The 105924-nt window shown below is 46.8% G+C and overlaps 3 protein-coding genes and 1 pseudogene across 10 annotated transcripts; 3 read left to right on the top strand and 1 right to left on the bottom strand.

The window, feature by feature from the left end:
* The first annotated feature begins 615 nt into the window (after positions 1-615).
* Positions 616-53716, top strand: LOC105485219 (ArfGAP with dual PH domains 2). Of its 6 annotated transcripts, none has more exons than XM_071082684.1 (11): positions 619-775; positions 1605-1735; positions 5591-5682; positions 10976-11055; positions 13289-13401; positions 24962-25108; positions 29120-29203; positions 33101-33163; positions 34298-34375; positions 36074-36302; positions 53585-53716. In XM_071082684.1, the coding sequence occupies exons 1-11, from the start codon at positions 682-684 to the stop codon at positions 53692-53694; spliced, it is 1221 nt and encodes a 406-aa protein (XP_070938785.1). In that variant the 5' UTR covers positions 619-681; the 3' UTR covers positions 53695-53716. The 6 variants fall into 6 exon arrangements, with proteins under 6 accessions (XP_070938789.1, XP_070938787.1, XP_070938790.1 ...); XM_071082687.1 differs by lacking the exon at positions 53585-53716 and adding an exon at positions 37668-41074 and having other exon boundaries at positions 620-775; XM_071082688.1 differs by lacking the exon at positions 34298-34375 and having other exon boundaries at positions 616-775.
* LOC105485197 (small ribosomal subunit protein eS27-like) lies at positions 25440-25984 on the bottom strand. Its single transcript, XM_011747417.3, has one exon. It carries the CDS (start codon positions 25928-25930, stop codon positions 25493-25495), a length of 438 nt encoding a protein of 145 aa, XP_011745719.2. The 5' UTR covers positions 25931-25984; the 3' UTR covers positions 25440-25492.
* Positions 53717-55080: 1364 nt separating the features above from the next.
* LOC105485195 (ring finger protein 135) lies at positions 55081-87747 on the top strand. 3 transcript variants are annotated; one of them, XM_011747413.3, is made up of 6 exons: positions 55081-55169; positions 56099-57369; positions 69017-69160; positions 73146-73308; positions 82971-83060; positions 86209-87747. In XM_011747413.3, exons 2-6 carry the CDS (start codon positions 56989-56991, stop codon positions 86736-86738), a joined length of 1308 nt encoding a protein of 435 aa, XP_011745715.2. In that variant the 5' UTR covers positions 55081-55169; positions 56099-56988; the 3' UTR covers positions 86739-87747. The 3 variants fall into 3 exon arrangements, with proteins under 3 accessions (XP_011745715.2, XP_011745717.1, XP_011745716.2); XM_011747415.3 differs by lacking the exon at positions 73146-73308 and having other exon boundaries at positions 86209-86343; XM_011747414.3 differs by lacking the exons at positions 55081-55169; positions 56099-57369 and adding an exon at positions 57389-57671.
* LOC139359549 (divergent paired-related homeobox-like) lies at positions 57255-69022 on the top strand (annotated as a pseudogene).
* Positions 87748-105924: the final 18177 nt, after the last annotated feature.

Here is a 105924-nt window from a genome sequence, read left to right on the forward strand (position 1 = left end):
ATATGGAATACAGACATAAAACTGCGGACGTCAAACTCCCTGGTGTAGGCATGTGTATGTGTCTGGGTTCAGAGAGTGGAATTAACACAAGTATATAAATAACCGTGATGCAAGGTAGATAGAAAGTGCTCAGAGCCAAAAGAAATTGACAGATACTACAACAGTATTCTTGGAGGCCCAGAGGCTAGAGAGATTACTCCAGGCTGGGTATCACAGAGGGCTTCCTGAGGAGGTTGCATTTGCATATAAATACGTCTCCAAATAGATGTAAGATCTTACATTAACAGAACGTTTTAACAGAAGTTAGATTCTGGTTTCCAAGAAGCGCTGAGATGCAGACATATGCCCTTGTTCCTCTTTCCTAGACGTGGAAACTGAGACCCAGAGAGGTTGAATAGGTTGTGCACAGTCTCGCAGCTACCAAGTGACAAGCCACGATTTGATCTCGGGCCAGTGTGTTAGACTCCAAGTTGCGTGCTCCTGTCCCTCCCCGCGCGTCGGCGGAGCTCGGGGCCGGACTGGACCCGCCGAGGGAGGGGCGGACAGTCCTGACGGGGCGGGGCGGGGCGGGGCTGGCGGCCTCCCGGACCTGGCTGAGGCGCTGCGACCGGGTCCCTCTCCACCTGCCGGGCCGAGCGCACGGGCCATGGGCTGAGCCCCGCTGAGCCCGCCGGGCCGGCCATGGGCGACCGCGAGCCCAACAAGAAGCGGCTGCTGGAGCTGCTGCGGGCGCCGGACACAGGCAACGCGTACTGCGCCGACTGCGGGGCGGCAGGTAAGGGCGCGGCAGCGCGGGAAGCGCGAGACCCCCGGCCGGACCCCTGGCCCACCCGACTCCTCCCCTCCGCACCACCGGGTCCCGCCCTCGGCCCCCGCTGGACCCAGACGTGGGACCTGCGGGCCCGGACCCCTCCCACCCACATCGTGAACCTCTCACCCGAGCCCCGAGGGCCTTCTCCGCACCCGGCCCCGGCCCCTCCGAGCCCAGGCTCGGCTCCCCTTGCGGGACCAGACGCGGATCTTCCCACGTGCTTGGACCCCGACACTACAGCCGGCAGCCGGGAGCCCTGCTGGTCCCGCTCTCTTCCCTGGCCAGGCACCCGACCACCTGGGTCCGGGCTCGCCGTGTCTGCGCTCCCAGGCGCGCCCCCAGCCCTCAGACTCAGACATGCCAGCTAGAGCTAGAGGTCGGGCCCAGGCCCCCTATCGTCCTGTACCCCCTGCCCGCTCCCGGACGCCCCCCGAAGGACTCCCCAGCGCCCCACCCCGCTGACGCCGAGGGCCCCCTGACTCAGCCTCCCAACCTGCAGCTCCGCGCCGAGTCCCGCGGTGTGCCCCCCGCGCCCTCCTCTCGGTTCCCTCTGAGTCCCGTCACTTCCACGTCGCGCCACCTCAGACTCTCTCCCCGCACCCTGGACTGCTTCCAGGATCTTCACCCCGGTCGCCGCGCAGCGGCCGGTGGTCTAACCAGAAAGTGTCAGGCTGGCCGCTTAGTTCGCCTTAGGTGGGAGAAGGGGCACCCGCCTGCCCCAGCGCCCCAAGCCCAGCCCTGGTTTCTTCGCCGCGCTTTCCACTCAGCTCCTCTCCTACCTCTCCCCCTGCAGATCCCGACTGGGCCTCTTACAAGCTGGGGATCTTCATCTGTCTCAACTGCTGCGGTGTCCACCGTAACTTCCCTGACATCAGCAGAGTTAAATCCGTGCGTCTTGACTTCTGGGACGACAGTATTGTGGAGGTAGAAAGGCATGCCCGTGGAGAGCCGTGGAACTGCGGAGCTGGAGTGGAGCCAATGGGCAGGGGGCTCCCGTTCTACAGAGGGGGAAACTGAGACCCAGAGAGGGGCAAATCTAGCCAGAGGAAACACAGCCTATAAGATGGCAGCTTAGACAGAGGCCCTGAGTTCAAATTCTGGCTCCATCATGTGCTGACTTTTTTTTTCTTTTTTTTTTTTGAGACGGAGTTTTGCTGTGTTGTCCAGGCTGGAGTGCAGTGGAGCAATCTTGGCTGCCTGCAACTGCCGCCTCCCGGGTTCAAGTAATTCTCCTGCCTCAGCTTCTCAAGCAGCTGGGATTACAGGCGCGTGCCACCACGCCCGGCTAATTTTTTTGTATTTAGTAGAGACGAGGTTTCACCATGTTGGTCATGCTGGTCTGGAACTCCTGACCTCAGGTGATCCACCACCCCGGCCTCCCAAAGTGCAGGGATTACAGGCCTGAGCCACTGCTCCTGGCCATCATTTGCTTACCTATAAACTGGGAGGCCCTGAGCTAGGCACTTAGACCTAGCTGTGGACCCTCAGTTTCCACATCTGTATTCAAGGGATACCACCATTTCTCTTTTTTTTCTTTCTTCCTTTTTTTTTTTTTTTTTTTGAGACAGAGTTTTGCTCTTGTCGCCCAGGCTGGAGTGCAATGGCGCAATCTCGGCTCAATGCAACCTCTGCCTCTGGGGTTCAAGCAATTCTCCTGCCTCAGCCCCCTGAGTAGCTGGGATTACAGGCACCCACCACCACGCCCAGCTAATTTTTGTATTAATTTTTAGTAGAGATGGGGGTTTTGCCATGTTGGTCAGGCTGGTCTCGAACTCCTGACCTTGGGTAATCCACCCACCTCGGCCTCCCAAAGTGCTGGGATTACAGGCATGAGCCACTGCGCCTGGCCACCACCACCAATTTCACAACACTGCTGTGAAGATGATTGTAGGCTCAGTCCAGACACAAAAAAAGTAGTCAGTTAACAGTTGCTGTTGGACGAGTGTGGTGGCTCACACCTATAATCCCAGCATTTTGGAGGCTGAGGCTGGTTGATCGCTTGAGCCCAGAAGTTCAAGGGCAGCCTGGGCAACATGGTGAAACCTTGTCTTTACAAAAAATATAAAAACTAGCTGGGTGTGGTGGCATGTGCCTGTCATCCCAGATACTTGGGAGGCTGGGGTGGGAACATCACCTGAGCCTATAAGGGTGTGGCTGCAATGAGCCAGGATCGCACCACTGCACTCCAGCCTGGGTGAGAGTGAGACCCTGCCTCAAAACAAACAAACAAACAAAAAAGTTATGATTAGTGAAGTCTTGCACTGGGGGAAGGGAAATAACCTGATTTGTGGTCTAAAGTCCTCCTCCTTTCCCCCTAGGCAGAAAGAGGACCACTTTGCTCTTCTGCCCTCTGGGGATGGAAGATACCCTCACCCTGCATAGGAATTCCATTTTGGTCAGAAAACCTCCAGAGAGCAGGCAGTTTTGCACTGTGCGGGCTGGCTGAGGGTTTCCAGGACTATTGGGGAAGCAGGCTGACGTTTACTGAGTGCCCACTCTGTGCCAGGTACTGTGCTAGACAGCACTGGACTGGCGGCTTTAGTGTGACCTTACTATGTACTGGGTCTTGGGAGAGAACAATGAACAAGATAAGGTCCCTGGCCATACAGAGCTTACATTCTAGTGTGGGAGAAAGGCTGGAAACCAGTAAACCAGCACATAAACCTGAAGGATTTTATTTGCACCTTATAACTCCCATGTTATATTTTCTTTTTTCTTTCTTTCTTTTTTTTTTTTTCGAGACGGAATTTCACTCTTGTTGCCCAGGCTGGAGTGCAATGGTGCGATCTTGGCTCACTGCAACCTCTGCCTCTGGGGTTCAAGTGATTGTTGTGCCTCAGTCTCCCGAGTAGCTAGGATTATAGGCATGCACCACCACGCTTGGCTAATTTTGTATTTTTCGTAGAAGTTTTACTAGAGACAGGGTTTCACCCTGTTGGTCAGGCTGGTCTCAAACTCATGACCTTAGGTGATCCGCCTGCTTTGGCCTCCCAAAGTGCTGGGATTACAGGCGTGAGCCACCGCGCCCAGCATTTTGTTTTGTTTTGTTTTGTTTTGTTTTTTGAGATGGCGTCTCACTCTGTCACCCAGGCTGGAGTGCAGTGCATGGCTCAATCTCAGCTCACTGCAATCTCCACCTCCTTGGTTCAAGCGATTCTCCTGCCTCAGCCTCCTGAGTAGCTGGGATTACAGGCGCCTGCCACCATGCCCAGCTAATTTTTTGTATTTTTAGTAGAGATGGGGTTTCACCATGTTGACCAGGCTGGTCTCGAACTCCTGACCTGAGGTGATCGACCTGCCTCAGCCTCCCAAAGTGCTGGGATTACAGGTGTGAGCCACAGCACCCAACTCCCTGTTATATTTTCTTCTTCTTCCTCCTCCTCCTCCTCCTCCTTCTTCTTCTCTTTTTCTTTCTTTCTTTCTTTCTTTCTTTCTTTCTTTCTTTCTTTCTTTCTTTCTTTCTTTCTCTTTCTTTCTTTCTTTCTCTCTCTCTCTTTCTTTCTTTCTTTCTTTCTCTCTTTCTTTCTTTTTTCTTTTTTTCTTTTTTTTTTTTGAGATGGAGTCTTACTCACTCTGTTGCCCAGGTTGGAGTGCAGTGGTGTGATCTTGGCTCACTGCAACCTCCTCCTCCCAGGTTCAAGCAATTCTTGTGCCTCAGCCTCCCAAATAGCTAGGATTACAGGTGTGCACCACCACACCTGGCTAATTTATTTATTTATTTGAGACAGAATCTCGGCTTGAGGGCAGCGACATGCCTAGGCTTGAGGGCAGTGCCACAGTTTTGGCTCATTGCAACCTCTGCCTCCCAGGTTCAAGCAAGTATCCTGCCTCACCCTTCTGTGTCCTGGCTAATTTTTGTAATTTTTTAGTAGAGACAAGGTTTCACCATGTTGGTCAGGCTAGTCTCAAACTGCTGACCTCAAGTGATCCCCAGCCTTGGCCTCCCACAGTGCTGGGATTACAGGTGTGAGCCACTCTACCTGGCCGTTTTCTTCATTTTTACAGGTGAGATTCTCAGGGTCACTTATCAAATAAATGGCAGTCAGGATTTGAATCCTGCTTTGTTGGGATCCAAAGCTGGCGATACAGCCTAGCAGCCCCTGCAGAGGAAAAGAGGAGCAATGCTCCTCTCCTGCAAAGGAGATGCCCAAGCCATGTGAATTAAACACCTGGTGTTTCTTCCCACTTCTGCCCTCATACTAGCTATGCCACTGCTGCCAGGGTCACTTTTGGTGCATCAGCCTCTGGGTCTCTTGGGTGCCAAAGGGCCCTACTAATCATCCTGACCTATGCACTCCGTGAACCCAGCACCCACTTCTTCCATCCTCCAGGTACATTTATCTCCTGTAGACTTTCAGGGCTGCTATGGGTCCTAGCCATCTGTGGAAGGCATGATAGGAAGAATGTGAGCTTTGGAGTCAGGTCTGGGTTCAAATCCCAGTTCTCCACTTATAGCTGTGTTTCCTTGAACAAGTAACCGAACCTCTCTGAGCCTCAGTTGACTCATCTGTAAAATGGGTACAGTGATTTGAAAACGACTGAGAGGACCCAGTGAGCTGATGTGTGAGCACTGTGGAGTCCTGCCCATATGAGGCATGGTTATATCTGCCCGTGATTGTTACAGGCTGGGGCTTCCCGGCAGTATGGATGACCAAGCCCAGTGGGACATCTCCTTCTTGGAGGCAGTTTCTTCTGACTCAGCCTAAGTCAGCAGCCTCATAGTTTCATTTCACGTTTTTTCAAGGTCTAATATTACCTCAAGTTGCTGTTGTCTTGCAGTTTATGACCCACAATGGGAACCTCCGTGTGAAGGCCAAGTTCGAAGCCAGAGTCCCAGCTTTCTACTATATCCCCCAGGCCAACGACTGCCTGTGAGTGGGTGATTCCTTAGGGACTGGGTGAGGGGGCTGTCCTGGTTCCACCTCCTCCCCCTCTCCATCTTTGATGTCTTCATCTGTGGTGGTCTCTTCTATGGGCCTGGTGCGCAGGTAGATGCAGGAAAGCACTGGATACCATCACAAAGAGCACATAGGAAGACTGATATAAGCCTCTTTCTGCCTCTATTGCTTGGGCGTGTCTCTTCCTTTCTCTGGGTCTCAGTTTCCACAGCTCTTAAATGGAGGATTTTTCTCTATGATCTCTATGATTTTTCTCTATGATCTCTGCCGGTGACATTCTTATAGCTTACAGATGGTGGCTAACTTGGTAGAGGGGATAAACACTAATATCTTACTAGACCAAGTGTGTTTCAGCTACTTTCTTTAGAGAAATATGTCTAGGGCTGGTCAGGCACGGTGGCTCAAGCCTGTAATCCCAGCACTTTGGGAGGCCGAGGTGGGCAGATCACAAGGTCAGGGGATAGAGACCATCCTGGCTAACATGGTGAAACCCTGTCTCTACTAAAAATACAAAAAAATTTTAGCTGGGTGTGGTGGCGGGCGCCCATAGTCCCAGCTACTGGGAGGCTGAGGCAGGAGAATAGTGTGAACCCAGGAGGCAGAGCTTGCAGTGAGCCGAGATAGCACCACTGCACTCCAGTCTGGGCAACACAGCGAGACCCCGTCTCAAAAAAAAAAAAAAAAAGGTGAGAAATATGTCCAGGGCTCTACCACCTCAGCTCGGGTTGGCTCTGAACAACTTGCCTGAGCTGCAGATCCCTAAATAATAACCAAAAAATAAGAATAATAGCCATGCACAATGGCCAGTGCCTGTAATCCTAGCACTTTGGGAGGCTGAGGTGGGAGGATCGCTTGAAGACAGGAGTTCAATGCCAGCCTGAGCAACATAACAAGACCCTGTCTCTACAAAAAATAAAATAAAATAAACTTAGCCGGGGCATAGTGGCACGTGCCTATAGTCTGAGCTACTAAGAAGACTGAGGTAGGGGGATTGCTTGAGCCCAGATTGCAGTGAGCTAGGATCACATGTGTCACTGCCCTCTAGTATGAGTGACAGAGTGAGACCTAGCATTAAAAAAAAAAAAAAAAAAAAAAAAGTAGCTACTGGCTGGATGCAGTGGCTCATGCCTGTAGTCCCAGCTACTTGGGAGGCTAAGGCACGAGAATTGTTTGAACCCGGGGGCAGAGGGTGCATTGAGCCAAGATCGCTCCACTGCACTCCAGCCTGGGCAACAGAACAAGACTCTGTCTCAGGAAAAAAAAAAAAAAAAGGCCAGGTGTGGTGGCTCACGCCTGTAATCCCAGCACTTTGGGAGGCCAAGGCAGGCGGATCGCTTGAGGCCGGGAGTTCAAGACCAGCCTGGCCAACATAGTGAAACCCCGTCTCTACTAAAAATAAAAAAATTAACTGGGCATGGTGGTGTGTGCCTATAGTCCTAGCTACTCGGGAGGCTAAGGCAGGAGAATCGCTTGAATTCGGGAGATGGAGGTTGCAGTGAGCAGAGATCACTCCACTGCCCTCTAGCTTGGGCAACAGAGTAAGACTTTGTCTCAAAAGAAAAAAAAGCTACTAATATTATTGAGCTTTGCTTAAGTACTAGGTCCTGTGCAAAATGCTTATGTGCATGTGTTTGTTTAATTCTCTCAACAACCCTACAAGTACTGCTATTATCCTTATGCTATAGATGAAAAAACCTGAGGTTTGTGGAGGCAGAACTGGTCTAGCCTGTCTGACACCAGGGCCTGGGTGACTGTGTCATGGCATTGGGAGAATTCAATATAAGAGGGGCACTTTGAAGCAGCAAGAGGGTTCAGGTCCCCTGGAGGTGAGGGTTAGTGTGGTACTGGTACCTAGTCGCCCTGGACCTCTGCAGATCTGACTGCCTGAGCCTGAGACTCCTTCCCAGGGACTTAGACTCGCCACCAGGGCTGCTAGACAGTGCCTTGTGTAAATGGGGAGAAGGAATCCCTTTAGGCTGACCCAGCCTCATAGGGGGTATGTCTGGCAAACAGAAAGCAGCTGCATTTCAGCTGCTGAGCCTCAGCAAGGTGCTTTTGGGCAGCACACAGACTATATAGCCATACCTAGTGGTCTTGTAATTTCTCAGTGCTTAGACAATTAAGAGCTAGTAACGTACTCTGGAGTGGCTGGAGAAGAACAGCTTTCTACCTGGAAGACCTCAGTTTTGTTTCCCAGCTCTACTGTGACCCAGCTGTGAGGACGTGGGCAAGTCAGCAAATCTCTCTGATTGTCGACATCCTCATCTCTGAAATGTAGACAATGATGCCTGCATCATAGCATAGTTGTAGAGATTACATGAGATAACTTACACAGAACCTTTCACATGCCACCCGACACACTGGTTTGAATCCATTTCACCGTGTCTGCTTCAGAATGCTACCTGTCCATGGCCAGTTTTGGGGTGTGCTGGTTCAACTTGAGAGGGCCTGTCTCATCTTGGCTCGCTGCTGCCACTCTGCCCTTTGCTCCAACCGCTCAGTAAACACCTGCTCTGTGCTAGGCTTCCTGCCGGCACTACACAGACATTACTCGCCATGACTCCAGCAGCAGCCCTGCACTTTAACCCTTTTTATCTGAGTACTAATGGCCACCTCCAGGACCAAGATGGGTGGCCCTTGGTCTCCATTCCTTCTCTCAGCTCTGCTCTGGTGTCCAGGTTTCCACCCTCATGGTGGGCCAGGTGATTCTCCTCAATGATCTGTGGGCTGTGCACTAGGAAGGACTCTCTCGCTTTCTTTCTCTTTCTCTCTTTCTCTCTTTCTTTCTTTCTTCCTATATAGAGACAAGGTTTCACTCTGTTGCCCAGGCTGGAGTTCAGTGGCACAATCATGGCTCACTGCAGCCCCGACCTCCTCGGCTCAAGTGCTCCTCCCACCTCAACCACCCAAGTAGCCAGGACTACAGGTGCATGCCACCACGCCCGGTTAATTTTTGTATTTTTGTTTGTTTTTATTTTTGTAGAGATGAGGTTTCATCATGTTGCCCAGGCTGGTCTCAAACTCCTGAGCTGAGCTCAAGCCATCTGCCTGCCTTGGCCTCCCAAAGTGCTGGGATTACAGGCATGAGTTACCATGCCCAGCCTGGACTCTTGATTATAAGTATCAGAAACTTTATTTATTTATGTATTTATTTATTTATTTATTTATTTATTTATTTTTTTTTTTTTTTTGAGATGGAGTCTTGCTCTGTCCCCCAGGCTGGAGTGCAGTGGCGCAATCTCGGCTCACTGCAAGCTCCACCTCCCGGGTTCACGCCATTCTCCTGCCTCAGCCTCCTGAGTAGCTGGGACTACAGGCGCCCGCCACCGCGCCCGGCTAATTTTTTGTATTTTTAGTAGAGACGGGGTTTCACCGTGGTCTCGATCTCCTGACCTTGTGATCCGCCCGCCTCGGCCTCCCAAAGTGCTGGGATTACAGGCGTGAGCCACCGCGCCCGGCTGTATTTATTTATTTTTGAGACAAAGTCTTGCTCTTTCACCCAGGCTGGAGTGCAGTAGCACAGTCTCAGCTTACTGCAACCTCTGCCTTGTGGGTTCAAGCGATTCTCCTGTGTCAGCTTCCCAAGTAGCTGGGATTACAGGCACGTGCCACCATGCCCAGCTAATTTTTATATTTTTGGTAGAGCCGGGGTTTCACTATGTTGGCCAGGCTGGTCTTGAACTCCTGACCTCAAGTGATCTGCCTGCCTTGGCCTCCCAAAGTGCTGGGATTACAAGTGTGAGCCACTGCACCTGGCCAGAAACCCAATTTAAACCAGCATAAGAAAAAGATGATTTTATGGGTTCTGGGGATGAGACTACCAGAAGGACAGTGGTGGAGCTGGCCTCAGGAAGGACCGAGCCAGGAGCTCAAACACCTTCAGGTCTCTCACACTGTCTCTGGCTCTCTTCCCTCCTTCTCTCAGCCAGGCTTCCTTCACACAGCTGGCAGCAAGGCCACAAGCAGGTGCCAGGCTATACCTTCCAGCGTGGCTCTGGAGAAAGCTCCATCAGTGTCTCCTTCACTTTTGACCCTGTCGGTCCACACAGCCCAGAGCAGCAAAGAGCTCTGACCTACCAGGTTGGGCCAGATGCCCAGCTCTAGTCATTCTTGTGGTTATGGGGTAAGGTCATATACACCTTGGAACATTTCCCTGGAAAAAGTGAGCGGGAACCAAACAATGAACATAACTCCACTCTCGGCGGCATGATTTTTCTGCAGGACTCGTGGATGACAATTTCTGATTGAGGTCACATTAAACACCTACTATGTGCTGAGTAGGTGCTAGGCCCTTTATATACATTTAAACCTCTCAACAACCCGGAGGGCTAAGTGAGTATAACAATAGTGGCCCATTCCCCAAATTCAGAGGAGTTAGGTAACTTGCTCATGGTCACATGGTGGATAAATGATAGAGTGAGACCAGGTCGCAGGTGGTCAGATCCTAAGATGACTGCTCTGTCCAGTGTAGCCTGCCCAGACTTCATGGGCAGGCACAGGAAGAGGCTCCTGGACTCTCCTGCCGAAGCTCATGAACATGCAGCGGGAGCAGGCGGTGTCGATGGTCCAGGGGAGCCAGTATCTGTTTCATTGACCTAGAGAGCTGACACTGGGGTTGGAACAGCTCAGTGGTTCTCAAATAGCCCACTGGGAGAAATAATTCCCCCAGAGGACATTTGGCAATGCCTGAAGACATTTTTGGGTACCACAGCTGGGGAGGGGTCCTACTGGCATCCAACGGGTGGAGGCCAGAAATGCTGCTAAACATTCTATGGAGCATGGGGCAACCCACAGGACAGCACAACAAGGAATTCTCCAACCCCGAATATTAATAGTACGGAGACTGAGGAATCCTAGGTAGCTGGAGCAGGCAGTGCGGCACTGCTGTGATGTACCCACCCTCAACTGCAAGGTCTTGGAAAAGAATGCATCAGTCCAGGCATGATGGTAATCCCAGCACTTTGGGAGGCTGAGGCAGGAGGATCGCTTGAGCCCTGGAGTACAAGACCAGCTTAGGCAATATAGGGAGACCCCCATCTCTACAAAAATTTAAAAATTAGCCGGGTGTGGTGGTGCATGCTTGTGTTCCCAGCTACTTAAGAGGCTGAGGTGGGAGGATCGCCTGGGCCTAGGAGGTCTAGGCTACAGTGAGCCATGATCACACCACTGCACTCCAGCCTGGGCAACAGAGTGAGACCCTGTCTCAAAAAAAAAAAAAAAAAGAGAATGCATCAAACGCAGCTGACCACAGGCTCTCTCTTTTTAGGGTCTTAAAGGAACAATGGATTCGAGCTAAGTATGAGAGACGGGAATTTATGGCTGACGGGGAAACCATCTCACTCCCAGGTAAAGTTATTTCCATCATCTTTTGAAATCTATGTTTTAATGAGCTCTAGAAAGACAAAGTGCCTCAATATTAGGAGCAGGATCCATCCAAGAGATGCCTGCTGTTCTCACTCTGGCCGCAGAGGCCAAAGTGTGGGTTCTTCTGACTTTGAAATAACAACACATCAGCTCATGGGGCTTTATGCTCTGAGTAGCAGAGAAGCATATTTGTCTCAGGTCTTTGCAGGGTCACAAGTGTGTACAGACTCTTTTTTTTTTTTTTGAGACAGGGTCTTACTCTGTTGTCCAGCTTGGAGTGCAGTGGCACGATCACAGCTCACTGCAGCTTCAGTCTCCCAGGCTCACATGATCCTCCCATCTCAGCCTCCCAACTAGCTGGGTCTACAGGCACATGCCACCATACCTGGCAAATTATTGTGGGTATTTTTTTTTTTTTTTTTGGTAGAGATGGGGTTTCACCATGTTGCCTAAGCTGGTCTTGAACTCCTGAACTCAAGTGATCCCCCCACTTTGGCCTCCCAAAGTGCTGAGATTACAGGCGTGAGCCACTGTGCCCAGCCAGACTCTTTTTCTTTTCTTTCTTTCTTTCTTTTTTTTTTTGAGATGGAGTCATGCTCTTGTTGCCCAGGGTGGAGTGCAGTGGCATGATCTCAGCTCACTGCAGCCTCTGCCTCCCGGATTCAAGCGATTCTCCTGCCTCAACCTCCTGAGTAGCTGGGATTACAGCATCATGCTTGGCTAGTTTTTGTATTTTTAGTAGAGACGGGGTTTCACCATGTTGGCCAGGCTGGTCTTGAACTCCTGACCTCATGATCTGCCCACCTCAGCCTCCCAAAGTTCTGGGATTACAGGTGTGAGCCACCGCGCCCAGCGTCAGACTCTTAATATAAATTGCAGGAAGACTCCTCCACTGGATAAACCAATTAGGAAAAGATGTCCCTGCTCCTGGTGAACTTTGTTCCATGTGCAGCTCAAGGCTTGGTGAGGAGCATGGGCTTAAATTCAGCCTCCCTTTCGACCATTGTGCAGGGTACAACCTCTTCTGTGGCCCTGGATCTGTGGCAGTTTCACCCCTCCTGTCCTGAGTCCAAGCTGACTCTGACCCAGACAGTAAAGTATACAAAACCATTCTTAGAGGGCCAAAGGCAGTGCTCAGCTCTCCTGGCTACCAGGACCACAAATGATTCTATTTATTATGTATTTATTTATCGAGTCAGAGTCTCACTCTGTTACCCAGGCTGGAGTGCAGTGGCATGATCTCGGCTCACTGCAACTTCCACATCCCAGGTTCAAGTGATTCTCGTGCCTCAGTCTCCCGAGTAGCTGGGATTACAGGCATGCACCACCACACCTGGCTAATTTTTATATTTTTAGGAGAGACAGGGTTTTGCCATGTTGGCCAGGCTGATCTCGAACTCCAACCTCAAATGATCTGTCTGCCTTGGCCTCCCAAAGTGTCAAGATTACAGGCGTGAGCCATTGCACCCAGCCCATAAATTATTCTTCAAACCAGCAGATGCCTGGAGGGCACTCACTGTTTCTTTCTTTTCTTTTTTTTTTTCCCCCCGAGATGGAGTCTCACTCTGGCACCCAGACTGGAGTACAGTGGCGCAATCTTGGCTCACTGCAATCTCCCCCTCCCAGGTTCAAGTGATTCTCCTGCCTCAGTCTCCTGAGTAGCTGGGATTACAGGCATGTGCCACCATCCCCAGCTAAATTTTGTATTTTTAGTAGAGACGGGGTTTCACCATGTTGGTCAGGCTGGTCTTGAACTCCTGACTTCGTGATCCACCCGCCTCGGCCCCCCAAAGTGCTGGGATTACAGACGTGAGCCACTGCCCGGCCTTATTTCTAAAGTCTCATTAGGTTGATGTCAACAAGAAGTTGGGCAGGACCATATGTATTGATTATGTATTTAGGTGTCTTTCAGAATCAGTCCAGTATCTCAGGACTTTGCCTTCTTAAGGGTCTTCTTATGAGACAGCCTGATACACAGAAGGTCAAGGAAGGAAGGTTTTAGGCAGTGGGAAGTGCCCCTGAAGTGAGAAGACATCACAAAATTGGCCCCAGATGGGATCCTCGTGTACTGCAGCTGAAATAGGGAAGTTTGAGTGGAGATATTTTGGCAGCAGATGGAAGGCTCATTCCACCCTTGAGAACCTCAGAGATTCCTGAGCTGCTTGTGCATCTTAAGGTCACATGTGTTCACTCTTTGTCATCCTTGCTGCTTAAGGTAACCGAGAAGGATTCCTGTGGAAGCGAGGAAGGGACAACTCACAGTTTCTGAGAAGGAGGTTTGTACTTCTGGCAAGAGAAGGCCTCCTGAAGTACTACACAAAAGAAGGGGTAAGATGCCAGACCAACGAGAGCAGGTGCCTTCCTGAGCACTCTCACTCAACTAAGGTCTACATTCTAATCAGTGGTGCCTTTTCTTGTAGATAATCTCAGCCCCTGAGAGTTAGGCACAACATTTGGCTACTTTTCCTTGGTTATACAGTAAACCAGCCCACTAAAAATCACAATTTCTGTCCACCTAGAATCGGCTTAGACAGGTCCATGTTTAAGCCTTTGATGACCACTTGGTTTTGCTTCATTTATTCATTCACTTAAGAAACATTTATTGAGTATCTACTGTGTGCTAGACATTATTCTAGGCACTGAGGATACAGCAGGGAACTAAACAAAACTCTCGTTCGCAGGGAGCTTTCAGTCTAGTGAAAGGAAAGAACTCCACAATCAACACATCAATATATAATACACCAGGAGGCAATAGTTTTATAAAGTAAAATAGAAGCGGCTGCGCACAGTAGCTCACACCTGTAATCCCAGCACTTTAGGAAGAAGTTGAGGCAGGGGGATTGCTTGAGTTCAGGAGTTTGAGATCAGCCTGGGCAACATGGTGAAACCCCATCTCTACAAAAAATACAAACATTAGCTGGGTCAAGCACATGCCCTTTTGCATGGTGGCGCATGCCTGTAGTCCCAGCTACTAGGGAGTCTGAGGTGGGAGAATTGCTTGAGCATGGGAAGTCGAGGCTGCATTGAGCTGGGGCTGTGCCACTGTACTCTAGCTTGGGTGACAGAGTGACACCCTGTCTCAAAAAGAAAAAAAAAAAAAAGGTAAAAAAGCAGAGAGTGAGAAGATAGAGAACAATGAGAGTGTGTCAGGGAGTTAGGGAGTGCTGCAGCAGAGTGATCACGGAAGGCCTCTCTGGTGACATTTGAACAGATAACTGAACAAATGTGAGCATTGAGTGACATGGCTATGTGGGGGAGGAGTAGAAGTGGGAGCAACAGTGTGTGCAGAAGCCCTGAGCACAGGTATGGTCAAACACCTACACCTTTGCACCGATTTGAGAAAGATGATCCCTGTAAGAGGGTGCAGCCCCTGGGGCCCAGTCTCAAAAATCAGAAGCCTGGTTTGCAGTGACCAGCCAGCTAGGAGCTTTTTACACAGTGCACAAACTACCTAACCATAAGCTGCAGCCCCTGCCCTGAGCTAGAAGTGTGTTTGTTGGGTATAGGGCATCAAGGAGGGCAGAGTAACTTGTGCAGAGTGAGCAAGGAAAAGGGTGGAGGGAGATGAAGTCACATGGTGGAGGGCCTTGTAGGTCACAGCAAGACGGGATTTCTTTTGGTAACAGTTTATTGAGATATAATTCACATACCATATAATTCACCCATTTAAAGTATGCAGTCAATTGACTTTTAGTATATTCACAGAGTAGTACAACTATCACCACAATTCAGTTAAAAACTTTAAACCCCTTATCCCTTAGCTGTAATCCCTTGCCTCACCCCACCACTAGCCCTAGGCAACCAACAACCTGCTTTCTGTCTCTATGGATTTGCCTAATCTGGTTTTTTTCATTTTATTTTATTTTATTATTTTATTTTATTTATTTTTTTAGAGACAGGGTCTTCCTCTGTTGGCCAGGCTGGAGTGCAGTGGTGCAATCATAGCTCACTGCAACCTTAAATTATTGGCCTCAAGCTCTCCTCCTGCTCTGGGCTCTCAAAGCACTGGGATTGCAGATGCATACCACTCCACCCAGCTAATTTTTATTTACTTATTTATTTTTGTAGAGATAGGGTTTTGCCTTGTTGCCTAGGCTGTTCTCAAACTCCTGGCTTCAAGCAATCCTCCGCCTCAGCCTCCCAAAGTACTAGGATTATAGATGTGAGCTGCTGCACCAGGCCCCTGTCTGTTTTTTTTTATTATAGCCATCTTTGTTGGTATGAAGTCGTATCTCACTGTGGTTTTGATTGGTGTTTCCCACATGGCAAATGATGTTGAGCATCTTTTTAATGTGCTTATTGGCCATTTGTATATCTTATTTGTAGAAATGTCTATTCAGGGCCGGGCGCGGTGGCTCAAGCCTGTAATCCCAGCACTTTGGGAGGCCGAGACGGGCGGATCATGAGGTCAGGAGATCGAGACCATCCTGGCTAACACGGTGAAACCCCGTCTCTACTAAAAAATACAAAAAACTAGCCGGGCGAGGTGGCAGGCGCCTGTAGTCCCAGCTACTCGGGAGGCTGAGGCAGGAGAATGGCGTGAACCCGGGAGGCGGAGCTTGCAGTGAGCTGAGATCCGGCCACTGCACTCCAGCCTGGGCGACAGAGCGAGACTCCGTCTCAAAAAAAAAAAAAAAAAGAAATGTCTATTCAGATCCTTTCCCCATATTGGTCGGGCACGGTGGCTCACGCCTGTAATTCCAGCACTTTTGGAGTCCGAAGTGGGCGGATCACGAGGTCAAGAGATCGAGACCATCCTAGCCAACACAGATCCTTTCCCCATATTTTAATTAGGTTATTTGCCTCTTTATTATTAAATTGTAATAGTTCTTCATATATTCTAGATACAAGTCACTTACACATGTATGATTTGCAAAAATTTGGGCTTTTGGATTTTACTGAGTGAGATGGGAAACAATTGGAGGATTTTGAGCTGAGAAGTGATATTATTTGACTTAAGCTTTTGATTGACTGATTGATTTGAGATGGAGTCTCGCTTTGTCGCCTAGTGCAGAGTGCAGTGGCGCGATCTCGGCTCACTGCAACCTGTGCCTCCCGGGTTCAAGCAATTCTTTGCCTCAGCCTCTCGAGTAGCTGGGATTACAGGCGCCTGCCACTATGCCAAGCTAGTTTTTGTATTTTTAGTACACAGGGTTCCACCATCTTGGCCAGGCTGGTCTTGAATTCTTGACCTCGTGATCCACCCGCCTTACCCTCCCAAAGTGCTGGGATTACAGGCGTGAGCCGCCGCGCCTGGCCTATTTATTTATTTTTTGAGATGGGATTTCACTCTGTCGCTCAGATTGGAGTGCAATGGTGTGATCTCTGCTCACTGTGACCTCCGCCTCCTGGGTTCAAGCGATTCTCCTGCCTCAACCTCCCCAGTAGCTGGGACTACAGGTGTGCACCACCACACCTGGCTAATTTTTGTATTTTTAGTAGAGACAGAGTTTCACCATGTTTACCAGGCTGATTTAGAACTCCTGACCTCATGTGATCTGCCTGCCTCAGCCTCCCAAAATGCTAGGATTACAGGCATGAGCCACTGCACCCAGCCTGACTTAAGCTTTTTAAAAGCAGCATGCTGGCTGTTGCTAGGGTGAGTAGGAAGGAAGGAGGCCAGAGTGGAGGCAGAGAAATTAGTCAGGAAGCTGTTGCAATAACCCAACATGAAGAAGAGTGGTGGATCTGACCAGGATGGTTAGAAGTGGTCAGATTCTGGATATATTTTGGAAGTAGAGGCAATAGAATTTATTGAAGGATTGGATGTGGGGTGTGAGAGTAAGAGGAATCAAGGATGATTCCCAGATTTTTGCTCTACAAAACTACAGGAATAGATTTGCTATTTACTAAGGTGGCAAAGACTTAGACCCCTAAGGAGATGCTCAAAAGTCCTTTTTATGTTGAGATGCCTATTAGTCATCCAGTAGAGACATGGGGAAAGAAGTTGGATGTATGTTTCCTGAATTCTAAATCCAAGTGACAGAAGTTGGATGTATGATTTGGAGGCTTGGAGAGAGTTTGGAACTGGAGTCGTCAGCATGTAGACTGGTTTAGTAATGGGACTGGCTAGGATCACCTAAGCAGGAAAAAGGTGTTCAAGGACTGAGTATTTTGGTTATTTGTTGCTGAGTAACAAACCATCCTAAAACTTAACGGCTTAAAATATCAATTTACTATTTCTCACAATCCTACGGGTCAGGAATTTGAGCAGGCCTCGGCTGTTCTAGTGTACTCCATGTGGCATCAGCTGGGCTACTCTGCTGCCCTTAGCTGGCCAGAGATCCAAAGCTTTCACTAATGTCTGGTGCCTTGGTGTGCTCTATATGGTTGCTTTCTCTTCCTCATTCAGGAGTCTAGCTCAAGCTTTCTTGTGGTTTGGCTGCTGACTTCCCTAAACAAAAGTAAATGCTACCAGACCTCTGGAAGGCTAACCAGGAGCTGCATTCTATTGGTCAAAGCAAGTCATGCAACAAGCCCTGATTCAGGGGGAGGGGAAATAGATTCAAGCTCTTCATGGATAGAGTGTCATGTACACACTGGGAGGGAAAGACTTGGTGAACGCCATCTTTGGAGACCATCTAGCCCATTGAGCCCTGGGGCATTCCAGTATTTAAAGGACAGAAAGATAAGAAGTTTTCAGCAAAGAGAATGTGAAATTGTGGCCAACAAAGTAAGTGAAGGATAAGCTCTGAGCACTTTAGCCTTCACCTTACTCGATTTCCTATATGTAGAATTATTATGTATTTCCCCTGTTGCTTTTCTAGGCAGACCAGAGTAATGCTAAAAGGTCTGTTTATGGGGAGGAGAAGGGAGGATGAAGAGAAGTGGGTTAAAGGGTACAAACATATTGTAAGGTGGAAGGAATAAATTTAGTATTTGATGCCAGAGTGGGATAACTATACTTAACAAAAATACTCAGGTGACCAACACCCTAAATATCCTGACTTGATCACTACACATTATATACATGTAGCAAAATTTCACATGTACCCCATAAATTTGCACAAATAATTAAAAAAAAAAAAATCTGTCCAATGTGGCCACAGTCTAGGACCAAGTGAAAAATGTTAAGGGATGAAGAATCTTTACCTTCCAAGTTAGAGGAAGAATTTTTTCTCAGTCTTCAATGTAAAGCACTGAAGAATGTGGCTTTTTCAACATTTTTGCTGAAATGGTACAAAAGGCAGGAAGAGAAAGCGCTACTGCAGTTAGGAAAGGTCACCAAACCCCAGCAGCTGCTGTGAGCTGGCCTCTCGGACAGGGCCTCATCACTGGTTGAAAAAAGTTGATCTGGTTTTCAGTCCTACACCAGTTCAGTCCAGAATAGTCCAAAAATAGGATAGGCTCCCTGTGTTCTTATTTATTTACTTCCCAGAGTGGATATTTTAAAATCATAAAGGTAACTAATTTTAAGGTAAAACTTTTGGGTAATACAAAAAAGGAAATGAAGTATAAAGAGAGTGAAACTCAAAAAAAAAAAAAAATGCCTGAAGCTCTATACAAAGCGCTTAAAAAAGTCTTTGGAGGCCGGGCTTGGTGGCTCACGCCTGTAATCCCAGCACTTTGAGAGACCGAGTCAGTTGGATCAATTGAGGTCCAGAGTTCATGAGCAGCCTGGCCAACATGGTGAAACCCCATCTCTACTAAAAATACAAAGCTTTGCTGGGTGTGGTGGTGCATGTCTGTAATCCCAGCTACTGGAGAAGCTGAGGCACAAGAATTGCTTGAACCTGGGAGGCTGGAGGTTGCGGTGAGCTAAGATTGCGCCACTGCACTCCAGCCTGGGTGAAAGAGCAAGATTCCATCTAAAAAAAAAAAAAAAAAATTGGCCGGGCGCCGTGGCTCACACCTGTAATCCCAGCACTTTGGGAGGTCGAGGTGGGCAGATCACAAGGTCAGGAGATCGAGACCATCTTGGCTAACATGATGAAACCCCGTCTCTACTAAAAATACAAAAAAATTAGCCAGGTACTCTGGAGGCTGAGGCAGGAGAATGGCATGAACCCGGGAGGCGGAGCTTGCAGTGAGCAGAGATCGCACCACTGCACTCAGCCTGGGTGACAGAGCAAGACTCCATCTCAAAATAAATAAATAAATAAAAATAATAATAATAAATAAATAAATAAATATATAAACTTTATTTCTTAACATAAGCTCCATCAAGGTCAAGACACTTTTATAAGTGATGACACCAGCCATTTAGTCCATCCCCAAGCAATTGAGGGTCCTGGAAATTTAACCATGACAATGCAGTCTTTTTTACATTTTGTTTTTTCTGCCATTGTTTGAGACAGGGTCTTGCTCTTTCACCAAGGCTGGAGTGCAGTGGTACAATTCTAGCTCACTGCAGCCTCAACCTCCCAGGCTCAAGCGATCCTTCCACCTCAGCCTCCTGAGTAGCTGGGATTTCAGGCACACACCACCATGCCTGGCTAATTTTTGTATTTTTTGGCAGAGACAGGGTTTCGTCATGTTGCCCAGGTTAGTCTTGAACTCCTGAACTCAAGCAATCTAATCTACCAGCCTTAGCCTCCCGAAGTGCTAGGATAACAGACATGAGCCACCACGCCTGGCCTTTTTTTTTTACACTATTAACTGAAGAAAGGTGGGTACCCTTTACAGATTTTTTTTTTTTTTTTTTTTTTTTTGAGATGGGGTCTCACTTCGTCACCTAGGCTGGAGTACAGTGGCACGATCTTGGCTTACTGCAACCTTTGCCTCCCAGGTTCAAGTGATTGTCCTGCCTCAGCCTCCCCAGCAGCTGGGATTACAGGCATCCACCACCATGCTGGGCTAATTTTTGTATTTTTAGTAGAGATGGGGTTTCACCACGTTGGCCAGGCTGGACTTGAACTCCTGACCTCAAGTGATTCACCCACCTTGGTCTCCCAGAGTGCTGGGATTATAGGCATGAGCCACCACACTCGGCCGCCTTTACAGATTTTTTAAGACTAGAAAACGAAAAAAAGTTAGAAGAAGCCGAATTTGGACGGTAAGATGGATGCATAATGACTTCCCATTGAAGCTCTCACAAAATTGCCCTGGTTTGATGAGAGAAATGTAGCTGAAGCATTGTCGTGGGGGAGAAGGACTCTCTGGTGAAGCTTTCTCAGATGTTTTTCTGCTGAAGCTTTGGCTAACTTTCTCAAAACACTCTCATAATGAGCAGATGTTATTGTTCTTTGGCCCTCTAGAAAGTCAACAAGCAAAATGCCTTGAGCATCCCCCAGAAAACTGTTGCCATGGCCTTTGTTCTTGACTGGTCTGCTTTTGCTATGACAGGACCACTTCCACCTCTCAGTAACCATTGCTTTGATTGTGCTTTGTCTTCAGGATCATACTGGTAAAGCCATTTTTCATCTCCTGTTATAATTCTTCAAAGAAATGCCTCAGGATCTTGATCTCACTTGTTTAAAATTTCCATTGAAAACTCTGCTCTTGTCTGCAACTGATCTGGGTGCGATGGCATTGGCACCCATTGAGTGGAAAGTTTGTCCAACTTTAATTTTTCAGTCAGATTTGTGTGAGCTGCACCAGTTGAGGTATCTGTGGTGTTAGCTATTGTTTGTGCTGTTAATTTTTGCTTCTCTTCAATTAGGGCATGAACAAGATGATTTTTTTCCTTGCAAATTGATGTAGATGGTCTGCTGCTGCAATTAGGGCATGAACAAGATGATTTTTTTCCTTGCAAATTGATGTAGATGGTCTGCTGCTGCAGGCGCCATCTTCCACATCATCTTGTCCCTCCTTAACAAGTTATCCATTTGTAAGCTGCTAATTTCTTTGGGGATTTGTCCCCATAAACTTTTCTGAAAGCATCAGTGATTTCACCATTCTTACATCCAAGCTTCACCATAAATGTTGATGTTTCTTCTCGCTTCAATTTTAGCAGAATTCACATTGCTCTGAAAGGGACTGTTTTCAAGTTGATGTCTTACGCTTCTTAGTGCCGCAAACGAAATCCCATTCAGACATGTTATAACAAGTTAGTATGAGTTTATTTTGGTGCAAAACAATTTGAAATTCATGCATAGTGTTTTCATACTATGTGTTTTCCATGAACTTTTCTAAGTCCCCTTGTTTAAGAGTATTATATGATCTCATTTATATGAAATTTTAGAACAGGCAAAACTATACTGATAGAAGACAAGTAAGTGGTTATCTGGTGTTGGAATGGGGTAGAGATTCTGTGAAGGGGGATGAGTGAACTATTTTGGGGTGATATTTAGGATGATTAATTATGTTTTATATCTTGATTGTTGTGGTGGATACATGGGTATATACATTTGTCAAAAATCAAACTCTCTCTCTCTATATATATATTTTTTTTCCCCGAGACGGAGTCTTGCTCTGTCACCAGGCTAGAGTGCAGTGGAACGATCTTGGCTCACTGCAACCTCTGCCTTCCGGGTTCAAGGATTCTCCTTCCTCAGCCTCACTAGTAGCTGGGACTACAGGCATGTGCCACCACGCCCAGCGAATTTTTGTATTTTTAGTAGAGACAGAGTTTCACCCTGTTGGCCAGGATGGTCTCGATCTCTTAACCTCATGATTCACTCACCTCAGACTCCCAAAGTGCTGGGATAACAGGTGTGAGCCACTGTGCCTGGCTCAAACTATACTCTTTCTTTTTTTTCTTTTTTGAGATGGAGTCTTGCTCTGTCACCCAGGCTGGAGTACAGTGGCATGATCTCGGCTCACTGCAAGCTCCACCTCCTGGGTTCACGCCGTTCTCCTGCCCCAGCCTCCCGAGTGGATGGGACTACAGGTGCCCGCCACCATGCCCAGCTAATTTTTTGTATTTTTAGTAGAGATGGGGTTTCACTGTGTTAGCCAGGATGGTCTCAATCTCCTGACCTCGTGATCCACCCACCTCAGCCTCCCAAAGTGCTGGGATTCAAACTATATATATATATATATATATATATATTTTTTTTTTTTTTTTTTTTTTTTTTTTTTGAGACGGAGTCTCGCTCTGTCACCCAGGCTGGAGTGCAGTGGCCGGATCTCAGCTCACTGCAAGCTCCGCCTACCGGGTTCACACCATTCTCTTGCCTCAGCCTCCCGAGTAGCTGGGACTACAGGCGCCCGCCACCTCGCCCGGCTAGTTTTTCGTATTTTTTCGTAGAGACGGGGTTTCACCGTGTTAGCCAGGATGGTCTCGATCTCCTGACCTCGTGATCCACCCGTCTCGGCCTCCAAAAGTGCTGGGATTACAGGCTTGAGCCACCGCGCCCAGCCCAAACTATATTCTTAATATGAATACAGTTTATTGTTTCTAAACTACACCTCAATAAATGTTGATTAAGTGAAAATTAATAATGAGATACAATTCCATACCTATCATATTGGCAAAAATTTTGTAATCTGGTAGTGTCAAGTGTTGGTGAGTGTATGGGGAAAGGGGAATTCTTCTATTTCATTGATGGAAGCAAATGTTGGTACAATCACTGTTGAGCCATTCAGCAGAATAATTTGTCAGTCTCTAGTAAGTGAAGATGTATATAACTGTAATCTAGCAATTCCATTTCTAAGCATACACTGTGACCCACAGATACACTCACATATGTGTACCAGGGCACAAACTGACTGCAACATTACTTATGATAGCAAAAAATCAGGAACAATCTCAATGTATCTATTAACAGAAGATAGATTGATAACTTTTGGTATAGTCATTTATAAGAGAAAACTAGACTGCTGTATCACAGCACGGGTAGACCTCAAAAATATAATGTTGAAAGCAAAAAACAACCTCATTAAAATGGGCAAAAGATGTGTACAGACACTTCTTCCAAGAAGACATACACGTGGCCAACAAGCAAATGAAAAAATGTTCAACATCACTAATCAGAGAAATGTAAGTCAAAACCACACTGAGATACCATTTATACCAGTCAGAATGACTATTATCAAAAAGTAAAAAAGTAACAGATACTGGTGAGGTTGTAGAGAAAAGGAAATGTTTACACACTTGTGGCAGGGATGTAAATTAGTTCAGCCACTGTGGAAAGCAGTTTGGAGACTTCTCAAAGAACTTAAAACAGAACTAACATTTGACCCAGCAATCCCATTACTGGGTATATACCCAAAGCAACAGAAATAATTCTACTATAGGCCAGATGCGGTGGCTCACGCCTGTAATCCTAGCAATTTGGGAGGCAGAGGCCAGTGGATCACCTGAGGTCAGGAGTTCGAGATCAGCCTGACCAACATGGAGAAACCCTGTCTCTACTAAAAATACAAAATTAGCCAGGCATGGTGGCACATCTCTGTAATCTCAGTGACTTGGGAGGCTGAGGCAGGAGAATCGCTTGAACCCGGGAGGTGGAGGTTGCAGTGAGCCAAGATCGCTCCATTGTACTCCAGCCTGGGCAACAACAGTGAAACTCCGTCTCAAAAAAAAAAAAGAAAGAAAAGAAAAAAGAGATAATTCTACTATAAAGACACATGTACACATATGCTCATCGCAGCACTATTTACAATAACAAAAACATGGAATCAGCCTAGGTGCCCATCAGTGGTGGACTGGATAATGGAAATGTGGTACATAGAATACTACACAGCCATAAAAAAGAAGGAGATTGGCCGGGCACGGTGGGTCATGCCTGTAATCCCAGCATTTGGGAGACGAGGCAGGTAGATCACAAGGTCAGGAGTTCGAGACCAGCCTGACCAACATGGTCAAACCCCATCTCTATTAAAAATACAAAAATTAGCCAGATGTGGTGGCACACGCCTATAATCCCAGCTACTCAGGAGGCTGAGGCAGGAGAATGGTTAGAATCTGGGAGGTGGAGGTTGCAATGAGCCGAGATCACGCCTTTGCACTTCAACCCAGGCAACAGAGCGAGACTCTATCTCAAAAATAAAAAGAACGAGATTGGTTAAGGGTGATGGCTCACGCCGGTAATCCCAGCACTTTGGGAGGCTGAGGCGGGCAGATCACCTGAGATCAGGAGTTTGAGACCAGCCTGGCTAACATAGTGAAACCCGGTTTCTACTAAAAATACAAAAAATTAGCTGGATGTGGTGGCACGTGTCTGTAATCCCAGCTACTTGGGAGGCTGAGGCAGGAGAATCCCTTGAACCTGGGAGACAGAGGTTGCAGTGAGCCAAGATTATTCCACTGCACTCCAGCCTGGGCAACAAAAGCGAAACAAAACAAAGATAAAAACAAAGAAAAGAATGAGATCATGTTCTTTGCAGCAACATGGATTGATCTGGAGAATATTATCTTAAGTAACTAACAAAGGGACGGAAAACCAAATGTTCTAACTTATAAATGGAAGCTAAACGTTGAGTACCCAGGGACACAAAGAAGAGAACGATAGACTAGGCGCAGTGGCTCATACCTATGATTCCAGCACTTTGGTAGGCCAAGGCGGGTGGATCACCTGAGGTCAGGAGTTCATGAGCAGTCTGGCCAACATAGCGAAAACCCGTCTCTACTTAAAAATACAAAAATTAGCCAGGTGTGGTGGCTAGAGTGCAGTGGCACAATCTCAGCTCACTGCAACCTCCGCCTCCCAGGTTCAAACCACTCTCTTGCCTCAGTCTCCCGAGTCACTGGGATTGCAGGCACCTGCCACCATGCCTAGCTAATTTCTGCATTTTTAGCAGAGACAGGGTTTTACCAAGTTGGCCAGGCTGGTCTCGAACTCCTGACCTCGTGATCCACCCGCCTTGGTCTCCCAAAGTACTGGGATTACAGGCGTGAGCCACCGCATCCGGCCAGTATCTGTGAATTTTGATATGAGAGCAAGAACATTTAAAACCCTTATATTTACAAATTGATGTTTGTTTGCATGAAGGCCTTGGTGAAAGTTGACCAAAAGTCACCCTGTGGACTGTCAGCATCTTTCTTTCTCTCTCTCTCTTTCAGGGTAAAAACCCCAAAGCTGTCATCAGCATTAAGGACTTGAATGCCACCTTCCAGACAGAGAAGATAGGGCACCCCCACGGGCTGCAGATCACCTACAGGAGAGATGGCCACATCAGGAACCTGTTTGTGTATCATGAAAGTGGGAAGGTGAGATGACTGGAGTTGCCACCTCCACCTCCAGCTCGCACCCCAGGACTTGGCAGGTGCAGCTCACCACCTCCCCTGCTCACTGGTGCTGTGCTCAGCTGCCTCTAGAGATTTTCTGCTACCATTTGCCTTAATCTATCGTCACTTCCCAGTCTGAGACACAGATATGAGGAGGGCAGGGTGAGATCAGAGAGAGGAACCTGGCAAGTACCATGGCTGTATCTGAACAGTGCACAGCCACCAATGAAAGTCCAGTTACAGAAGTGACTATGCCCAGGAATGCAAAGCCAGGTAGGGCCAGAGGTTATTTTATTTATTTATTTATTTTTTATCCAAAATGTGTTTATTGAGATGGTTTCCCACTCATCTTGATTCAGAGTGCCTTTAGTGCTGCTTCCTCCTAAAGGAACATCCTTTTGTAAGCCTTGCTTTTCCTCCTGTAGGCTGGCAGAGGACAGTGGAGCAGCCAACACACAAAACTACGGTTTGTGCATGGCTAAAGACCATGGTGATTTTATAGCATCCTGGGCATTTCACATCCATGAAGTAGGAATTGGGGCTCTGCACCAGGCGTTTCTTCTTGTGTTTCCTCTTCTCCTCTTCTGGGGAGGGATGAAGAAGATCCTTTGCGAGAGGCATGTTCTCATGTGGGTCGGTCGTCACCGCCGGAAAGGCAGGCCAGAGGTTTTGAATACGGGGGAGGAACTGATAGACAGTCAAGCGGCAGTGCGCCCCAGGACGCTGCTTCTCAACATGTGGTCCTGGTCCAACAGCATTGGCATCACCCAGGAGCTTGTTAAAAATAGTCTCAAGGCTGAGCATGGTAGCTTTTGCCTGTAATCCCAGAACTTTGGGAGGCCAAGGCAGGTGGATCACTTGAACCCAGGAGTTTGAGACCAGCCTCAACTGGTGGGGAGGGGGCTGTAATCCCAGCACTTTGGGAGGCCGAGGTGGGCGGATCATGAGGTCAGGAGATCGAGACCATCCTGGCTAACATGGTGAAACCCAGTCTCTACTAAAAATACCAAAAAATTAGCTGGGCGTGGGGGCGGGCGCCTGTAGTCCCAGCTACTCGGGAGGCTGAGGCAGGAGAATGGCAATGAACCCAGGAGATGGAGCTTGCAGTGAGCCGAGATGGCGCCACTGCACTCCAGCCTGGGTGACAGAGCAAGACTCCGCCTCAAAAAAAAAAAAGAAAAAAGAAAAAGAAACTGCATTTTAACAGGATCCCAGGTGAGTCTTGTGCACATTTAAGTTTGAGAAGCACTCTTTTTTTTCCTTTGGAGACAAAACTCGCTCTGTTGCCCAGGCTGGAGTGCAGTGGCGCAATTTCGGCTCACTGCAACCTCCACCTTCAGGGTTCAAGTGATCCTCCTGCCTCAGCCTCCTGAGTAGCTGAGATCACACTCAGCAAATTTTTTTTTTTTTTTTTTTTTTTTAGTAGACACAGGGTTTCACCATGTTGGCCGGGCTGGTCTTGAATTCCTGACCTCAAGTGATCTGCCCACCTCGGCCTCCCAAAGTGCTGGAATTACAGGGGTGAGCCACTGAGAAGCACTATTTAATAGTCCAGGAAATCAGCCCAGTCAGAGATGAGCAGACCAATATAAGAGAATAAGCTGGGTCAGGTCCTGAGCAGGGTCTCAGGACTAGGCAGGGGACAGAGATGCTAAGTGGGGGTGGATGAAGGTGGGTGCTGACATTTTGTGACCATGTATTAACTCCCCTGGGCACTGCTTTTGGTGATTGCTGTCCATCATTTCTTAATCCTCAAAATAAGCCCCCGTTACTGAGTCATGGACATGTTAGTAACTTGCTCGGGGCCACAGCCAATGGTTCCCGAGCCCTGCACCCACTTTACCCGCCATGTGCCTCTGCTGTAGGGAGGACCCTTGGCAGCAGGAGGCAGGAACCAGATGCAGGGACTAGACCTTCCCAAGGGGCCGTAGCACCACGGCCCCCCTAGCCTCCTCTCCATGCCAACCACTGCCACAAGGACTTTTACGGAGGCACCCAAGGTCTCTGGCACTTAGGATACCCAGCTCCCTCCTATCTGCCCAGTATGGTGCCTCTGACAACCTGGGTCTGGCCGTTCTTCTCTTGTGCTGGATGCCCCAGCCTGTCTGTTAGATGGGCATAAATGAGGACTCCAGATTCCTGCCTGCAGGAGTCAGGGGGTGATTTAAAAACTAAGTGGACGGGCATAAGGGGTGGGGAGGGGGCTGTGGCAAACAGGAAAACCTGCATGGAGGATTGAAACAAACAAAACTTCAGGAGCCAAACAAACAGGTATGCAGGTTGGACTTGGCACCAGGATCACCAGATTGTGACTGGAGAGACCTTCCAACGTGAAGGCCTAGGCATGCCTTTTCTGGGCTGGCCCCATTCCCTTAGTGCCTGACACCTAAAAAGGTTCTTTTTTTTTTTTTTTTTTTTGAGAAGGAGTCTTGCTCTGTTGCCCAGACTGGAGTGCAGTGGCACAATCTCAGCTCGCTGCAACCTCTGCCTCCCAGGTTCAAGCAATTCTCCAGCCTCAGCCTCTCGAGTAGCTGGGATTACAGGCATGCACCACCATACCTGGCTAATTTTGTATTTTTAGTAGAGATGGGGTTTCACCATGTTGGTCAGGGCCTGGTCCAGCTGCTGTGGTTAAGCAGGGGCAGGATCACAGCAGTAAATGGGGCTGCAACTGGGGTTGGGTGAAGATAGGTGGGGTAGTTCTCACAGAAGCAGGACTTGGGCTGAGCAAGCACCAAAAATCTATCTATTACAACATCAGAACTAACCTGTGGGAGAAGCAGAATGTTTTACGTAAAAGGTGTGTATGGGATGGAGCGGGCTAAGCAGAATGTCCCAAGACGAAGGAGCAGTAGGTGTTGGGAGAATAGCATATAGTTTTGCATGGAAGGAACTCAGACAGCAGTCATAGTAAAGAACTTAAGACTTTTTTTTTTTTTTTTCTGAGGGTAGTAGACAGGACTCCAAGTCAGACTGATTAGATTTGTAATTAGAAAATCTGCAGGCCAGGCGTGGTGGCTCACGCCTGTAATCCCAGCACTTTGGGAGGCCGAGGCAGGCGGATCATGAGGTCAGGAGATTGAGACCATCCTGGCTAACACAGTGAAACCCCGTCTCTACTAAAAATACAAAAATTAGCTGGACATGGTGGCAGGTGCCTGTAGTCCCAGCTACTCAGGAGGCCGAGGCAGGAGAATGGCGTGAACCTGGGAGGCAGAGGTCACAGTGAGCCGAGATCACGCCACTGCACTCCAGCCTGGGCAACAGAGCGAGACTCCGTCTAAAAAAAAAGAAAAAAAATCACTCTGGTTGCCATGAGAGGGTCAATTGGAGAACAGCTGATCAAGGCCAGCTAGGTACGTGGTTGTCTAGGTGGGAGATGAAGGTGGCCCAGGCTGCTGAGGGACATGTTCTTTCAGAGTGACAGCAGAAGGGACCAAGCCAGCTTTGGCCTAAGTTGCCATAAGCATCCTCATCAGAGGAGCATCCCCAGGCACACCTGCTCCCCACCCAAATGCCAATCTTTGACATCTGAGGACAATGATTTCCTAGAACCTTTCTCCTTAGAGTGTATTCCACTGACTAGCAGCATCATATCACCTGAGAGCGTGTTAGGAATGCAGAGTCTTGGGCCCCATTCCAAACCTACTGCACATGCCTCTGCATTTTAACAAGAGCCTCAGGAGATTTTGTACGCATTAGAAAGTGAAAAACACTGTCTGAGGCCATTGCAGAACTCCTGTGCAGTTCACCCGATCCTTTTCTGGGGCTCTGGGGTTATCCCTGTCAGAGGCTTCCTGTTTGCTCGGGTTAGCCCACGAGGCTCTGACACAGTCCTGCCTGGATGCCCCTGAGCCAAGCTGTGGGGTGTGTGCAGGCGCTGAATACATGCGCTCCACACGCAATGCCCAGCTAGCTTCCCGCCACCAGACGCAGCCTCCCACCCACCCCATCTCACTGCTGTGTGTGTGTCCTGTGCACTTCTCTCGGCAGGAGATAGTGGACTGGTTCAATGCCCTGCGTGCAGCCCGTCTGCAGTATCTAAAATTGGCTTTTCCTGAACTCCCGGAGTCTGAGGTGAGCTAAATGTGGACCCCAATTTCTGAATCTCCTCTCGGCCATCTCCTTCTTTCCTTGTCTGTTGACCTCGAAGACACTCAGAAGCCAGACTAGGGCTGGGCATGGTGGCTCACGCCTGTAATCCCAGCACTTTGGGAGGCCGAGGCGGGCGGATCATGAGGTCAGGAGATCGAGACCATCCTGGCTAGCATGGTGAAACCCCATCTCTACTAAAAATACAAAAAAATTAGCTGGATGTGGTGGCGGGCACCTGTAATTCCAGCTACTTGGGAGGCTGAGGCAGGAGAATGGCATGAAACCGGGAGGCGGAGCTTGCAGTGAGCCGAGATGGCGCCACTACACTCCAGCCTGGGTGACAAAGCAAGACTCCATCTCAAAAAAAAAAAAAAGAAACCAAAGAAGCCAGACTAGGTTTGTTTGCAGGTAAGACCTCGAGGTTGAGGGCTGGGTAGCTCAGAGGGAAACCCAAGGCATTCTCCAGGGGAGCCTGGGGGGTTACAGCCTCACATATGACAAGGCAGCCTCCCAAAAGCAGGTCAGTTTCTCGCCTTCAGAGGAGTGTCAAGGGGCTCAGCATTTGGTCATCTCTTTCTGACCCCTTCTCCCTCTAAAATGTACAAATGATCCCTAACATACTGCTTACAGAGTGCTTTGAGCCCGTTTTGTCTTGTGAAATGGCAGCCGGGCAGGGGTGATTATTTCCATTTCACTGATGTGATACACAGTCCCAGGAAGGGCAGGTGAATAACCAAAGGTGCGCTTCCCTTTGTAACATCCCCGCTTCGCCCTGTGATGCTCTGGGCTTGGGAAAGCCTGGGATCCTCCCCATTACAATTGCAACAGGAGCAGGTATGCCCTTCGTGGCCAACATGATGGGGAGCCGAGAACCTCATTTTGGTTGTCTCCAGACTTCTGGGGCCTTCATCTCCCTATTTCAGGCTGGGCCAGGGAGGCCCGCATGGGGCAGAGGATGCTGCCTTGAGCCAGGAAGCCTGGGCTCTCAGGGGTGCTCTATTGCTCACTTTCTGTGTGACCCCTGCAGATCCTGGCACCTCTCTGAGCTTCTGTTTCCAGATTGGTAAGATGGCAGTTAGTCCAGGTCATCTTCAGGGTCCCTTCCGGCTCTGAGATTCTATACTCTGGTCCTCTTCAAGAGGCTCCCCTCTAAGAGGATTTTATAAGTGATGGGGGTGGAAAACCATTTTAATGCTGGGATTTTCTTAATCTCAACCATTAGAGCTTCCTTTTTTTTTTTTTTTTTTTTTTTTGAGACGGAGTCTCGCTGTGTCGCCCAGGCTGGAGTGCAGTGGCACGATCTCCGCTCACTGCAAGCTCCGCTGCCTCCCGGGTTCCTACCATTCTCCTGCCTCAGCCTCCCTAGAAGCTGGGACTACAGGCACCCACCATCACGCCCGGCTAATTTTTTTGTATTTTTAGTAGAAACGGGGTTTCACCATGTTCGCCAGGATGGTCTCGATCTCCTGACCTCATGATCCGCCCGCCTCGGCCTCCCAAAGTGCTGGGATTACAGGCGTGAGCCACCACGCCTGGCCTAGAGCGTCCTTGAAAGCCTAAATGCTCCTTAATTCCAAGGTTTGTAGGGAGCCAGTTGTTTGGAATAGGGTCCCCTCCAGGCCCAAGGATATGCTGAGATGGCAGCTGTCTGGGAGCAATTCCAGTAAGGCCCGAGTCAGAGCCCTTGAGTCAGTCTGCTGAGTTTGCACCCAGAACTGGTTAATGCTGGCTCCCATAGGTGGGGAGTGGAGGGTGCTGACTGCTGACTATGAGGAAGGAGGACAAAGTGCAGATGCTCAGCCTTATTTAATCTGGGCAAGTTGCCCATCTTTGCTGACATGTGTAAAACAAATTGCTCTTCAGTCAACATCCTCAATGTTCCCCTGCCGCTCTCATCCACTGTCAGTACCCGATATCCATCCCGTGTCTTTCTTCCCATTTAATGTCTGTGTATGGTGTGAGGTTCTGAGCAATCACCAGGCCTGGCTCAGGCTTTAGGATCCACATGTTGGAAATCCAGGGCATCCCAGTGGGGTCTGTGGTCCTGTAATAAGTGCATATGGTCTTTTGGACTTCAGAGAAAGTAGGTATTGTTGCCATGGTGACAGATGATCCAGGCCCAGAGAGGTGAGGTGACTTGCCTAGGTGATAGTACCTACTTTCTAGGGCTGTTGTGAGACTCCAGCGAGCCAAGCATCTGAAGTATAGGAAGCAGTGCTCCAGCCATGTGATTTTCCTTTTTCTCCCAATGGTTTCCCTAGGCCTCTGCTTGCTCTGTGCTGACTCAAATTCAGAATATTGAGCAGTTCGGGACTCCATCTGTTTTCTCCAAATGGAAGAATTAAAGCCTAGTGAATGTATTTTAGGATGAGGAGAGTAGTACAGTTTATATTTTCTTTCTTACATTTAAAAAAATTTTTTATTTTTTGTAGAGATGGTATCTCACTTATGTTGCCCGGCCTGGTCTCGAACTTCTGGCCTCAAGCAATCCTCCTACCTCGGCCTCCCAAAGTGCTGGGACTACAGGTGTGAGCCACTGCATCTGACCTATATTTTCATTTTTGGCTCACAACTTTCCCCCTTTTAAACTTCCCGTAGCTGTTCCCCAGACCTCACTTCCCCTGTGCCTCTGCCCTGGACCCTGGAGCTCTGGAGGAGCCTCTCTGTTCTTTGAAGGCTGGACTGTCATTTGAAGCTCTAGACTTTCCAGGTTGATGCCTGGGAGCATAGGAGGCCATCATCAACCCCTGGAAACATCTCTGAGTATAGGCTGACAGGCTGGAAGGGATTCTGGGGATCACATGATCCAGGTTGTTTATCACACAGGGGAGACATAAGGCCTCATGAGACAGAAGGTCTTACAAAGGTAATGCAGCTGGTGGAGGCCAGAACTGGAGTTAGAACCAGGTCTCCCGACTTCTGCTTCAGAACTTTCTCTGTCCACTCTGGCATCATTCTCTTTTCTTTCTTTTTTTCTTTTTTTTTTTTTTTGAGACGGAGTCTCCCTCTGTCACCCAGACTGGAGTGCAGTGGCACCATCTCAGCTCACAGCAACCTCTGCCTCCCGGGTTCAAGGGATCCTTTTGCCTCAGCCTACTGAGTAGCTGGGATTACAAGTGCACACCACCATGCCCAGCTAATTTTTGTATTTATAGTAGAGATTGGGGTTTCACCATGTTGGCCAGGCTAGTCTCAAACTCCTGGCTTCAAGTGATCCACCTGCCTGGGCCTCCCAAAGTGCTGGGATTACAGACGTGAGCCACCGCGCCCAGCCTCTCGCGTCATTTTCTTGTTGCTCTGTGTCAGAACTCTGACCAATGACCACGCCTTTCCCAGGGTCCTGCTCAGAGGGCCCTGGCATGTTTATACTTTAGCACCCTAGTGTAGTGGTAGGAGTACAGTCTAGTGTCATCGGCCCTGGGCATGAATCTCAGCTCTTCGCGCTACCAGTGCTGTGACTTTAGGAAAATCCCCAGCCCCTTCTCTGTGGCCTGGTTTCTTCAGATGTGTAATGAGGCTGGTGATACCCACCTCGCAGGGTGATTGAGAATTGCAACCGGAGCCTGACGCAAAGTGGACCCTCAGAACATGTTCCCTGACACCAAGAGGGTCTCTGCAGAGCCTTGCCTATGTCCTGGGGTTACTGAAGGAGTCCTTAAACCAAAACTTGGCCGTGCCACTAAGTTCTGCAAACATCTGGGGTGCTGTCGACTGGCTCTGTGAAATATTAATATTATGTCCATTGCACTTTCCAAATATAGTACCATGAGCCATGAGCATACATCCTTCCCCATTTCAAACTTCCCCTTTGTCGGGAGCCAGGCGGGAACCTGGAGCTCTGGGGTGTGAGTTGGGGGTCAGTGTCTGTCTCTTCCACAGCTCGTGCCATTCCTCACCAGGAACTACCTCAAACAAGGCTTCATGGAAAAGACTGGGCCAAAGGTACCTTCTACCACTCCCTGGGGGACTTACGTGGCTTAATGTACACAAAAGGTTTAATGTGTTTATGGGATGACAGTTAAGAGAACAGTGAAAGGTGTTAGGCCAAGTTTGTCCAACCGACAGCCCACGGGCCGCATGCTGCCCAGGACAGCTTGGAATGAGGCCCAACACAACTTCGTAAACTTTCTTTTTTAAATTTTTTTGAGACAGAGTCTTGCACTGTCACCCAGGCGGAGTGCAGTGGTGTGATCTTGGCTCACTGCAACCTCCACCTCCCAGATTCAAGAGATTCTCCTGCCTCAGACTCCGGAGTAGCTGGGATTACAGGTGCCCACCGCCATGACTGGCTAATTTTTGTAATTTTAGTAGAGACGGGATTTCACCATGTTGGCCAGGCTGGTCTCAAACTCCCGACCTCTGCCCACTTCAGCCTCCCAAAGTGCTGGGATTACAGGCATGAGTCACCACGCCCAGCCAAATTCGTGAACTTTCTTAAAACATTATGAGATATTTTTGCGATTTTTTTGTTTTAAGCTCACCAGCTATCATTAGTTTAGTGTATTTTATGTGTGGCCCAAGACAATTCTTCCAACGTGGCCCAGGGAAGGCAAAAGATTGGATACCCCTGTGTTAGGCAATCGTGAAAGCAAGCCTTGGGCAGGCGGAAAAAGCAGTCAAAGCGTTGTTTTCAGAGAGGCGCAGCCCCTCCGCGTGGTTCTTGTTGCCGGGCTTTCTCTCCCTGACCTAGGTTACAATTTGGCCAAGGCCAGCACTTTCAGCCTTGCCAAGCAGTAGCCACTTCTGATTTTCCCCAACTTCCTTTTTCTCCGGCTTCTTTGTCCACCGCCTGAGAAAGAGGAAAGTGCCTCTTCCAAGTCAAGGCAGCACCTGGAGGCAGCAGGGTGAAGCTGGTAGAGGGTATGGTGGGGTTGGAAGAGTAATGGGCAGAACCTTCAATGCCTGAGGGCTCCTCTCCAGGCCCCAGGGAGAAGCACTAGGATGTCTGACTGAGGAGGCTGGGCTGGAGAACCAGTGGGACTGGCCAGCTCCCTTGGTCTGGCCTGGGCTGGCCCCTGATCTCTATCCTCAGAAACTGACTTGGTCATCCATGGTAAGAGGTTCCCTCTTTTGCAGCAGAGAGAACCTTTCAAGAAAAGGTGGTTCGCCCTGGATTGCCATGAGCGGAGGCTGCTCTATTACAAGAACCCACTGGTAAGAGCCACTCCTGCTCCCTCCCCAGGGCTTCCTCAGACAGAACTGGGTAGTGCTTGTCTGAAACTATGTGAAAGCTATGGATAAACACATCTCCCAGAGCCCCAGAGCTAGAGAAACCCTGAGAGGAAAACTTCTACCCCTTGTTTTTGTTGCTCTTGAAGTAATCTCCTGTGGCATGAAGCTTCTTTCCCCTCGCTTTCAGGAAGTCCATTATGAGTATCCAAAATGCTGCCCATGGTAGTTAAATGAGGTGTATTTCTTCCTCTAGTCTCCAGGGCTCACTTCTAACCAAGAGGCCGTGATGTGTAGTGGTTAGGAGTGTGGTGGACTCTAGAACCTGGCTGTCTGGGCTCTGGTCTCAGCCTTGCTACTTGTAGTAGTGTTGCCTTGAGCCGAGTACTTAGCTCTCTGTGCCTTAGTTTCCTCCTCTGAAAAACAGGCTTAATAAGAATGCCTTCCCCAGAGGTTGCCATGATGGCTATTTAAGTTACTATAAAGCATTGTAATTCCTGATGCTGATTTTAATAGGTGCTCCATAAATGTTAGGTATCACTTATTTATTTTTTTAGAGACAGAGTCTCTCTCTGTCACCCAGGCTGGAATGCAGTGGCACAATCACAGCTCATTGCAACCTTGAACTTCTGGGCCCAAGTTATCTTCCTGCCTCAGCCTCCCGAGTAGCTCAGAATACAGGCATGTACCACCATGCCCAGCTAATTTAAAAAAAAAAAAAAAAGGTAGGGCTGGGTGCTCTGGCTCTTGCCTGTAATCCCAGTACTTTGGGAGGCTGAGGCAGGAGGATCACTTGAGCCCAGAAGTTCGAGACCAGCCTGCGCAATATAATGAGATCCCATCTCTACAAGAAACTTAAGGCCGGGCATGGTGGCTCACGTCTGTAAACCCAGCACTTTGGGAGGCCGAGGCGGGCAGATCACGAGGTCAGGAGTTCAAGACCAGCCTGACCAACATGGTGAAACCCCGTCTCTACTAAAAATACAAAAATTAGTCGGACATGGTGGTGCGTGCCTGTAATCCCAGTTACTCAGGAGGCTGAGGCAGGAGAATCACTTGAACCTGGAAGCAGAGGGTGCAGGGAGCCGAGATCACACCATTGCACTCCAGCCTGGGCGCAGAGCGAGACTCCGTCTCAAAAAAAAAAAAAAAAGAAAAAGAAAAGGAAAGAATCTTTAAAATTAGCCAGGTGTGGTGGCGCATGCCTGTAGTCCTAGCTGCTTGGGAGGCTGAGGTGGGAGGATCGCCTGAGCCTGGGAGGTTGAGGCTGGGATGAACCATGATTGTGCCACTGCACTTCCAGCCTGGGTGACAGAGTGAGACCCTGTCTCCAAAAACAATTCATAATAATAATTAATAAATTTTTTTTTGCAGAGAAGGGGTCTCACTATATTGCCCAGGTTGGTCTCATATTCCTGGCCTCAAACAATTCTCTGCCTTGGCTTCCCAAAGTGCTAGGATTATAGGCATGAACTATCAGGCCCACCCTCAGTATCTTTTCAACAGATGACGTGTATGATTTATTTTAGGGTTTTGATCTTTCAAATTCTGGGTCCCACTCAGCAGAAATCCCAGCAGGGACCTCATACCCCCTTCCCAAAATAGAGCTTGGAGGCTGTCAGGGCTGCAGGGCCCCTCTGCCCTGGGGGCACCCTCTGATGACCCTGTACCCTCCATTTTCAGGATGCCTTCGAGCAGGGCCAGGTTTTTCTGGGGAACAAGGAGCAGGGATATGAAGTCTATGAAGACCTGCCCAAGGGCATCCGAGGAAATCGCTGGAAAGCCGGACTCACCATTGTCACCCCAGAGCGGAGATATGTCCTCACTTGCCCCAACGAGAAGGAGCAGCAGGAATGGCTGGAAAGTTTGCGGGGTGTCCTGTCCAGCCCCTTGACGCTCCTCAACCGCCTCAGTAAGAAGCAGGAACTGAAGGGTGTTCTTTTGGCCAAGGGCAGAGGGCAGAAAGGTGCTTTTTCACTTAGGTTCAGCTGTGATGCCACAAAAGAGTCTTGATTCCTGACTATGCTCTTTTCACTGTCTTTTCTTCCTGAGAAAGAAAAGCACAGACATACCATTATTGCCAAAAAGTCTACTCTGTCCACCCTGGGTTCCCGTAACAAAGCCCTTCCCCAGGAGCTTTTAGAGGAGTTTGGCCCTGGCAGAACCCCCGGGTACCATCTGTACCCCTCGCAGTGTGGGGGCTGAGCAGCTTCTCTTTCCCTCCACCCTCCTCTATGCTGATCCTTTTTCTCGTGAGAAAACCCTGGCCTGTTATTATTAGCTAAGGTCATACCCGCTGGGCAGCTCCTGGGATTTTTGGATTCCTCCCCACTCCAGAGGGAAGGCTATTTCTAGTGGCTTCTTTTCTCCGAGTCCTCCCTTCTGTCTGCCTGTCTCCTGCTCCTCTTTACCAGTAGGCCTTCCTCAGTGCTGACAGCCCTGTGAAAAAGGAGGAGACATGCCGAGCTCCGGCAGGAAACTGCTGGCCCAGGGCCTGGCTTCTGGGGCACAAAGGAGAATTTCTGTGTTTGGAAAAATACAGACTGAGCAGGTGACCTCCGCACAGCCCCTTGGGGGAAACACTTGTGCCCTTTGAGTCTGACCGATATAAACACAGACTCTCTTGACTGTCCCACAAAGGCCAAAGCCAGAGAACCTCAGAAAGGGACTTGCAAATTGTGAGTGAGGCATATCAGCTGGTGCTTTCTTTTCTCTATGGGCTGCCATTTATGAGTCTCTTGGTTTCTCTCTGTCTCTGTCCCTCCACTTTTCTCTCCTTTGCTGGTGTGTGCATCCCCTCTGATGCCCTGGCCCTTACTCTTTCATTCTGTTTTTTATTCAGAGGCTCCCTCTGTCTTCGTGTTATTTTTTTTTAATTTTCTTTTTTCGAGATGGGATCTTGCACTGTCACCCAGGCTGAAGTACAGTGGTGCGATCTCAGCTCACTGCAATCTCCTCTTCCTGGGCTCAGGCAATCCTCTCACCTCAGCCTCCCAAGTAGCTGGGACTACAGGCTCGTGACACCACATCCAGCTAATTTATTTTGTATTTTTGGTAGAGACAGAGTTTCACCATGTTGCCCAGGCTGGTCTCGAACTCCTGAGCTCAAGTGATCCACCTGCCTCGGCCTCCCAAAGTGCTGGGATTACAGGCGTGAGCCACTGCGCCCGGCCATGGCTTCCTCTGTCTTTGTACACCTGTCCCTTTGCTGTCCCTCTCCTCCACAGAACAGCATTGGCATGGCCACCTCCCTCAGCCCTCTTCATTTCCCTTGTAGCTGCATCAACAGAGAGTGGCCGCAGCAGCAGGTGACCCATTAACTGAGGGACTGGCTGCCACTGAACACCTGGAGCGCCTTGTAGGAAGGAGAAGTTCGCACCTCGACCCTGGCTGCCCACCATCAGTGCCCCGCAGTCAGCAGCCATCCCTGGCAGTGAACTCTGCCAGGACTGAAGCTGTGGCTTTATCCATCAGCTCCCTGAGCCTTCCCCCCAACACACCCCAGGGATCTGAGGATCTGGTACATAAATGAACATCTATCCCCTCATCCCCCATATACACCCAGGCTTGAAATGCCTACAGGCCCAGAACTTTCTCACATCTGGAATGGAGGCATTGCAATGAAAAGGCACCCACAGCATCATGCAAGTGGCATCTTGTTAAAAAAAAAAAGTTTAATCTGAATCTAACCATGAGGAAATAATCAGACAAATCCACATTAGGGGCATTCTGCTAAACATCTGACCCGGACTCTTCAAAAATGAAGAGTGAAAGATAAAATACTCAACGGCTAGGTGCAATGGCTCACATCTGCAATCCCAGCACTTTGGGAGGCCAAGGTGGACGGATCGTGAAGTCAGGAGATCAAGACCATCCTGGCCAACATGGTGAAACCCCATCCTTACTGAAAATACAAAAATTAGCTGGATGTGGTGGTGCACTCCTGTAGTCCCAGCTACTTGGGAGGCTGAGGCAGGAGAATCGCTTGAACCCGGGGGTGGAGATTGCAGTGAGCCAAGATTGCACCACTACACTCCAGCCTGGTAACACAGCAAGACTCTATCTCAAAAAAAAAAGAGAAAGTAGTCAATATTGTGAAAGATAAAGTAGTCTGAGAACTGTTCTATATTAAAGGAGACTAGGCCAGGCGCAGTGACTCAAGCCTGTAATCCCAGCATTTTGGGAGGCCTAGCTGGGCAAATCACTTGAGGTCAGGAGTTCGAGACCAGCCTGGCCAACATGGTGAAACCCTGTCTCTACTAAAAATACAAAAATTAGCTGGGCTTGGTGGCGCATGCCTGTAATCCCAGCTACTCAGGAGGCTGAGGCAGGAGAATCGTTTGAGCTTAGGAGGCCGAGGTTGCAGTGAGCCAAGATCACGCCACTGTACTTTTTTTGAGACTCTGCCTCAAGAAAAGAAAGAAAGGAGACTAAGATATGGCAACCAAAAGCAATTCATGGTTCTTGATTGGTCCTGGAAAAAAAAAATAGCTGAAAAGGACATAATTGAGATAACTGGGAAATTTGAATATGAATGTGTATATTAATAGTATTGTAATGTTGTGATAATTGTGCTGTATTTGTATGGCGGAATGTTCTTTTTCTTAGGAGATACACACTGAAATATTTAGGGATAAAATGTGAATGCAATTGATTCTTTTTTTGTTTGTTTGTTTTGAGATGGAGTCTTGCTCTTTCGCCCAGGCGGGCGAAATGGCTGGGTGTGGAGGTTCATTCCTGTAATCCCAGCACTTTGGGAGGCCGAGGCGGGTGGATCACTTGAGGACAGGAGTTCCAGACCAGCCTGGCCAATATGGTGAAACCTCATCTCTACTAAAAAAATACAAAAATTAGCCAGGCATGGTGGCGCGCACCTGTAGTCCCAGGTACTCGGGAGGCTGAGGCAGAAGAATTGCTTGAACCGAGGAGACGGAAGTTGTGGTGAGTCAAGATCACGCCACTTCACTCCAGCCTCGGTGACAGAACTAGACTCCATCTGAAAAAAAACAAAAAAAAAGTGAACTGTGATCGTGCCACTGCACTCCAACCTAAGTGACAGAGCAAGACCCTGTCTCAAAAACAAAAACAAAAAACTGAAGAGACACAGTGCTATTGGAGGCAGAGGCAGATCCAACCCAGGCTCTGAGTGCGGCCCTGCAACCAACCCGAAGCCACTGGAATATTCACTTCCCCACCTCTGTGCCTTGATTTTTCTATTTAAAATGAAGTTACACTAACTATTGAAATTCAAAGTAATAACAAGTATTTCTGACTACCTCTCAGGTGCCAGGCTCTGTGCCAGGCCCTGTGAATAGGCAAAGATGACATGGTCCCTGCTGTGACAGATCGCAGAGCGCTGGAGAGGCAGCCTCTTAACAGGCAGCACAGTGAAGTGAGTGTTCAGAAAGGGGAAGAGCAGGCTGCTGTGGGGCTGTGTGGTGATGGGGCTTAGCCTAGTTCGGGGGCGAGGGAAGCCTCCTTCCTCTCCCGAAAGTGACATGTAAGTTGAAACCTTCAAGCTGTTTAGAGGTTAGTCTAAAGGAAGAGGGTGAGGAAGCACTCTAAGCAGAGGAAATGAAATGCTCAAAGGTCCCAAGATGGAAAAAAGGAACTGAGTGAGGCCCGGTGCGGTGGCTCACACCTGTAATCCCAGCACTTTGGGAGGCCAATGCAGGCGGATCATGAGGTCAGAAGTTCAAGACCAGCCTGACCAACATGGTGAAACCCCGTTTCTACTAAAAACACAAAAATTAGCTGGGCGTGGTGGTGGGTGCCTGTAATCCCAGCTACTCAGGAGGCTGAGGCAGGAGAATCGCTTGAATGTGGGAGGCAGAGGTTGCAGTGAGCCGAGATTGTGCCATGGCACTCCAGCTTGGGTGACAGAGCGAGACTCCATATCAAAAAAAAAAAAAAAAAAAAGGAACTGATTGAAATCTCAAATGGCTGAAATGTTAGAGAAACAGAGTGCCAAGGCCCCTGCGCTGTGACTTGTTGTTCCTTTCCTCTGTCTTCAAGCAACACGCAGAAATACACTGGATGTTCTCTCTTCGCTTCAATGGAGACCCAAGGAGCTGGGAGGGTCTCTAAGAGACTCTCTGTGGCTGGGTGTGATGGTTTATGCCCATAATCCCAGCCCTTTGGGAGGCTGAGGCAAGAGGATTGAGACCCAGAGTTCAAGAGCAGCCTGGGCAACATAGTGAGATCCCATCTCTACAAAGAAAAAAAAATTAGCTGGACATGGTAGTGCATGCCTGTAATCCCAGCTACTCAGGACACTGATGTGAGAGGATCACTTCAGCCAGGGAGGTCATGGCTACTGTGACCCCTGATTGCACCACTGCACTCAGCCTGGGTGACAGAGTGAGACCCTGTCTCAAAATAAATAAATAAATAAATAAATATGCATTTTATGGGACTTCCCTTTGGATCCCCCAATCAAAGGATAAGCAATGCATCAGCCTGTGTCCTTCCTGAAGCTTCTCGACTGCCCAGATAGGGAGGTGAGTCCTCTCTATCTCCTCTGGCTCTGGATGCACCTTGAAAATGTGCATTTTCAAGGACACTTGCTGGGTTGTGCATTAAGGGCCGGTTTACTTGTCTTCCTCTTTCACCACCTGTAAACTCTGTTGGGTGTACTCTGCTAAGTTCTGGGGATGAGGAAATTAATAAAGGCACGGTCCTGCCCTCAAGGAACTTATGGTCTAGAGGAGAAGAATGAGAGGTAGACAGGCAGTAACAAAGCTACTTGAAGAGGCAAACTGGGATTCTAAGGGTGGGAAAGAACAGACACAAGAGATAAAGTCCCAACGAAATGGAGTGCTTAGTTTTGGATGATTTCTTCCTCAAGGAAGAGTATACTTCTTTTTTTTTTTTTTTTTTGAGACGGAGTCTGACTCTGTCACCCAGGCTGGAGTGCAGTGGCGCGATCTCGGCTCACTGCAAGCTCCGCCTCCCGGGTTTACGCCATTCTCCTGTCTCAGCCTCCCGAGTAGCTGGGACTACAGGCGCCCGCCACCTCGCCCGGCTAGCTTTTTGTATTTTTTAGTAGAGACGGGGTTTCACCGTGTTAGCCAGGATGGTCTCGATCTCCTGACCTCGTGATCCGCCCGTCTCGGCCTCCCAAAGTGCTGGGATTACAGGCTTGAGCCACCGCGCCCGGCCGGAAGAGTATACTTCTATACTCTTATATTTAATCCCTTTTTCCCTTTTTGGCTTGTTAGTGCAAGGAAGTTTCTATTACTTGAATCAGTCCCGACAGATAAAAGTTCTGTAAAAGAGATGATGCCTCTGCTGAATCCTGAAGAATGAGTAGAAGATACTTAGGTTGGCGTGGGAGGAGGCAGAGAAAGAAGCATGTGTAAAGGCTCAGAGATATCAGGCATGCACGGGCCTGTAATCTCAGCTACTGGAGAGGGTGAGGTGGGAGGATCATTTGAGTCCAGGAGTTCTGGGCTTTAGTGCACTATGCTAATTGGGTGTCCATGCTAAATTCTGCATCAATATGGTGACCTCCAGGGAGTGAGGAACCACCAGTTTGCCTAAGGAGGGGTGAACTGGCCCAGATCAGAAATGAAGCACTTCCATGCTGATCAGTAGAGGGATCATGCCTGTGAATAGCCATTGCACGGTAGCCTGGGCAACAAGAGTGAAACTCTGTCTCAAAAAAAAAAAAAAAAAAAAAAAATAGTAGCCAGGCACGAGCACTGCAGTGCATACCTGTAATCCCAGCTACTCAGGAGGCAGAGGTGGGAGGCTTGCTGGGGCCTGGCGGGTTGCCTGGGTGACAGAGTGAAACTCTGTCAAAAAAAAAAAAAAAAAAAGAAAGAAAGAAAGAAAAAGAAAAAAGAAAAGAAAATTTGAATCACACTTCACTTGTATTAGTGTTCTCCAGAGAAATAGAACCAATGAGAGAGAGAGAGAGCGCGCTATAGAAAGAAATTTATCATGAAGCACTGGCTCTAAGAAGTCCCACAATCTGCTGTCTGCAAGCTGGAGGCCCAGGAAAACTGGTGGTGTAGTTTCAGTCCAAGCCTGAACCAGGAGTGCTAATGTCTAAAGTAGTCTTTAGACATGGATGTCTTAGCTCAAGCAGAAGGAATGAATTCACGCGTCCCCACCATTTTAACTTATTTGAACCTTCAGTGGATTAGATGATGCCCACCCACGTTGGTGAGGACAATCTTCTTCAGTCTACCAATTCAAATGCCAATCTCTTCCAGAAAGCCCTGCCAGATACACCCAGAAGTAATGGGTTATATAGGCATCCCTTGGCCCAGTCAAGCTGACACAAAAATTAACCATTACAATTCTCAAGAGAAAAATCAATGAATAGAGACTGATTCTAAGATATTTCAGATGTTAGAATTAATGGGGTTTTACCATGTTTGCTAGGCTGGTCTTGAACTCCTGACCTCAAGTGATCCACCTGCCTTGGCCTCCCAAAGTTCCGGGATTACAGGCATGAGACACCACATCTGGCTGGTACTGAAAATTTTGAATTACAAATATGGTGCCACATTATATTTCTATAGGGTAGCACCGAGTTAAGTTTCCACTTTGATAAGGCAGAAAAAGGGTAAAGTAAGCCCAATGTAAGTAGAAGCAGAAATCAATGACATAGAAAACGGCAAAGGAAAAAATAAGCAAAGCCAGAGTGAGTTTTTGGTTTTTTTTTTTTTTTTTTTTTGAGACGGAGTCTCGCTTTGTCGCCCAGGCTGGAGTGCAGTGGCCGGATCTCAGCTCACTGCAAGCTCCGCCTCCCGGGTTTACGCCATTCTCCTGCCTCAGCCTCCCGAGTAGCTGGGACTACAGGCGCCCACCACCTCGCCCGGCTAGTTTTTTGTATTTTTAGTAGAGACGGGGTTTCACCATATTAGCCAGGATGGTCTCGATCTCCTGACCTCGTGATCCGCCCACCTCGGCCTCCCAAAGTGCTGGGATTACAGGCTTGAGCCACCGCGCCCGGCAAGTTTTTGGTTTTTTATTGTTGTTATTTGGGTTTTTGTTTTGTTTTGTTTTGTTTTTGAGATAGGGTCTTGCTCTGTTGCCCTGGCTGGAGTGAAGCAGCATGATCACAGCTCACTACAGCCTCTACCTCCTGGGCTCCAGCAATCCTCCTATCTCAGCCTCCCAAGTTGCTGGGACTCTAGGCGTGCTCCACCATGCCCAGCTAATTTTTGTATTTTTTGTAGAGATAAGGTTTCGCCTTGTTGTCCAGGCTGGTCTCAAATTCCTGGGCTCAAGCGATCCACCCGTCTCAGCCTCCCAAAGTGCTAGGATTACAGGTATGAGCCACCATGCCCAGCGTTTTTTTTTTTTTAGTCAATAAAAAGGATCTTAGCTATACTGATCAAATAAAAGAGAGAAGAGACGGGGTTACAGATGACTTTTTTTTTTTTTTTTTTTTGAGACGGAGTCTCGCTCTGTCCCCCAGGCTGGAGTGCAGTGGCTGGATCTCAGCTCACTGCAAGCTCCACCTCCCGGGTTCACGCCATTCTCCTGCCTCAGCCTCCCGAGTAGCTGGGACTACAGGCGCCCGCGACCGCTCCCGGCTAATTTTTGTATTTTTTTAGTAGAGACGGGGTTTCACGTGTTAGCCAGGATGGTCTCGATCTCCTGACCTCGTGATCCACCCACCTCGGCCTCCCAAAGTGCTGGGATTACAGGCTTGAGCCACCGCGCCCGGCCCAGATGACTTTGAAGTGGCTGGCAGCAGATCATGCAGGACTTTATAAACTTTTTTTTTTTTTTTTTTTTTGAGACAGAGTTTCGCTCTTGTCCCCCAGGCTGGAGTGCAATGGTGCGATCTCGGCTCACTGCAACCTCTGCCTCCCAGGTTCAAGCAATTCTCCTGCCTCAGCTTCCCGAGTAGCTGGGATTACAGGTGCCCACCACTATGCTCAGCTAATTTTTTGTATTTTCAGTAGAGACGAGGTTTTGCCATGTTGGCCAGGCTTGTCTTGAACTCCTGGCCTCAGGTGATCTGCCCGCCTCAGCCTCCCAAAGTGTTGGGATTACAGGCGTGAGCCACTGCGCCTTTATAAACTATTTTAAGGTATTTAGATTTCCAGCACGAAGGCAGTAAACGGGGGAGGGACATAATCAGGTTTGAATTTTTTTTTTTTTAAAAAAACAGCAATCTAGAGTATAAGTATGAAACATACCAATTGATAGGTCATTTCAATAACTCACAGATGCCATAGTAATATGTAATTGTAGGCCCATGTCAGAGGCATCATACCAGCTCTCCTTTCCCATTGCTTTCCTATACATTCTTCAACTATTTAGAAGAAAAAGGCATACTTCTCACCCATCTCAAATCACATTAGGACGTAAAAATATCTGGCGTGTCAAGTAAATAAGTAATTTGAAATATTAATGACAATTAAGCCTTCTTTTTAAATTTTTATTTTTAAGTTATATAGTGAAGTTGAGTTTCTCTTTCTTTTTTTTTTTTTTTTTTTTTTTGAGACGGAGTCTCGCTCTGTCGCCCAGGCTGGAGTGCAGTGGCCGGATCTCAGCTCACTGCAAGCTCCGCCTCCCGGGTTCACGCCATTCTCCTGCCTCAGCCTCCCAAGTAGCTGGGACTACAGGCGTCCGCCGCCTCGCCCGGCTAGTTTTTTTTGTATTTTTTAGTAGAGACGGGGTTTCACCGTGTTAGCCAGGATGGTCTCGATCTCCTGACCTCGTGATCCACCCGTCTCGACCTCCCAAAGTGCTGGGATTACAGGCTTGAGCCACCGCGCCCGGCGAGTTTCTCTTTCTTTGTACTGTTCTGTGTTTTAACATATATATGGATCCATATAATCACCACCACAGAGTAAAGAACAGGCCAGACGCGGTGGCTCACACCTGTAATCCCAACACTTTGGGAGGCCAAGGCAGGAGGATCACTTGAGGCTAAGACCAGCCTGGGCAATGTAATGTAATGAGATCCTGTCTCTACAAAAAACAAAAAAAGGCCAGGTGCGGTGGCGATCACGAGGTCAGGAAATCAAGACTATCCTGGCCAACATGGTGAAACCCCATCTCTACTAAAAATACAAAAATTAGCTGAGCGTGGTGGCGCATGCCTGTAGTCCCAGCTACTCAGGAAGCTGAGGGAGGAGAATCACTTGAACCCAGGAGGCGGAGGTTGCAGTGAGCCGAGATTGCACCACTGCACTCCAGCCTGGCGACAGAACGAGACTCTGTCTCAAAAAAATAGAAAATAAAAATAGCCAGGCATGGTGGCATGTGCCTGTAGTCCCAGCTACTCAAGAGACTGAACTCCCACTTAAGCCTGGGAATTCAAGGCTGCAGTGAGCTATGGTCTCACCACTGCACTCCAGCCTGGGTGACAAAGTGAGACCCTGCTTCAGCAAAGACCAGTTTATTTCACACCCAAAAACTCCCTTATAGCCACACCCTTCCCCTGCCCCATGGCAACCATTGATCTGTTCATCATTATAGACTGTATTTTCGAAAATTCCATATACATGGAATCATTTACTATGTAATTTTTAAAGACTGGATTCTTTCACAGCACATGATACCTTTGAGATTCATCCAAGTCACTGCATGTGTCAATACATCTTTCCTTATTGCTAAGTAGTATTCCACTGTATGAATGTACTATAGCTTGTTTATCCAATGGAATGCTGCTTAGCACTAAAAAGGAACAAATTATTCATACATACCACAGTCTCCAGGTATGGGACTTCTGGTTCATATTGATGTGGGGTAGGTAGTCAAGGAAGTAACCTTGTTCTCAGGACATAGCAATTGTGGTGACTATTCAGTCAATGCAATAAGCCTCAGCATTCGCAATGTAATTGAGCTTATTCAAACAAAGCTATCTGCAGTAGGGAATTTCTCATGTAGACAGCATGCACACTTTGGGTTTTTTTTTGTGTGTTTCTTTTCTTTTCTTTTTCTGAGATGGAGTCTTGCTCTGTCACCCAGACTGGAGTGCGGCTCACTGCAACCTCTGCCTCCCAGGTTCAAGCAATTCTTCTGCCTCAGCCTCCTGGGTAGCTGGGTCCACAGGCGCACACCACCATGTCCAGATAATTTTTGTATTTTTAGTAGAGACGGGGTTTCATCACGTTGGCTGGGCTGGTCTCAAACTCCTGACCTTGCGTGATCCACCCACCTCGGCCTCCCAAAGTGCTGGAATTACAGGTGTGAGCCACCGCGCTCGGCCCTGAGAGCATGCACACTTTGATTTTACCTGGTCTCAAACTGACCCTTTGCTCATTTTAATCGTAAAAAATACACCCCCAGGTGGACATTTAAGATGGTAATGAAACATGTGATGTACGGACAAGCGCGTAAACTACTGTGCATGTGCACCCAGAAGACCACCCAGAACATGCTTACGCCTCTTTCCACTTCCTTAGGAATAATCACGTAAGACTCCCATAAAGGGAGTGTCCTTAGTGCCAGTTTTTGCTGTCTCATCCTTAAACAAGCAGCCTGCCCTGAATCCTCTTTCTCTCAGTGTGCTGTCCATTCTGCCCTTAACTTTCAAAACACTCTTTCTCCTTTACAGTAAATTACTCTTACTCTATGCTGCACTTTTTTATTCCCCCGAGGTTCATGCCATTCTCCTGCCTCAGCCTCCCAAGTAGCTGGGACTACAGGCGCCCACCACCATGTCCAGCTAATTTTTTGTGTTTTTAGTAGAGACGGGGTTTCACCACGTTGGCCAGGATGATCTTGAACTCCTGACCTCATGATCCGCCCGCCTTGGCCTCCCAAAGTGCTGGGATTACAGGCATGAGCCACTGCGCCCGGCCTATGCTGCACTTCTTTTGCTGTGTGTCTCTTGTTTAAATTCTTTTTCTTTTTCTTTTTTTTTTTTTTTTTTTTTGAGACAGAGTCTAGTCTCGCTCTGTCACCCAGGCTGGAATGCAGTGGCACAATCTCAGCTCACTGCAAGCTCCGCCTCCTGGGTTCATGCCATTCTTCTGCCTCAGCCCCCTGTGTAGCTGGGACTACAGGCGCCCGCCACCATGCCCGGCTAATTTATTGTATTTTTAGTAGAGATGAGGTTTCACCGTGTTAGCCAGGATGGTCTTGATCTCCTGACCTCGTGATCTGCCCACCTCGGCCTCCCAAAGTGCTGGGATTACAGGCATGAGCCACCGTGTCTGGTCTAAATTATTTTAAACTAAGAAGATAAGAACCGAGGTATCTAAGGCTGGGCTCGGTGGCTCAAGCCTGTAATCCCAGCACTTTGGGAGGCCGAGACGGGTGGATCACGAGGTCAGGAGATCGAGACCATCCTGGCTAACACGGTAAAACCCCGTCTCTACTAAAAAAAATGCAGAAAACTAGCCGGGCGAGGTGGCGGGTGCCTGTAGTCCCAGCTACTTGGGAGGCTGAGGCAGGAGAATGGTGTAAACCCGGGAGGCGGAGCTTGCAGTGAGCTGAGATCCGGCCATTGCACTCCAGCCTGGGCGACAGAACGAGACTCTGTCTCAAAAAAAAAAAAAAAAAAAGAACCGAGGTATCACAATAGGTATCAACATTTGGTTAGATACATGCTTAATTTTATTACAAACGTTCCTGGTGGCTGTACTACTTTACATTTCACTAGCAATGTATGAGAGTTCCAGTTACTCTATCACCAACAGTTGGTGTTGTCAGCATTTTTTATTTTAACTGTTCTGATAGGTATGGAGTGGTATTTTATTATGGTTCTAATATGCATTTCCCTAGTGACTGATAATCTCGAAGACCTATTATGTGCTTATTGGCCAATCATATCTTCTTTGATGAAGTGACCATTCAATTCTCTAACTTTTTTTTTTCTTTTTTTGAGATCTGGTCTCACTATGTTGCCCAGGTTGGAGCACAGTGGCTATTCACAGATGTGATCATGGCATACTACATCCACAGACCCCTCGCCTCAACAGATCCTTCTGCCTCAGCCTCCTGAATAGCTGGAACTACAGGCGTGTGACACAGTGCCCTGCTTGCCTTTTTAAAAAATTGGGTGGTGGCCGGGCGCGGTGGCTCAAGCCTGTAATCCCAGCACTTTGGGAGGCCGAGACGGGCGGATCACGAGGTCAGGAGATCGAGACCATCCTGGCTGACACGGTGAAACCCCGTCTCTACTTTAAAAATACAAAAAACTAGCCGGGCGAGGTGGTGGCGCCTGTAGTCCCAGCTACTCGGGAGGCTGAGGCAGGAGAATGGCGTGAACCCGGGAGACGGAGCTTGCAGTGAGCTGAGATCCGGCCACTGCACTCCAGCCTGGGCGGCAGAGCGAGACTCCGTCTCAAAAAAAAAAAAAAAAAAAAAAAAAAAAAAAAAATTGGGTGGTTTGAGTCAGGCACGGTGGCTTATGCCTGTAATCCCAGCACTTTGGGAGGCTGAGGCGGGAGGATCACGAGGTCAGGAGATTGAGACCATCCTGGCTAACATGGTGAAACACCGTCTCTACTAAGAATGCAAAAAATTAGCCGGGCGTAGTGGTGTGCGCCTGTAGTTTCAGCTACTCGGGAGGCTGAGGCAGGAGAATGGCATGAACCTGAGAGGCAGAGCTTACAGTGAGCCGAGATCGCACCACTGCACTTCAGCCTGGGTGACACAGACTCTGTCTCAAAAAAAAAAAAAAAAAAAAGAATTGGATGGTTTGTTTTTTCTATTGTTGAATTTTGAGAGTTCTTCATATATCCTGGATACTATGAATACAGACATGGATTTGGAAATATTTTCTCCCAGTCCATAGTTTTTCATTCTGTAACAGTGTCAGTGAAGGCTTCTTTAATCAAGGCATTAAGGTTAGGGTTTATGACTTTCTTTGTTTTTTGCTGACTTTTGTTGCTGACAAAGTTTGGCATTAATAATGGTGTGAGAAAAAAATGGGGTGAGGCCAGATGTGATGGTTCACATCTATAATCCCAGCACTTTGTAGGCCACGAAAGGAGGATCGCTTGAGGCCAGGAGTTTGAGGCCAGCCTGGACAGCATAGCATTCAAGATCGTCTCTACAAAAAAAATTGTTTTAAGTGGTGTTTCGGCTTATGTTTGGGCGTTTGAATTCATTTATTATGATGTGGCGTGGAAGTAAGAATGATGGAAGGTTAATGATCTCTTCTGTCCCTTGACAAAAAGTGCTTTGTCCCTGAAAATATTTAGTAAAAACAGAGAAAACAAACTGATAGGACATGTTAGGCTGAGTGTGGTGGTCCACGCCTGTAATCCCAGCACTTTGGAAAGTTGAGGCACAAGACCGCTTAAGCCCAAGAGGCAGAGTTTGCAGTGAGCCAAGATTGTGCCAGTGCACTCCAGCCTGGGCAACAGAGCAAGACTGTCTCAAAACAAACAAACAAACAAACACATGTTAATGGCAGTGTGCCTTATTTCATCTAGCACACAAACTCAAGCGCCTCATCATTTCTTATTATTTTTTTATTTTATTTTTTTTTAGACAGAGTCTTGCTTTGTCACCCAGGTTCGAGTACAGTGGTGCAGTCTTGGCTCACTGCAACCTCCACTTCCCAGGTTCAAGCAGTTCTCCTGCCTCAGCCTCCCAAGTAGCTGGGATTACAGGTGTGTGCCACCATGCCCGGCTAATTTTTCTGTTTTTAGTAGAGATGAGGTTTCACTATGTTGGCCAGGCTGGTCTTAAACTCCTGGCCTCAGGTGATCTGTCCGCTTCAGCCTCCCAAAATGCTGGGATTACAGGTGTGAGGCATTGCCCCTGGCTCTGAATTTTTTAATCTAATTTAGCATTGGAACCTAGTGTCACAGGGATGGGTGTTAACACATGTACTTGAATAGAAAAATTTCAGGGTTAGGCATGGTGACTCAAGCCTGTAATCCCAGCCCTTTGGGAGGCCAAGGTGGGAGAATTGCTTGAGTATGGAGTTTGAGATCAGCCTGGGCAACATGGTAAAACCTGGCCTTTACAAAAAAAATACAATAACAGAGCCAGGCGCGGTGGCTCACGCCTGTAATCCCAGCACTTTGGGAGGCCGAGGCGGGCGGATCACCTGAGGTTGGGAGTTCAAGACCACGCTTACCAACATGGAGAAACCCCATCTCTACTAAAAATACAAAATTAGCCGGGTATGGTGGCACATGCCTGTAATCCCAGCTGCTCAGGAGGCTGAGGCAGGAGACTTGCTTGAACCCAGGAGGCGGAGGTTGCGGTGAGCCAGAGATCGCACTGTTGCACTCCAGCCTGGGCAACAAGAGCGAAACTCCGTCTCAAAAAAAAAAAACAATAACAGGGCATGGTGGCATATGCTTGTAGTCCCAGCTATTTGTGGGACTGAAGTGATGGCTTGAGCCTGGGAGCTCCAGGCTGCAGTAATCAGAGATCACACCACTGCACTCCAGCCTGGGCAACAGAGACCCTGTCTCAAAAAACAAAAAAAAACCCAACAAAACAAAACAAAAAAATACATATATATACGTATACATATATGTATGTGTGTATATATATTTCAAATACATAACATAAAAACACCTTTCCAGGCCGGGCGCGGTGGCTCAAGCCTGTAATCCCAGCACTTTGGGAGGCCGAGACGGGCGGATCACGAGGTCAGGAGATTGAGACCATCCTGGCTAACACGGTGAAACCCCGTCTCTACTAAAAAATGCAAAAAACTAGCCGGGCGAGGTGGTGGGCGCCTGTAGTCCCAGCTACTCGGGAGGCTGAGGCAGGAGAATGGCGTAAACCCGGGAGGCGGAGCTTGCAGTGAGCTGAGATCCGGCCACTGCACTCCAGCGTGGGCGACAGAGCGAGACTCCGTCTCAAAAAAAAAACAAAAAAACAAACACCTTTCCAAAAAATATTAGATTGACAATGATGTATTAAAATAAACAATATTCTAATTTTCCCAGTCCTTTCTGAGTATATCAGTAAACACAGTGTCTCTTAAGTTAAAGTGTAATTACTTTTAATTGATAGTCATTTGCTAAACCTTGGCAGTCTTTTTGGCATATTGTAAGCACCCAACGGGTTCTTCCTGCCCACTGCACAGGCAGAACAGTAAAGAAAGAGTTTAATTAACATTAAGGTGAGGTTGGCCTTGTGGGAGAAGTGGAGTTATCAGTCTCCCCAAAGGCTGGAGGTCATGGTTTTTCAGTTTGGTGGGCAGGGGACTAGGGGATGGATGCTGCTGATTGACTGGGGATGCAGTCATTAGGGATGTGGAGAATAGTCCTCATGAACTGAGTCCACCTCTGGGTGAGGCTGCAGGGCCAACTGAGTCAGAAGCCACCAGTCCTGGTGGTGTAAGTCTGGAAAACATCTCCAATGACCAATCTTAGATTCTACAATAGTGATGTTATCTATAGGGGCAATGGAAGAAGCCACAAATCTTGTGACTTCTGGCTACATAACTCCTGAATGTCAGGGATTATAGAAATTATGTCAACATGTCAGCAGAATTCAGGCCCCTCCCATAAACTTAATTTTGTGGCCTCTCAATAGTTTTACAAAGGTGGTTTCAGCCCCCTCAATAAGGAGAGGATTAGTTTTAGGGAGGGACTATTATCATCCTGACTTCTAAGTTAAACTGTAAACTAAATTCCTTCCACGGTTAGCATGGCCTACCCTAAGAATGAGTGAAGACAGCCAGCCTGTGAGGCTAGCAGCAAGATGGAGTCAGCCACGTTACAACACCACCCAGAAAATGAGAAAGGGAATACTTCTAATGACTTTTGTAACACAAGTGTTTCAAATTCTTGCTTTAAACAAAAAATTAAAGAAAAATCAAATCAAGTTGTCAGTTGAGAGATTATCACTATGTGACTTTTTTGCAGATATCTCAAAAAATATGAAAATGAGTGACAATTTTGTCATCTATTTTTACATGTGAACAAAGTTTCTCAGCACACTCATAAAAACATAAAGGAAATAGAATTTATTGCGAAACCTTGTCTAATTCTATCATTAAATAATGTTCATTCCCAGATAAATGCTTTTTTTTGACAGAGTCTTGCTCTGTCGCCCAGACTGGAGTGCAATGGTGCCATCTCAGCTTACTACAACCTCCATCTCCTGGGTTCCAGCCATTCTCCTGCCTCAGCCTCCGGAGTAGCTGGGACCTCAGGCCACCATGCCCAGCTAATTTTTGTATTTTTTGGTAGAGGCAGGGTTTCACCAGGTTGGCCAGGCTGGTTTCAAACTGCTGACCTCAAGTGATCCGCTCGCCTTGGCCTCTCAAAGTGTTGGGATTACAGATTTGAGCCACCGTGCCTGGGCATAAATGCATTTTTGAAAGAAACGAGCCCATCTGTCTTATTAATAGCTATCATTCCAATAAAATGTTTACTCTCTTTAAAAGTTATTTATAGCCGGGCGCGGTGGCTCAAGCCTGTAATCCCAGCACTTTGGGAGGCCGAGAGAGGCGGATCACTGGGTCAGGAGATCGAGACCATCCTGGCTAACACGGTGAAACCCCGTCTCTACTAAAAAATGCAAAAAACTAGCCGGGCGAGGTGGTGGGCGCCTGTAGTCCCAGCTACTCGGGAGGCTGAGGCAGGAGAATGGCGTAAACCCGTGAGGCGGAGCTTGCAGTGAGCTGAGATCCGGCCACTGCACTCCAGCGTGGGCGACAGAGCGAGACTCCCTCTCAAAAAAAAAAAAAAAAAAAAAAGTTATTTATATAAATTGCAGCATAGTTTTCTTTTGTTTGACTGCTAATAGTAATTATATTGATAATTCAATCCAGGGGAAAAAATTTAATGAGAGGCTTTTTGTCATAGGAAGTTAAAAAGAATTAGAAGTTTAATACATATACATACTTTTTTTTTTTTTTTTTTTTGAGACGGAGTCTTGCTGTGTTGCCCAGGCTGGAGTGCAGTGGCGCGATCTCGGCTCACTGCAAGCTCCGCCTCCCGGGTTCACGCCATTCTCCTGCCTCAGCCTCCCGAGTAGCTGGGACTACAGGCGCCCACAACCGCGCCCGGCTAATTTTTTGTATTTTTAGTAGAGACGGGGTTTCACCGTGGTCTCGATCTCCTGACCTTGTGATCCGCCCGCCTCGGCCTCCCAAAGCGCTGGGATTACAGGCGTGAGCCACCGCGCCCGGCACATATACATACTTTTGTTGCAGAGAAGTGATAAAAACACTTTCATGCATGAAATATATTGCTTTGGAATGTAATTCTGTGGAGAAAATGGAATGGAAATACAAGTTCAGAAAGATAAAAGAATGACAACATTTCTTTGTGTTTTTTTTTGAGACAGAGTCTTGCCCTGTTGCCCAGGTTGGAGTGTATTGGCGCCATCTCGGCTCATGGCAACTTCCGGCTCCCGGGTTCAAACGATTCTCCTGCCTCAGCCTCCTGAATAGCTGAGATTACAGGTGCCCGCAACCATGCCCAGCTAATGTTTTTTTTTTTTTTTTTTTTGTATTTTTAGAACTCCTGACCTCATGATCTGCCTGCCTCGGCCTCCCAAAGTCCTGTGATTACAGGCGTGAGCCACCGCACCCGGCCAAAAATGACAAAATTTCTGATGTAGGCTGGGTGCGATGGCTCACGCCTGTAATCCTAGTACTTGGGAGGATGAGGTGGGTGGACCATCTGAGGTCAGGGGTTCGAGACAAGCCTGGCCAACATGGAGAAACCCCATCAACATGGGGAAACCCCATCTCTACTAAAAATACAAAATTAGCCGGGCATGGTGGTGAGCGACTGTAATCCCAGCTACTCCGGAGGCTGAGGCAGGAGAATGGTTTGAACCTGTGTGGTGGAGGTTGCAGTGAGACAAGATTGCGCCACTCCACTCCACTCCAGCCTGGGCAACAAAGTGAGACTCCATCTCAAAAAAAAAAAAAAAAAAATCTGTAAATGAAGAATTTGCTAATATATTTTTACTACCAGAGCTGACCACTCTGCCCCTTCCCCCTTTCTTATAACCATTGCATGATTTTGCATAAAACTTTTAGGGAGTGTCCAAGAAAAAAAGTTTGAAAACTACCGGTTAACCCATTCTTTACAGGAACTTGGCTGTGAAATGGAAAAGAGGAGAGCTGGCTCCAGGGAGGCTTAGGTGAAAGGTGATTTTATTTTATGTTTTAATTTTTATTTTTTTGAGACTATGTCTAGCTCCTTCCTCAGGCTGGAGTGAAGTGGTGCAATCACAGCTAACCACAGTCTTGACCTCCTGAGCTCTCATGGCTCACTACAGCCTCCACCTCCCCAGCTCAAGCAATCCTCCCACCTCAGTCCCCTGAGTAGGTGGGACCACAGGCCTGCACCACCATGTCTGGGTAATTTTTTATATATATATTTTTTTGTAGAGACAGGGTTTTACCATGTTGTTCAGGAAGGTCTCGAACTCCTGAGCTCAGGCAATCCACCTGCCTCAGCCTCCCAAAGTGCTGGGATTACAGGCATGAGCCACCACGCCCCACCAGTGATTTTATTTTTTAAGTTGGAAGATCTGAGCATGTTTAATTGTTTAGTATCATGCCCGTTTTACAGAAAAAAAAAGAGAGGCTCTTAGAAGCTACAATGTTACTTCAATGCGGAGACTCTGGAACAAGATCCAGGTCAGGACGGGCTAGGTTATGCTGCAGCAGCACACGCCCATTAAATCTCAGTAACCTGAATACATCCTAATTTTCTTCTCCCCTTACTATGTATCCTAGCGTGCGTCGGCAAGGAGTCTGCTCATCTTAGCCAATCAGTGACCCGGGTCACTGGATGATGGTTTCATCTCCATAGTTGGGGCAGCTGGCAGAAAGCGATACAATGGCTGGCTCAGTCGCCTTTAAAGCTGGTGGGAAGTAACATGTTATTACCGCTGTGTGTTTCAAGTGGGTCAGGTAAGTGCCAGTCCTACCATGTCCCCAGAAAGGGAAAGCACTGGAAACGTTGATGAGCAGTGCTGCCTACTCCATGACACTTCCGGTATTGAAAATAACCACAGGCCGGGCGCGGTGGCTCAAGCCTGTAATCCCAGCACTTTGGGAGGCCGAGACGGGCGGATCACGAGGTCAGGAGATCGAGACCATCCTGGCTAACACGGTGAAACCCTGTCTCTACTAAAAATACAAAAAACTAGCTGGGCGAGGTGGCGGCGCCTGTAGTCCCAGCTACTCGGGAGGCTGAGGCAGGAGAATGGCGTAAACCCGGGAGGCGGAGCTTGCAGTGAGCTAAGATCCGGCCACTGCACTCCAGCCCGGGCAACAGAGCCAGACTCCGTCTCAAAAAAAAAAAAAAAAAAAAAAAAAACCACAAACCCTTCTTCTATTTTTTTTTTTCTTTTTCTTTTTCTTTTTTTTTTGTGAGACAGAGTCTCCCTATGTCGCCCAGGCTGGGGATGCAGTGGCGCAATCTTGGCTTACTGAAACCTCCGCCTCCCAGGTTCAAGTGATTATCCTGCCTCAGCCTCCCGAGTAGCTGGGATTACAGGCATGCGCCACGACGCCTGGCTTGTTTCTTTCTGTTTTTTCTGGTTTTTTTTTTTTTTTTTTTTTTTTTTTTTTTTTGTATTTTTAGTAGAGATGGGGGTTCGCCATGTTGGCCAGGCTGGTCTTGAACTCCTGACCTCAAGTGATCCAAAGGTCAGCTACAAACTTGTATTATCTGATACCTACTTTGAGCCCAGGCGAGAAAGGAAGGATAAAGTAAAGCATGAGACATTGTTAGTTCATTTCAACAGATGGGGAATTGTGGGTTTTAGTCTCTGACGCTTCATTGTTACCATGAGAGCCTGGAAATTCTTTTTTTTTTTTTTTTTTAACCTCTTTAGGTCATCCGGGAGGACGTGGTGCTCTTTTAGCTCTAACATTTTCTGGTTGCAATGCGCTTAGGACTGGGAAGCGAAGTGAATGAGTTGGGAGAGAACGCAAACCCCACAAGTGCCAGGCGTGCCATATCAGGAAAACACTTTCTAGTATTTTGTCCGCGTGTCTATTGGGGAATGCTCTTACATCCCGCAGAGGGCAGTAAGGACACAGCGCGAATTATAACCGCGAGTTTAAAAGTCCAGGGGTCGCTCATTCAACCTTGAAGGCACGTCAGAATCATCTGAGGGAGGTTTTATAAAACATCCGTGCTCCACCCAAGACAATGAAATCAGACTCCCTGCGAGCGGGGCCCGAACATCAACATTTTTGAAGACGCTCCCTGTGGCTGTGCATCGGTGATCTTTAATCCCCTGCTACTTGTTAGAGGAGCTGAATGACGCCTCGTGGGCTCATTCTCATAAATGAGCTCCTGAATGCAGTCCTCTCCTCCCAAGAGTTGTCGGTGTTGCATCTTTTTGTTGTTTATTTATTTATTAGCCAACGTTAGAAGACGTCCAACGGTGCTGCATCTTAATGGAGGGACATCCAGCTAAAGGGAATCTTGGAGACATCCGCGGGTTCCCAGTGGCTCGCGGCAAGTTGGTTTCCCAGGGCAAGAGGCCGCCACTTAAGATCAGCTCTGCCTTTCGAGCTGGGCAGTGGAGGCTCTAAGTCCGCTTTCAGCAGGACTGGAGGAAGGAGACTGGGTGGCCCCAAGGAAGGAGGGGAAAAGGCTGCTGAGAAGAGGAGGAGGGAAAGGGGAAGAGGCAGGGCGAGGGAGGAGCCTGAGGAGACGCGGTCGCGGGCGGACTCGGCTCAACCCTGACATCTGCGCCCCGGCCGCCTGGTCGCCATGGCGGGCTTGGGCAAGGGCCCGGGCTCCGCTGTCCCCGTATGGCTAGCCGAGGACGACCTGGGCTGCATCATCTGCCAGGAGCTGCTGGACTGGCCCGCCACGCTGCCCTGCGGCCACAGCTTCTGCCGCCACTGCCTGGAGGGCCTGTGGGGCGCGCGCGGCGCCGGGCGCCGCTGGGCCTGCCCCACCTGCCGGGAGGGCGCCGCGCAGCAGCCTCGGCTGCGGAAGAACACGCTACTGCAGGACCTGGCCGACAAGTACCGCCGCGCCGCACGCGAGCTGGAGGCGGGCTCCAACTCTGCCGCTTGCCCCGGCCCCGGCTCCAGTCCCGGCTCCAGCCTGACCCCCAGGCCCCGGCGCCGCCCGGCACTGCCGCGGGTAGGGAGGCCGGTCCCGCAGCTCCCCTCGCGCCCCCCGGCTGCCCGCAGCCTGCCCTCTTCCCCTGTGGCTCGAATCCCTTTCCCCAGCCGTTCTACTTTTACGTTCCTTTTCTCAGTCTAAAAGTCGACTCCCGCTTTTGGGAGGAACTTTGGAAAGTTCATAAAAGTATGAAGAAGCGGGAAAAAACCAAATTCCCCATCTCCCGAAAGCCTGTCAACCTAGCTGCTACACGCCTTGGCATATTTCAACTTCTTCCCAATCGATCTTCGGTCTCTTTCTCTGACAGTTGTAAAATTGTGGTAAGATGTATATAACATTAAAACTTGTAATTTTAACCTTCTTCTTTTTTTTTTTGAGACAGAATCTCGCTCTGTCTGGATGGAGTGTAGTGGCGTGATCGTCTCACTGCAACCTCCGCCTCCCAGGTTCAAGCGATTCTCCTGCCTCAGCTTCCGGAGTAGCTGGTACTACGGGCGTGAACCATCACACCTGGCTAATTTTTGTATTTTTAGTAGAGACGGGGTTTCACCGTGTTGGCCAGGCTGGTCTCGAACTCCTGACCTCAGGTGATCCACCCGCCTCGGCCTCCCAAAGTGCTGGGATTACAGGCGTGAGCCACCGCGTCCAACCTCATTTTAACCATTTTAAAGTGTACAATTCAGTGACAGATACATTTCCTGTTGCGCAACTATCCCTGCTGTTTCCAGAACTCTTTAATCATCATAAACAGAAACTCTGTACTCGTTAAGCAGTAACTCCTTATTTCCCCTCCCGCTAGCCCCTGCTCACATCTAAGCTACTTTCTGTTTCTGAGTTTGCCTGTTCTAGATATTTCATATAACTGGAATCGTTCAATGTTTGTCCCTTTGTGCCAGATTTCTTTCACTTAGCATAGTGTTTTCAAGGTTCATTCATGTTGTAGCATGTGTTAGAACATTATTCCTTTTATGGGGCTGAATCATATTCCATTGGGTGGATGTGCCACATATATATACACATACATATATTTCCTTTTTTGAGCTGAAGTCTTGCTCTGTGGCCAGGCTGGAGTGCAGTGGGGCGATCTCTGCTCAATGCAGACTCCGCCTCCCAGGTTCAAGTGATTCTCCTGCCTCAGTGTCTGGAGTAGCTGGGACTACAGGTGCTCACCACCCCACTCAGGTAATTTTTGTATTTTCAGTAGAGATGGGTTTTCACCATGTTGGCCAGGATGGTCTCGATCTCTTGACCTTGTGATCTGCCCTCCTTGGCCTCCCAAAATGCTGGAATTACAGGCGTGAGCCACTGCACCCTGCCTCATTGTGATTTTGATCTGGATTTCCTTAATGACTAATGATGTTGCCTATCTTTTCTTGTTCTTGTTGGTCATTTGTAGATCTTCATTGCAGAAATGTCCATTCAAGTCCTTTGACCATTGTAAAATTGGGTTTATCTTTTTGTTGTTGAGTTTTAGAGATTCCTTCTATATTCTGGATATCGAATTAGATATGACTCACAGATATATTATCAAATATATATTCTCCCATTCTAAGAGTTGTCACTTTCTCAGTGGTATCCTTTGATGCGCAAAAGTTTTAAATTTAATTTTTATTTGTTTTTTGTTGTTGTTGTTGCTTGTGCTTCTGTTGTCATATTTACAGATTCATTGCCAAATCTCAGTTCATGAAGATTTACCCCTATGTTTTCTCCTAAGAGTTTTTTTTTTTTTTTTTTTTTTTTTATTGAGTCAGTGTCTCGCTCAGTTCCCAGGGATGGAGTGCAGTGGCACGATCTCAGCTCACTGCAGCCTCCACCTCCAAGGTTCAAGCAATTCTCCTGCTTCAGCCTCCCAAGTACCTGGGATTACAGGCGCCTGCCACCACACCTGGCTACTTTTTGTATTTTTAGTAGAGATGAGGTTGTACCATTTTGGCCAGGCTGGTCTTGAACTCCTGACCTCAAGTGATCTGCCCGCCTTGGCCTCCCAAAGTGCTGGGATTACAGGCATGAGCCACCGTGCCAGCCTCTTCTAAGAGTTTTATGGTTTTAGCTTACGTTTAGGTAATTGGTCAATTTTAAGTTAATTTTTGTATATGATGTGAATTAGGGGTCCAACTTCATTCTTTTGTATGTGGAAATCCAATTGTCTTGGTACCATTTGTTGAAGAGTCTATTCTCCAGTGATTAGACTTGGCATCCTTGTCAACAAATCATTTGGCCAGGCCAGGCGTGTGGTTCACACCTGTAATCCCAGCACTTTGGGAGGCCAAGGTGGGAGGATTGCTTGAGCCCAGAAGTTCCAGACCAGCCTGGGCAACATGGTGAAACCCCATCTCTAGAAAAATACAAAAAAGTATCTGGGCATGGTGGCATGTGCCTGTAGTCCCAGGTATCTGGGAGGCTGAGGTAGGAGAAATCACCCAAGCTGAGAGTTTGAGGCTGCAGTGAGCCATGATTGTACCACTGCACTCTAGCCTGGGCGATGGAGTGAGACCCTGTCTCAAAATAAATGTATAGTTTTACTTCTGGACATTCCATTTTATTCCATTGGTCTATATGTCTGTACTTACGCTAGTACCACACTATTTTGATTACTACAACTTTTTAGTAAATTAAGAAAATTGGGAAGTGTGAGTTCTTTGACTTTTTTTTTTTTTTCCAGGATTGTTTTTGTTATTCAGAACTCCTTGCAATTCCATCTGAATTTGAAGATTGGCTTTTCCATTTCTACAAAATAGGCTGTTGGAATTTTGATAGGGATTATGTTGAATCTGTAGATCACTTTGAGTAGTATTGACATCTTAACAATATTAAGTCTTCTTTCCCTAAAACACAGAATGTGTTTTTATTTATTTTTATTTGGGTCTATAATTCCTTCAGTGATTTTTTTGTAGTTTTAAGTGTGTAAGTCTTTCACCTCTTTCATTAAATTTATTCCTAGCTATGTTATTCCTTTATTATTATTATTATTATTATTATTATTATATTTTTTGAGACAGACTCTTGTTCTGTCACCTAGGCTAGAGTACAGTGGCACGATCTCAGCTCACTGCAACCTCCATCTCCCGGGTTCAAGCGATTCTCCTACCTCAGCCTCCTGAGTAGCTGGGGTTACAGGCGCCCAACACCACCCCTGGCTTATTTTTGTATTTTTTAGAGACAAGGTTTCACCATGTTGGCTAGGCTGGTCTCAAACTCCTGACCTCAGGTGATCCACCTGCCTCGGCCTCCCAAAGTGCTGGGATTACAGGTGTGAGCCACTGCACTAGGCCCATTATAATTTATTTTAAGAAATTTTTCAGGCTGATTGTTGTGGCTCACACTTATAATCCTAGCACTTTGGGAGGCAGAAGCAGGAGGATTGCTTAAGCCCAGGAGTTCAAGACCAGCCTGGGCAGCATGGTCAGACCCAATAAAAAAAAAAAAAGAAAAGAGAAACTATGAGACCCGCTGAAAAAAAAAAGAAAAAAGTAGCTAGGTGTGATGACACATGGCTGTGGTCCCAGCCACTTTCGAGGCTGAGGTGGGAGGAACACTTGAACCCAGGAGGCTGAGGCTGCTGTGAGCTGTTTTCATGTCACTGCACTCCAGCATGGGCAACAGAGCAACATCCTGTCTCCCCTTAAAAAAAGGATACTACTTATCCCTGGACCTGAGCCCAGGCACACATCTGGATTAGAAGATGCCAGGCTCAGAGGATCTTTCTAACGGCAAGGACCAGATGCATTCACACAGGAAATGAACCATGTTCACTGAGAAGCAACTGGAAGATCTGAACATCTTGTTCAATGAGAACCCATACCCAAACCCCAGCCCTCAGAAATAAATGGCCTCAAAAATAGACATACGCCCAATAGTACTCCAGGTATGGATCAAGAACCACAGAGCAAACCTCAAGAAAGCCAAATAAAAGCATATTCAGCAAAAACAAGCAAAAACTCCACAACCGCCAATACTGGAGGGTGGAGTCACCACCAGTGTCGGCCTGAGAAATGCAGACACACTACCCAGATTGCCCAACACTGCTCGTCTGATTGGCTTGGTGTACACGGGTCATCGGGTACCCTCATTCCAACTCATCCTGTACCCTCAAGGTCCCTGCAAATGACCTCATGGGCCACAGAATAGTCCATTTTGGCTGCTGCCGAGATCCTAACATATATGACTTCTACCCCATTTTGGAATCCCAAGTTTGGGCTCCAAGCTTCAATTCTGGCTCTTCTGCCTGTTCATACCTACAAAGTTGAGAGATGATAAATACAAAAAGTCACATGTAAAAAAAATGAATACTAAAAATTTTTTGTGTTTTTCACACAGAGTCTCACTCTGTTGCCAGGCTGGAGTGCAGTGGCGCGTTCTCGGCTCACGGCAACCTACACCTCCTGGGTTCAAGTGATTCTCCTGGCTCAGCCTTCCGATTAGCTGGGACTACAGGTGCCCGCCACCATGCCCAGCTCATTTTTATATTTTTAGTAGAGACGGGGTTTCACCATGTTAGCCAGGATGGTCTCGATCTCTTGACCTTCTGATCCACTGGCCTCGGCCTCCCAAAGTGCTGGGATTACAGGCATGAGCCACTGCACCCATTTTAAAAGAAATTTTTAAATTGCCTTCTTAATTTTTTCATTGACCCACTGGTCATTCAGGAGCATATTGTTTAATTTCCTTGGGTTTGTATAGTTTTCAAAATTCCTCATTATTGATTTCTAGTTTTACTCCATTGACTAGTTTTCTCCATAGTCAGAGAAGATACTTGGTATTATTTCAATTTTTTTTTTTTTTTTGAGATGGAGTCTTGCTCTGTCGCCAGGCTGGAGTGCAGTAGCATCATCTCTAGTCTTTGCAACCTCTGTCTCCTGGGTTCAAGCGATTCTTCTGCCTCAGTCTCCCCAGCAACTGGGATTACAGGCGCACGCCACCACACCTGGCTAATTTTTGTATTTTAGTAGAGACAGGGTTTCACCATGTTGGCCAGGATGGTCTTGATCTCCTGATCTCGTGATCCACCCACTTCGGCCTCCCAAAGTGCTGGGATTACAGGCATGAGCCACCGTACCCGGCCTATTTCAATGTTTTTGAATGTTTTAAGACTTGTTTTCTGACCTGACATATGTTAGGTCTTAGGTTTTGTGACCTATCCTTGAGAATGATCATGAGCTGAGGAAAAGATCCATGTGTATTCTGCAGCATGAATGTAAATGTTCTGTAAATATCTATTAGGTCCATTTGATCTATAGTACAGATTAAGTCCAATATTTCCTTGTTACTTTTCTGTCTGAATAATTTGTTCAGTGCTGAAAGTGGGTTGTTGAAGTCTCCAGCTGTTATTGTATTGGAGTCTGTCTTCTCTTTAGCTCTAGTCATATTTGCTTTATATGTCTGGGTGCTCTAGTGTTGGTGCATATATATTTACAGTTGTTATATCTTCTTACTGAATTGACTCCATCATTATAAAATGACTTTCTTTGTCTCTTCTTATAGATTTTGTTTTGAAACCTATTTGTCTGATATACGTATAGCTAATCCTGCTCTTTTTTGGCTTCCATTGCCATGGGATATATTTTTCCATCCCTTTATTTTCAGTCTATATATGTCTATAGATGAAGTGTGTTTCTTGTAGGGAATAGACCATTGGATCTTGTTTTTTTAATCCAGTCAACCACTCTATGTCTTTTGATTGAAGATTTTTGACCGTTTATATTCAATGTTATTATTGGTAATAATTCTTGCCATTTTGTTGTTTGTTCTTTGGTTGTTTTGTTTTGTGGTCTTCTCTTCCTTCTTCCCTTCTTTTCTGTCTTCCTTTAAATGAATATGATTTTCTCTGGTGCTATGATTTAATTTCTTGCTTTTTATTTTTTGTGTATCCATTATATGATTTTTGATTTGAGATTACCATGAGGCTTGCAAGTAGTATCTTATAACCTATTGTTTTAAGCTGATAACAACTTGATACTGCTTGCATAAACTACCTAACAAGCAAAAAGAAAACTAATAAAAGCTCTACACTTTAAATTCATCCCCTGCTATTTAACTTTTTGTTATTTCTGTGTATATCTTATTATACTATCTATATCTTTGAAAGTTGTAGTTATTATTTTTGATTGGTTTTCTGTGACCTTACTATTACTAGTGAGGTTTTTGTTTTGTTTTGTTTTGAGACAGAGTTTTACTCTGTTGCCCAGGCTGGAGTGCAGTGGCATGATCTCTGCTCACTGCAGCCTCCACCTCCTGGGTTCAAGCAATTCTCCTGCCTCAGCCTCCCGAGTAGCTGGGACTACAGGCATGCGCCGTCATGCCCAGCTAAATTTTGTATTTTTAGTAGAGACAGCATTTCACCATGTTGGCCAGGCTGGTCTTGAACTCCTGACCTCAAGTGATCTGCCCACCTTAGCCTCCCAAAGTGCTGGGATTACAGGCCACCTCCTGGGTTCAAGTGATTCTCCTGCTGCAGCCTCTAGAGTAGCTGGGATTACAGGTGCCCACCACCACACCCGGCTAATTTTTGTATTTTTAGTAGAGATGGGGTTTCACCATATTGGCAAGGCTAGTCTGGAACTTCTGACCGCAGGTGATCCAACCGCCTCGGCCTCCCAAAGTGCTGGGATTACAAGTGTGAGACACTGCGCCTGGCTTTTTCTATTTGATTGAAGTATTCCCTTTACCATTTCTTGTAGGACAGGTCTGGTGTTGATAAAATCCCTCAGCTTTTGTTTGTCTGGGAGAGTATTTCTCCTTCATGTTTCAAAGCTAGTTTCACAAATTATAGTTTTCTAGGGTAAAAGTTTTTTCCTTCAGCACTTTACATGTCATGCCACTCTCTCCTGGCCTATAAGGTTTCCACTGAAAGGTCTACCTTCAGATGTATTGGAACTCCATTATATGTTATTTATTTTCTCTTGCTGCTTTAGGACCCTTTCGTTATCCTTAACCTTTGGGAGTTTTATTATTAAATGCCTTCATGTAGTCTTCTTTGGGTTGAATCTGCTTGGTGTTCTATAACTTTCTTGTATGTAGATATGGATGTCTTTCTCTAGATTTGGGAAGTTCTGTGCTATTATTTCTTTGAATAAACTTTCTACCACTATTTCTTTCTCTACCTCCTCTTAAGGCCAATAATTTTTAGATTTGCCCCTTTGAGGCTATTTTCTAGATCTTGTAGGCATGTTTCATTCTCTTTTTTTTTTTTTTCTTGTTTCTTTTGTCTCCTCTTACAGTGTATTTTCTTTTTTTATTATTTTTATTTTATTTATATATTTATTTTTGAGATGGAGTCTTGCTCTGTTGCCTAGGCTGGAGTGCAGTGGCGCAATCTTGGCTCACTGCAAGCTCCGCCTCCTGGTTTCATGCCATTCTCCTGCCTCAGCCTCCTGAGTAGCTGGGACTACAGGCACCTGCCACTGCGCCCAGCTAATTTTTTGTATTTTTAGTAGAGACGGGGTTTCACTGTGGTCTCGATCTCCTGACCTTGTGATCCGCCTGCCTTGGCCTCCCAAAGTGCTGGGATTACAGGTGTGAGCCACTGCGCCAGCCCTTACTGTGTATTTTCAAATAGCCTGAATTCAAGCTCACTAATTCTTTCTAATACTTGATCAATTTTGCTATTGATGCAGACTCTGATGCATTCTTCAGTATGTCAGTTGCATTTCTGGATTCCAGAATTTCTGCTTGATTCTTTTTAATTATTTCAATTATTTAAAATTTATCTGATAGAATTCTGAATTCCTTCTCTGTTATCTTGAAATTCTTCGAGTTTTCTTAAAACAGCTATTTTGAATTATCTGTCTGAAAGGTCACATATCTCTGTTTCTCCCAAATTGGTTCTTGGTGACTTACTTAGTTCGGTGGGGTCATGTTTTCCTGAATGGTCTTGATGCTTGTGGATGTTTGTCAGTGCCTAGGCATTGAAGAGTTAGTTATTTATTGTAGTCTTCACAGTCTGGGCTTGTTTGTACCTGTCCTTCTTGGGAAGGCTTTCCAGGTATTTGAAAGGACTTCGGTGTTGTGATCTGTATCTGCATTAGGGGGCACCCCAAGCCCAGTAAAGCTGTGACTCTTGCAGACTACTAGAGGTGCCACCTTGGTGGTCTTGTATAAGATCCAGAAGAATTCTCTGGATTACCAGGCAGAGATTCTTGTTCTCTTCTCGTACTTCTACACAACAGTGTGTGTGTGTGCTAAGCTGCCTGGAGCTGGAGGTGGGCTGACGCAAGCACCTTGTGGCCATGACCACTAGGACTGCACGGGGTCAGACCTAAAGCCAGCATAGCACTGTGTCTCACCCAAGCCCCTTTGTAACCACTATCTGGCTACCACCTGTATTCACTTAAGGACCTAGGGCTCTATAATCAGCAGATGGCAAAGCCAGCCAGGCTTGTGTCCTTCCCTTCATGGTGGCACATTCACCCAGGCTCTGGGTGGGTCCAGAGACCCATCTCAACACTAGGGACTTGCCTAGGAGTTGCAGTCCTTGTGGCCTAGCCTGCCATTCAAGTTTATTTAGAGCCCCAGAGCACTTCAGCCGACAGTGGAGAAGCTTGCCAGAACTCAGGTTCCAATCACTGGAGTGGGTGATTTGATTCCTCTCTGGCTAGGACTGATCTAAATGCTCCCGCTGTGGGTAGGCGTCAGCGGAGTTCAGCCCAGTTTTGCTTTGTGATGTGACAAGGCAAAGTCTCTCTATTCTCTTTATCACCATGCTCTCCCTTTCCCGAGTGCACAGATTCTCTGTGCCGTGTTGCCCCTGCCACATGGGATATGGATGGCATTGGTAATTCAAGACTGTTTTTCCTACCCTCTTCAGTGCCTCTTTCTATATGTAAAGTTAAAACCAGGTACTGTGAGTACCCCTGATTTCTGGTTCTTATGAAGGTGCTTTTTTGTGTAGTTGTTAAATTTGGTGTTCTTGTGGGAGGGATGCTCAATGGAGCCTTCTATTTGGCTATCTTGCTCTGCCTCTTTCCACCCTTAAGTCTCCTGGCTTTCCCCCACTTCTCTCTGGCCCTAAACCATTTTTAAGTATACAGTTGTGTGATATGAAATGCATTCATAATGTTGTGAAACCATCACTACCATCATTTCCATAACTAAAAAATGTTAAATTAACATGACTGGCTCTTCAGGGTACCATAACTCTTTTCATCTTGCAAAAGTGGAATTCTAGGAGCACATTAAAATTCTCCATTTCCTCTTCCCCCAGCCTGTGGCAACCATCATTCTAATTTCTGTCTCTGATTTGTACTACTCTAAATACCTCATATAAGTTGAATCATACAGTATCTGTGTTTTTGTGACTGGCTTATTTCACTTAGCATAATGTCTTCGAGGGTTATTTATGTTGTAGCATATGTCAGAGTTCCCTTCCTTTTTAAGGCTGAGTAATATTCTATTGTACGTGTATGCCACTTTTTGCTTATTCATTTGTCTGCAGACACTTGGGTTGCTTCCATGTTTTAGCTAGTGGGAATAATGCTGCTATGGACATCAGTTTATGAAGCTCTTTGAGATCCTGTTTTCAATTCTTATATATCCAGAAGTTGAATTGCTAAATCGTATGGTAATTCTTTTATATATATATATATATATATGGGATCACTATATATAGGATCATTCCACCTAGCCAGCTATCTCTAAGATCACCAGTGACCTCTATGTAAACTCTATGTAAATCCTATGGACATTCTGGTGCCTGTCTTCATTGACCTTTCAGTAGCCTTTGACACAGTGGACCACACCTTCATTCTTAGCTTTTGGGACAGGAGTCTTTTGGCTTTCCCCCACCTCTCTCTGGCTGATCCTTCTCAGTCTGTTTACAGGCTGTCTCTCCTCTGCTCAGGAATTAAATGCTGGACTTCCTCAAGGCTGAGTTGTAAGTCCCTTTATCTCCCCTCCAGGTAGTCTTCCCTGTATCCATGGCTGTAATGACCACCTCTATGCACAAATAATAGCTCCAGGCTGGAGCCTTCTCTGAGCACTAGGCTGCTATGTCTTCCTTCTCATCTTTTCTTCTTGGGTATCTCAAAGCATCACACTTAATGTGACCTAGAAAATATATATATAAATAATAATAATAATAAAAATATATATATATGTATATGTATTTTTGAGATGGCTCTGTCACGCAGTCCTGAGTGCAGTGGCATGAACTCAGGCTCACTACAACCTCCATCTCCTGGGTTCAAGCGATTTTCTTGCTTCAGCCTCCCAAGTAGCTGGGATTACAGATGCCCACCACCACGCCTGGCTAATTTTTGTATTTTTAGTAGAGATGGGGTTTCACTAAGTTGGCCAGGATGAGCTTGAACTCTTGACCTCAGGTGATCCACCCGCCTCAGCCTCCCAAAGTGCTGGGATTACAGCCATGAGCTACTGCACCCAGCCTATTTTTAATATTTTGAGCAACCACCATTCTGTCTTCCATAGTGGCTGTACCATATATCATTCCCACCAACAGTGCAGAGGGTTCCAATCTTCCCACACCATCAACATTTGTTATTTTCTGGTTTTTTTTTTTTTTTTTTTTTTTATAGTAGCCAACCTAATGAGTGTGAAGTGGTATCTCACTGTATGTTTTGATTTGCATTTCCCTACTGATTAGTGATCTTGAGTGTCTATTCATGTGCTTATTGGTGATTTGTATATCTTCTTTGGAGAAATGTCTATTCAAGTTCTTTGCCCATTTCAAAATTCAGTTGTTTATGGGTTTTTGCTTGTTTGTTTGTTTTACCAACCAAGCAAGCGGCAGTGATATGTTTTCATTGTTGGTTTTAGAAATTCTCTGTATATTCTCGGTATTAATGCCTTATCAGATGTACGATTTGCAAATATTTTCTCCATTTTGTGGATTGCCTTTTTACTCTTTTGTTAGTGTCTTTTGATGCACAAATGTTTAAACATTTCATGCAGTCCAGTTTGTCTCTTTTTTTCTTTCTTTTTTTTTTGAGACGGAGCCTTGCTGTCTCCCAGGCTAGAGTGCAGCAGCTCCATCTCAGCTCACTGAAAGCTCTGCCTTCCGGGTTCACACCATTCTCCTGCCTCAGCCTCCTGAGTAGCTGGGACTACAGGAGCCCGCCACCACACCCGGCTAGTGTTTTGTATTTTTAGTAGAGACGGGTTTCACCGTGTTAGCCAGGATGGTCTCGATCTCCTGACCTCGTTATCTACCCACCTCGGCCTCCCAAAGTGCTGGGATTACCGGCGTGAGCCACCGCACCCAGCCTCCTTTTTTCTTTCGTTGTGTGTGCTTTTAGTGTTATGTACAATAAATCATTGCCAAATCCAATGTCATAAATTTTGCCCCATTTTTTCCCTAAGACTTGTATTATTTTAGGTCTTACATTTAGGTCTTTGATCCATTTTGAGTTAGTTTTCGTATATGATGTTACGTAAGGGTCCAACCATATTCTTTTGCATATAGATATATCCAATTTTCACAGTACAATTTGTTGAAAAAACTGTCCTTTCCCCGTTGAATGGTCTTGGCACCTTTGTCAAAAATCATTTAACCGTATATGTGAGAGTTTATTTCTGGGTACTCTGTTCTATTCCATTGGTCTGTATGTCTGTTTTTATGTCATTACTACAGTATTTATGACTCCCTCTGTCTAGTGGTGGTTCCTGGGTCCAGTTTTATAGAACCCAGGACCTGAACTTTGCTGTTTTAAAGGTGGCAGTAGAGAAGAGCATCACAGAAGTTGGTCAGGAGCTGACAGAGCTGGTGGAACATCTTGTAGACATTGTCAGGAGCCTGCAGAATCAGAGGCCCCTATCAGAATCTGGACCAGACAATGAACTGAGCATCCTGGGCAAGGTAGGCTCCACTGGGAAAGGAAAGGATGTGGGAGGGAATAGGGCTAGGGATTGCTTTCAACTGGAACAACATGAATATGTTTGAAGCTGAAGCAACAAGTCTCAATCTTTTATTGTTCTCTTTACTACCAGACATGGATGATTGGACATTTGGGATGCTTGAGGTAACGTTGGGAAGCTTCAAGTGGGCTAGGGTCACTCCACCTAACCAGCTATCTCTAAGATCACCAATGACCTCTGTGTAAATCCTATAGACATTCTGGTGCCTGTCTTCATTGACCTTTCAGTAGCCTTTGACACAGTGGACCACACCTTCATTCTTAGCTTTTGGGACAGGAGTCTTTTGGCTTTCCCCCACCTCTCTCTGGCTGATCCTTCTCAGTCTGTTTACAGGCTGTCTCTCCTCTGCTCAGGAATTAAATGCTGGACTTCCTCAAGGCTGAGTTGTAAGTCCCTTTATCTCCCCTCCAGGTAGTCTTCCCTGTATCCATGGCTGTAATGACCATCTCTATGCACAAATAATAGCTCCAGGCTGGAGCCTTCTCTGAGCACTAGGCTGCTATGTCTTCCTTCTCATCTTTTCTTCTTGGGTATCTCAAAGCATCACACTTAACGTGTCCTAAGCTGCTCCTTTTCTGGGATTTTTGTCTCAATACTGGCCCCATTATCTTTCCAAGTACACAAGCCAGAGACCTGGAAATCATGTTACCTTCTTCTCCCTTACCCTAATATGCAGCATATTGTAGCTTTAAGACCTGCCTAATTACCTCTCAAATCTATTTACTTATTCTCGAGCTCCTTTGAGACTTCTCTAATCCCAGCCTCTGATAATTTTATGCCTGGATTGCTGTCATAGCCTTCCAAATGCTCCACTCTCCCTCTTCTAGTCTGTTTTCCTCACGGTCATCACAGTGACTACCACAAACATCAATCTGAAAATGTAACTCATCTGCTTAAAACATTCAAATTACATCAGTTTGCTCAGGAGTAAGACCCAAATCCTCACAGGACCAACAAAGCCCTGTAGGATTCCATCTCTGTCTGCCTCTCAAATCTCATCTCTGCTCATGCCGCCTGGCTCTGTGAGCTCCAGCTGCACTCTCTGCACAGTCCCTCCAATGTGTCTTGCGTCTTCCCACTACAGGGCACCCTTCATGGAATGCTCTCCTTTTCCTCCATCACTTAGGTAATACTTGCTCATCTTTCAGATCCTAGCTAGAACATCATTTCTTCAGAGAGAAGCCTTCACTGATTTCCTTAAACAAATCAAATCCCCCCATTAGAGGCTCTGAGGACTCCATGTACCTTTCATTTGTAGTAGTTATCACCATTGCACCTTTGTAATGACTTGTGCCATACTCTATATTAATGTCTGTCCCCCTCCCTTTTCCTGCACTGGACTCTCAACTTCATGAGAATAGGGACTTTTGATTTTTTTTTTTTTTGAGACAGAGTCTTGCTCTGTTGCCAGGCTGGAGTGCAGTGGTGCCATCTCAGCTCATTGCAACCTCCGCCTCCCAGCTTCAGGTGATTCTCTTGCCTCAGCCTCCTGAGTAGCTTGTACTACAGGTGCCTGCCACCACGCCTGGCTAATTTTTGTATTTTTAGTAGAGATGGGGTTTCACCATATTGGCCAGGCTGGCCTCAAACTCCCGATCTTGTGATCCACCTGCCTCAGCCTCTCAAAGTGCTGGGATTACAGGTGTGCGCCACTGCGCCTGGCTGATGCTTTTGTTCTTTTGTCCACCATTGTGTCCCCAGGCACTAGCACAGTACCCAAGTACCCACTTATAGTAGGGGCTCAACAAATACCCACTGAATGTATAAATAAATGCATCTTCAGAGATGCGACGTGTTGGGATAGAAAGTCTGAGAGTCCGGCCGGGCGTGGTGGCTCACGCCTGTAATCCCAGCACTTTGGGAGGCCGAGACGGGCAAATCACAAGGTCAGGAGATTGAGACCATCCTGGCTAATGTGGTGAAACCCTGACTCTACTAAAAATACAAAAAATTAGCTGGGCTGGTGGTGGGCACCTGTAGTCCCAGCTACTAAGGAGGCTGAGGCAGGAGAATGGCGTGAACCTGGGAAGCGGAGTTTACAGTGAGCCAAGATCGCGCCACTGCCCTCCAGCCTGGGAAACAGAGTGAAACTCCGTCTCAGAAAAAAGAAAGGAAAGTCTGACTTTCAGACTTGACATTGTCATTCACTAGTATTAGGACCTTGGGCAAGTCACTTCATCCATCTACGTCTCAGGTTCCTATCTGTAATATAGAAATAATGATACAGGGCCTGCCACATCATTGGTTTATTGTGAGGATTAAAAGAGGTATAAAAAAGTGCTTAAGTAATGTTAAAATGTGGGCTGTTATAATTAACTGTGGCAATTTAGTTAACCTTCATGAACTTCATCTTCTTTTGTAAAATGGAGATTCTTTACAGGTTGCTAAACCTACTTTGTGAGGTTGTTATGCAAATGAGAGAAGGGCAATACCTAGCATGTAGAAGACACTCAATAAGTGTAATACTACCATATTTTGATTGGTGGAAAGAATGGGGAGTGGATTATGCAAAGGTGGGAAGGAAAGTCAGGGGTTGAAGTTGGTAAGCAGATAAAGGGCTGTATTGGGGAAGAACAGGACCTGAGGCTAGAGAAAATCAGGGAGCATGTGTTGGAGGCCCCAGCAAGCAGGACCTAGATGCAGGCAATTTGAGAGGTAGCTCTTGGGAAGCGACATGATATAATGATAGAGGTGGGAAAACGTTCTTTTTTTTTTTTTTTGAAATGGAATCTCGCTCTGTCGCTCAGGCTGTAGTGCAGTGGCATGATCTTCTCAGCTCACTACAACCTCTACCTTCCAGATTCAAGTGATTCTCCTGCCTCACCCTCCATGTAGCTGGGATTATAGGTGTGAGCCACCACACCCAGCTGAAAAGGTTATTCTGACCTCCATGGTTTATCTCAGTAACTATCTGTAGTATTTATTTTATAAAGCCCCTATAAGATGTGCCTAAAGGCCGGGCGCGGTGGCTCAAGCCTGTAATCCCAGCACTTTGGGAGGCGAGACGGGCGGATCATGAGGTCAGGAGATCGAGACCATCCTGGCTAACACGATGAAACCCCGTCTCTACTAAAAAATATAAAAAACTAGCCGGGCGAGGTGGCGGGCGCCTGCAGTCCCAGCTACTTGGGAGGCTGAGGCAGGAGAATGGCATAAACCTGGGAGGCGGAGCTTGCAGTGAGCTGAGATCCGGCCACTGCACTCCAGCCTGGGTGACAGAGCGAGATTCCGTCTCAAAAAAAAAAAAAAAAAAAAAAAAAGATGTGCCTAAAAATGTTAAAACTTTTTTGGTATTACCTAAGAAATCCATGTTTATTGTGCAAAATATTAGAAAACACATAGCATTAAATAAAGCAAATTAAAATGCTCCATAACCCCATCACCCAGAAATAACCACTCTTTGATATTTTTGCTGTAGTTATGTATTATTCCAGATTGTTTTCAAGGCATATTTTTTGAGGGCCTAATTTTGTTTTTAAAAACTTGCTGGGCCGGGCGCGGTGGCTCACGCCTGTAATCCCAGCACTTTGGGAGGCCGAGGCGGGCGGATCACAAGGTCAGGAGATCGAGACCACGGTGAAACCCCGTCTCTACTAAAAATACAAAAAATTAGCCGGGCGCGGTGGCGGGTGCCTGTAGTCCCAGCTACTCAGGAGGCTGAGGCAGGAGAATGGCGTAAACCCAGGAGGTGGAGCTTGCAGTGAGCCGAGATCGCGCCACTGCACTCCAGCCTGGGCGACAGAGCGAGACTCCGTCTCAAAAAAAAAAAAACAAACAAAACAAAACAAAACAAAAAAAACCAAAAAAAAAAAAACTTGCTGGGAATTACATAGAAAATTATAGATGAATAAAAGAACTTGAATATAATAGTTGATAGACTGCATAGGGGACTTCCATTTATTCAGTTTTAAATGATTCATCAATAGGTTTTTTCTTCTGGGGTGGATCTTTCCATGACTTCTCCAAAGCTGTTGATTTCCGACACAGCTGCAGGGAGAATCAGAGATATTCTCCAAGACCTAGAAGAAATTCAGGAAAAATTACGAGAAAACGTCGCCCGGAAAGAGGCTCCTGAAGCACAAACGCAGGGTGAGCTGATCTTACTTATTGGAGGATGATTAAATATGGAAGTTGCAGGGAGTGGCAAAGTGCTCCATGGCTTTGTTCTCTGGGGATAGGATCCCAGAGTCCCACTGTATTACCACTGTGGTGTCATGAATCAGGTAGGGGTGGGCTGAAGTGATTTTGTGGCTGAATGTTTTTGGCAATGACTGAAGGTGTGATGTATCACAAGTCCTTAATAGATAGAAACTCATTTTTGAAGATCCATGCACCCAGGTCCTTACTGATCAAGTGTGTTATCTTACTGCAGAGATTCTGAAAAGGCCACTTAAAAATTTTTTTTTCTTTTTTTCTTTTTTTTTTTTTTTTTTTGAGATGAAGTCTCGCTGTGTCGCGCAGGCTGGAGGGCAGTGGCGCCATCTCGACTCACTGCAAGCTCTGCCTCCTGGTTCAGGCCATTCTCTTGCCTCAGCCTCGCGAGTAGCTGGGACTACAGGCGCCGCCACCATGCTTGGCTAATTTTTTGTGTTTTTGGTAGAGATGGGGTTTCACCATGTTGGCCAGGCTGGTCTCGATCTCCTGACCTCATGATCTGCCCTCCTCAGCCTCCCAAAGTGCTGGGATTACAGGCGTGAGCCACCGTGCCCAGCCTTAAATTTTTAACTAGTAAATGTCTTCCTTTTTTTTTTTTTTTTTAAATTATTTTGTTTTTGTTTTTGTTTTATTTTGAGACAGAGTCTTACTCCGTCACCCAGGCTTGAGTGCAGTGGTGCGATCTTGGCTGGAATTACAGGCGTGCGCCACCATGCCTGGCTAATTTTCACGGGTTTTTTTTTTTTTTCTTTTCTTTTTTTTATTTTAAAGTAGAGACAGAGTTTCACCATGTTGGACAGGCTGATCTCGAACTCCTGACCTCAAGGCTCGCCTCAGCCTCCCAAAGTGCTAGGATTACAGGTGTGAGCCACCGCACCTGGCTGTAAATGTCTTTCTTAACAAAGCATATAGGCCAAGTGCGGTGGCTCATGCCTGTAATCCCAGTGCTTTGGGAGGCTGAGATGAGAGGATCTCTTGAGGCCAAGAGTTCGAGACCAGCCTGGACAATGGAGAGAGATCCTGTCTCTACAAAAAATAAAAAATAACCAGATGTGTTGGTGCACACCTGTAGTCCCAGCTACTCTGTAGGCTAAGGCTGGAGGATCACTTGAGCCAGGGGTTCAAGGCTGAGTGATCATGCCACTGCATTCCATCCTGGGCAACAGAGGGAGATCTTGTCTACAAACAAATGAAACCAGCATGCCACTTTGTAACTAGTTCTTGATACAGTCTATTAAGATATAATCTCTGGGGAGTGTGTTAATATTAATATTAAATAGTACAATATAGAAAAGAACTTTTCTGTCCTGGTCCTGTAGTTTCTCTGTTGTTCTTCCAGAGTTATTGAAAAATAACTAACACCTTCTTGTCAGACATTAGACGTTAGCTCTATCTGGTCTCCCAGGGTTCTTCCTCCTGCTCTGGCCACTGCTAGCTTCATATGCTTTAGAGGCATTTCTTCTATAGCTTTTCCTCTTCTGATAGCTTTTATATCCTTTATATTTTCATATTTAAACAATCTTATGCTACTTTAAAAATCATTTCTGGCCGGCGCAGTGGCTCATGCCTGTAATCCCAGCACTTTGGGAGACTGAGGCGGGTGGATCACCTGAGGCCAAGAGTTCAAGACCAGCCCGGTCAACCTGGCGAAACCCTGTCTCTACTAAAAACACAAAAATTAGCTGGACGTGGTGGCGGGTGCCTGTAATCCCAGCTACTCAGGAGGTGGAGGCACAAGAATCACTTGAACCTGGGAGGCAGAGGTTGCACCATTGTACTCTAGCCTAGGCAACAAGAATGAAACTCTGTCTCAAAAAAAAAAAAAAAAAAAGAAGAATAAGAATCATTTCTTATGTAAATGCAGAAGCATGATTCCTTGGGAAAAGTTTCTTAAGGAAAACAATTAGAGAGCAGTTTATTGTTCCAAAAATTATCTGAGAAAGAAGCACCTTCGTATCCTGTGTGCTTCTAAACTTAGGTTGGGTTCCTTAGTGATTTTATTTATACAAATTTAAGATCAATTTTTAAATTTTGGGGGGTTACATTTAAAATTTCTCATTCAAAAATCAAAACAGGACTGGGCGCCGTGGCTCATGCCTGTAATCCCAGCACTGTGAGGCCGAGGCAGGTGGATCACCTGAGGTCAGGAGTTCGAGACCAGCCTGGCCAACATGGTGAAACCCCGTCTCTACTAAAACTACAAAAAATTAGCCAGATGTGGTGGCACGCTCCAGTAGTGCCAGCTACTCCAGAGGCTTAGGCAGGAAAATCACTTGAACCCGGAAGGCGGAGGTTGCAGTGAGCCACTGCACTCCAGTATGGGTGACAAGCGCGAAGCTCCGTCTCAAAAAAAAACAAAACAACGAACAGTATAAAAAGGGCATACAGCCCAGTCTCTCTTCCATCCTTGCCAATTGCCCCATTCTCTCATCTCAGTGTACCACTTTTATTACAGTTTTTTGAGTGTTCAGAAGTTATTTATGCAAATGTCAGCGAATATGAATTTATATTCTTCTTTCTCCCAATCTTTTTTTAATACACAAAAGATAGCACATTATGTATATTATCCTGCATTTTGCTTTTGTCTTTTACTTAATCTTCATTTTACAGTACAGTACTTAGGACATTTTTTCTTTGCTTTTTTTAGTACCTAGAGCATTTCCACGCCCCCCCCCCCTTTTTTTTTTTTAGACGGAGTCTTGCTGTGTTGCCCAGGCTGGAGTGCAGTGGTGTGATCTTGGCTCACTGCAAGCTTTGCCTCCTGGGATCACTCATTCTCCTGCCTCGGCCTCCTGAGTAGCTGGGACTACAGGCGCCCGCCACCACGCCCGGCTAATTTTTTGTATTTTTAGTAGAGACAGGGTTTCACCGTGTTAGCCAAGATGGTCTCGATCTCCTGACCTTGTGATCCACCTGCCTTGGCCTCCCAAAGTGCTGGGATTACAGGCATGAGCCGCCGCACCCGGCCGCATTTTCCCTTTTACAGCTGCTCAGTATTCTAATATCTGGGTATGCCAATATTTATTTACTCAGTCCTCTACAGGTGAATGCATGATTGTTTCCAATTGTTTACAGTAACAAATAATGCTAAAATCAATAACTGCATGTACATTGTTTCATATGGGTGCAGATATAATTGTAGCTCAAATTGTAGTGAAGCTAGCTGGGTCATAGGGTGAATTCATTTGTCATTTTGATATACATTGCTAAATCACCCTCCTGTTGGGTTATACCAGTCTTCACTCCCACAGAAAAAGTGTGTGTCCCCAACCTGCCAACTGAGTGTGTTGGCAGACATTTGCCTTTTTTTTTTTTTTGAGACGGAGTCTCGCTCTGTCGCCCAGGCTGGAGTGCAGTGGCCAGATCTCAGCTCACTGCAAGCTCTGCCTCCCGGGTTCACGCCATTCTCCTGCCTCAGCCTCCCGAGCAGCTGGGACTACAGGCGCCCGCCACCTCGCCCGGCTAGTTTTTTTGTATTTTTTAGTAGAGACAGGGTTTCACCGGGTTAGCCAGGATGGTCTTGATCTCCTGACCTCGTGATCCGCCCACCTCGGCCTCCCAAAGTGCTGGGATTACAGGCTTGAGCCACTGCGCCCGGCCTCCTTTTTTTTTTTTAAACCAATCTCATGGGTGAAAATATTGATGTGAAATTAGCCAGTCTTGGTGGTGGGTGCCTGTAATCCCAGATACTTGGGAGGTTGAGGCAGGAGAATCGCTTGAACCCGGCAGGCAGAGGTTGTAGTGAGCCAAGACTGTGCCATTGTCCTCCAGCCTGGGCAATAAGAATGAAACTGTGACTCAAGAAAATATATTGATGTGAGAGTATACTGCACGTTTTTGGGTTTTTTTTGTTTTTTGTTTTTTTTGAGACTGAATCTTGTTCTTGTCGTCCAGGTTGGAGCACAGTGGGGCGATCTCAGCACGCTGCGACCTCTGTCTCCCAGGTTCAAGTGATTCTCCTGCCTCAGCCTCCTGAGTAGCTGGGCTTATAGGCACCGCCACCAGGCCTGACTAATTTTTGTACTTTTAGTAGAGGCAGGGTTTTGCCATGTTGGTCAGGCTGGTCTCGAACTCCTGACCTCAGGTGATCTGCTTCCCTCGGTCTCCCAAAGTGCTGGGATTACAGGCATGAGCCACCATGCCCGGCCTATACTACACTTTTAATTTGTGTTTCTCCATGAATTGTCTTTCATATCTTGTGTTATTGGTCTTCTAAAAATTGACATTTAGGAGCTCTTTGTAAATTAAAGAGATTAACCTTTTATTTGTTATATGAATTGCAAATTTTGTTTCTTAATATGTCATTTGTCTTTTTATGTATCTTTTACAGGTTTTATAATGCCATATAGACATTTTTAAATTTACATAATTTTTTTTTTTTTTTTTTAAGGAGTTTCGCTCTTGTTCCCCAGGCTAAAGTGCAAAAGTGTGACCTGGCTCACTGCAACATCTGTCTCCCGGGTTCAAACGATTCTCCTGCCTTAGTCTCCCAAGTAGCTGAGATTACAGGCCTGTGCCACCACACCTGGCTAATTTTTATATTTTTAGTAGAGACAGGGTTTTTCCATGTTGGTCAGGCTGGTCTCAAACTCCTGACCTCAGGTGATCCACCTGCTTTGGCCTCCCAACGTGTTGGGATTACACAGGAATGAGCCACCGCGCCTGGCCTTTACATAATTTTTTATAGAGATGAAATCTCACTGTTTTGCCCAGGCTGGTCTCAAACTCCTAGGCTCAAGCAATCCTTCTATCTCTGCCTGCCAAAGTGCTGGGATTACAGGTGTGAACCACCATGCCTGGCCTCAATTTTTTTTTTTTAGAGACAGGAGACAGGGTCTTGTTCTGTTGCCTAGACTGGTTGACTAGAGTGCTGTGGCAATTCCTGGGCTCTAAATATTTCTTTTTTATTTTTTTGAGACAAGGTTTTACTTTGTTGCCCAGGCTGGAGTGCAGTGGTGCGATCATGGCTCACCCCAGCCTTGACCTCCCAGGCTCAAGTGATCCTCCCTCCTTAGCCTCCTGAGTAGCTGGGACCGCAGGCACATGTCAGCGCGCCCGGCTAATTCTTGTGTTTTGGGGAGAGACAGGGTTTTGCTATGTTGCCTAGGCTGGCCTGGAACTCCTGGGCTCAAGCAATTAGTTCATCTTAGCTCCTTGAGTAGGTGGGACTGCAGGTGGCGCTACCACGCTCAGTTAATTTTTTGTTTATTTTTTTGTGGAGAAGAGGTCTTGCTTCTATTTTCATGTAGTAAATTTTATTCGTTTTTTCTTTTATGCATTGTAGATTTTAAGTTTTAGTTAGAAAACTCAACGCCCTGAAGTTTAGAAAGGAATTTTCTCAGGTATATGTGTGTGTTTTTACTTTTACAGTTTACATTTAAATCTGTGGTTTCATGTTTTACATTTAAACCTTTGACTCATTTCAAGTATATCTCAGCATGTATCCTAGTGCATTTTGTTTTATTTGTTTATTATTATTATTATTATTTTTGAGACAGAGTCTCGCTCTGTTGCCCAGGCTGGAGTGCAGTGGCATGATTTCGGCTCACCACAGCCTCTGCCTCCCGGGTTCAAGCGATTCTCCTACCTCAGCCTCCTGAGCAGCTGGGATTACAAGCTGCCACCACCACATCTGGTTAATTTTTGTATTTTTAGTAAAGACGGGGTTTCACCATGTTGGCCGGGCTGGTCTTAAACTCCTGACCTCAGGTGATCTGCCTGCCTCAGCCTCCTAAAGTGCTGGGATTACAGGCGTGAGCCACTGCGCCTGGCCTTATTTGTTTTTTAAATAGAGACAGGGATCTCACTTTATTGCCCAGGCTGGTGTTGATCTCCTAGCCTCCAGCAATCCTTGTGCTTTGGCTCCCAAAGCGCTGGGATTATAGGCATGAACCACCACACTGAGCCCCTAGCGAATTTTAAATAAGATTTGCGTAGTGCCACTTTATAGACATATCTCATAGCATTTTCATGTTTAAGGATATTGCTCTGCTTAAAATGTTGCTCTTAACTGGATAACCATGATTCTTTGGAAAATTATCAGTTTTTCCATGGTTAAGTGTAGATTATTTCTCTCATCAATAGAGATAAAAGTATTAGGGAGTGTTAATTAAAAAAATAAATAAATAACTTCAGTAGGTCTTGCAAACGTTTATAAAAATTTTTTTCCTTTCTTTTTCTTTTGTTTATAATCTGCATTCTGCTGAATTAATTAATTAATTAATTTTTTTATTTTGAGGCAGGTTCTTTGTTACCCAGGCTGGAGTGCAGTGGCGCAGTCACTGCAGCCTCAATCTCCCAGGCTCAGGTGATCTTCCCGCCGAAGACTCCCAAGTAGCTGGGAATACAGGCGTGTGCCACCACACTCAGCTAATTTTTTTGTACTTTTTGTAGAGATGGGGTTTTGCCATGTTGCCCAGGCTGGTCTCCCACCCTTGGGCTCAAGTGATCCTCCTGACTCAACTTCCCAAAATTGTTGGGATTACAGGCGTGAGCCACTGTGCCCAGTCAAACATTTTAAAAACACTAATTAACAATAAGTAACAATCCTATCAGCTAAATAGGAGAACAGTGATATTCATCTGAAGTTTGTGTTTTTCTAAATTGTGGTGAAAATACATATAACATAAAATTTACTGTTTTCAAGTAGGCAGCTCAGTCAGGTGCAGTGGCTCACGCCTGTAATCACAGCACTTTGGGAGGTTGAGGTGGGCACATCACCTGAGTCCAGGAGTTCAAGAGCAGCCTGGATAACAGTGAGACCCACTTCTCTACCAAAAATACAAAAACTAGCCTGCTGTGGTGGCGCACGCCTGTAGTCCCAGCTACTTGGGAGGCTGAAGTGGGAGTATCACTTGAACCTGGGAGGCAGAAGTTGTAGTGAGCTGAAATCGGGCCACTGCACTCCAGCCTTGGCTACAACAACAAAAATGTAGGCAGCTCAGAGCTCAGTACTGTTAAGTGTGCTTACATTATCATATAACCAATCTCCAGATCATTTTCTTTTTTGTAACTTTAATTTTTTTTTTTTTTTGATACGGAGTTTCACTCTTGTTGCCCAGGCTGGAATGCAATGGCACGATCTTGGCTCACTGCAACCTCCACCTCCTGGGTTCAAACGATTCTCCTGCCTCAGCCTCCGGAGTAGCTGGCATTACAGGCATCCACCACCACACCTGGCTAATTCGTTTTGTATTTTTAGTGGAGACAGGGTTACGCCATGTTGGCCAGGCTGGTCTTGAACTCCTGGGCTCAGGTGATCCACCTGTCTTGGCCTCCCAAAGTGCTGGGATTACAGGTGTGAGCCACTGTGCCTGACCTGTAACTTTAATTTTAATTTTAGGGATAGGTCTTACTTTGTTGCCCAGGCTAGAGTACAGTGGCACAACCATGGCTCACTGTAACCTCAGTCCTCCTGCTTCAGCCTCCCCAGTAGCCAGGACTGTAGGCTCACACCGCCATGTTCAGCTATTTAAAGAATTGTTTGGCCTGTAATCCCAGCACTTTGGGAGGCCGAGGTGGGCGGATCACAAGATCAGGAGATCGAGACCATCCTGGCTAACATGGTGAAACCCTGTCTCTACTAAAAATACAAACAATTAGCCGGGTGTGGTGGCAGGCGTCCGTAGTCCCAGCTACTCGGGCGGCTGAGGCAGGAGAATGGCGTGAACCCGGGAGGTGGAGCTTGCAGTGAGCTGAGATTGCGCCACTGCACTCCAGCCCGGGCGACAGAGCGCTCCATCTCAAAAAAAAAAAAAAAAAAAAAAAAAGAATTGTTTTGTAGAGACAGGGTCTCATTATGTTGCCCAGGCTGGTCTGGAACTCCTGGCCTCAAGTGATCCTCCTGCCTCAGCCTCCTAACTAGCTGGGACTATAAGCATGGGCCACCATGCCTTGCTTCATGTTGCAGAATTGAAACTATATCCATTAAGCAACAATTCCACATTCCCTCAACCCCCTCACACCCAGCAACCACTATTCCACTTTCTGTCTATGAATTTGACTATTCTAGATACCTCATGTGAGTGGAATCATACAATATTTGTGTGTGAGAGGTTTACTTCACTTAGTGTAATGTTCCCCAAGCTCACCTATGTTGTAGCATATATCAGAATTTGTTACTTTTTTGTTGTTGTTTGAGATGGAGTCTTGCTCTATCATCCAGGCTGGAGTGCAGTGGCACGATCTCAACTCACTGCAACCTGTGCCTCCTGGATTCAAGCGATTCTCCCACCTCTGCCTCCTGAGTAGTAGCTGGGATTATAGGCATGTGCTGCCACCCCTGACTAATTTTGTGTGTGTGTGTGTGTGTGTGTGTGTGTGTGTGTGTATTTTTAGTAGCAACAGGGTTTTGCCATGTTGGCCAGGGAGGTCTGGAACTCCTGACCTCAGGTGATCTGCCCATCTCAGCCTCCCAAAGTGCTGGGATTACAGGCGTGAGCCACCGTGTCTAGCCAGAATTCATTACCTTTTTTTTGAGATGGAGTCTCGCTTTGTCGCCCAGGCTGGAGTCAGTGTCATGATCTCGGCTCACTGCAACCTCCGCCTCCCGGGTTCAAGCGATTCTCCTGCCTCAGCTTCCCAAGTAGCTGGAACTACAGCCGCGTGCCACCACACCTGGCTAATTTTTGTATTTTTAGTAGAGATGGGGTTTCACCATATTGGCCAGGCTGGTCTTGAACTCCTGACCTTGTGATCTGCCCGCCTTGGCCTCCCAAAGTGCTGGGATTACAGGTGTGAGCCACCACGCCCTGCCATAATTTGTTACTTTTTAAGGTTAAATAATATTCCATTGTATGTATACATCACATTTCTTTATCCATTTCTCTTTCTATGGACACATGGATTGCTTCAGTTCCCACCTGAACTTTGAGGATGACCTCTTGACAGGCAGCTCTCTTGCTCTCATGACCTAAGTTATCACAAGCACACCCTAGACAAGGTCTTTTGTCTCTTCTCAGGCAGAGTCTTAGATTCACTTCAGCTGCTGTCACTTCAAGATACAAATAGGACAAGATTTTGCCTTCAAAGTCTGCACTCTAGGACTTCCCTTACTTATCTGCCTGACGTGGTCATTGCACTCTAGCACAGATGACTGCTTTAAGTTAATAATTAAACTTTAGCACATTGAGAGGGAATTAGGAGGTGTCAGCAGTGGTGATGAGTTTCACACCAACTCATGTTACCCAGTTTAACACCTGTTTAAAGCATTGACTTGGGGATCCTGGATATTCTAGGTGTTAGGGTGCTGCAATCCCCTGGAACTGTGTTAGTTAATTTTATTTTATGAGTGTGCATAAAATACCTTCTATCTGTGGGGCTGGTATGGGGCTTGGTGCTTAGAACACATAGATGGACGAGATCTTTCCCAGCAAGGAGCTGAGAGCTTAGTGAAGAAAGAGTGAAAAGTCCACAGTGAGAACATGGAGGTGCACATACCCGGGCTGCAGGCACTGCCTCTGCCTGATCCAGTCCTGACACTGAAAAATGTGCAGATGATAAGAAGACAAGCCATGTGCCTTGATCATGATGTTTGGATACCTTCAGTTTGCCTTTTTCTGATGGGACTTTCCTCTCTTAATTTTTTTGTTATTTAGGAGAACTCCCGGAAGCCCCATCTTCCTCCTCATGCCCATTGCCTGACCAGAGCCACCCTGCACTCAAGAGAGCTTCTCAGTTTGCTCAGTGTAAGTATGTGGTCCACTTTAAACCTGGGTTTGGCTTGCTGTGGAGCAGAGCTTCGAGAACATCGTATGTCCATCTCCCTACTGCTAGGGCCACTCCTTGGCTTACTGCACATGAGTGTGTTCCCTATACTAGGTCCCTCCACGAGGGGAGCTGATTGCAAAGGCAAAGCAGGTTGAGACTCTAGATCCAAGAGCACTCAAGAGTCCAGCCAACCTTTGAGCCTCTCTGCTGTGGCCACCAACTACAGCCAAATACCCAAACCTGCTGAGGTATTTCTGCATCTGTGCTGTGGCCACCAACTACAACCAACTGCCTTTTCCTAAACCTGCTGAGATATTTCTGCCATCTCAGTCTGGGACAGTCCTTAAGAGCATGGATCCCGGAGCCAGACTGCTTGGGTTTGAAGCCCAGCAGCTCCACTAACTAGCTGTGTGATCTTGAACAAGTCACTTAAACTCCTAGAGCCTGGGTTTCCTCATCTGTAAAATGGAGATAATATAGTACTTCTCTTGCGGGATTGCTATGAGGGTTAAGTGAGTGAGTATGAGTAAAACACCTGGAGTAGTCATGTTTTATAAGAGTTAGCAATTTATTCACTCAATAGGAAACCGTATTAAATATACAAAGTGAATAAGATATGGTCCTTCATCAGGAAGTTTCAGTTTAACTGGGAAGGTATAAACAGCTAGATAGATAGAAGATGGGCCAGGCACGGTGGCTCATGCCTATAATCCCAGCACTTTGGGAGGCCGAGGCAGGTGGATCACTTGAGGTCGGGAGTTCGAGACCAGCCTGGCCAACATGGAGAAACCCCGTCTCTACTAAAAATACAAAATTAGCCAGGCATGGTGGTGCATGTCTGTAATCACAGCTTCTCTGGAGGCCGACGCAAGAGAATTGCTTGAACCTGGGAGGCAGAGGTTGTGGTGAGCTGAGATCGTGCCATTGCACTCCAGCCTGGGCAACAAGAGCAAAACTCTGTCTCAAAAAAAATATATATATAGGTAGGTAGGTAGGTAGGTAGGTAGGTAGGTAGGTAGATAGATAGAAGCTGGTAAGTATCATGAGAGAACACATAAAGCACCAGAGGTGTTGAGAAAAGCAAGAGATGACTTTGCTGGGTGGGCTGCCAAGAGGGCTTCCTAAAAGATGACTAGTGGGTTAGTAAAAATTAATATGGGAAAGGGGTATTGTTGATATAATAATATCAGAGGTATGTATAGAAAATTGCAAGTCGATGTACCAATTTTTTGTTGTTTGCTTGCTTATTTTTGTAGAGACAGGGTCTCTCTATGTTGCCCAGGCTGGTCTGGAACTCCTCGCCTCAAGTGATCCTCCCACCTCAGCCTCTCAAAGTGCTGGGATTCCAGGCATGAGCCACTGTGCCTGGCTTGAATTTTTTTTTTTTTTTTTTTGAGAAGGAGTTTCACTCTTGTTGCCCAAGCTGGAGTGCAATGGCACGATCTCGGCTCACTGCAACCTCTGGCTCCTGGGTTCAAATGATTCCCCTGCCTCAGCCTCCCGAGTAGCTGGGATTACAGGCATGTGCTACCATGCCTGGCTAATTTTTTGTATTTTTAGTAGAAACGGGGTTTCACCAGGTTAGCCATGGCTGGTCTCAAACTCCTGACCTCGTGATCTGCCCGCCTCAGCCTCCCAAAGTGCTGGGATAATAGGCGTGGGCCACCGTTTGTTTGTTTGTTTTGTTTTGTTTTGTTTTGTTTTTGAGACAAAATCTTCTCTGTTCCCCAGGCTGGAGTGCAGTGGCACATCTTGGCTTACTGCAACCTCTGCCTCCCAGGCTCAAGCAATTTTCCTGCCTCAGCCTCCCGAGTAGCTGGGATTACAGGCATGAGCTACCATGCCCAGCTAATTTTTTTTTTTTTTTTTTTTTTTTGAGACGGAGCCTCGCTCTGTCGCCCAGGCTAGAGTGCAGTGGCGTGATCTCGGCTCACTGCAAGCTCTGCTACAGGAGCCTACCACCATGCCTGGCTAATTTTTTGTGTTTTTAGTAGAGACAGGGTTTCACCGTGTTAGTCAGGATGGTCTTGATCTCCTGACCTTGTGATCTGCCCGCCTCGGCCTCCCAAAGTGCTGGGATTAGAGGCGTGAGCCACCGCGCCGGGCTGGCCTGATTTTTAAAATTGACATATAATAATTGTATAGTCTGGGTGCAGTGGCTCATGCCTGTAATCACAGCACTTTGGGAGGCTGAGATGGCAGGATTGCTGGAGCTCAGGAGTTCAACACCAGCCTGGGAAACATGGCAAAATCCTGCTTCTTTTCTAAATAAATTTTTAAAATAAATAAATGTAGTCATTGTACATATTTATGGGATACATAGTGATGTTTTAATACATATGATGCATAGTGATCAGATCAAGGTAGTTAGCTTATCTATCATCTGAAACATTTATCATTTCTTTCTGTTGGGTGATGTACCAATTTTAATGCCAGTGTGAGTGAAACATCACACCAAATAATTTTAATGCCAGTGTGAGTGAAACATCCCACCGAATAATTTTAATGCCAGTGTGAGTGAAACATCCCACCGAATAATTTTAATGCCAGTGTGAGTGAAACATCCCACCGAATAATTGTAATGCCAGTGTGAGTGAAACATCCCACCGAATAATTTTAATGCCAGTGTGAGTGAAACATCCCACCGAATAATTTTAATGCCAGTGTGAGTGAAACATCCCACCGAATAATTTTAATGCCAGTGTGAGTGAAACATCCCACCGAATAATTTTAATGCCAGTGTGAGTGAAACATCCCACCGAATAATTTTAATGCCAGTGTGAGTGAAACATCCCACCGAATAATTGTAATGCCAGTGTGAGTGAAACATCCCACCGAATAATTTTAATGCCAGTGTGAGTGAAACATCCCACCGAATAATTGTAATGCCAGTGTGAGTGAAACATCACACCGAATAATTTTAATGCCAGTGTGAGTGAAACATCACACCGAATAATTTTAATGCCAGTGTGAGTGAAACATCACACCGAATAATTTTAATGCCAGTGTGAGTGAAACATCACACCAAAAGATACAAAGTTGCTTTTTGCTATTCCAAGACTTCTTAGCATGGATGGTCAAAAGATGACTGGCCATGTTCTTGGTGTTCTTTTTTTTTTCCCAAAGGGGCCATCCATCCAACCTTTAACTTGAAGAGCCTTTCCTGCAGCCTGGAGGTGTCCACGGATTCCCGTACAGTGACTGTGTCTCACCGCCCACAACCCTATCGCTGGAGCTGCGAGAGGTTTTCCACCAGCCAGGTCTTGTGTTCCCAGGCCCTCTTTTCTGGAAAGCATTACTGGGAAGTGGACACTAGGAACTGCAGCCACTGGGCAGTTGGGGTGGCTTCCTGGGAGATGAGCCGTGACCAGGTCCTGGGAAGGACTCTGGACTCTTGTTGTGTGGAATGGAAGGGGACTAACCAGCTCTCTGCATGGCACATGGTCAAGGAAACTGTCCTTGGCTCAGACAGACCTGGGGTGGTGGGCATCTGGCTGAACCTTGAGGAGGGGAAGCTTGCCTTCTATTCGGTGGACAATCAGGAGAAGCTTCTGTATGAGTGTACCATCTCTGCCGCCTCTCCTCTGCACCCTGCCTTCTGGCTGTATGGCTTACATCCTGGAAATTACCTGATAATAAAGCAAGTAAAGGTGTAAGGTTTCCTCAGGGATTACAACACAGTGGTTTCCTGGTCTCTCTCCCTGTCATCAATCAGGGTAGTAACTTCAGAATACCACTTTTAAGAAAAATTACAATAGAGATTGGATCTCCCTAGGTTGCCCAGGCTGGCGTCGAATTCCTGGCCTTAAGCAGTCCTCCCACCTCAGCCTCCCAAGGTGCTGGATTACAGGTGTGAGCCACAACACCTGGCCAAGAATACCACTTTTGAAGTTAATCCTTTTGTGTGATACAGGATGAACTTGGGATGTTTGAACCCTGGACATTCCAAATAAAGGACAGGCCCCTGCCCGGCTCCTGGGAGATAACCTCTAAGCCATTAGAATATCCTGCCTGATAAGAGTGTTTTTGTTGGCCGGGCGCGGTGGCTCAAGCCTGTAATCCCAGCACTTTGGGAGGCCGAGACGGGCGGATCACGAGGTCAGGAGATCGAGACCATCCTGGCTAACACAGTGAAACCCCGTCTCTACTAAAAAATACAAAAAACTAGCCGGGCGAAGTGGCGGGCGCCTGTAGTCCCAGCTACTCGGGAGGCTGAGGCAGGAGAATGGCGTAGACCCGGGAGGCGGAGCTTGCAGTGAGCTGAGATCTGGCCACTGCACTCCAGCCTGGGCGACAGAGCGAGACTCCGTCTCCAAAAAAATAAAAAAATAAATAAATAAATAAATAAATAAGTATTAGCTTGACCTTGCAAGGTCAAGCTGAGGAGACTAAGTCAGCCATGTGGGCAGTGAAGCATGCCTATGTGACCAATCCCCAGTAAAAGCCCTAGACACCAAGGCATGGCTGAGCTACCCTGGTTGGTAATACTCTGTGCACACATCATTGTGTCCACACATCATTGCTGGGAGAATTAAGCATTATCCTGAAGACTCTGCCAGGAGAGGATAATTGGAAGTTCTCTTGGACCTTGCCTCCTGTGCCTTTCTTCATTGCTGATTTTAATCTGTAGCCTTTCACTGTAATAAACTGTAACCATGAGTACAACAGCTTTGCTGAATTCTGTGAGTCCTTCTAGGGAATCACTGAACCTGAGGACAGTCTCAGAGGATCTCTAAACACAATTTGCTACTTATCAATCGCTATGAAGAATATTGCCACAAATTTAATGGTTTAAAATAACACATATATATTATTTCACACTTTCTGTGAGTCAGGAGTCAGGGCATAGCTTAGCTGAGCTCCTACATCGGAGTTTTACAAGCTGCAGTCAACATGTCATCTGGGGACACAGGGTCATCAGAGGCTCGAATGGGGAAGGATCTGCCTCCAAACTCACATGGTTGTTGGCAGCCTTCAGTTCCTTGTGAGATGCCGGACTGAGGGCCTCAGTTTCTTTCTGGTTGTTGGCTGGAGACCACCCTCAGTTCCTTACTCCATAGGCCTTTGCAACACAGCTGCTTGCTTCCTCAAAGCCAACAAGGGAGAGGGTATCCTAGCCAGATGACACAAAATCTCACATAGCATAACCACATAAACACGTAATCATGTACATCCCATTGCCTTTGCCTTCTGTTGATTAGAAGCAAGTCACGGTACCACCCACACTCCAGGGGAGGGGATTACAGAAGGACATGAATGCCAGGAAGTGGGGCTCACGGGGGCCACCCTACAGTATGTCTAACACAGGGTGTTATTTCATACTTGATTTCCCCTATTTTTAACAACCATTTTATTGTATAAGAAAACAGATACAGAAAACTACATGAAACATGTGGAGCTTAATGAGTTATTATAAGGTAAATACCCTTGTAACTATCATTCACGTCAAGAAATAGAACCTACTACCCGCCCCAGAAGCTCCTTCCTGTGCCCCATTCTAATCACAAAACCCTCCCTGTGCCTGAAAGGAGTCTTGACTTTCACACCAAGCACTTCCTTGCATTTCTTTAGAGTTTTATCACTCAAATATGCATCCATAGCCACAGTAGTTTCATCTTGCCCATTAAAAAAAATGGTATGTCCTTTCCTTTAACAGCTTTGTTGGGAATATTATTATTATTATTATTTTTTTTTTTTTGAGACAGTGTCGCTCTGTCGCCCAGGCTGGAGTGCAGTGGCCAGATCTCAGCTCACTGCAAGCTCCGCCTCCCGGGTTCACGCCATTCTCCTGCCTCAGCCTCCCGAGTAGCTGGGACTACAGGCGCCTGCCACCTCGCCCGGCTAGTTTTTTGTATTTTTTAGTAGAGACGGGGTTTCACCGTGTTAGCCAGGATGGTCTCGATCTCCTGACCTCGTGATCCGCCCGTCTCGGCCTCCCAAAGTGCTGGGGTTACAGGCTTGAGCCACCGCGCCCGGCCGGGAATATTATTTATTTATTTATTTTATTTTGGAGACACGGTCTCACATTGTCACCCAAGCTGGAGTACAGTGGTGTGAATCTTGGCTCACTGCAACCTCTGCCTCCCGGGTTCAAGTGATCCTCAGCCTCCCGAGCAGCTGGGATTACAGGCATGTGCCACCACGCCCAGCTAATTTTTGCATTTTTAGTAGAGATGGGGTTTCACCATGTTGCCCAGGCTGGTCTCGAACTCCTGAGCTGAAGCAATCAGCCTACCTCAGCCTCCCAAAGTGCTAGGATTACAGGCGCGAGCCACTGCGCCTGGCTGACATATAATTTACATTCTATGAAATTCACTTAAGGTGTACAAATATATGTTTTTTACTGTATTTACAGAGTTGTAAAACCATCACCATAATCTAATTTTAGGATATTGTCATCACCCCCAGAAAGAACCCTCATACCCATTATTTGATGTCTCTTATCTCCTAATATACATGTCTCTCTCTCTTTTTTTTTTTTTTTGTCTTACAATTCATCCATATAAGAGCTCTGCTGTTGACTCGTACCTATTCTGAAGATGGGGACGTTCAGCTCCTGAACTAGGTTGAAGAGAAAGCCCTGTCATGCAAACCAGCCAGGCAGCATTTGACAGTATAAACTCTTCTTGCCTTTCTTTCCCCTCTAAAATGGACATCATAATTATTTGCCCGTCCTTACCTTCCTCACAGGGTTGCTGAAAGCATTAAATAAAGTTGGAGGTGAGGAAATCGGAAGAATACAAGGGTGATGATAATCACAGCAGCAATGACGGAATTGCATCTTAATATCACCCACCTTGGCCTTTATCATCCTGAGACTCACGCCTAATTTCTATACATGGTTAATCGCTCCTTCAAAACAGGGGCAAGCAGAATTCTTCCACATGGTCTACTAATATGCTTTCTGAGCCTCACCACTGCCCTGTGTGATGGGCATTATTACCTTCTTGTTGATGCGTAAGGAAGCAGAGGCTGGGACACGCGTGGTGGTTTGTCCAGGGTTGATCAGCCAGTCATGGCAGAGCTGAAACCAGGCCTAGTTTTCTCACTTTTTTTTCTTTCCTTTTTTTTTTAGAGTCTTGCTCTGTCGCTCAGGCTGGAGTGTAGTGGTGTGATCTCGGCTCACTGCAACTTACGCCTCCAGGGTTCAAGTGATTCTCGTGCCTCAGCCTCCCAAGTAGGTGGGATTATAGGTGTGCACCCCCACGCTCGGCTAATTTTTGTATTTTTAGGAGAGACAGGGCTTTACCATGTTGTCCAGCCTGGTCTCGAATTCCTGACCTCAAGTGATCTACCTGCCTCGGCCTCCCAAAGTTCTGGGATTACAGGTTTGAGCCACCACGCCTGACCGGTTTTCTCACTCTGAAGCCTCTCCCCTTGTTACTCTCCGATAAGGTCCTATGCTAAGGCCAGGACCTGGCCTTCCGCTTTGATGGGACACAGCTAGCCCTAAAGTCATGAGGTACCCTTTCTTTCTGATTTTGGTGGTTGTCCTTAATATAGTGGCCTTGAGTTGTCTAAGCAGGGACAGGGGTTCCCTGTTTGTGCCAAGTGACCACTAAGAAGCTATGCGTGGCCGGGTGTGGTGGCTCACACCTATAATCTCAGCACTTTTGGAGGCTGAGGTGGATGGTTCACCTGAGGTCAGGAGTTCGAGACCAGCCTACTTAACATGGTGAAAACTTGTCTCTACTAAAAATACAAAAATTAGCTGGGCATAGTAGCACGCACCTGTAATCCCAGCTATTTGGACGCTGAGGCAGGAGAACCGCTTGAGCCCGGGAGGCGGAGGTTGCAGTGAGCCATGATTGTGCCACTGTACTCCAGCCTGGGTGATAATCGAGACTCTGTCTCAAAAATAAATAAATAAGGCTGGGCGCAGTGGCTCACGCCTGTAATCCTAGCACTTTGGGAGGCTGAGGCAGGCGGACCACAAGGTCAAGAGTTCAAGACCAGCCTGGCCAATATGGTGAAACCCCATCTCTACTAAAAATACAAAAATTATCTGGGCATGATGGCGGGCACCTGTAGTCCCAGCTACTTGGGAGGCTGGGGCAGGAGAACCGCTTGAACCCAGGAGATGGAGGTTGCAGTGAGCCGAGATTACACAACTGCACTCCAGCCTGGCAGACAGAGCGAGACTCTGTCTCAAAAATAAATAAACAAATAAATAAAAAGAAGCTATGGGCCCTCACTTTCTGCATCATGGAGCCTTTATCTTCTCACCCAGAGTTACTTTGATGGTTGCCTTTTGAGTCAAGATTCAGAGTTTGGAGTGCAGGGTTTTAGCCTCTTGAGGTTCTTTGGTTAAATATCGTCCTCTCAGACAGTATGTATTGCAATGAGGCCTCTGCGAGTGTTGGTTTTATCTGCTGGCCACATGATGTCCCCAGACTGGAGCCAGAGCACTAGAATCAGAAAGATAGGAAAGGAAGGAAGGCTATCACTTTTGATTCCTTTGCTTTTGGCTTGCACTTTGTGTCAGCGTATCTCTTCCAGGACACTGTAGAAAATAGTGTCCTTCCCTCAAACAAAACGTAAAATCTCCAAAGGAGAATAACTAAAGCTGAAATGCCAGTGGATGAGGACCTGTCACTGGGGTCTGCACTGTGGGGGTGAGGAAATCATCTGCCCGTGGACCAAGCCAGAAAGACTTTCCCTGGGGACTGTCTCAGTCCATTCGGGCTACTATAACAGACTGCCATAGACTGGGTGGCTTACAAAAACCAGAAATGTATTTCTCAGCTGAGTATGGTGACTCACTCCTGCAATCCCAGCACTCTGGGAGGCCAAAGCAGGAGCAACACTTGAGCCCAGGAGTTTGAGACCAGCCTGGACAACAAACAGACCCCATCTCCACAAAATCTTTATATTGGCTGAGTGTGATGGCATGTGCCTGGAGTCTCAGCGACTCTGGAGACTGAGGCTGGAGGACTGCATGGGCCCAGGAGGTCAAGGCTGTAGTGAGCTGTGATCATGCCACTGCACTCCAGCCTGGGTGACAGAGCAAGACCGTCTAAAAGAAACAAAGAGAGAGAGAGGAGGGAGGGAGAGAGAGAGCAAGAGAGAGGAAGAGAGAGGGGGGAGAAGAAAAAAGAGAAAAGAAAATAAAAAGAAAGAAAGAAAAGAAAAGAATTTTATTTATCACAGTTCTGGAGGCTGGGGAGTCCAAAATCAAGGTGCTGGCAGATTTGGTGTCTAGTGAGGGAGCACTCAGGAGTTCCCCCACCTCCCTTTTTTTTTTTTTTTTTTTTTTTTGAGACGGAGTCTCACTCTGTCGCCAGGGCTGGAGTACAGTGGCCGGATCTCAGCTAGCTCCGCCTCCCGGGTTTACGTCATTCTCCTGCCTCAGCCTCCCGAGTAGCTGGGACTATAGGCGCCCGCCACCTCGCCCGGCTATTTTTTTGTATTTTTTTAGTAGAGACGGGGTTTCACCGTGTTAGCCAGGATGGTCTCAATCTCCTGGCCTCGTGATCCGCCCGTCTCGGCCTCCCAAAGTGCTGGGATTACAGGCTTGAGCCACCGCGCCCGGCCTTTTTTTTTTTTTTTTTTTGAGTCAGAGTCTCACTCTGTCATCCAGGACGGAGTGAAGTGGCTTCACGGAGTGAAGTGATCTTGGCTTACTGCAACATCTGCCTCCCGGGTTCAAGCAATTCTCTCTGCCACAGCCTCCGGAGTAGCTGGGATTACAGGTGCCCGCCACCACACCTGGCTTATTTTTGTATTTTTTAGTACAGACGGTTTCACGGTGTTGGCTAGGCTGGTCTTGAACTCCTGACCTCTGGTGATCCACCCACCTCAGCCTCCCAAAGTGCTGGGATTACAGTCACTAATCTCATTCATGAAGCCTCTATCTTCATGACCTAATCACCTCCCAGTACTGTCACATTTGGGGTTAGGATTTCAGTACATGAATTTTGGGAGAACACAAACATTCAGTCTGTAGGAGAGACACACAGCCTCATGGGAGAGCACCAGGAACTCCTTTGGCAGCTTCTTGTGCTATCTGGGGACACTGTTCTAAAAAATTTGTTTTCTGTGAGGCCTTGTCTCTCTTAAGTGCTTTTTCTCCTGGGGGTTGGGGAGAATGGAGTGTCCTCATCAGTGCTGTGGGCTGCTTCTCTCTTTCTCTCTTCTCTTCCACTCACACACTCTGGTGAGGCAGCTGCTGGATAGTTCTGTCGAACCCACTATTGGATCCGGGGCTTTGGGTTCCTGGAAGACCACCTGCTAAGCAGGAAGCCACCATCTTGTTAGGCTTGAGGAAACCTCTAAATAGTTATATCTATCTGTTCCTTGCTTCTCTCTCAAATGCTGTTTTGTTTTGTTTTTGAGACAGTCTCACTCTGTTGCCTAGGCTGGAGTGCAGTGGCACAATCTTGGCTCACTGCAACCTCCATCTCTCAGGTTGAAGTGATTCTCCTGCCTCACGTGCCATCACGCCTGGCTAATTTTTTATACTTTTAGTAGAGACCGGGTTTCGCAATGTTGGCCAAGCTGGTCTTGAACTCCTGACCTCAAGTGATCCACCCATCTTGGTCTCCCAGTGTGCTGGGATTACAGGGGTGAGCCACTGTGCTGGCCTTATTTTTATTTCATTTTATGTTATTTATTTTTTAGACAGAGTCTTGCTCTGTCACCCTGGCTGGAGTGCAGTGGCGCGATCTCAGCTCACTGCAAGCTCCGTCTCCTGGGTTCATGCCATTCTCCTGCTTCAGCCTCATGAGTAGCTGGGACTACAGGTACCCACCACCATGCCTGCCTAATTTTTTGTATTTTTAGTAGAGATGGGGTTTCATTATGTTAGCCAGGATGGTCTCAATCTCCTGACCTTGTGATCCACCCGCATGAGCCACCGCGCCCAGCCAATTTTATGTTATTATTATTTTTTTGAGACAGAGTCTCGCTCTGTCACCCAGGTTGGAGTGCAGTGGCAGGATCTCGGCTTACTGTGACCTCTGCCTCCGGGGTTCAAGCTATTCTCCTGCCTCAGCCTCCCAAGTAGCTGGGACTACAGGCATGGGCCACCATGCCCAGCTATTTTTTGTATTTTTAGTAGAGATGGGGTTTCGCCATGTTGGCCAGGCTGGTCTCGAACTCCTGACCTCAGGTGATGCGCCTGCCTTGGCCTCCCAAAGTGGAGGGATTACAGGTGTGAGCCACTGCACCCAGCCTATTTTATTTTATTTTTGAGACAGTGTCTTGCTCTGTCACCTAGGCTGGAGTGCAGTGGTGTCATTATGGCTCACTGCAACCTTGACCTCCCAGGCTCAAGTGATCCTCCTGCCTCAGCCTCCTGAGTAGCTGGGACTACAGGCATGAGCCACCACACCCAGCTAAATTTTTTATGTTTTGTAGACACACGTTCTCCCTATGTTGCCCAGGCTGGTCTCAAACTCCTAGACTGAAGCAATCCTTCCACTTCACCCTCCCAAAGTGCTGGATTTTTATAGATGTGAGCCACTGTGTGTGGCTTACTTTTTTTTTTCCTGGAAAAGTTTAATTTGAAGACCTTTTTTTTCCAGCTGATTTCAGCAACAAAACACAAAATCAATCAATGCCTGAGAAATCTGAGGAGATGTCTCAGGCCCCCTTGCCCTGGTTAAGGGAGAAAGGCCTTCCCCAGGGAACTTGGGACTTTTGACAGGAAATCGAGGATCTTCCTTGGTGTATGCTTAGCTCCATCACCCCTAACTCTGCTTGAGCCCTTAGCCCCAGACTCCAAATTCATCCTCATTCATGATTCCTGAAAACCCTAACCACTGCGTGACTGTCCTTTCTTTTTTTTTTTTTTTTTTTTGAGACGGAGTCTCGCTCTGTCGCCCAGGCTGGAGTGCAGTGGCGCGATCTCAGCTCACTGCAAGCTCCGCCTCCCGGGTTCACGCCATTCTCCTGCCTCAGCCTCCGGAGTAGCTGGGACTACAGGCGCCCGCCACCGCGCCCGGCTAGTTTTTTGTATTTTTTAGCCCGGCTAGTTTTTTGTATTTTTTAGTAGAGACGGGGTTTCACCGTGTTAGCCAGGATGGTCTCGATCTCCTGACCTCGTGATCCGCCCATCTCGGCCTCCCACAGTGCTGGGATTACAGGCTTGAGCCACCGCGCCCGGCCCAGTGACTGTCCTTTCAAAGACTGCAGACTTCCTCTTTAATTGTAGTATTTACATCATGCTGAAGGTTTATTTTGATTTGGGATTTGCCTTCCTAATTAGCCACAGGATTTTTTTAAGGACAGCGTTTCCCAGTCTTCAGCTGTTCATGTGCCAACTGGATGATTCTTAACAGCTTTTCAGATCTCTTGTACCATAATTTACTTAATATTTTTTCTTAAGTCAACTCACTTTTCCCTCCTCACATACTTTTATTTTATTTATTTATTTGATACAGAGTCTCTCTGTTGCCCAGATTGGAGTGCAGTGGTGTGATCTCGGCTCACTGCAACCTCCGCCTCCCAGGTTCAAGCGATTCTCCTGCCTCAGCCTCCCAAGTAGCTAGGATCACAGGTGCCCACCAACACACCTTGCTAATTTTTGTATTTTTAGGAGAGACAGGGTTTTACCATGTTGGCTAGGCTGGTCTCAAACTCCTGACCTCACTTGAGCCACCTGCCTAGGCCTCCCAAAGTGCTAGGATTACAGGCATAAGCTACCCTGTCCGGCCAATTTTAAAAATAAACATTTAGGCCGGGCACGGTGGCTCACGCCTGTAATCCCAGCACTTTGGGAGGCGGAGGCAGGCGGATCACGAGGTCAGGAGATTGAGACCATCCTGGCTAAAATGGTGAAACCTCGTCTCTACTAAAAATACATACAAAAAAAATTAGCCAGGCATGGTGGCAGGCGCCTGTAGTCCCAGCTACTCAGGAGGCCAAGGCAGGAGAATGGCGTGAACCCGGAGGGTGGAGCTTGCTGAGCCTAGATCGCGTCACCGCACTCCAGCCTGGGAGACAGAGCAAGACTCCATCTCAAAAAAAACCACAAAAAACATTTGAACTTATATAGATGGAAACCAGAGTCATGTGTTTTAGGTACAGGGGCAACTCTAAACATGTTTCCAGGAAACGGCAACAATGTGACTAGCTTACTATTGTCCTCTGTCTGAGGCTCTGGACCGGAGGCTTGCTCAGGAGCCCTTGTTTTCATCTTGACTTAGGATCCAAAGATAAGAGAAAAGGGAAAGACTTCCTACACTCGAGAGTCACTGTTTCTCAATGTCCTCGCTCCATCTACAGTGATCTCTTGTTTTACCACTTTGGGAAACATGATTCTAAGAGATTGGTCTGGAGCGATAGTTCCTTCTTCTTCTCTCCAGAGACATGACTTTCACCAGAGGTCTCATTCTTTTACGGCTGTATTATCTCAATGAAGGACTGTGTCTTCTCTCCTTCCCCACTGAAGTGTTTCACTTTTATTTTTCAAAATCAATATGCCCTGTGGGAGAGAACCTCATGGATTTAGTCAGGGGCAGTCTCCAGGATATAATGTTTGGGAGTAACTGTAGGTTCTTTTCTTTGACTGCTTTTCATATCAATTAGGCAACAGGGTCCAACACTTCATTCCACCTCCTCAAACCATCTCAGCTCTGGCCCCTGCTCTTCCCTGTTTATCAACACTCTGGGTTCAGACTCTTATCTCTTCTCTCCTGGATGATTTTATGTATATATGTATGTATGTATTAATAGAGATGGGGTTTCATCATGTTGCCCAGGCTGGTCTCAAACTTCTGGATTCAAGCGATGCACCCACCTTAGCCTTCCAAACTGCTGAGATTACAGGTATGAGCCACTGCGCCCAGCCTCTCCTGGATTATTTTATTTGGAGACAGTCTTGCTGTGTTGGCCAGGCTGAAGTGCAGTGGCGTGATCTCATCTCACTGCAACCTCCATGTCCTGGGTTCAAGCGATTCTTCTACTGCCTCAGCCTCCTAGGTGGCTGGGATTATAGGCACACACCACCATGCCCAGCTAATTTTTTGTATTTTTAGTAGAGACGGGGTTTTGCCATGTTGGCCAGGCTGGTCTCGAACTCCTGACCTCAGGTGATCCGCCCACCTCAGCCTCCCAAAGTGCTAGGATTATAGGTGTGAGACACCGCATCCGGCCAAAGTGCTGTGTTTCCTATTCTGTACTCTCTTCTCAACATAGAATGCTTCCGTTAACCCAGATGTATGGGAATTATTTCCCCACACACCAAGCAAGCAATTCTATAGCAGAGACCAGCTAGGTATCCTATAATTGAGTTCAATTCTGACACTATCGACCAGAACATACTGTCAGATCCCATAGGTTGAGGACTCAGTCCCGCAAGACTGTCCCTACTTCAGATTCCAATCACAAGCCCCAGGTTGTGGTCTGTGCTTGTGATTGATGGCTATAAATTGGCGTTCCCACAACCCCTTCTTTGTGTTAGATTAATTTGCTACAGCAGCTCACAGAACTCAGGGAAATGCTTATGTTTACCCATGTATTATAAAGGATATTACAAAAGATGCAGATGGGCTGGGCACAGTGGCTCACACCTGCAATCCCAGCACTTTGGGAGGCTGAGGCAGGAAGGTCACTTGAGCACAGGAGTTTGAGACCAGCTTGCGCAACACAGTGAGACATCATCTCTACAAAAAAATTTTAAGGAATTAGCCAGGCATGGTGGTGCCCAGTTCTGTAGTCCCAGTTCTTCAGGAGGCTGAAGTAGGAGGATCACTTGAGCCCAGGAGGTTAAGAATGCAGTGAGCCGTGAGTGCAGCACTGCACTCCAGACTGGGTGACAGAACAACACCCTGTCTCAAAAAAAAAAAAAAAAAAAAGAAGGGGCCGGGCGCGGTGGCTCAAGCCTGTAATCCCAGCACTTTGGGAGGCCGAGACGGGCGGATCACGAGGTCAGGAGATCGAGATCATCCTGGCTAACACAGTGAAACCCTGTCTCTACTAAAAAAATACAAAAAACTAGCCAGGCGAGGTGGCGGGCACCTGTAGTCCCAGCTACTTGGGAGGCTGAGGCAGGAGAATGGTGTAAACCCGGGAGGCAGAGCTTGCAGTGAGCTGAGATCCGGCCACTGCACTCCAGCCTGGGCGACAGAGCGAGATTCCGTCTCAACAAAAAAAGAAAAAAAAAAAAAAAGAAGGAAACAAATGAACTGGCAAATAGAAGAGATGCATATGGCAAGGCATGTGGGTAGGGCACGGAGTTCCCATGCTGTCTCCCGGCTCACCACCCTCCAGGCACCTCCAGATGTTCAGCTATTTGGAAGCTCTCCAAACTTACTCCTTTGGAGTGTTTATGGAAGCTTCATTCTGTAGGCACAATTGATTAAATCATTGGTCACTGGCGATCAACTAACCTTCAGCTCCCTTCTCCTCTCCAGAGGTGGGGCTGAAAGTCCCAACACTTTAATCTTGCCTTGATCTTTCCAGTGACCAGTCCCCATCCTGAAGCTCTCTCAGGGCCCCCAGCCTCTAGTCATTTAATTGGTATCCAAAAGACACTCATCAGTCCAGAGATGCCAAGGGTTTTAGGAGCTCCATATCAGGAAACAAGAGGAAGATCAAATATATATATTTCATGATATCATGGAGCCCTTGTAACTCCAGTCAGAACCCCTTCCCTATTCATCCTCCTAATTCTGCTACTATGAGCTTTCCAAAACACAAATCAGATCATGTCACTTCTCTGCTTAAGATTCACCACTGTGACCACCAGTGCTTACAGTTCGACTTCCCTACCTCTCTACTCTTATCTGCCCCAGCCCTCATTTCCTGCCATTCTCCCACATACACCCTCCACCCTAGCCCCCTTGCTTTGCCTCACACCACGTACCTTTGCATGCAGTTTGCTTTGCCTGGAGTGTCCTCCTCTTGTCCAGAGGGAAGACACAGTTGAAAGCTATGTTTTCCCAGAGTGCATATACAGACCTGGTTTCCGCCAGGAGAACTGGCATCTTTCACTTACTGAGTCTAACATGACGTGGGCACAGCAAGTTTAGATCAGATCAAAGCTGACCCATAATAGTAGGGATAGGGACAGGAAAGCCACTCATTTTCCTAAGAGCTTTCTGGGGATATTTGTGGTTCTGCTTGGTTAAAGCATTACATCACCTGGGGTGATCTATTAACACAGCCAAGCAGGGACAGCAGATTGCTAGAAGGAATGGGACACAATCACACAGGCCAGGCTAGCATGGGCTATCGATGGGGTGGGGAGGAGGCAGGCAGAGGAGATTTAGATTATGAGATATACCTCTTAGGGAAGGTTTTTGGAAGGGGTGGTTAGGGCAAATAGGGAATGATTTGGAGGATTCCAGTGAGAAGAAATATGGATGCGTAAAGATGAACTTCCTTGTTCACAATTTGCCTGCCTCGATAAATCTATGTTGTTCATTACTATGTCCCTAGCACCTAGCACAGAGCCTTAAGCATACTGGAACTTAGTAACTTAGTTGAATGACTTAATAAACATGATATCCTACATTAATATTTCACTTAAAGCATTGCTATCCTTCTAAATATTTCTACTTAGTTTAAAATACATAATTATTAAATTAACTCTGGGCCGGGTGTGGTGGCTCACACCTGTAATCCCAGCACTTTGGGAGTCTGAGACGGGTGGATCACTTGAGGTTAGAAGTTCGAGACCAGACTAAAAATACAAAAATTAGCCAGGTGTGGTAACACGCACCCGTAATCCCAGCTACTAGGGAGGCCGAGACAGGAGAATGACTTGAACCTGGGAGGCAGAGGCTGCAGTGAGCTGAGATTGCGCCTCTGCACTCCAACTTGGGCAACAGAGCAAGACTTGAGACTCTGTCTCAGAAAAAAGGCTGGGCTGGGCGTGGTGGCTCATGCCTGTAATCCCAGCACTTTGGGAGGCTGAGGCGGGCAGATCACCTGAGGTCAGGAGTTTGAGACCAGCCTGGCCAACATGGTGAAACCCGTCTCTACTAAAAATGCAAAAATTAGCCGGGCGTGGTGGTGGGCGTCTGTAATTCCAGCTACTCGGGAGGCTGAGGCAGGAGAATCGCTTGAACCTGGGAGGTGGAGGTTGCAGTGAGCCAAGATCACACCACTGCACTCCAGCCTGGGCAACAGAGACTCCATCTCAAAAAAAAAAAAAAAAAAAAAAAGGCCGGACGCAGTGGCTCACGTCTGTAATTCCAGCACTTTCTGAGGCCGAGGCAGGCAGATCACCTGAGGTCAGGTGTTCAAGACCAGCCTGGCCAACATAGCGAAACCCCGTCTCTACTAAAAAATACGAAAATTAGCCGGGCATGGTGGTGCATGCCTATAATCTCAGCTACTTGGGAGGCTGAGGGAGGAGAATCGCTTGAACCCAGGAGGCAGAGGTTGCAGTGAGCCGAGATCACACCACTGTGCTCCAGCGTGGGCAACAGAGCAAGACTCCATCAAAAAAAAAAAAAAAAGATAATAAATAAAAATAAATCAATAAACTTTGAAATTGTACAAAAGATGTTGTACTAAAATTAATTTATGATCTTTAACATACTTTTTCCTTCATTTGTGCTCTTATCTAATATTTATGTAAATCCATTAGTTTTTATTATCTGAGTAACACAGGAGCATGCTTGTAAAAGTTCAAAATTTAAAAAGTCTAGAAGGTTAAAGTTGCATAAATGAATAGATCAAATGGTTTTTACATAGTCATAATTGTATATAGTTTTATTTATTTATTTTTTTTTTTTTGAGACAGAGTCTCGCTCTGTCGCCCAGGCTGGCGTGCAGTGGCCGGATCTCAGCTCACTGCAAGCTCCGCCTCCTGGGTTCACGCCATTCTCCTGCCTCAGCCTCCCGAGTAGCTGGGACTACAGGCGCCCGCCACCTCGCCCGGCTAGTTTTTTGTCGGGGTTTCACCGTGTTAGCCAGGATGATCTCGATCTCCTGACCTCGTGATCCGCCCGTCTCGGCCTCCCAAAGTGCTGGGATTACAGGCTTGAGCCACCGCGCCCGGCCTAATTGTATATAGTTTTATATTTCTATATTCTCATTTATTTTGTAAATACTTTTCCATCTCTCTAACAGTCACTAATTTAAATGACTGCATAAATTCCAATCATGTTATGTCATACTTAATTTAGCTATTCCTCTAAAATTGTACATTTTTCAATTTTTTAACATTTTTAAAGCATGTAGTGTTGCTTACACAGAATATCTATATCTATATATATATCTGTTGATAACAAACATAATATATGTATTTGAGATATCAAGGAAAAAAAAACCCAAAGTGTCTTTTTTTTTTTTGAGACAAGTCTTACTCTGTCACCCAGGCTGGAGTGCAGTGGCACGATCTCAGCTCACTGCAACCTCCACATCCTGGGCTCAAATGATCCTCCTGCCTCAGCCTCCTGAGTACCTGGGACTACAGGCATGTGCCACCATGCCTGGATAATTATCGTATCTTTTATAGAGATAGGATTTCGTCATATTGCCCAGGCTGGTTGCAAGTTCCAGGCCTCAAGTGATCTGCCCTCCTCGGTCTCCCAAAATGCTAGGATTGGAAGCATGAGCCACCCCACCCAGCCCAAAGTGTCTTTTTCCTATTCTTTGACACAGTCATTCAGCACAACACTTTTGATACCAGATATGTGTGAGTTTTTTCCCTCACACACAAAACAAGCAATTCTGTAACAGACATTGGCTGGATGTCTTATAATTCAATTTAATTCTGACACCTGGCGATCCCACAGGTTAAGTGCTCAATGCCATAAAACCATATGAACCTGTACAGCATGTTACTACACTGACTACTGTAGGCAACAGTAACACAATGGTGAGCATTTGTGTATCAAAACGTATCTAAACACAGAAAAGATACAGTAAAAAATACAGTTTATAATCTAATGGGACCACTTTCATATATGTGGTCCATCACTGACCAAAATGTTGTGCGGTGCATGACTATATATATACATGGTCATCCCTCGATACTGAAGGGGAATTAGTTCCAGGATCCCCTTGAATACCAACATCTGAGGATGCTCAGGTCCTGTAGTTGGCCCTGCTGAAACCCTGGATGTGAAAAGTAAGCCTCTGTAACCATGGGTTCTGCATTCTGAGAATATTGTATTTTGCATCCCCATTTGGTTGAATCCACAGATGTAGAACTCATGGATATGGAGGGCTGACTGTACATATTTATCTATTTATATTTTTTCTTTTGAATTATTTTCTTATATTTAATTCTGATGAGTTCTTTGCAGAGGTAAACAGAGATGATAATTTGTTTCTTGCTTTACAGAAGAGCAAGAAAATAAATTATAAATGTACCATTCCATGGAATTTTTTTGTTTGGCAGAAATGGATTGTGGTCTAAAAAAATCTTGAGAATGTACATATATTTCTGTGTGTGTATGCATGTATAAAAGATTTTTTAAAAAGTCAGCAGGCCAGGTGGCTGATGTCTGTAATGCCAGCACTTTGGGAGGCCGAGGCAGGTGGATCACTTGAGCCCAGTTCAGGATCAGCCTGGGCAACATGATAAAAACCCTGTCTCTACAAAAAATACAAAAAAAGAAAAAATTAGCTGGGCATAGTGGTGCATGCCTGTAGTCCCAGCTACTCAGGAGGCGGAGGTGGGAGGATTGCTTGAGCCCAGGGGTGGGGGATGGAAGAGTGGGGGTGGGGTGGAGGTTTCAGTGAGTCTAGATTGCACCACTGTACTCCATCCTGGGTGACAGAGTGAGATTCTGTCTCAAACAAAAAAAGAAGTCAGCAAAATTTTTAATGTCTCTAAAGTGATTAAAAATTAAATGCGTTTTTGCCTTTCAGAGTTTACAATTTGGTGGACAGGCTAATCAATTTGCCCTTGGGAAGATGATGTAAATCAGCAAATAAATTCCTAATTTAAAATGTAGCTGTTAAGGGTGATATGTGAGCATGTACTACATTTTAAGCAATGTGATGAATGCTTTACCTGCAGCATTTTATTTAATCCTCAGAAGAGTCCTATGAAATAGCTCCATTTTGCAGATGAGGTTTATGTTTTTCAGAGATGTCAGTCACTTGCCCAACATTGTTAGTCAGTATTACACAGCTAGTAAAGTATTGGAGATAATCATGCTCTTAATCACTCCATAGAAATTCAGGCCATTTGGGGGTAGGCTTCTTAATATCAATTATGTCTTTTTTTTTTTTTTTTTGAGATGGAGTCTCGCTCTGTCACCCAGGCTGGAGTACAGTGATGCTATCTCCGCTCACTGCAAACTCCGCCTTCCGGGTTCGTGCCATTCTCTTGCCTCAGCCTCCCGAGTAGCTGGGACTATAGGCGCCCACAACTACACTTGGCTAATTTTTTGTATTTTTAGTAGAGACGGGGTTTCACCATGTTAGCCAGGATGGTCTTGATCTCCTGACCTCGTGATCCACCCGCCTTGGCCTCCCCAAGTGCTGGGATTACAGGCGTGAGCCACTGCACCCTGCAATATCAATTGTCTTAATTGAGGGTATTTGTTTTCCAATTTATCTGAAAGGAGCTCAAGAAAATTAAAAAGAAGACTGGATGCAGCTTCATTAACAGATGAAGCTCTTGTCTGGAAATTTCCTTTCAACACTGACAGTTATGATCAAATACCTTTTAATAAGTAATTGTGCTGAGTGATGTACCTTCAAGCCAAATCAAGCAAACAGGCAGGATCCATGTCCTCTAGAGACCGACCCTTGTGACTGACTATGCCAAAGACATGGATGTTTGAACAATGAACCAAGAACGAGTGTGTTAAAAGGCAAGATAAAATACAGCATTTACCTGGTATCAAAGCATTGGATTTTTCCACTCCACCAGAGTGGGCCTGGCAGGAAAAGGAGGAAGGCATCCTGGAAGGAATGGGACACGAAAGTGAAGAAAGCACAGATGATGGATGTTGCTTTGGGTTTAACTTGAAAGACCAAAGATAGATGCATCTGAAGCATGGGACCGATGCCAAGCCAAGTCTTATTTGGTCTCCTGCCCAGGACTGTGTCTAACTCACCAATCAGAGGTGGGGCGCCTGTTCCCACCCAATGTCAGTCATTTAACACATACTTTATCTTCTCCCAGCAGGCCTACCCACGGCCCTGGGTGTTCTGCTGTCCTGGAACTCAGAGAGAGGCTGTGCTGCTAGGCATAAAGATGGATCCTCTTATCTCCTGGTGAAAGTACTTTGCTCTGACCTCCTCCCCTGCACAGTTGAGGAGGCATGAAGCCTGTATTGTGAGGGTAGAGCTCCTTCCTGGCATTCTAGAGGAAAATTCCATCAGTGCCTTCTAGATACCAATCTGTCCTCTTGGCCTTATCCAATCTATTTAATACATTGTAATCAATCTGCAATATCCCAACAGTAAATTCACTGCCAACAACTCCATTCTTTGGCTTATGATTTGCTGCAGTATGTGTCATCATGAAGCTCTGTCCTCAGGCTCAGAGAGGTGTACAGAAGCTACATCCCTTATAATTTATTTTATTTGATGTGTGGGTGGGAAGAGGGAGACTAAACCTCCTTATTTGCATCCTCCCTGGAATATTTCTTCATTATCTGCCAATGAACAAGGAGTGTGTCTTTCCTATCTCCCTCTTCCAACATTTATATATCACTGACCACACACCAGGCACAAATCTAAGTGTTTTCCTAATATATATATATATATCTCACCAGGCTTGAGTACAGTGGTGGGATCATTGCTCACTGCAGCCTCCAACTCCTGGTCTCCAGTGATCCTCCCACCTCAGCCTCCCACCTGGAACTACAGGTGCATGCCACCATGCCCAGCTAATTTGTTTTTTGTAGAGATGGGGTTTCGATGTTTCTCAGGCTGGTCTTGAACTCCTGGCCTCAAGAGATCCTCCCACCTCAGCTATTTTTTTTTTTTTGAGACAGGGTCTTGCTCTGTCACCCAATCTGGAGTGTAGTGGCACAATCACAGCTCATTGCAGCCTTGACCTCCTAGGCTCAAGTGATCGACCACCTCAGCATCCCAGGTAGCTGGGACTACAGGTGCATGCCATTACGCCTGGCTAATAAGTTTTTTTTTTTTTTTTGAGATGGAGTCTTCGCTGTGTTGCCCAGGCTGGAGTGCAGTGGCATGATCTCAGCTCACTGTAACCTCTACCTCCCGGGTTCAAGTGATTCTCTGCCTCAGCTCCTGAGTAGCTGGGATTACAGGTGCCCACCACCATGCCTGGCTAATTTTTGTATTTTTAGAAGAGATGGGGTTTCACCATGTTGGCCAGGCTGGTCTCGAACTCCTGACCTCAGGCGATCCTTCCACCTCGTCCTCCCAAGTGCCGGGATTACAGGCGTTAGCCACCGTGCCTGGCCTTTCCTATTACATTAACTAATTTAATCTTCATAACAATCTCATGAGGTATGTCCTATTGTTATTCCCATTTGGCAGTTGAGGCACAGAGAAGTTAAATAATCTGTCCAATGATGCACAGCTAGTAACAGGTACGATTGATGTTCAGACCTAGCAGCGTCCTTAGTCTTTGTTGTTGTTGTTTTTAAGAAATGGGGTCTTACTCTGTCACCCAGACTGGAGTGCAGTGGTACGATCACAACTCACTGCAGTCTCGACCTCCTAGGCTCAAGCAATCCTCCCATGTGGCTGGGACTACAGATGTGTGCCACCACATCCAATTAATTCTTTAATTTTTCTTTTCTTTTCTTTTTTTGAGACAGAGTCTCACTTTATCCCCCAGGCTGGAGTGCAGTGATGTGATGTCGGCTCACTGCAACTCCGCCTCCCGGGTTCAAGAGATTCTCATGCTTCAGCCTTCCAAGTAGCTGGGATTACTGGCGCCCACCACCACATCCAGCTAAGTTTTGTATTTTTAGTGAAGACAGGATTTCGCCATGTTGGCCA

This window comes from Macaca nemestrina, chromosome 17 (assembly GCF_043159975.1).
Source record: "Macaca nemestrina isolate mMacNem1 chromosome 17, mMacNem.hap1, whole genome shotgun sequence".
NCBI classification, from domain to species: Eukaryota; Metazoa; Chordata; class Mammalia; order Primates; family Cercopithecidae; genus Macaca; species Macaca nemestrina.

Bases quoted from the DNA above. Each gene is read 5' to 3' on its own strand.
- LOC105485219 (XM_071082684.1), top strand. From the start codon at position 682: ATGGGCGACCGCGAGCCCAACAAGAAGCGGCTGCTGGAGCTGCTGCGG. The intron at 1,736-5,590 runs GTAGAAAGGCAT...GTTGTCTTGCAG, and splicing joins GGGACGACAGTATTGTGGAG to TTTATGACCCACAATGGGAA. The intron at 29,204-33,100 runs GTGAGCTAAATG...TCTCTTCCACAG, and splicing joins CTGAACTCCCGGAGTCTGAG to CTCGTGCCATTCCTCACCAG.
- LOC105485197 (XM_011747417.3), bottom strand. From the start codon at position 25,930: ATGCTCAGCCTTGAGACTATTTTTAACAAGCTCCTGGGTGATGCCAAT.
- LOC105485195 (XM_011747413.3), top strand. From the start codon at position 56,989: ATGGCGGGCTTGGGCAAGGGCCCGGGCTCCGCTGTCCCCGTATGGCTA. The intron at 57,370-69,016 runs GTAGGGAGGCCG...GCTGTTTTAAAG, and splicing joins GCCGCCCGGCACTGCCGCGG to GTGGCAGTAGAGAAGAGCAT. The intron at 83,061-86,208 runs GTAAGTATGTGG...TTTTTCCCAAAG, and splicing joins AGCTTCTCAGTTTGCTCAGT to GGGCCATCCATCCAACCTTT.